At 39.1% G+C, this 144179-nt stretch overlaps 4 protein-coding genes and 1 long non-coding RNA gene across 5 annotated transcripts; 2 read left to right on the top strand and 3 right to left on the bottom strand.

The window, feature by feature from the left end:
- Nucleotides 1-50626: 50626 nt before the first annotated feature.
- Nucleotides 50627-111410, top strand: LOC137004726 (immunoglobulin superfamily member 1-like). Its single transcript, XM_067365319.1, has 14 exons — nucleotides 50627-50668; nucleotides 52018-52053; nucleotides 57078-57350; nucleotides 66445-66714; nucleotides 78330-78605; nucleotides 83989-84261; nucleotides 107739-108011; nucleotides 108878-109138; nucleotides 109357-109629; nucleotides 109702-109836; nucleotides 110099-110269; nucleotides 110370-110651; nucleotides 110923-111171; nucleotides 111259-111410. Exons 1-14 carry the CDS (start codon nucleotides 50638-50640, stop codon nucleotides 111408-111410), a joined length of 2955 nt encoding a protein of 984 aa, XP_067221420.1. The 5' UTR covers nucleotides 50627-50637.
- Nucleotides 111411-118359: 6949 nt separating this feature from the next.
- On the top strand, nucleotides 118360-122841 carry kcnj2b (potassium inwardly rectifying channel subfamily J member 2b). Its single transcript, XM_067382618.1, has 2 exons — nucleotides 118360-118598; nucleotides 119385-122841. Exon 2 carries the CDS (start codon nucleotides 119617-119619, stop codon nucleotides 120940-120942), a length of 1326 nt encoding a protein of 441 aa, XP_067238719.1. The 5' UTR covers nucleotides 118360-118598; nucleotides 119385-119616; the 3' UTR covers nucleotides 120943-122841.
- A 6195-nt stretch (nucleotides 122842-129036) lies between these two features.
- Nucleotides 129037-133757, bottom strand: btbd17b (BTB (POZ) domain containing 17b). The gene is made up of 3 exons (XM_067382617.1): nucleotides 133550-133757; nucleotides 132477-132762; nucleotides 129037-130111 (listed from the first exon to the last, which is right to left on the bottom strand). The coding sequence occupies exons 1-3, from the start codon at nucleotides 133755-133757 to the stop codon at nucleotides 129037-129039; spliced, it is 1569 nt and encodes a 522-aa protein (XP_067238718.1).
- Nucleotides 133758-135813: 2056 nt separating this feature from the next.
- Nucleotides 135814-139349, bottom strand: ccdc137 (coiled-coil domain containing 137). Its single transcript, XM_067376720.1, has 6 exons — nucleotides 139098-139349; nucleotides 138287-138414; nucleotides 137362-137569; nucleotides 136918-136997; nucleotides 136761-136840; nucleotides 135814-136673 (listed from the first exon to the last, which is right to left on the bottom strand). Exons 1-6 carry the CDS (start codon nucleotides 139145-139147, stop codon nucleotides 136485-136487), a joined length of 735 nt encoding a protein of 244 aa, XP_067232821.1. The 5' UTR covers nucleotides 139148-139349; the 3' UTR covers nucleotides 135814-136484.
- Nucleotides 139350-140421: 1072 nt separating this feature from the next.
- Nucleotides 140422-141723, bottom strand: LOC137013113 (uncharacterized). The gene is made up of 3 exons (XR_010893662.1): nucleotides 141488-141723; nucleotides 140661-140866; nucleotides 140422-140583 (listed from the first exon to the last, which is right to left on the bottom strand). It is a non-coding gene; the product is annotated as an uncharacterized lncRNA (long non-coding RNA).
- Between the last annotated feature and the right edge of the window lie 2456 nt (nucleotides 141724-144179).

Below are 144179 nucleotides of genomic sequence, written 5' to 3' on the forward strand. Positions count from 1 at the left end.
AAAGTAGTTTTACCACATTTACTACATTTATTGAAAATATGTATTAAAATGTAAAATAGTATTTTTTTTCCCCAGACTAGTTTATGATCTTTGTTATCTGGACTGAACATTACATGAACCTTTAATTAACACTGTGTACATGTGTTATATGTATGTTTTCAGGAGCAACCTGTATAAAGCAGCCTGTAACCTGACCTGTGGCCTCCCAGACATGTCAGTTCTGCGGGTGAATGATATTTACGAAGGCATGTCAAGAGAAACTGCTCCTTTAATAACCACCATGGGGATTTCAGGGGATATGCCTTTGGTGGACAGTGTTTTTGGAAAAGTCCAAGAAGGGAGTTTACTCTCTTATCAACTTCCAGCATGGAGCCCTCCAAAGACCTGTCCACACACCACCGCACCACCACGGCCATATTTACCCCTTGATGGCTACTGTCTGGGTCCCTCAGAGTGCTGTTTTGTGTTGACTCACCATCAGCAGCTACACGTGACTTCTCTAGCAACAACAGAGGTCATGGCACACCAAATTGAGATGGGCACAAGACAACAAAGCTCAATGAAAGAATGGCATTTATTGAGAAAGCCACGTGTGACTTCTTCTAGATTCAGGTAACTGTAAACTATGTGGCATTCAGCACATTTTGTTTTCTCATTTAAATACTCACTTATTGTCATCTCATTTAAATACCTAAGTTGTTTTTATGTGTATCAATTTATTTATAGAGAAGTTTGCCATGTGAGAGGGCAGTCCTCAGCGGAGAGTCTAGCAGTAAGAATTTTGCGGTCTGGCTTTCAGTCTGCAGAAATGAAGAGGGGCCTTCAGATGGAGCCCAAAGCTATTGAAGAGTACTGCTGCATTCAGGAGGTAAATCACTACCCTTGTGGTTTTATCATCCACCCCGATGCACCTTGGCTTGGCTCATCACCAGATGGGTTGGTGTATGACCCTAAAGCGAATCCTGTGTTTGGACTGGTGGAAGTTAAGTGCCCAAATTTGAGAAGTTATGTGGACTGTTCCTACCTTAGGGACTCTGGTGGAGTGCTACAGCTCAAACAGTCTCATACTTATTACTGGCAGGTGCAGGGCCAACTACTCATTTCCGGATTAAAGTGGTGTGATTTTGTTGTATACACTGAAGACGACATGTTCATACAAAGAATATACAGAGATGAGGGAGTCATTGAAACAATCAAGCAAAGGGTTGATTACTTTTACATTTACTTTTATCTTCCAACACTTATGGCTTGAAATGTTCAGCTATTCAGTTATTTCAGTCCATTCAATCAATCAATTTCCCTCAATTTGTACATATCTTTTGGCCCATGTTTTATTTTGAACTGTTTCCATAAAGGTACAGGTACTACAGGATCTGTTGTCAACTTATTAAATGATAGATTTTCCTATACATGTTATTTGTTTGTGTGTTCTAAATTTATACTTCATTAGTACTTAGTGAGTGTGTGTATATATATTCATTGTATATATGGAAATGATTCAACTGTGTATATATGGGAAATTATTTTTTGTCACATGCATGAAATAGTCTTTTACATTATAATGTCATAGTAATGGAAATGATGTAATGAGATGTACATATGTAATCTATTATTTATTAAATTACTTGTTCATATGAATGTTATTGTTTTTTTAAGGTAATAATTCATTAGTACCTGAAAATAGTATTTTATAACTATTGTTTGAAATGATCAGAATGAAATACACAAACAATTGCTAACAACATAAAGAAAGGGATTAGACATGTCAAATCATTAGAACTGTTTATTATGTTAATATTTACTGTGCATGAGAGTAGTATTCTTTTATTACAGATGACTTAAAAGCACTTGAAATAAAATAAAGTACATATAAAATGCAAATAATTCAATAGTTATATGTTCAAAGAATATGCAATGTACAGCAGTGCATAAATAACATGAGGTACTATAAAATGCAATTTATAAAAAGTAATATACAAATGTACATTTAAACAAAGTAGTTACAAAAATGTAGAATATATTAACATTTGTATAGGTAAACAAACAATAGATAGATACATTGCTAAAAGTGAACAACAATTCTCAGGTCATTTGTATAGATTTTCTAAAAACAAACAATTTTAACAAAGTAGCTGAAAAAAAAACTATTGTAACATTTTGGCAAACAAATTGTGAATTTATATATATATATATATATATATATATATATATATATATATATATATATATAAAAAACTATTTAGAGACACAATATGTGTTTCTCACAGAACACAAGTGCTACTCTGGCTTCTTTGCCCAAGCCTTTACAAGAGGCCCGTTTTCATAGTTTGCCAGGAGACATGCAACAGCATACAGCTGATTAATGTTGCCAAAAAGCCGAAGTGGAATCTCTGTGTCAAAGAACTTGTGTTCCTTAACACGGCGTATGAGGCGCTCAATGTGTACCCTGAGGCGTGCAATTGCTTGAGTCTCCCTGACCTCACATCTTCCAGAGAGAAATGCTGGCCTATAAATCTTGCAAGGCACAAGGTCATCAAAAAGGAAACCACGGTCAACCATGATGGCCATCCCAGGTCTCAAAAGAGAGAGAATTCCGGACTCTCTGGTGATCTGTTTATCACTGATGGAACCAGCGTACAGTGAAGAGATAAATGTGACCACCCCATGAGGAGCCACTTCAAGCAGCCCTTTGAGAGTACAGTGGGACTTGTATGTTGAGAACATTTCACTTTGGAGAAGAGGTGATGAAGGGCACTGGCACCTCAACTCCGTGCAGTCCAGGATGACAGTGGTGTCTGCATAGTCCTTAAACTCAGCTGGCAGATGTTCCCTGATTTTCTCCTCTGGTATCCAGATCCTCACAGACCCTAGCACAGTGTACAGAAAGTTGCTCCACGATGTGATGATCCGACTGACTGTTGACTGGTGGACTCCATACCGGTCAGCAAGGTCACGCTGTTTTGAACCCAGAGCAAGGTAGTTGAGAAACATGAACATCTCATCAATGGGCTGCAGGGAACGAGTCTGTTCAAAAGAAATAGAAATTACATTGTTTCCCTCAACTTCCTTGATCTTTGTTAAGTTGTATTGTATGGTCCATGTAAATAAATAACTACTTACTACAGTGGAACTTGGCTCTGTAAAGGTGCCTCTCTGTGCTTGCGTCACACTGATCATAGATGGCAGCGAGGGCTCTATTAAGGCCCAGAATCTCATCAGAAGGTCATAGGATGCAAATCTATAGTAATACAATTCAGATATTAGCATTTAAATCTTGAATTGGTGTATACTATAAAATTACTTTGATGCATTACATATATATATATATATATATATATTATTTATATATTTCAAATATATCTATCAGCCTCTCTCTATTTCTCTCTTTCTTACACACACACACACAAATTGTGCATTTATGTCATCCAAGTCACTTTAGTCGAAGCAATGTTTAATCATTAAACTTTTTTTCATTAATGTCTGTAAACTTTAGTCAATTTACCCCTACAATCTCTAATCTGAGCCTGCTGGACATCTTACCTTGTGAAAAAAACGTATGTCCTTGTCTGAGGCAACAAAACGATGAATCCCAAAGCGCTGATTCATTGTCAGCTTCTTGACTTGTTCCTTCAGCTTGAGAATCTCCTCTCTGAGAGACATGTTGTCATCAAAGGCTAAATCGACAACTGCGGGATCTGGAGCCGAAGCGTAGTCGTGGTCCACGAGCATATCAGCCTCCTCGCCCGCGGTGTCATCGTCCGGCGGCGGCCGCTCTCTCCTCTCCCATACCCCCAGTCTTGAAGTGGGAAGGGTGAAATCGTTCCACGCAAACAAAGTTGGAACAGCTCCCTTGATTAATAGTCGTCTCCCTGTCTCGGACACTGGCTCACGAACATCCTCCTTTTTAAAATGCCGGCTACATACTCGTGTATGGGGACTTACTGTGAAGTTGTCCCTCCGGATGGCGACAAGCCATTTTCGCCTGATTTCCGCGTCAGATGGAAATGTGTGAAAACTAAGTACTTTGTTGTACTTACTCGAGGCTTGACACAGAGGCACACAACAATGTTCAGCTGTAGTGCTGTCGGTTCGCTGAAATTTAAACGTTTTCTTACAAGACATATCATTATCGCTTGGTAAAAAAAATATCACCTCAGCGGTATGATAGCGGAAGTGACTGAGCTGGCTGAGATTTTAGCGGAAGTATGGAATCCTCCCCGTGTGGATATAGCCTCTACTCTCACGCATCTGGCGTGACACTCACGCTTTCAGCATCAATCTCAGGCTCTCACGCACACGCAAGAAATGTCACGCCAAAATCCATTCTTCTCAATCCGTTACTTTCTGTTGATGACTAGACCACAGCGTATTAATGACAGGAGAGGAGTTTAAGGCCCACAGCTGTTATATCTCCCTACAACGTTCTCACTGCAGTATTCTCTGATCGTTGATTGGCTGAAAACCTTGCACATGATACGTCAGTTGCGTGTGAGAAGTGAGAGAGAGCCCCGGCCGCGCGCGCGCACTCAATATACAGAGCGGCCAAAGCGTCAAGCACAGAACTTCTGCTTTACACACCATGGCCGTTATTTTCTCGAGAAAAGGAGTTTTCTCATAGCGTTTGCAACGTAATTCTCTTACCGATATAACAATTTTAGCACATTTATCAGCTATACATTCATTCATTCAGTGTTTTCCATGAATGACCCTCTGCTGCCGCCACCGTTTCATAATGAACTGAAAATGTAAAACATACTATGTTTGCCAACGAACTAAAATCGAAACTGTGATTTGGCTTTGTGCCTTTATAAAACAGCAAAAGACAGTGATTAAGTATACTGTATATACAGTCTGTCTGTGCTGCGTGTTTTAAAGAGAAGTGAGCGCATTTGCACACGCGATCAGCTGGTGATCAAAATAAAAGCTCAAGGATATATTTTAAAAAGAAATGAGTACAAGTATTGTAAAAAAAAAAAAAAAATGTTTGAACCCTTTTTAATGTCCAGGTACAAGTCAATGCTGTTTCTTTGTTCAAGTTGCACACTGTACATGGGTTGAAGCTCTTAATTTTGAGTTTCCAGAGTGCACCAGATTGATGCATTTACAATGTAAATGTACAAAAATTTCTTTCGGGGGGGCATGCTCCCGGACCCCCCTAGCGGAGGTACATCCAACAAAGTTTTACAAATTACAGTGTCAAATAATGTACATTTTCATACGACAACAAAAGCTCCTTTCATGTCAGTAAAGCTATTCATAGAAAATTCAAATGTCTTTGGACAAATATAGATTTGGGCTAAGCCCCTAATGTTTACAATGTCTGGCTCCGCCCCTGTCAGGTAACAAAACTGACAAAAAATAAAATAAATTATTTCACCCCAATGATACTAAGTAAACATGGACTGACATTGATTTTTAAAATTAGGGTTACCAAACATTTTCTCCGCGCACACGCGCAAACTGAAATTTTTACAAAGTCCACTCCAGCCAAATGTCACGGGAAATAAGGATAGATGCAATAGCAGGTGGTAATATCTCATTTATTGAGCTTCACTCCAGAAAGTCAGAGAAACATGTAACACAAGCAGGAGAGCGGTGACACAGGGACTTTGATGAGCCGTGACGTGGAGATGATGAAAATCGAGCTGTAGTCCGGGTGAGAGGTGATCGTGTAGGAGTCCAGGTGATCTGTAGTCATGAACATCCAACGAGGAACACAAGACCGGGAACACTGATACGAAGAACTCCAACGAATGCACACACGAGGAACGAGGAACAAAACAGGGAACTCCAACAAACGATCTGACAAACATGAAACGAAAGACAAGGCATTAAATAGGCTGGCAGAGATTAGAAACAGCTGCCGCTGATCAGACAATCAGCGGCGACGCCCACATGAAACAATTAACGTGACAGCACAACGTAAACACAGACAACAGAGTGAGACAGCGGATCCACAACCGTGACAGTACCCCCCCTCCTAGGAACGCCTCTCGGCGTTCCCAGGAGCACCTACCTGTCGATTGTAATCATCGATAAGGGAGTGATCCAGGATGTCCCTGGCAGGAACCCAACTTCTCTCCTCTGGACCGTAACCTTCCCAGTCCACCAAGTACTGAAATCCGCGTCCCCTCCTTCTCGAGTCCAGAATGCGGTTAACCGAATAAGTGGGTTCCCCGTCTACGAGACGCGGCGGTGGAGGAACCGGGGTAGGCGGATTAATGTGTGAATGAAACACAGGCTTGATTTTAGACACATGGAAGGCGGGATGAATTCTCCTGTACGCTGGAGGAAGTTTGAGTCGGACTGCCACCGGACTAATGATCTTGGTGACAGGGAACGGGCCTATGAATTTAGGAGCAAGCTTATTGGAAACGGAACGGAGAGGAATGTTCTTAGTAGAAAGCCACACTTTTTGACCTACGACGTATACGGGAGGCTTCGACCGGTGGCGATCAGTCTTAGCCTTGGTGCGCGCCCCCACTTGGAGAAGAGTCTCGCGGGCTCTAGTCCAAGTGCGGTGACACCTCTGGATGAAGGCGTGAGCGGAGGGGACCGCAACTTCGGATTCCAGACTGGGAAAGATAGGTGGCTGGTACCCTAAACTACATTCGAACGGTGAGAGGCCCGTGGAAGACACTGGTAACGAATTATGTGCGTACTCAATCATAGAGAGTTGCTGGCTCCAGGAGCAAGGATTCTTGGAAACCACACATCGCAACATTCTTTCCAAATCCTGGTTGGCTCTCTCGGTTTGACCATTGCTCTGGGGATGGAACCCAGACGAAAGACTAACGGTCGCCCCCAGCAACTTACAAAACTCTCGCCAAAATTTGGACACAAATTGGGGCCCCCTGTCGGAAACCACGTCCACCGGGAGGCCATGTAACCGAAAGACGTGGTCCACGACAGTTACCGCTGTCTCCTTAGCAGAGGGTAATTTAGGCAAAGGAATAAAATGAGCCGCCTTCGAGAACCGGTCCACTACGGTCAAAACAACCGTGTTTCCCTGGGAGGGTGGGAGGGCGGTGACGAAATCTAACGCGATGTGGGACCAGGGTCTCGAAGGGACAGACAGCGGTTGGAGTAACCCATCTGGGGGTCGATTGGAAGTCTTACCAGTGGCACAAACCGAGCAAGCCAAAACAAAACTGCGAATGTCACGAGCCATGGCAGGCCACCAGAATCGTTGTTTGACCAAAAAACTGGTGCGATTAACCCCTGGATGACAGGCCACGTTGGAACAATGACCCCACTTGATGACATTGGACCTTAACCTCTCCGGCACAAACAATCGATTCGGTGGGCACCCGGGCGGAGGCGTTACCCCTTCTAAGGCCGACTTGACCTTCGATTCGACCTCCCATGTCAGAGTGGAGACCACTAATGTCTCGGGAAGAATACACTCGGGAGTGACCGGGCGTTCGGAAGGATCAAAAATACGAGAAAGGGAATCGGGTTTGATGTTCTTAGAACCTGTGCGGTACGAAAGAGAAAAATCAAAACGTCCGAAAAAAAGTGCCCACCGAGCCTGCCTGGAGTTAAGTCTTTTAGCCGTTCTGATATATTCTAGATTCTTGTGATCAGTCCAAACGATGAAAGGTACCCCCGACCCTTCCAACCAATGACGCCACTCCTCCAACGCTAACTTGACTGCCAGCAACTCTCTGTTACCAATGTCATAATTGCGTTCGGCTGGGGATAAACGATGAGAAAAAAACGCGCAGGGGTGAACCTTATCGTCTGCGAGAGAACGCTGGGATAGAACTGCACCTACCCCCACCTCTGACGCATCGACCTCCACCACGAACTGACGTGAAGGATCAGGGGCTATGAGGATGGGAGCCGAAACAAAGCGGCTTTTAAGTTTGGCGAATGCAGCCTCAGCTGCATTGGACCACCTGAACGTCGTTCTGGGGGAGGTCAAGGCGGTCAGAGGCGAGGCTAGTTGGCTGAAATTGCGAATAAACCGCCGGTAAAAATTGGCGAATCCCAGAAACCTCTGTAGGGCCTTACGGGAATCTGGACTTGGCCAATCCACCACAGCCTTAACCTTGTCAGGATCCATGCGAACTCCCTCAGACGAGACGATGTACCCTAGGAAAGAAACAGACTGTGCATGAAAATCGCATTTCTCTGCCTTGACAAAAAGCCCATTCTCTAGCAGACGCTGAAGCACTCGCCTGACATGTTGAACATGTTCCTGGAGAGATGAGGAGAAAATCAATATGTCGTCCAGGTAGACATATATGAACTGGTCAACCATATCTCTCAACACGTCATTGACGAGTGCCTGGAAGACCGCCGGGGAGTTGGACAGCCCGAAGGGCATGACCAAGTATTCAAAGTGCCCCCTAGGGGTGTTAAAGGCAGTCTTCCACTCATCCCCCTTCCTAATGCGGACCAAATGATAAGCGTTCCTCAAATCCAATTTAGTGAAAATGGATGCTCCCTGCAACCTCTCGAAAGCTGAAGACATCAACGGCAAAGGATAGGTATTCTTTACCGTGATGTTATTCAACCCTCGGTAATCAATGCAAGGTCGCAAGGAGCCATCCTTCTTTCCAACAAAAAAGAACCCCGCCCCCGCTGGAGAAGAGGAAGGGCGAATTAACTTAGCTGCTAGAGAATCAGAAATATATTTCTCCATGGCCTCCCTCTCGGGAACGGACAAAGAGTACAACTTGCCTTTAGGCGGAGACTTACCGGGAACTAAATCTATAGCACAGTCATAGGGACGGTGCGGAGGAAGAGAAGCAGCCCGGGACTTACTGAACACTTCCTTCTGGTCTAGATACTCCGCGGGCACGTTTGACAGATCCGCTGCCTTCTCCTGTAACACAGAAACAGACACAGAAGAACAAGCAGACACAAGACAAGACTCATGACACTGAGTGCTCCATTCTAGGACGGTGTGAAGTCGCCAGTCCACCCTGGGGTTGTGCTGTGTGAGCCAGGGGTGCCCGAGTACGATGGGAGCCAGAGGTGAGTCCATGAGAAGGAACTGAATAGATTCAGAGTGATTGCCAGAAGTGACGAGAGTGACAAAGTTGGTGGTGAGAGTGATGTTCGGTAGATTCTGGCCATTGAGAGCGTTGACGGAGATCTGTCTGTTGAGGGGAATGATGGGTAATAGAAACTTCTGTGCAAAATGAGTGTCAATGAAGTTACCTTCAGCTCCTGAGTCCAGTAAGGCTTGACAGGTGAGTGTGTGATTGGCCCATCTCAGTCTTACCGGAAGGAGAGTGGATGTTGAGGACTTCTCAGCGGAGATCCCACCCGATAGTAGCCTCAAACGTACTACCGGGCTCGATCTTTTACTGGACAGGCATTAAGGAAATGGCCCGCCCCTCCGCAGTAAATGCATAGTCCTTGGGATCTCCGCCGTTCTCTCTCCTCCCGGGAAAGCCGAGCTCTCCCCACCTGCATGGGTTCAGGATCGAAAGAGGGACCGACCGTGTCCCTTGCGTTGACCCCTCGAGCCTCTGCGCCCCGAAATCCCAGGCCAGGACGAGGGAGATTCTCCAGCTGATTAATACGGGTATCCACCCGCAGGGCCAGGTCAATAAGTCCATTAAGACTCTGTGGTAAATCCAAAACGTAGATTTCTCTTTGGACACGGTCGGCCAACCCATGCAGGAAGACGTCCCACTGCGCCTCCTCGTTCCACTTGCACTCCGCCGCCAGAGTCCGGAACTCAATTGAATAATCCGCCACCGTGCGATCTCCTTGCTTCAACGCCGTCAATCTGCGGGCTGCATCTCTTCCAGAGACCGCACGGTCAAATACTCTTCTCATCTCGGCGGCGAGTGCCAGGAACGAGGAGCAGCATGGATCGCGACCCTCCCACACCGCCGTTCCCCACAATGCCGCCTGTCCGGTGAACAGAGTCAGCACAAACGCCACCTTGGCCTCCTCTGCTTCAAAGGTGCGTGGCTGGAGAGAAAAGTATAATGAGCACTTGTTCAGAAAAGCTCGACAGAAACTTGGCTCACCGGCATAAGTCTGTGGTGTAGGTAGACGTGGTTCAGGCTGATCCGTCAGCGATGGTAGTGGGGGAGGAACGGGCGGCGTGGGGGGCGCAGCGGGACTACGCAGTTCTTGTAGCTGTTGGGAGAGCTCGGACACCTGTGTCACCAACGCCTGTACGGCGCGACCGGTAGATGAAATGCTCTCCTGCTGTTGATCCATCCGCGCAATGCTGTGGTTGATGAACTCCGTTAATGCTGCGGAACTTGCTGCATCCATAATGTTGGTCAGATCGTTCTGTCACGGGAAATAAGGATAGATGCAATAGCAAGTGGTAATATCTCATTTATTGAGCTTCACTCCAGAAAGTCAGAGAAACATGTAACACAAGCAGGAGAGCGGTGACACAGGGACTTTGATGAGCCGTGACGTGGAGATGATGAAAATCGAGCTGTAGTCCGGGTTAGAGGTGATCGTGTAGGAGTCCAGGTGATCTGTAGTCATGAACATCCAACGAGGAACACAAGACCGGGAACACTGATACGAAGAACTCCAACGAATGCACACACGAGGAACGAGGAACAAAACAGGGAACTCCAACAAACGATCTGACAAACATGAAACGAAAGACAAGGCATTAAATAGGCTGGCAGAGATTAGAAACAGCTGCCGCTGATCAGACAATCAGCGGCGACGCCCACATGAAACAATTAACGTGACAGCACAACGTAAACACAGACAACAGAGTGAGACAGCGGATCCACAACCGTGACACCAAAGTCCCAAAGTTGGCAACCCTGGGTTTATTACCCTTGTTTTGTTTTTTCTCAGTTGTCTTCCTTCATTTTAATACATTATGTTTTAATTTAAACAGAATCCAAGTTGTTTAATGACTGACAACGATTTAGTATCAAAAGAACGCAGGAAGTCCTCACAGCCAAGCTAATGTGTTCATTAGACGTACAACACCTCAGCAAACTGCATGGATTTGATCCTTTGGAACAAAAACTATTGAAGAAATAGAATGCTGAGTTTAATGATGTTCAGAATAGTGAAGGGTTGTTTTATTTTGGGAAAAAATTTATTGACTATGTCATGCTTGTGAAATTTGTCCACACACACGTGGTATAAATACAATTTTTTTTAAACTTGTCTTTCAAAGATGGTCATGGAGAAACTGCCTTCAAAACCCTTCCCGCTGTCCTGCCATCATCGCCATGTCTCACAGATGGGAAAAAGGTGCTGAAATGAAGCACAGCTTAACTGACAATCACCCTGTAAGTAAAAGCAACACTGCAAAATTAGCTATGATAAATTACACTGCTCTGTACATATTGATTCTGCTTGTTAATGTGTTAGTTTACCCAAAAATGAGAATTCTGTCATTAATTTCTCACCCTCATGTTGTTCCACAACTGTAAGACCTTCACTCATCTTTGGAATGCAAATCAAAATCTTTTTAAAGATATTTAAAGAAATTTCTGTCCCTCCATTAAGAGTCCATGCAACTAAAATTATTAAGGCCCAGAAGGGTTATTTGAAATTATTTAAAAAATAATAAAAACCTGAAATTAAACCCGCCAGTAGGTGACAGCAAGTCCCTGCTAATGAGCGAGTCATTGAGATTCAACCGGATTCAACCGATTCATTCAAACGGCTGATCAGTTCAGGAAGTGTTGCTCAGAGACGCAAAACAATTCTGTGGACTTTGTTTGGAACTATTTTCATTGGCGAAATAGAGTATAACAGGCGATTTAGTGTCTAAAATGAAAGTCCATTGTATAAGTTATTGTGCATTAAACTGTACACTGAATAAAATCAATATCACATTTGTAATTGTTGATATTTGGAGACAAATGGCGCTGTGTAATATTGGTTAACTATATTAAGTGATATAAATATAAAGGATATACTGGAGCATTCAGAGAGAAGTGCCCATACAAGGAATTCCATCCTTTATTACGTGATAAGGGATACGATAAAGGGCCATGCTCGAAAAAAACTATCCGAAACCAGAAATAGTGAATCCGTCATACATCCAACTCGTGTTTTGAAATTTTGGGCATGTTTAGCATGAGAATACAACTCTTTTAACAGCGTAAATAAGTCAGAATACATGAAATAGCATTAGACCCCCTTTAATTTCTTTTTTTTTTGGGTGATGCAGTGACTATATTTTAATTCAGTACAGCACTGCTTCAGTTAACTTTTACATATTTTTACATTGCTTATGTTGTCACAGTGCATGCCAACTAAACTTTATTTATTCTTTGAAGGTTGGCACTAATATAATGCATTACCTGAGCAGTGAGACAAGCCAGGATCCACATGACTTGATGCCTTGAGGACAAAGAGAACTCCAAAGTTTTTTTATGTATATATATATATTTTTTTGGATCCACTTCAAATACTGCTGCCTCCTTAAGAACTTTGATCATCATCATTAGGTCCAACATATTTGTGGTTTTATTACTTAAGGTATGTTTACAACACATCAATGCATACAATGTACAGTGTTGATCCACAAAATAGAACCGGAGTCCTATTCCATTATTCCTACCTGTGGCCGACCTCACTGCGGACCTCAAGCACCTGCTGTACGCGTGATATGTTTATTTATTGAAGGATTTAATGTTATGAATTTATGTGTACTCGTAGTTTTTCATTTAGTGTTCATTTTGTATTTGTGTGTTCTGTATATGTGCATATTTTATGTATGTTTTGAGTTCACATGGTTGCGAAGGTTTTAAATATAGGTTTTAATTGTGTACTGTTTGCAAATTTATAGGTTTTGAATTTAATATTTACTGTACACTTTTGTGTAGGTTTAAATATTGTTCATTTTGAATTTTTGTGTTCTGTATACATATTTTATGTTTTGAGTTTACTCTGTACATGTTTGTGTAGGTTTTGAATGTGTACTGTTTGTGCAAATTGCCATAGGTTTTGATTTGATTTACACTTGTGTGTTTTGAATTTAATATGTACACTTATATTTACATTAAATGGCTCCACAATATTTCATTTGTAATTTAAAATATATGTTAAAACATATTATTTTATACAAATAAACAATCTAGAAAACAAAGTGTATTGTATATATTAAAATAATGTCATAAATAAAAGTTAATAGTCATAGTTGGTAAATAACCCAACAAGTAACCCAACTATGGGTTAACATAGCACCTTCCCAACTGTGGGTTATTTACCAACTATGCCAGCTTTTAACCCAACCATTGGGTTAAAAATAACCCACAGTTGGGAAGGTGCTATGTTAACCCATAGTTGGGTTACTTGTTGGGTTATTTTTAACCCAACATTTTTTAGTGAGTACTATAGTTGTTATGTTACCACAGCAACTATAGAATTACCACAACAAATTAATTCAAGCACTTTACTATAGTATGGTTCAAAAACACTCTAGTATTTACTATAAATTACTATAGTATTTTTTCATCTGGGTTAGAATTAATGTGGTATTCACACATTTAATAAGGTTGCCCCAGGACATTAGTTTCAGAGGTTTACGGAGGAAATATATTTCACTTGCTCCGTTTCCATGGGCACATTTTGATTGATCTAATTCTGGATATTTCCAGTTGATAACTTAACCTAAGACGTGTGATTAATAATAAGACCACACCAAGATAACCCATTATAATCAGTGATGCTTTCACTTCTTGTGTTTCTGGCACACCACAAGGTGTCACTGTGGCCGCAACACTTCGGCCGAGGTAAACCACACCCTCCTCATTTCCCTACACACAAAGAGTAAAAATACATAAATGTGAAAATAAAGAAATGTAGAAATGAATAAATGTGGAAATGAACAAATATGGAAATGAATACATAAATAAAAGTCTAAATGAATAAATGTATATAAACAAATAAAAGAAAAAAGAAATAAATGTGGAAAAAAATAAAAATATACATAAATAAGGAAATAAATGTATGAATATATATATATATATATATATACATTTCTTTGTTATTTATTTATTTTTAATTTTGGCAGGTTTGGCTTTCCATACTCGATGCAGCATGAGTGACCTACAATGGTGAAATTTTTTTTTTTTTTACAATCGCGACAGAAAATCAAAATACTGCCCTGAACTTATAGCAGAAAGGCAGCACGATCCTCAAAGTATGGCTTATAAAAACAAAGCAGTTACCCAGAATTCTCTATAATGTCTGACATGACAGGAATGTTCACTTTCTGACATGAGAGACTTTTTATTTGATAACAACTTACTAAAACTACAACACTAATACACTGACATATAGCCTGACAACCCTGACTGCAGACTGCTGTGCAGATAGTTGCTGTGCGAGTAAACCTCACTCCTCTGATCTCAAGAGATGCTCTAGCTACTGACTCTAGGGCCAGCAGCCTTTAGCCTCCTTGTTGGGCGTCCGACTCCCACCCCGGAGACCCAGGTTCAAGGCCCACATCCTGTGGTTTGGACAGCTGTGTAAAACTGTCACATACTAGTGTTCACATGAGAACTGCTGGTTAATAGTACTGAGAAATCTTTTAGAAAATGGTGTTGCATTGATAAATTTAGGCTAATAAAATTGTTTTTATTGTCTAAGTAATTGAAAAAAAAAATCAGTAATAACGTTAGAGATTTATGAAAAAACTTTGAGCAATGATATACAGTAAGCATCATTAATTCAGATTCTTATGTGTTGAGTCATTCTGCATGAAGCAAAAATAAAACAAGATCTGAAAACTTCTGACGTGAGCTTCTCTTTTACAGCAGTTTATTTTTTATAGCACTTCCTCTTTCACTCTCAGTCTCTCAGTTAAAAGAGTCTCTACAGTTTAGGGTACATGTCATGTCATGTCCATCGATGAGAATGATCTTTTCTGGTCACTTCCTTCACAAAAATTATAGTTTATCCATTAAAGGAAAGCAGAATATAATCTCACACAGATATTTTGTGCATCACATGTTTCAGTTTGCTTGAAATTGCTTCGATGTCTCTTGAGTTTTTGTAGTGTCAGTTTTTGGAGTGGGTCTCGAGTTCAAAATTATGAATAATAAAAAAGTTCCAGTCAACATTATGTTAAATTTTTATTTATATATTTTTTTTTATAAATTACAAGGACATTATATACACATTATAAGAGGCAACCATTAAAGGGTTAGTTCACACTGAAGATCTGCTATGAAAATAGCATAGCAGCATGACAGGAGACACAAGCTGCACTGATGTTCTCTGTCCAGGTCCTCACATCGTTACACTTGAAGAGACCAATCACTGTGTTCATCTGCACATTTTATGTTGTTTGGTTGGGCAGTGTCACAGTCATGTGTGAAGAGGGTGTAAAGCAAAGGGCTGATACAGAGCCTTGAGGACGGCCTGTGTTCATGAGGGTGTGTCCTCTGTGGATCTATTTGTCCTGTACACAAACTATAGAGGGTCAAAGGATTCTGGTATGGTACTGTAGCAAATTAGCTCAAAATAAATATGAATAATTAATAATAACTAGTTATAATTAATTATTAATATTTGAATCAGTTAATAAAATTAACTTAAGGTAATAAAATTAATATTACAATCAATTAACCTGTTGTCCAGTGAACACACAGAAATGTTCATATCCAGGTTATGGGAAATAACAATCTTATTCTACTAAAAGCCTGTAGTCAGGATCAACATGAATAGGGACTCCAGTATATGAGTGCAAAACACGGACAACTTTATGTGTAATATGAACAAGACTTTATTAACTAGACTAAACCTTAAACTACTCTAACATTCACACACATGCATACAGTTTACCGAGAGGGAGAGAGCTAAAGCAGAGTACAGTAAAGCAGGAAGTTACAGCATTGTTGGACATTCAGCAGATCAACAGCCTTGAGCAAACCATCAGTTTAGTTTTAACAGGCCCTTCTTTAAAAGGGGTAAGGATACTCAATGTATCTAATAATGAGACTAAGTTTGATACTTGCATGTCTCTCCAAGTTGAATTAAAACTGTCCTGATGCAATTTGTGGAGGCTTCCGTTGAATCTTTGCTGATATTGTCTTGATAAAGAGAACCAATTGAATTCAGAGGATCTTTGGTGAATGGAAGGTCTAGGCCGAGGCCTGGCACAAGCTTGGGGTTCCTTAGAAGCTTCTAGCTTCTTAAAGCGTCATCTTGACGTCAGCATTTGTCAGTAAAAGAGAAGAAGAGGAAGAGCAGGAAGAGAAGGCTGATCTTGTGATCAGTGAATATAAGGGTTGAAGATGTCACACCCTCTTGAGGTGTCTGAGCCAATAAGGAGTTCCCCTTTCAGAGGGAAGTTTTACGAGTCTTTGTTCTGTAGCAAGATATTAGCATAAGACACTGGATTGGATGAATGAGAGAATAACCTTCTAGATTCTTATAATACTAATGTGTCACAGTGTTAGTAACATGTAACATAAATTACCAAATAGGAAATGAAAGTTGGAGTCCGTAGATACCAAACATGCTGCCAATGTGATCTCAGTTAACTATACATTTGCAACTATGGAACATTAATACCAAAATAGTTCAAAAGAGAGAATTAATACATAGAATAAAGCCTATAAAAGGAAAGTCATGAGATGGGAAATTTTGATACATGTTTATACATTTCCCAAGTGGTTATATAGAGAATAGGATTAAGAGAGTTTATTTGTCCTTCTCAGGAAGAATGAGTCACTAGTCTCTACAGCATTCTTCCGGATCATAAACGTCCCATATATCTGTAACGACACCTAGGTTGGCCTGTGTGCTGGTTGCAGTTTTAGGGGGATAGGTTCACAAAACTTTGATAAAGTGAGTTCATAGGTAATTCATTAAATATATTGAATAATTGTGTGTGCCTGATTGGTCCAGACGCTACATATATCCCCCCTTTCGATTGTTGCTGTTCTTTCTGTGGACAACAGCGAGCGACGTTGAAGGTGCAGAAAGATCAGGCACACCACTAGCACACAAGGCTGGAAGGCTGTGATGGACTCTGGTTGTATGTGTCTCCTGGAGTGGTGATCGTTCCATGGCGGTTGATGTAGACAGTAGGCAAGCTCAGGTCTCTGAGCTGGTGCTGCAGGAATCAAGGCAGCCTTGACCGTGTGTCACCTGTCAGTTAGTGTTGGTACAATTAATGCGGCCATGAATAAACAAAGGTTATGAGCTTAAACCACTGTCAACTTAAAAGTGTGCATTTGATAAGTCCAGTCAGAATACGTCAGACGATGCGCATTTTGGTCACTAATTGCTGGCTTGTTAGATGCCGATAAAGTGATAGCTTGAATTGACATCTCTACTGTAACTGAAAGAGTCTACTCTTGACACATTTTAGCATATGTTCAAATGGTATCAGTGTAAAGTTAGTCTGATTTTAGCAAAGAAATCCTAATCTCAGTATTAGAGCGTAAGCCTGTGTTGACGAAGGACATCTCAGCTCAGCGGCATGTAAACTGTACCAGAATTGATTATTCTGCTTTGGTTGGAGAATGTAGGAACTGTGGACGAACCAGACAAATGAATCATTCAGATGATTCTTTCTCTAACTCAGAATTGAGGTTTCGGCTCCGGCTCGTCTACAGAGAGAACCAATGCTGTTTGTTTTTACGACACCCTATGCTTCCTGATAGCAGGAGAAGTGACATACCAAAGGGTCACCCAAGAAGATAGATCCTTTGATCACCAGAGCAAAGAAACAGAGAGACAATGCAGACCCCTTTTGTTTCCTTACTTCACAGGAAAGCCAAAGAGACTGTTCTACAAATAAAACTGCTTCAAAATTGTTCCAACAATTTTAATGGACTTATCAAACATCTTTTAACTACATACATTTTGCATTATGTGTCCACTAGTACTACCTGTAAACAGTTAGGCTTTAGAACAATGGCACTCTGCTAAAGCAGAGACAGATCAGGATGTAACACTTATGTTTTATTGGGGGCAGAGGAAGGCCCTCTTGAAAGAGGACAATGTCTGATTGGCCAAGACTCCTCAGAGGTGTGACAAACAACTAAGTTTAAATGATCATATTGCAAGATAGTGAACTAGGAGTTGGTGAGTTCTGGGAAAAGAAGCCAAGACAAGTACCAAGAACAATGAAGTAACAAGAAGAACAGACAAGCCGCTCATTCAAGCCATCCAACCTTCACTCACTTTTCTTTTCTTTTACTTAATTTTCCTTTACCGCTGAAAGTCTCGTGTTCTAAGTTTCGCGCAAAGTTCAACCAACGACTTTTGCTGCTTCAACTCCAGCGACAAAGAGACTTCCTTTCATTGTTTCACACGGACCTGGGGTCTCATTTATAAAACTGTGCGTAGGATCCCTACTAAAAGTTTACGTACGCGCAAAAGCTAGATTCTGCGTACACACAAAACAAATCAGATTTATAAAACCATGCGTACGCCAGAACCGGCGCACAAATCCCTTTATAAATCCCAGTCAGCGGAAGATTGTGCGTACGTGCATCTCCACCCTGTCTCCTCCCCGAAATAACCATAAATGGAGCTTACGACGCCTAGTTTTACTATGCATAACCTCATCTGCATATCATTTCCATACACGTTCCCAACCACGTGACACCATGGTTAACACCGTCAAAGGTACAAGACATTGGAAAATATTAGATATGGACTATAAATGCCATTTGTGCCACACATTATATTGATAAAGATCATCCAATATCCTCTTTTTGTTTTAGAATAAATATATCAAAATATCCATAAAAACAAAATCGTATAAAATACTTCAGATAAAGGTTTTAGGATAGTTGATTCGTTCATTTCCACTGGCCAGATAGTATTTTAATAGTTTTAAACAATTCAAATCAAATTTATGCAGTTTTGCTGATGAGGTGAACATATCTTTTAGGAAGATTATAGGCTATTTTTAGTGGAAACAGATCGGACTACTTATTTATTGCAGTGTAAATACAATTGTCTGACTCGGCGCGTCACTGACAAAGTATTTTAAAAAGAAAACATGCAAATCTTACTGTTTTCCTCAAAATATATCCTTCAAATGGTAATTGTTTGAAGATGACATGCAGCTGTGGCTGTACAGTAAGATATTATCTTTTGACCTATTCAAACTGGACAACGGACCGTTCGACCACCGAATCCAGCAGTGTCTTCCATAATATCTAAGTTAAGTGTGCATCACTGATCGTCATTCTCGAAAAAATATTTTGTCATAACATCTGCAGTTTAGTTGAAAGAGGAATTATTGTGCTCCCAGCGCTCCTCGCTGCACTGTAAAACTTTGCTGTAAATTTACAGCTAATTTCTAACAGTATTATACTGTATTTTCATAAAACAGTAACATTCTGTATATTTTACAGAATGTCTGTAAATATACAGTAGTTTTCTGTTTTCAGCACGTTTCACTCGTAATACAGTATAATACTGTAGAAGCATTGCATTATGGGATTGATTTTTTTCCCCACGCTCATTTCAAATTTCTAGGCCAGGCATACATTTTAGCTTTTCTCCCAACGCTTTAAGTGTTTCACGTCGACTCTTCATGGTTTAATGTTATCATTAAACGATATTTGAGTCAATATAGTGTGCAGTTTTAAGCTTTCGAAGCGTCAGTTTGCCTGAGACGCGGGATGACCGGACGCCGCTGCTGAAGACGGAGATGTTATTTTCCGCCTGATTAATCAAAACGTTTGACGGATAAACGATTGTTCTGCTGAGAATACGGTAAGTCACTCTTTTCTGGAGCTTTTCTGGAGCTTTTCGTTCGCGTTTTTACTTTGTCATGAATTGTTTGATCTTGAAATGTTAAACTTCTCATGAGCAAACAGTTAACGTTGCTCTGTTCTCAGCGCTTCACGCAGTAACACTGATGTTTCATCTTATAGACAAATCTAAGTTATTCTTACAACCTGATTTATTTTTCTCTCGTTTCAGTCTGAATCATCTGATGCAGCTCCATTGTTTACGTAAGTGTTGTGCTTATTTTCACGTATATCAGGTTTATGATAAAGAATTCAGTGAATAAACAATTTTATTTTGTCAATTATTTTAAGCATTATTTTAAGATGCTTCTTTTCTGAAGTGTAACAGGACACATTACTGAGATCATGCTTAGCTGTGAGTTCTTGCGTTCACAAGAATGCTATGGTGAATGAATGCACAATATTCACTTCTCTCTCTCTTTGCTTTTCTGCTTTTAGGCTTTGACATACACCCTAAACATGGCCCAAGAACCAGAAAGGGGGGAAAATTGCCTTCTGTGAAATATGGTTTTGTTAATGTAAGTATTGCACCTAATTTCACATGTGATGTAATCAGGTTTATGGCAAAGAATGGACTACTTGCACTGAGGCTTGTAACACACTTACATTTTGAAATAATACAACTTGCCTATTTCTGCTTAGTGATCGATGCTGCAGTGTGTGTGAGACCTGATGAATAAGATCAAAACAAACCTTCATTTATTTTTATTAAATATGTTAATCCCTATTTTTCATTGACAATCATTTCACTGTATGTAATTCACTCAATTCTTAGTATTCCAATTCTTAATATTTAAAGTATATTTGTCAGTCCGCTGCCAGTGCGTTACTATTTAAAGGATTAGTTCACCCAAAAATAAAATTTCTGTCATTTACTCACCCTCATGTCGTTCCACACCCATAAGACCTTTGCTCATCTTCAGAACACAAATTAAGATATTTGTGATGCGAGAGCTTTCTGTCACATATCACAGAGACATATGGATTACTTTAACAATTGGGTTTACTACCATTCTTGACCTTGAATGTGTAAGTTGTGCTGCTGCCTATGAAGGAACAGAAAGCTCTCAGATTTCATAAAAAAATATCTCCATGTGTGTTCCAAAGATGAACAAAGGTCTTACGGGCGTGGAACGACACAAGGGCAAGTAATTAACAACAAACCGAAATTTAAAATTTTGGGTAAACTAACCCTTAAAGATTAAATATTTAACATTGCTAAATGTCTTGAGGCAGGCACCATTTATTTAACTATTTTAAAAGACTGGGATAAGAGCACTAACACACACAAGCTTGTACTTATCGTTACTTTATTAAATTAATTAAAATGTAAATTCAACAGGTATAAAATATAAGAAAAACAGTAAGAGAAAAACAGTTAATGAGAAGACGAGCACTGGACTGCAGCAGGTTAGTGGTGTAAATTGGTGAGCTGAATGCTTTTACCAGAAACTCCCGAGATGTAGTACGACATACAATGCGGAAGCTGTTGTGCATATAGTCCATTCAATGAATGAACGATTTAATTGAATACAATTATTAGCATTTTTTCTGAAGTGCTAATTGGATATTTTAACTTACTGCAATCAAATGCTTAGGCATTTGAAATGCTATGGTACATATATTCACAATATTCATTACTGTTTTCTCTCTCTCCTTTTTTTCCCCTCTTTTTCTTCTTTTATAGGTACTTTGACATCAACCATGAACACGGCCCAAGAAAAAGAGAAAGTGACTTCCAAGACTGGCAACACTGTGCAAAAAAGGAGCAGTACTGAAAAACTTGTAGGCCTACTATTTGTTTTTACTCCACATTTGGAAAAATGTTAAAAGTAAATAATATTGCTGTATTGTTCATTGATAACTGTTGATTGCATTTAAAATGTTGACCTTTCAACGTTGCAATTTTCTTCTTTTTAAAAATAAACGTTTTAAAACTCAAAGTATGTTGCTTTCCATTTCCTTTGCCATAACATAACAAAAGTATATTTTTAATGATTTAATGACATATATAAGTACAGTATGAAAAGCTGTATACATGCAGTTAATAGCTGTAGATAAACAGTATAATACTGTAAAAGTACATAATATTACAGCAGGATACTGTATTTATTAATTACAGTACTATACTGTAAATGTTGTTTACAGAAGTAGTACTGTAAAAATACAGTAAGTGGCTGGCAACCCAGCTGCCAGTATTTTACTGTAAATTTACAGCGAAAAGTTTTACAGTGTGTCATAAAACAGCGTGTCACTGGAAAAGTGATCGAAAGTAGCACATCTACTATCTCAATTCATATCACTTTGTCTCCAGAATGTGCGTACGCACGGCTCAAAGTTTGCTTAAAGGTGCGCACATTCTCCCGTCAAGTTTGTTTTTATAGATCACAACCTTTGCGCGGGAACTGGCGTATGCACGCTTCCAGCCCCGTTTTGTGCGTACGCACGCTTTACAAATGAGACCCCTGACCTGGACCAATCATCGACTTGGGAAACCCTTCTCTTCACAAGAGGGAAATTCACCTTTAAGGCAATGCAAGCAAGTACCTCCAGATGAAAACTGAACGGGTGCATTTAAATTAATGATTCATGGTTCGTTCGGGTGCATTGATAGGAATTCTGTTAATCAGATCTCTCTCTCTCTCTCTTTCAAAACTCTTTCTCTCATTTCCTTCTTACTGCAACGCGTATGAATGTATGTGTGTGTGTGTGTATGTGCGTGTGTTTGTGTTAGATTAGTTTGTGTTAGAATAAATAAAATCTCTTGTAGATTTTAAAAAGAAAGTGTCTTGTATTATGTGCTTTATGATTTAATGTCTTAAACTGTCGATTTTAAGTTACCGTGCTCTAATCAGTGTTTTCACGGTTGTTGGATATTTATATCCGTTACAAGAGCTTATTACGACTCGAGCAAATGAACGCTGGACGAATCGGTCGGTCGTAATCTAAACAGCCCTTTATTCATTTGAGCTAATTTTACTTCCTAGGGTGTTTTCCCTACAGGTTCTCAGGATAACAAGGCTCTCAAAACACTTGATGAGAACCGGTGAGAGACCCACTGGTCTGTAGTTATTAAGACAGAAGATTCAGAATTCTGCTGCTCTAATCATAACCCGGACTTCATCTGTACAACATATTACCCCATCACTTCAACAGCTTCATTGGCTTCATGTCAAATTCCAGATTTATCACATTTCCAGAATTTAAAATTCTTCTCCTCACATACAAATCTCTTCATAACCTCTCTCCACCTTACCTTTCAGATCTCTTTTAGCCCTGCATTTCTTCTCGAACTCTCCGCTCTTCTTCAGGTCTCCTCCATACACCTTCTGCTCTTATAACCACCATGGGCCATAGGGCCTTTAGCCGTGCTTCTCCTCACCTTTGGAATTCTCTCCCAGTCAACATCCATGATTCAGACTTGTTATCTCAATTTAAAGTTAAACTTAAGACTCATTTATTCAGAACAGCTTATCCTTCATAATTACTGTGTGCACTCAAGTCCAGCACTTTTGTTTTTTGTTATTCTTATAACTGTCATGTTTATAATTGTTGCTATCTTCTTATATATGGTTTATTTGAATTGTTATTTACTGTTATTATTTTAATATTGTTGTTTTTGCTGTTTCTTTTTGATATATGGTGACCTTGAGGGATTTGAAAGGTGCCTAAAATAAAATGTATTATTATTATTAATGGTTTCTTTTTAATAATTGTACAAATTTCCCAGTGAAAAGGACAGACAGATAGAGCTAATGTGCCTGCAAGTGTTTTTAAAAAGGAACTGATGAAGTTTCAGAGAGGGTCAGTCAGATGAGTTGTGAAGAAAATGATGAAAACCAGTGGTGAAGTTTCTGTGACCTCAGACTGTGAAATTGTTTGTGTTGTTTGTATGAAGCCATTTGGTAACTCAAAGCCAAAGGAAGTGTGAGTAAACTGCATAGTCATGCAGAGTTTCTGGGCCACCAAGCCTGAACTCCAGGTTAAAAACATACATTTGTCACCATTGTGACTCTGATTGAAAATATTCACACATAGACACACAAACTCACACACACAATGACTGTTTTTTAACAGACCAACACGTACTTTACACACATACACTAGAGTTCAGTGTATATTCAGCATAAATACTGTTAAAGGATTAGTCCACTTTTAAATAAACTTTTCCTGATAATTTACTCACCCCCATGTCATCCAAGATGTTCATGTCTTTCTTTCTTCAGTTGAAAAGAAATTAAGGTTTCGATGAAAACAGTCCAGGGTTATTCTCCTTATAGTGGACTTCAATGGCCTCCAGATGGTAGAAGGTCAAAATTACAGTTTCATTGCAGCTTCAAAGGGCTTGTCCTACGCCCTCACTGTAAAAAATTTAACAAATAGCCAGCAAGCTTCAGTATTTTATTCCACGGTAATATTACTGTAAATCTGACTACAGTAGTTCACAACATACTGTATAATAACTTACAGTATATTTATACTGTAAAATTAATTACAGTTCATGTTTTTGCACTGTATTTTAAAATACAGTAAAGTTATTATGCAGTATAATTGATTACGGTAGTTTTTATATTCACATATACGCATATATACACAACATATAACTAACTACAATCTGTTACATGCTTAAAAAATAATTAAATATAAAGGCTTGTATGCAAAAAAAATTTCACAGTTATATTACTGATTATTAGATGTCACATAAATTATGACAACACTCAGAAGTCCATTTAAAAACTTTTATTACAATTTAATTCATTAAACGGTAAAAACACTCTCCAGACTTGACAGGGCCAATGCAGATCCCAGGTTTTTGCTGCCTATAGAGAACAAAACACAAAAACTGAGTTGCACTACAGCTTGACAGACATCAATGTGATAAACAGACTTGAAAATGACTTACCTCTTTATTAACCGAAGAGCGATACTCATCAGCACGCTGCAATGTCGAACAACATACACGCTGAAAGAAATGAAAAACATATTCAACACTGCATAGACCTACACAGAGATATTCGTTTCACAATGCATCCCCTTTCTGAATGATCCTGATCTCCTCGATCCATTACAAAGCTAAAACCGCTCTCATTTTATGAATTTTACTGCGTTCTTCAATAGCTGAAAATGACTTACCTCTTTATTAACTCATCAGCACGCTGCAATGTCGAACAACATACACGCTGAAAGAAATGAAAAACATATTCAACACTGCATAGACCTACACAGAGATATTCGTTTCACAATGCATCCCCTTTCTGAATGATCCTGATCTCCTCGATCCATTACAAAGCTAAAACCACTCTCATTTTATGAATTTTACAGCGTTCTTCAATAGCTGAAATGACTTACCTCTTTATTAACCGAAAGAGTGATACTCATCAGCACAATGCAATGTCGAACAACATACACGCTAAAAGAAATGAAAAACAAATTCAACACTGCATAGACATCCTGATCTCCTCGATCCGTTACAAAGCTAAAACCGCTCTCATTTTATGAATTTTACTGCGTTCTTCAATAGCTGAAAATGACTTACCTCTTTATTAACTCATCAGCACGCTGCAATGTCGAACAACATACACGCTGAAAGAAATGAAAAACATATTCAACACCGCATAGACCTACACAGAGATATTCGTTTCACAATGCATCCCCTTTCTGAATGATCCTGATCTCCTCAATCCGTTACAAAGCTAAAACCACTCTCATTTTATGAATTTTACTGCGTTCTTCAATAGCTGAAAATGACTTACCTCTTTATTAACCGAAAGTCATGCATAACATTAGTGCAACAGGTCGATTTCGAACATAGCTTTAGGCTTAGGCGCGTAAGGCCTCGATCGCGACAGGACACACACACACGGTGTAAGTTACACACAAATGTTCAGAAACAAGAACATTTCGATTACTTTGTTCTGAAATTGAAATTATTAACTAACATTAACAGCAAACCTTGTGATAATTAGTATTTGGCTAACGTTAACTGCGGTCAAGCCAGCCGCCACCCAGAAATGAGCGGTCAATCTAGCCGCCCCTATATTTCGCGGTCCGCGCATACACTTGGTATTACGGTAAGACTGTCTGTGAACCGATCTGAACGTGATTTCACATTCATTCATTTATTCAGTCAGTCAGTCAGTCAATAAATATTTCACAGCTCAATTTCACCTGAAAATGATAGTAAACCTCAAAGCCTGACATTGTGTGCTGCTGAATTCCAAAATTAAAGCCCTCCAACACTCATACGCTGTTTTGTCCATACATTGTGAAACTGAATACATTTCACAGACCTATTTTACCTCGTGTGGAGAGGACACCTTATCACAGTGTTAACGGCACCGTTTCAGCAGGATATTCTGATGTTGGATTCCAAAATAAGAGCACCCCCCCCCCCCCCCAAAAAAAAAACTTATGTTTGTGCTGTTTTGTTCATATTTTCAGAAATTCATAAAAAATAAAATCCTAGTTTCCACAGACCAATTTCACCTCAGCTGAAGAGGACACATTCTCACAGTGTCAACTGCACCGTTTCAAGACATTCTGATGTTGCATTCCAAAATAAGAGCCCCCCAAAACTCATGTTTCTGCTGTTTTGCTCATATTTTCAGAAATTCATAAAAAATAAAATCCTAGTTTCCACAGACTAATTTCACCTCAGCTGGAGAGGACACCTTGTCACAGTGTCAACTGCACCGTTTCAAGACATTCTGATGTTGCATTCCAAAATAAGAGCCCCTCAAAACTCATGTTTCTGCTGTTTTGCTCATATTTTCAGAAATTCATAAAAAATAAAATCCTAGTTTCCACGGACCAATTTCACCTCAGGTGGAGAGGACACATTCTCACAGTGTCAACTGCACCGTTTCAAGACATTCTGATGTTGCATTCCAAAATAAGAGCCCCCCAAAACTCATGTTTCTGCTGTTTTGCTCATATTTTCAGAAATTCATAAAAAATAAAATCCTAGTTTCCACAGACTAATTTCACCTCAGCTGGAGAGGACACATTCTCACAGTGTCGACTGCACCGTTTCAGGACATTCTGATGTTGCATTCCAAAATAAGAGCCCCCCAAAACTCACGTTTCTGCTGTTTTGCTCATATTTTCAGAAATTCATAAAAAATAAAATCCTAGTTTCCACAGACTAATTTCACCTCAGCTGGAGAGGACACATTCTCACAGTGTCAACTGCACCGTTTCAGGACATTCTGATGTGCCATTCCAAAATAAGAGCCCCCCCAAAACTCATGTTTCTGCAGTTTTGCTGATATTTTCAGAAATTCATAAAAAATAAAATCCTAGTTTCCACAGACTAATTTCACCTCAGCTGGAGAGGACACATTCTCACAGTGTCAACTGCACCGTTTCAGGACATTCTGATGTTGCATTCCAAAATAAGAGCCCCCCAAAACTCACGTTTCTGCTGTTTTGCTCATATTTTCAGAAATTCATAAAAAATAAAATCCTAGTTTCCACAGACTAATTTCACCTCAGCTGGAGAGGACACATTCTCACAGTGTCAACTGCATCGTTTCAGGACATTCTGATGTTGCATTCCAAAATAAGAGCCCATCAAAACTCATGTTTCTGCTGTTTTGCTCATATTTTCAGAAATTCATAAAAAATAAAATCCTAGTTTCCACAGACTAATTTCACCTCAGCTGGAGAGGACACCTTGTCACAGTGTCAACTGCACCGTTTCAGGACATTCTGATGTGCCATTCCAAAATAAGAGCCCCCCCAAAACTCATGTTTCTGCAGTTTTGCTGATATTTTCAGAAATTCATAAAAAATAAAATCCTAGTTTCCACAGACTAATTTCACCTCAGCTGGAGAGGACACATTCTCACTGCGGTCAAGTGGGCCGCGCGTCGAAAATACACGGTCAAGCCAGCCGCACTTTTTTTTAGGTCGCTCGTCTATTCCTGCACTTACGGTATGGGTGCTGGAAACGGTCTAAATGCATTTAAAGACGGCAGTTTCCTTTATACTCTTGCAGTTAACCGTAAAAAGGACAAGAACGTAAAGAGACATCAGATAAGTTATATATTGCTTTTTTCCCCATCTTATTATGTCTCTATATGTGCTATACATCATATGTTAATGTTAATATTAATGGTAATTATTATGAATCATTTATTAATTTGATTTTTTTAATTATTTTTTTATTATTGATTTTAATGTTTTATAAATATTATACATTATTATACATTATGCATATTAATTAATGCTAATATGAGTTTTATACATAATTTATTAATTTTATTACATTTTTTTGTTGTAATATTTAATATTCGTTTATTGTTCTACATTATTAATGTTAACATTAATCTTAATAGTAATGTTAATTAATATTGATCATTAATTTTACTATTAAATTAAAATTTTTGATTTTAGTGTTTTTATATATACAATAATTATTTAAACATTATTTATTAATTTTAATGTTAATTATCATACATGCTTAATGTAAATTGTTTTATTTTTTATATATAAAACATATACACATCAAAAATAAAAATTGTAAAAAACACCTTCATAGGTTAGCTCATTCTGTCAACTGATATTTATTAAGTGTTACTCTGGCTATTACTGTACTCATTTTTGTATCATTTTACTGTACAGTATGGGAGAAAATTAAAGTCAAACTCACCTATAATATCAAAGTGCATTCAAGCACTTGCACTGTAGCCCATATTCAAACCCTCATAAAAATCTTTTCTTTATAGGTTAGCTCATTCTGTCAACTGATAGTTATTCAGGGTCACACTGGCTATTACTGTACCAATTTTCATATAATTTTACTGTACAGTTTGCGAGAAAATTTAAGTCAAACTCACCCACAATATCCATTTTCAAACACTCATAAAAACTTTTTCTTTACATATTTGCTCATTCTGTCAACTGATATTTATTAAGTGTTACTCTGGCTATTACTGTACTCATTTTTGTATCATTTTACTGTACAGTTTGGGAGAAAATTAAAGTCAAACTCACCTATAATATCAAAGTGCATTCAAGCACTTGCACTGTAGCCCATATTCAAACCCTCATAAAAATCTTGTCTTTATAGGTTAGCTCATTCTGTCAACTGATATTTATTCAGAGTCACCCTGGCTATTACTGTACTTATTTTCATACCATTTTACTGTACAGTTTGGGAGAAAATTAAAGTCAATCACCTCCACTATCAAAATGCATTTTAGCACTTGCACTGTGGCCCATTTTCAAACCCTCATAAAAAATTTTTTCTTTATAGGTTAGCTCATTCTGTCAACTGATATTTATTCAGGGTCACCCTGGCTATTACTGTACTCATTTTCATACCATTTTACTGTACAGTTTGGGAGAAAATTAAAGTCAAACTCACCTATAATATCAAAGTGCATTCAAGCACTTGCACTGTAGCCCATATTCAAACCCTCATAAAAATCTTGTCTTTATAGGTTAGCTCATTCTGTCAACTGATATTTATTCAGGGTCACACTGGCTATTACTGTACTTATTTTCATACCATTTTACTGTACAGTTTGGGAGAAAATTAATGTTAAACTCACCCACAATATCAAAGTACATTAAGTTTGCACCATGGCCCATTTTCAAACACTCATAAAAATATTTTCTTTATAGGTTAGCTCATTCTGTCAACAGATATTTATTCAGGGTCACCCTGGCTATTACTGTACTCATTTTCATACCATTTTACTGTACAGTTTGGGAGAAAATTAAAGTCAAACTCATCCACAATATCAAAGTGCATTTCAGCAATTGCACTGTAGCCCATATTCAAACACTCATAAAAATCTTTTCTTTATAGGTTAGCTCATTCTGTCAACTGATATTTATTCAGGGTCACGCTGACTATTACTGTACTCTTTTTCATATCATTTTACTTTACAGTTTGGGAGAAAATTAATGTTAAACTCACCCACAATATCAAAGTGCATTTTATCACTTCCACCTTGGTCCATTTTCAAACCCTCATAAAAATCTTTTCTTTATAGGTTAGCTCATTCTGTCAACTGATATTTATTCAGGGACACCCTGGCTATTACTGTACTCTTTTTCATATCATTTTACTGTACAGTTTGGGAGAAAATTAAAGTCAAACTCACCCCCACTATCAAAGTGCATTTTAGCACTTGCACTGTGGCCCATATTCAAACCCTCATAAAAATCTTTTCTTTATAGGTTAGCTCATTCTGTCAACTGATATTTATTCAGGGACACCCTGGCTATTACTGTACTTATTTTCATACCATTTTACTGTACAGTTTGGGAGAAAATTAAAGTCAAACTCACCCACAATATCAAAATGCATTTTAGCACTTGCACCTTGGTCAATTTTCAAACACTAATAAAAATCTTTTCTTTATAGGTTAGCTCATTCTGTCAACTGATATTTATTCAGGGTCACACTGGCTATTACTGTACTTATTTTCATACCATTTTACTGTACAGTTTGGGAGAAAATTAAAGTCAAACTCATCCACAATATCAAAATGCATTTTAGCACTTGCACCTTGGTCCATTTTCAAACACTAATACAAATCTTTTCTTTATAGGTTAGCTCATTCTGTCAACTGATATTTATTCAGAGTTACACTGGCTATTACTGTACTCATTTTCATATCATTTTACTGTACAGGTTGGGAGAAAATTAAAGTTAAACTCACCTCCACTATCAAAGTGCATTTTAGCACTTGCACCGTGGTCCATTTTCAAACACTCATAAAAATATTTTATTTATAGGTTAGCTCATTCCTTCAATTGATTTTTATTCAGGGTTTAGTGATTTTTACTTCGTCCATCAAAGGACACAAAGTAAAGTAGGGATTGGTATTCACGTCACCGCTGACGTTGTGATTTTAGGACCACATGTCACTTAAGGGGTGATTATGAGTACATCAGATGACCACTTCCTCTTTTTACCTAGTTCAGGGCACCAGTCAAGGTGTTTTACCTTGGCAGTATGAGAACACTCCCAGCAGGGGCTTTCATACATTTAGAATTAATGTAAAGTGGTCAGCTGATTTATCTGAAAGATTGGTGATATTGCTAACTTGTAGAACCTTTTCTGTATTATCAGCACAAGGAAGACACAAGTGTAATAAAATAAATTTTATTAACAAAAAGATAAACAAGAATAACTAACACAACAACTAAATGAATACTATGAATGATAAAGGAATAAAGTGCATAAGATACATAGAATACAAGTGATTAAGTTGGGTGTGGCTATGGAAGAGTTACATTATCTTATGGAAAGATAAAGTGTTTTTCTGAAAATAATAAGGTGGAGAACCTTATTATGCACCAAACAAATAAACGAAAGATTATTTGTTATTAACTAACATCAGCTATATTACATCTAATGGAAATTAGGAAATTATATACTGATAATATACAACAATGCCAAGGTCTCTGGAAAGAGGTTTGGTTAAGTGATATTTACATGCCACTTGGTTGAGTCCGTCGACGTTGACGTCCTCCACTGGTTGTGCTGGGGGACGATGCAGTGGGGAGAGGAGCCAGAATCTGTTTCAACAGTCTTGAACACGAAGCTCTGTGGGATGCTGATCTCCTGAAGCACCAAAGGGTCCTAAAATCTGGAACATGCAGATGAGGCCCTGGTGTAGGTGCAGAAGGTCCTTAACAATATGGAACACACAGACGAAGATACCTTGTAGTGAAGGTTTGCTCTCCTGAGCTTAACCTTGTTGCAGATGTCGTTACTCGATGGACGGAAACTCTGAACGTAGTGTTTGTCAATGTTTCTTTCCTCACAAGCTGGAGGCTTAGAATGTGGTCGTCTCTGTTGCTGCCTCACAAGCTGTTGACTCAGATCACAGGATCTGTTGTTGTCTCTTCTGGATGGACCAGAGGCTCAGAACGGTGTTGTGTCTGTTAATGTCTGTCTCCGTGCAGGACAGACTCAGAACGGCATATCTGTTGTGTCTCACCCGATGGGAGTGTCTGTTGAGAGGGTACCCTTTGTCCCTTTCTGATGAGGAGGAGATTGCATTTTGGCGCTTCTTCATTCGAGTGCTATGATTGGCTGTTGGCATCAGAGGGGACACACAGAGTGTGGCCCACCCTTCTTTCTCCTGTGGAACTCATTTGCATAAAGCACAAAGTTGGAAGTCTTTACAGTGTCTTTAAAGTTTACCAATGCATTTCTCACTTTCCAAACCACCACCAGAATACATTTGGCAAATAGCTGTCACTGAGAATACTTATTTCCGTGAAATGGATGTGTAGTTTGCATCAGTTCTAAGGTTTTCAAACATAGTTTTGAATGGATTTGGATGGATCTTTGTGATCTCTCTTTGTTTCACCCATTACTGCTAAGGTCCCGAGGAATTTTTATGGCAGGTCTGTGGCCAACCTTAGGAAGTAGTCTCTAGATGGGTGAAGGGCTGAAACTGCCTATGGACCAATGAGAAGTCCTGTCCTTCCCAGGCTTGGTACAAGAGGTCTTCTTCTTGCCCTCTAAGAGAGGTCTGGATGTTGTCCTTACATCTTTATCTGATGGCGTTGGACAGTTTGTATGTGTTAGGCCACCAAGATCCAATAAAAATGTAGCAAACCTTTGTCCACTGTTACAGATAGAGAGGGGCCCGGCCATAAACTGGGCCCTAGAATGTGCTGTTCACTACAAGGGTTAACCTGACTATTACTGTACTCATTGTTTTATCAATTTACTGTACAGTTTGGGAAAATTTTAAAGTTAAACACACCCCCAAACATCAAAGTTCATTCTAGCACATATAATGTTCCGATTTCAAACACTCATAAAAATCTTTTCTTTAGAGGTTTTCTCATTCTGTCAATAGGTATTTGCTCAGAATGGCAATGGCTATTACTGTAATTATTTTCATGTCATTTTACTGTACATTTTTTAATCAAATTAAAGGCAAAACTCCACTATATAAGTGCATTCTAACTCTTGCAGCACCCAGTCGACTTGGTGGCAGACAACACCCTGAGGACAACCAACAGAGATGCAACCGAAGATGGAGACCCAGATGGAGCTGATGAGCTCACGTGCAGCCGATGGTCCCGGTGACCGAGGTGGAGCCGGGAATCCTGAGGACAGAGACTGAGTCGGTGGGACTGAGGATGGAGGCAGAGCTGGGGGGAAGGTAGAGCCAGATGGAGCTGTAGGTGTAGGCAGGTCAATGCTTGACCAAGGGGGAGCCTGAGGGATGAGGGAACCCAGATAAGCTATATGGCCGATGGTGGATCTGAAGTGTCGAAGGGCCGAAGTGGAGCAGTGGGCACAGAGGCTGGAGGTGGAAACAGGGGATCTTCTGTGTGAGAAGGAGCTGTTGGCCTGAAGATACTTGGCATCTCTTGCTGGCATGTGGAGGATGTAGAAGGTGATGGTGGGGCTGAGGAACTGGCTGAATGAAGAGGTGTGAGAGGGAGGCTGGGTGGGAATTCAGGAAATACAAGGGACACTACAGATACAAGTGCTGGAGATACAGATGGTACACCAGAGACCAGACAGGAAGAGGCCCAAGGGTGGAGTCGCAGGTGGGAGGCAGAATAGCGCCCCATTGGAAATACAGGGTAGAATCACCTCTCCAAAAAAGTCTATCAAGATCACTTCAACAAATCCTTCAGTTCATCAAAATATTTGCCATTTGTTTTACATACACATTTCCACAGCAGTGGTGTTGTGGGCAGAGTTTTTTTCCCAGCCCTCAAACTCCACAATCACTAACTCAGTGATGAATGGTGTTGCCAGCTTGCACACCTGGTAAGACTCTGTAGGTGGTCTGAGCTACAAAACACTCTGTCCTTATCATTGGTATGGGCTTGTCTCTCATGGTGGCCGGTCTCCACTGTCTGCGGTGGGCTCAAACAGCATCTCCGTCACATCGTTCATCGTTGGTGGTGGTTGGCTGGCCTCTGGCACTGGAGTGGGACTGGTGGTGAAGTCAAACAAAGGAACTAATAAGGGAGTAAATGAACACTGGAGGAAACTAATTACATAATTAACAGACTGTTCAAACTAAGAAACACAACACAGCAGACATGTGACACTGTAGTCATGTTGACAATTTTATTGATGCTATTACTACTTAATAGTAATAGATTACTACTACTCTGGACCTTGACTGTTGCAACTTTGTTGCTTTCAATGGAGGATGAAAAAACCTCTTGGATTTTGCATAAATATCATAATTTGACATGAAACAAATGTGATTTTTGGGTGAACTAACCCTTTAATATAACTCTGATTGTGTTCATCAAAAAGACAAATGTAATTGAAAAGAACATTCCTCCTCCTCTCAATGCTATAACAGGTGCCGCTCTCCCACTCCAGCATGAGATGCAGCCTGTAACACATCAAGCAAAATTTTGGCATTCTCATGAAAATAGCATTCCCCTCCTCTCAATGCTGTGACAGGTGCCTCTTACTTGCTTCAGTGCGAAACACAGCCAGTAGCACTTTAATAATTCGCCACTCAACTCCGGGCATGGCAGGCCATCCCCATGCTGTCGAGCTGGATATCAGAAATAACAGAACGAGTCTACTAGCTCCATTTCGCTCGCAGACCACCACGCTTCTTGGGCATGATTTACTCCTCAGTCTCCGGCAACAGGTCTCATGTCCTCCAAGCCAAAGTGCAGTCTCTGCTAGAAAAAGGTGATGTGGAGATAGTTCCCTCAGAATGCAGAGAGTCAGGCTTTTACAGCTGATACTTCCTTGTTCCAAAGAATGATGGCGGTCTCAGGCCCATTCTTGATCTGTGACGTCTGAACCGGATCCTCCTGAGATTAATTTATATTGGTCAATCTGAAAGACTCTGACTTTCATATCTAGAAAGCCCCCCACAAAAGGCCATTCTTGAGATTTGCCTTTGAGGGAGTGGTATACGAATTCCTAAATTCCTTCCATTCATACTCTCTAGAGCTCCGCATAACTTTATGAAGTGTGTAGATGCGGCCCTCTCTTTTTTGCAACAGAACAGAAAATCGGAAGCATGGCAGCCTTTTTCAAGTTGGGATCTATTCTTCCCCTTAATAGATTTCAGAAGCGGCAAGGCCATTTGCAACCACTACAGCACTGGTTGAAAGACGTGTTCCACCTCGTGAGTGGCACACAGGCCTGCACCTTCTTAGAGTTCGCCACCACTGTGTTCTTGGTCCCCTTGAAATCATCCCATTTTTATTAGAACAGGATAATGCTGGGCTCTGTTTCCAGAAGGAAAGTGGTCATGACAGACATCTCCAAGATGGGTTTGGGGCCCTGTGTGACTGCAGAATAGCCTTCAGCTCATGGGCGACTCCCTTGATGAATTGGCACATCAACCATCTGATGGGATACGTTGGCACTTTGATGTTTAGGGTAAATTCACCTTTAGTTTTCTCCCAAACTGTACAGTAAAAATATATGACAATAAGTACAGTAATAGTCAGGTTGACCCTGAATAAATATCAGTTGACAAAATGAGCAAACCTATCAAGAAAAGATTTTTATGAGTGTTTGAAAATAAGACATGATGTAAGTGCTAGAATGACTTTTGATGTTTGAAGGTGAGTTTGCCTTTAATTTTCTCCCAAACTCTACAGTAAAATGATATGCCAGAATGAGCAAACCTATTAGTGTTCGAATTTGGGCCATATGTGCTAGAATGCACTTTGATATTGGAGGTGAGTTTGCCTTTAAGTTTCTCCCATACTGTACAGTAAAATGATACAACAATGAGTACAGTAATATCTAGGGTGACCCTGAATAACAATCAATTGAAGGAATTAGCTAACCTATAAAGAAAATATTTTTATGAGTGTTTGAATATAGGCTACAGTGCAAGTGCTTGGATGCACTTTGATATTATAGGTGAGTTTGACTTTAATTTTCTCCCAAACTGTACAGTAAAATGATACGAATATGAGTACAGTAATAGCTAGAGTAACCCTTAATAAATATCAGTTGACAGAATGAGCAAACCTTTAAAGGAAAGATTTTCATGAGTGTTGGAAAATGGGCCACGGTGCAAGGGGAGGTGGATAGTGGAGGTGAGTTTGACTTTAATTTTCTCCCAAACTGTACAGTAAAATTATATGAAAATCAGTACAGTAATAGCCAGAGTGAGCCTGAATAAATATCAGTTGACAGAATGAGCTAACCTATAAAGGGAAGATTTTTCATGAGTGTTTGAATATGGGCTACAGTGCAAGTGCTAAAATGCACTTAGATATTATAGGTGAGTTTGACTTTAATTTTCTCCCAAACTGTACAGTAAAACGATATGAAAATGAGTACAGTAATAGCCAGGGTGACCCTGAATAAATATCAGTTGACAGAATGAGCTAACCTATAAAGAAAAGATTTTTATGAGTGTTTGAAAATGGGCCACAGTGCAAGTGCTAAAATGCACTTTGATAGTGGAGGTGAGTTTGACTTTAATTTTCTCCCAAACTGTACAGTAAAATGGTATGAAAATAAGTACAGTAATAGCCAGGGTGACCCTGAATAAATATCAGTTGACAGAATGAGCTAACCTATAAAGAAAATATTTTTATGAGGGTTTGAAAATGGACCAAGGTGCAAGTGCTAAAATGCATTTTGATATTGTGGGTGAGTTTGACTTTAATTTTCTCCCAAACTGTACAGTAAAACGGTATGAAAATAAGTACAGTAATAGCCAGCGTGTCCCTGAATAAATATCAGTTGACAGAATGAGCTTACCTATAAAGAAAATATTTTTATGACTGTTTGAAAATGGGCCACAGTGCAAGTGCTAAAATGCACTTTGATAGTGGAGGTGAGTTTGACTTTAGTTTTCTCCCAAACTGTACAGTAAAATGGTATGAAAATTAGTACAGTAATAGCCAGGGTGACCCGGAATAAATATCAGTTGACAGAATGAGCTAACCTATAAAGAAAAGATTTTTATGAGTGTTTGAATATGGGCCATGGTGCAAACTTAATGTACTTTGATATTGTGGGTGAGTTTAACATTAATTTTCTCCCAAACTGTACAGTAAAATGGTATGAAAATAAGTACAGTAATAGCCAGTGTGACCCTGAATAAATATCAGTTGACAGAATGAGCTAACCTATAAAGACAAGATTTTTATGAGGGTTTGAATATGGGCTACAGTGCAAGTGCTTGAATGCACTTTGATATTATAGGTGAGTTTGACTTTAATTTTCTCCCAAACTGTACAGTAAAATGGTATGAAAATGAGTACAGTAATAGCCAGGGTGACCCTGAATAAATATCAGTTGACAGAATGAGCTAACCTATAAAGAAAAGATTTTTATGAGTGTTTGAAAATGGGCCATGGTGCAAACTTAATGTACTTTGATATTGTGGGTGAGTTTAACATTAATTTTCTCCCAAACTGTACAGTAAAATGGTATGAAAATAAGTACAGTAATAGCCAGTGTGACCCTGAATAAATATCAGTTGACAGAATGAGCTAACCTATAAAGACAAGATTTTTATGAGGGTTTGAATATGGGCTACAGTGCAAGTGCTTGAATGCACTTTGATATTATAGGTGAGTTTGACTTTAATTTTCTCCTAAACTGTACAGTAAAATGGTATGAAAATGAGTACAGTAATAGCCAGGGTGACCCTGAATAAATATCAGTTGACAGAATGAGCTAACCTATAAAGAAAAGATTTTTATGAGGGTTTGAAAATGGGCCACAGTGCAAGTGCTAAAATGCACTTTGATAGTGGAGGTGATTGACTTTAATTTTCTCCCAAACTGTACAGTAAAATGGTATGAAAATAAGTACAGTAATAGCCAGGGTGACCCTGAATAAATATCAGTTGACAGAATGAGCTAACCTATAAAGACAAGATTTTTATGAGGGTTTGAATATGGGCTACAGTGCAAGTGCTTGAATGCACTTTGATATTATAGGTGAGTTTGACTTTAATTTTCTCCCAAACTGTACAGTAAAATGATACAAAAATGAGTACAGTAATAGCCAGAGTAACACTTAATAAATATCAGTTGACAGAATGAGCAAATATATAAAGAAAAAGTTTTTATGAGTGTTTGAAAATGGATATTGTGGGTGAGTTTGACTTTAATTTTCTCGCAAACTGTACAGTAAAATGATATGAAAATTGGTACAGTAATAGCCAGTGTGACCCTGAATAACTATCAGTTGACAGAATGAGCTAACCTATAAAGAAAAGATTTTTATGAGGGTTTGAATATGGGCTACAGTGCAAGTGCTTGAATGCACTTTGATATTATAGGTGAGTTTGACTTTAATTTTCTCCCATACTGTACAGTAAAATGATGCAAAAATGAGTACAGTAATAGCCAGAGTAACACTTAATAAATATCAGTTGACAGAATGAGCTAACCTATGAAGGTACTTTTTACAATTTTTATTTTTGATGTGTATATGTTTTATATATAAAAATAAAACAATTTACATTAAGCATGTATGATAATTAACATTAAAATTAATAAATAATGTTTAAATAATTATTGTATATATAAAAACACTAAAATCAAAAATTTTAATTTAATAGTAAAATTAATGATCAATATTAATTAACATTACTATTAAGATTAATGTTAACATTAATAATGTAGAACAATAAACGAATATTAAACATTACAACAAAAAAATGTAATAAAATTAATAAATTATGTATAAAACTCATATTAGCATTAATTAATATGCATAATGTATAATAATGTATAATATTTATAAAACATTAAAATCAATAATAAAAAAAATAATTAAAAAAATCAAATTAATAAATGATTCATAATAATTACCATTAATATTAACATTAACATATGATGTATAGCACATATAGAGACATAATAAAATGGGGAAAAAAGCAATATATAACTTATCTGATGTCTCTTTACGTTCTTGTCCTTTTTACGGTTAACTGCAAGAGTATAAAGGAAACTGCCGTCTTTAAATGCATTTAGACCGTTTCCAGCACCCATACCGTAAGTGCAGGAATAGACGAGCGACCTAAAAAAAAGTGCGGCTGGCTTGACCGTGTATTTTCGACGCGCGGCCCACTTGACCGCAGTTAACGTTAAAGTTAGAATGTTTGTGTTACAAAACTACTATCAAACCACCGATTATTTAACGTTAACGTTAGTGGTAACGTTAAAACGAATATCTTCCCATTTGGGTGAAACTTTTAGAAATACACATCTTTAAGATATTGAATAAAATTGTATATCTCACCTGACTGGTTCTTGTTGGTCTTGCTCATCCTCAAAAGCTCAGCAAATGAACTGGAAAATGAGTGCGGGCTGACGGTTTAGATGATTGGTTGCCAGGTATATCCCGTGCGATTCCGCTCTTTATGTAATTAGTGTGTTTAATAGAAAGCAAAATAATAATAATAAAAAAATATCATGGGAATTGATTTTATCTATTTACCTAGCCTATATTATTGACATCTACATCTCTACAACTACCTCCCACCCACAAAATTGTTGGCTATAACTTATGAGATTAGTTGGTTTTGTGTCAAAATCTGGCAACCATAAAGATACGCAATTAAAAAACACCCACATAAAACATTAAACTTTTTTTAACTATATGCTAAATGCCTTAATATATGGGTTACCTTATGAAACGATATATTATAAAATTCCTTATAAATAAATATATAATTAATAAATAAAATTCCTTGTCTGTTGGATTATTACTGTCATCAATTTAACAGTAATATAAGGATTACTGTAATTATTTTCCCACTCAATTGTTTTTTTTCAAAGAATAGCATAAATTGACAGCAACTGTCCTGTAAATAGTTTCTACAGTAAGACAAAGCTGGAAATACAGCAATAATACTGCAAAAGTTATAAAATTGACAGCAACTTACTGTAAACTGTTTCTACAGTAAGCTTTCTCTGATAATACAGCAATAATACTGTGAAAACAACAGAAATCGTTTACAGTGCTCCCTATTCTACTTACGGAACGAACACAGTGCAAGTTTCGTTTTTTTTCCCATAAGTATAATAGGGAAGGTGTAGGACATACAGCGTCAGCGTTTTGAAGAATACGGAAACCGGAAGTATGTTCAAGGCGATAATTTGTGTTTATAAAGCATATACAGTTGTATTTTTTTCTAAAATGAGTGATGGTTTCTCTAGATAAGACCCCTATTCCTCGTCTGGTATCGTTTAAAGCCCTTTGAAGCTGCACTGAAACTGTAATTTTGACCTTCAACCGTTTGGGCTCCATTGAAGTCCACTATAAGGAGAAAAATCCTGGAATGATTTCATCAAAAACCATAATTTCTTTTCAACTGAAGAAAGAAGGACATGAACATCTTGGATGACATGGGGGTGAGTAAATTATCAGGAAAAGTTTATTTAAAAGTGGACTAATCCTTTAAGGAAGTTTTCTCTAGTACAGGGATTCCCAAAGTGTGGTGCGCGCACCCCCAGGGGTACGCGAGCTGCCGCCAGGGGGTGCGCGAGAGGAAAAATGTAATGGCGGTCTGTTTTTTAAGTGGGATTTTTCCATACAATAAAAAACATGAACAGTAAACATTTCCTTTGTAATCGCTTTTATTTTAAATAAAAACTATAATTTATTAGTTTTTGATAGAAACGTAGAAGAAGACAGCTGTCTTCTTCTACGCCAGTGGTTCTCAACCTGCGGTCCATCACGAATGTAAATGCGGCCCGCGATATGCCGACCACAATTAAAAAAATTAAATTATAGCATTACAATTTATTTTTGTTTTTAAATTTAAATTTAAGTGAATTAAATAAATATAAATGAGCTATAATGCTTTATTTGTCATATAAAATCATTTTGGTGAGCATTTATTATTTTCATACATCAGGCAATGACGAAATCATGGAAGAATTCAAACAGTTGCCATTATTTTTGTAAATTTAAGCCTCAAAATGCTCAAATTTGTTATTAGATGAGAAAAACTAAATGTGGAACATACAAAGAAGGAACACATGCAAACAAGAAGAGTCGCAGCATCAGCAGTAAAGGTAAGAATAATGGAAGAATCAGTTGTTAATGAGCGAGATGGGCAGCCTTCCTGTTTGCTCTGTAGTAAAGTAATTACTTGACAAGCAAAACCTACAATTTCAAAAGACTGAACTGTGAATTCGATGTGTTTGTTTGATGTATTTTAAATCAGTAAAAATAACCGCATCAGCGCACCACGGCTGGAATGAGCCCAACTCGGCCGCGCGCTCGCGGATCCGATGCTGCGCGAGGGATTGCGACGTGACAGAATGCTTGATATCGTCAGAGATTGTAATTACAAGGCGCTCAGTGTTGTTTGTAAAAAGAGCTGAGTAACATTTGCTTATTAAGGCGTTTATGTGATTGTTTGGTGGCTATTGCGATGCTGTTGAAGAGAGTCATACAGTCATACAGAATTAAATAGCAACTTAAAGTGATTGTATACACAGTTTGTGTGTTCATTGAGCAATACTATCTGATTATTATTGTAAAGCTAATGTCAGTAAGTTAGTTTTTATTTGTTATTTATTGTGTGCAACATCTAGGTATAATAGTATTATCTGCTAATACCATAACATTCAATCTGATTGGTTTGCACTGGGGACGTCATATGTAAATTATATGCGGCCCGTGAGACTTGCACTTGGACCATTGTGCGGCCCACTGGGAAAAAGGTTGAGAACCACTGTTCTATGCACTGCTCTTCTTTTATCCACTGCAGGCTAGCCTATTGCTGCAATGTTTATTTTACGCGGCTGAAAATAACCGTGCTTTCTGTTACTGAGCCTGTGTCTGTCACTCGTCCTCTTAAAAGTGGAAGCTTGTGCGTAGCTTTGTTGCATTATATTGAAACTTTGTTGATGTTGTTATTGTCATGCGTGTTCTGGTTATTTGCACATGATTAAACATGAGTCTTTATATGGCGATAAAGCAAAGCTTTGTTGCGTTTTTTTTTTGTTTTGTTTTTTTGAAGTGGGCATTGGGGGTGCGCCAACCCGGTTGGGATATAGAAGGGGGTGCGCAGGAAAAAAAGTTTGGGAACCGCTGCTCTAGTAGAATAATTTTCTCACATGCACATCCTGATCAAACAGAAAGTGAATTTGAATTATGGTCTAAAATGGTCAAATTGACCCCAGCATGTGTTAAAACCTACCCTGTTAAATTGTACTCAACTGTCATATTCTTGAGAGTTTTAAATGGGTGTCTTTTGTAGTAAACAAATGTGGGTACTTTGTATGAAAGTTTGAGCACTGTAGCTCAAATCTTCAGTGAGTTACAGATGCTGAAGCAAAAAGTGTTACAACCATATCTGCTCTTTTCATGTGCACTACAAAAATGATTTCACTGAACATGTGCAGTAAACAAATATAAACCAAAGAAGTAAATTCCACAGTAAATAGGCTAGCCTCCTCTGAGATGTATTTTTTCTCAAAACTCAATGGTGAGAAATACTCAATGGTGATAATCTAATTTTTTTTTTTTACCAAAAGGAGGTCTCCGGCTATGGATTTGCCTCCCCCTCTCATTCTCTATCCCTTCAGACTCGCCTTAACACAGTTTTCTGAATGGCAGATTCGGAGAAGAGCAGTGGTGGTTCAGACTTCAATCATTTTTATGGTATTACAGTGGTATAATTAAGAAATACACATCTTGAGGCATGAAATGGGAAGTTCATTAACATTAAATCGTCCTTCTCCCATTTTCCACCTCAGAATATTGGGTAGGCTTTGCCTCTGTTGCCTCCCCTAATGAGCCGCCACTGCTTCACACAGCAATGTATGCAAGCACAGCACAGGTCTCAGGATTTTTCTGACAGACATTATCTGTCTTTCCCACACTCCACTGAAACAAGATCCTGAAGGTGGGTGAATATATACTGTTTTCATTTCTGCATGAGATTGCTTTCAATATTTGATTGATTCTGCTGATGAAGGCTGTGAGCAGTTCAATCGCAGCACTGAAATTAGTACTGTTGTCACTTCTTATGACTGACACCTGACTTCTCCTGCACACAACTCGTCGGATGTCATTTAAACATGAGTCTTTGTCCAGTGTATGTGTAACTTCAATATGTACAGCTCTTGTTGTCAGGCAGGTAAACAATACACCATATCTTTTAACATTACTTCTACCTTGTCTGATTCAGTCTAAAATAGTAAAGGGTTGATCTGGTATTATTCTGTCATGTGGCAGTTCTGACATCTTCTGCTCTACAGCCTTTGCTCTGCTTTATCTACATGTCACACATCTGGAGAAAACTTCCTCACATTGCAGTTTGCAGAAGGAAGCCAGAATTTTTTTTCGCAACTTTGAAAGCATATTTCCTTCCACATTGTAAAATTCTCTCATGAATGTCTCCTACAATCTAAAACTTGAAGTTACTGTAATCGTTTTGTTCAAAAGTAATAATGGTAAATTAAATACTAGGACATTTTAAACACTAGCTAATTTTACACAAATTTACACTGATTTAAAAGAGAATGAGAGATCGTGAATGATAAATCGCGTTCTGCAATGAACGTGCATGCGCATATTTTCAAATCACTAACACCATACCTACAAACCTAACATAGGTGAAAACGGTGATGTGTATGAACTAAATTGTTGTAGGGTGGTCTGGGGGCATCCTCCCCCATGAGAAAATTGTGATTTTAACATGTAAATGAAGCATTCTGGTGCACTCTGTCAAGAAAATGAAAGGAAAAAACAACAAAAACTAAATGTGCTTCAAGTTAAAAAAAAAAAAAAAAAAAAAAAAAAACATTCATTAATTTCACAGTTGGATTCAACTTTGATTCAGAAGCTTGCGATTTGATTACCTTCTGAAGGGAAACAAAATACCATCAAACAAAATACTATCATCTGTTTTGTTTGAAATTAAGGTCCTATGATATAAGGGATAATGTACAAACATCCAGCTTGTTACTTTATAATCCATTACAATGTACAAAACAATCGTCCTGGCAACACAATCAGCCTAGTCATTTTCAATACAGTCACTAAGTGGACACAATATGGCGCCAGTGAGTCAGCTGTGTCTCATTTCGAAGTCTGCGTCCTCCGGAGGTCACATTCGAAGGTTGCATACGTGATTGAGGCTGTATCATTTCAGAAAAGTAAAGGCTGGAATACAACACCACGACTTTTGCCCCGATTTTTCTCCAGATTTACAGTCTGAACAAGTTGGCGCTAGTTGCCAAAAGTCAGAGCCAGTCTGCAGATTTTAGCCGACAGATTTCATGGAAAATTGATTAGTATATGATGGTCACAGACTCCGGTTTTTTAGCCTCAGATTTTGATTCCATCCAGTCGGAGGATTTAAAACATTTGATATTTTGAGCCGATTTTAGAACACATAGGCTATCAGTGTATGATATGTGTTGCTAATAAATACAGTACAGTCATACGCTGCCCAGACAATGAAAATCAAGGAAGAGATGTCACAAAGTTCAAGTAAAAATAGAGACGACTGTACAAGATCGGGTATAAAGTAAAAACTTACCATTATCCAGCTCACGAATCACAAGCTTGGTGCTTGACGAGTAATTGAGTAGTTGAGACTCTATAATAGCCGCTAGATGGAGTCGCGAGCTCGCGCATAACATGCATGAAATGTATGAGAAAACTCAGAATCTGGCGTTTGTTTAGTACTTGTTTGCAGCAGTTTCGTCACACAGTCGGGTTCACGTCACTCCCAGGTTGAAAAATACGGAAATTCTTTCTTGAGAAAAAAAATCACTGAAGAATACTAAAGGCTGGAATACACTACACGACTTTTGCCCTGATTTCCCCCCCAATTTACAGTCTGAACAAGCTGACGCTAGTTGCCAAAAGTCAGAGCCAGTCTGCAGATTTGAGCTGACAGATTTCATGGAAAATCACGTAGTATATTATGGTCACAGACACAGAGGATTTAAAACCATGTTTGAAATTTCTGAGCCGATTTTAGAACACATATCAGCGTATGATAGGCGTTGCTAATAAATACATGGTACAGTCATACACTGCCTAGACAACGAAAATCAAGGTGCAAAGTCACAAAGATTGAGAAAAAAAGGGACGACTGAATAAGATCGGGTAAAATGGATGATACATTTTGGATGATCTTGTTGTGTTTAGTGATAGCTGGGACACTCATGTTAAACGTGTTTATGCTGTATTGAAGCGTCTGTCCGAGGCTAAGCTCACTGTAAACCTCGCAAAATGTGCGTTTACATTGACTTACCTTGAGAAAGTGGTAGGAAATGGGGAGGTTCTGCCTGTACATGCAAAAGTCCAAGCTATTCAAAAATTTCCTGTGCCTGTCACTAAAGAAGAACTGATGAGGTTCCTGGGATTAGTGGACTATTATCGTTCATTCTGTCGTAATTTTTCTACCGTTGTAGCCCCTCTTACTGATCTTCTGAAAAGTCACGTGAAGTTTATACTGGTCTTCCAACTGTGAAATGGCATTTGAAAATGTAAAAGCTTTGTTATGTTCCTCACCTGTGCTGGCGGCACCTTGCTTTGACAAGTCGTTTTCTCTGCAGGTGGATGCTAGTCATGTCGGGGCGGGAGCTTTTCTACAGCAGAATGATTCAGCAGGTGTTATTCATCCTGTCAGTTATTTCTCACAGAAATGTAATACTTACCAGCTAAACTACGCTGTTGTGGAAAAAGAGGCTTTGGCGCTTGTTTGGGCTTTGATACATTTTGTCGCTTATGTTAGTTCAAGTCGGCCAATTATACGGATCATCATCCGTTGACATTTCTGAATTCTCTCCAGTGTCCCAACCAAAGGCTTATTCGATGTTCATTGTTTTTGCAGTTGTACAGTCTTGACATTCAACACATTCAAGGGGCAGAAAATGTCGTGGCGGATGCTTTGTCCTGTGCCCCTGCTGGTGATTAATGATTTATTTTTTGTTACAGGGATTCTCGACAGAAACCCTGTCTTAAGGGGAGGGGTGTGACGATCCAGTGTCTGACGCCCCGTATCTAGACGATGGATGATTCCATGAGTGGTTTTATCATGCTCACCTGGTTCCCCCATTTGAACGCCCTTTATGTGACCATTCATCGGGGCTTCTCATTTTTGCTGGACTTTGTTAGCTTTTCCTTTTGTTAGACTTACACTGGAGCTACACTACATTACAGTCCATGCCTACATAACTGATTCTACTGACGTTACAGTTGCACTCGTTTGGTTTACGTTGTATTTTGTTAATAAACCTTAAGTTAAATTTGACGACAGTGTGTGCCCCTTCCTTTGTTGCGGCCTTTTTGAAGCCATGGGTCGTAACAGTAGCCTTTTACAAAGTTGGCAGGAGTATGATGCCTGCTGTTTAAAAATCCATTCAGATTTTAAAAGTCGTGTAATGTATTCCAGCCTTAAGTGGTAGTCATGGGAAACCGAGGCTTTCTTAAGCATTTGAGGCTTTCATCAAATTGTGCCGAAAAACAGTTCATTACTCGAAGTTTTTAACACAGTGCGCGTTAGCGACATCTGGTGGTCAGACTTGTTTTCTCCACCATATCTAAATCATTGCAGAGCAGAGCTACGGTTTGAAAAAACACGTGACCAAAGCTTCAAGTCCGTGACATACAGAATCACTCTTGTCTTGAATCAGTTCTATCTAATCTGATCTAATCTCATCTAAATTCATTTGTGACAATGAGACCATCAATCAGTCATGTGTAACCTGGTCAACGGATTCACATATTGATCAATAATATAAAATATACAATGATGTGATCATAACTGATGTGAGTAGTTAAAAAAAATATTTTGGGTGAGCTGTTTATCCTTTATATTCTGTTCAGGGTCTCTGAGACCCCAGCAATAAAACATGATTAAATGCGTTGTCCTTTATGCATCAGCTGAAGCGCCAATTTTTTCAAACATGCTGTCTCAACTTTCCGATACTGCATGATGTTCGCAGCTTCAATATTATGATGCCCAGCTTTTCTCTGTAAATTTTTACAAAGTCGGCAAGTGTATGATGCCTGTTGTTTAAGAATCTGTTCAGATTTTAAAAGTCATGTAGTGTATTCCAGCCTTAAGTAGGACACTCCCAATGCGACCTTTGAATGTGTCCTTCTTTCACAGGAATTTGGAGGAAGCATGAGGTGTATCCTTCGCTGCTGCAGATAGCCCACAATTCTTTGCATCGCTGTTAACAACCGTCATTTATTTGAAAATTTTAAAAATGCCGGTGTCAGCAGATGTACAGTACAGCGAAGATGTGGTTTTTAAGTAGTTTCAAGCTTGTTTTTGTTTTAAACTTTGTTCTTAATATCCTAGCTCCTCCTTTGTCTCTGTAACAGATATCTGTTGTACATACGCTAGCTCCTCAAGCATTAACCAAAATAAAACAAGTAAATACATTTTCTTTTCAAATTACTTTACAAATTTATAAATAATTTTCATTCATTTAACTGTTGTGAGAGCGCAACGACGCTGCTGTGAACGTGTTGGCATAGCAACGTGATACTTCCTGTTTCCTCTCCTGCCCATGTGTTCTACGAAGGACGTCTTGTTTAATTCTGTTTAAGGACACTTCGTATACCATCTGCATCCTTCATGAGTCCCACTCCGGCCCTGGACAACAGTCATTATCAGAAAATATCAAACCTTTAAGTCAATAGGAAACTGTACACTTGCTGATTGTAATGATGGGTCAACAGAAAGAGGATCCATTTGCAGCTTTTATTAAAAGCAAACACAACAGGGCAAGGATAAGGCTGAGGCATAAACAGGGAAAGGCTGAGATCAGGGCAGGCAGCAAACATACACAATCCAGGGACAGGCAATGGTCGGGGCAGGCAGCAGAGAATCAAACACGAAGAACAGTCCAGTCAAACACAAGAATAGCTCAGAAATGATCACCGGGGCAAATCAAGACTATGCAAAGTGTGTGTGTGTGTTTGTGTTTGTGTTTGTGTGTGTGTGTGTGTGTGTGTGTGTGTGTGTGTGTGCTGCTTATAAGGTGTGTGAGTGTCATGGGTGCAAGTGTGTGCAATCAGTCCCAGGAATGAGGGTCTCTGGGAAATGAAGTCCGAATGAACATTAGTCAATGAGGGCTCCCTCCGGTGGTGCGAGGGGGGAAGTGCGGGAGCCTCACTTATAATACTGATACGTTAAGATATGAGCTTTAAGTAATAAATGGATTAACATATCTTTCTATCTCTCTCTTATTGACACACATTAGGAAAGAAAAAATCAGCTTATGCTATGAATTTTTTTTTTCATATTTTAACAGACTGGCAATCCAAATGAGCCATGCAGCTGTACCATAGCTGCCTGTGTGAGTTAATGTGACTGACCTTTGTGGATGCGATGTCTCATAAAATTTTATGTTGTCTTCGATGTCTTTAATTGTTTTCCCCCATTCTGTAGATCTAGCTGATATAGCTGGAAAAAAATACACGGACACGCGTAAAAGACTTGAGTTGTTTTTAAAATATTTGTGAGTATTTTGTGTCGAGTCAAGTCTGAAGTCATTTCAGGTTGAGTCCGAGTCAAGTCTGAAGTTTGTTAAAATGCGAGTCGACTCGAGTGCCCATCTCTGCGTTATGTTATACTGAAAATTCTTATATAGCCTATCAGCCCAGTTATTTAACACATTTTAAACTCTTTCATTTCATTTTAGGGTTACTGTTGAACATCAAAACCCCTTAAGCCGAGTTCAGACTGCACGATTTTAGCCCCGATTTTGGCTCGGCGACAGGTTTTGAGAAATCGCCGACAAATGCCCGAAATCACAGGCAAATCGGTGCTCGTTCACGCAAGTGACAATCACGCAGTGTTAATGAGCAAAGACGCGATCTGAGAGAATCGCCGACGAGTCGCCGACGCCCGTGAGATATTTGGCATGCTAAATATCTGGACCTGTCGGCGATTCAAAATCCTGCAGCGTGAAAAGTGTTCTGACTGAAAACTACATCGGCGATGACTGACAGCCAATGAGAGAGCAAGATACAGAGCAGCGGGGAGTTCGGGGTGGAGTTATAGACCACAACATCAGCAAGCATGGCTTCATTCACATAAACATTACAATTCTATCAAACAGAAACAAAGCACAAACATTTGCTTGACCATCCGCAACAGCAGCACATTGAAAAGTTATGTATTTAGCTCCAACTGTCATTGCAGAACACACAATCCTTGTTCGTGTCTCCCCAAACATTTCCTCCATATTCCTCTTTTCTTTGTATTGTTTTCGCTGCAAATTAGCGCACAGGCAATTCGTATTTCAAGCTTCATGCGGGCTACTATTTTTAATAATAATCCCACCGTGTGTCTCAATCAGCTCCCTAGTTCAGGGCACTGATCAGGGTATCAGCCACATTCACTTTCATTATGTACTGATTCACTACCTAGGGAGCTGATTGAGACGCAGGGCCAGTCTCACGTGAGAACTCCGGTCTTGCGCGCGTTGTTTCCTTGTCAGGTCTCGCGTGTGTTTGGTTGTGAAACGTAGTTTGCGTGCCAGACAGAGTTGTCGGCGATTCTTCCGATTGTAAAGTCATGCAGTGTGAAACCTTCTGTCGCCGATCCATCGTGCAGTTTGAACACAGCAGCGACTGAATGCTGGCCAAGATAGTCATGCAGTGTGAAAAGAACAGTGACCCGACTACTTTGAAAATCATGCAGTCTGAACTCGGCATTATACAACACTTAATACTGAGATAAAAGACTAAAAAATACAAATACAATCATCTGTTTTGTTGTGTTGGTTAGCACGTTTTATTGCAGTGAACCATTTCAGTCGGGATCGATAGGATTATGATAATATGCGCCATCCTGGTGCACAGCAGCTGTTGAAATAGTAAGGTTTGTAAGGTCTAAACAGTCTGGTTTTAAATTATTGTTCGACCATCAATACCAATGCTACAGCTGCTTTAGCGCCTCTCCTGACGGCCTGCCAAAATGAAGGAGTTTAGATTGCGTGACGTCAACCTCCGGAGCTCTTTAGGCTAAACCTGCACATAACAATGACAGAAGAAAATCACCCCTCCTGCCACACATGCATATTCCTTATTTTAGAGTAAAAGTCTCCTGACTTGTATTGCTGCAATATTTTATATTTTAACTGTTTATGTTTACTTGTTTAATGAAGAAAAAGAGCCTTTTTAAAATATTCTGCAGTTGATGCTTTGTCTTGCAGTGTCACATAAAAGCAGAAGAATCGTGACCCTCTGACTATAATGAATCAAGTTTTTATCTCTCGATAGTTTACTTTGCAGCATAAAACTACTTTAATCTACAGTAATTATTACATTTATATGAAGAGAATATACAATAATATAACTACATGTAAAAGAATATAACAATACAATTTGAAATAATTCTTGAACATGCATGTTTTTGTAAGGCCAGTGATTTCACTCATGATTATTTTTACAAATCCTGCACACTCATTCACCACCATCTATTCTACTGTTGTGTTCCTCTAGACCAATCAGGAAATCATAACAGTATGAATATTAAACTGTTCACAGGTACAAATATATCAGTGCCAAACTCGACACTCTTATTGTCAGAAGCCTGATAATAGAAATAGAGTTGAGCTCATAGTTGAGGTTTGGTTTGTTCTTTAACAGTGTGGAGGAACAGCAGATGTTCACCAGCTTCTGCTTCTTAACTTATCAATACAGCTAATACCATCATTACAATAAAGATCTGTCAAAGTATTGTTTCCTTTTCTTTGTCCATTAAACACACAGAATTATTTATTCTCATAATGGCGAATTGATGCTGTTCAGTTTGATCCTGAATGAGTCCTGACAACATTTCAGTATAAACTTGTGTGACATTTTCTGAAAGCATGTTACAAGATTATCAACATTATCAGAAGGTTTTCTGTAACACATGAGCTACATTTGTATGTCTTTAATCTGTCATAATGTTCCTAAAGATCTGACTGCAGGTATCAGGAAGTCTTGAGGCTTTAACTCAGTCTGTCTTTAACCGTCTGTCATTATTCAGTCAGTATGGAGCTCAGTCAACTTCCTCTTGTGCTCTGTGAGTATTATTTCCTCCACATGTGTTTCATGTCCATTGCTCTTATATTATGAACAGGATCGAATGATTTAGTGTTTTTGGATTTATTTATTTTTATGTTGCTCTCAGTGTTTCAGATCCAGCTCTAGTTGATGATATACGAGTGAAAGATGAGCTTGAGAGATTAAGTGTGCAGTTAGTGCTGTTTGTGAAAGAGAAATGAACTCTGTTGTGTTTGGGTCAGTCTGTTCGTTCAGTCACTCAGTTTTGTGCTTTTTAATAGTGTTTGTTGAATCAGTTCTGTTGGTTTGTTTTGTACAGTTTGCGGTCCATGATGCCTTAAGTAGATGTTCACTAGTTAGTCTTCAGTAGATGTTCACTAGTTAGTCTTCAGTAGTAGTTCACTAGTTAGTAAGAGTTTATCTTTAATCAGACTTTAGATCAGACCGTTGGCTTCAAGTTTCTTAATCAAGTTCATTTTCTCTCTGCTGTAATGATGAAATCTATGAAATATTAGACAGATGTCTCAGTGTTTATCTGGACATATATATGCAGTCTAACGCACAAAATATCTTAATATGAGTTCATCGTTATTACTGTCACTGTTTTCAGACTCTAGAAGTGTTTTACAGAAACATTGATCCAGACAAATCAGTGAAACATTTAAAGAGAAATGTACAGTGACGGCAGGGGACACGTCAGATTCATGTAGTTTTGTCGTGGCCACGACATATTATCATACATATTATCATCCCACTTGTTAATATCATGTTGTGGCTACGACAAAACTAAGTAAACCGAACATGTCCCCTCCCAGTCACTGTAGAAAATAAACATTTCTGTGTTGTGATGCTAAAAAAAAATGTGAGAGTGAAATTATAGTGTTTCACAAGCAAAGAAAGCGCATGCATTTATAAAATGCCTAAAGTATAATACAGAGTTGATCAGCTCCATGTTCACACTGTAATAATATAATGTGAGATTTTCCTGTATTTGGCTGAGCTGTTGTTTGGGAGGCTCATTAATTCTCTAATACATAAAATAAGTAAGCTTGAGCAGAGATCTTGTGAGGAGAAGAATTTACTGAAGGTAGCAGTTTATCACAGATCTTCATCAATGATGTTAGTCTGTCGATCTTCAGAGAATCTGAACCCACATTTCTGTTTGTGGGACAGACCTTATACCTGAAGATAATTTACAAACAGAAGACGTCACAGAGAAACTCAGAGAAACACAGCCGGTCCCTCACGGGAAGAACTTTGAAAATAAGATCCCACAGAAATAAAGAATCAGGATAACCAATGGATGAGTTTGATGATCTTTCCTTGAGACATTTAATCTTTCATGAGTTTTTTACTTTGTGTTTTCAGTGCTGATTTCAAACATCCACTCTGGACACACTGAAGGTGAGTGAATTTGATTCATAAATTTCATCACAAATGGGTGATTCTGTTACAAACCAGGAGCCGGATTCATGAAACATTCTTGAGATTAAAATTATTCTTCACTGCTATTTTCTTCTTATTTTCTCAAGAAAACACACACACACACACACACACACACACACACACACACACACACATATATATATATATATATATATATATATATATATATATATATTTCTAGTAATTTATCTTAAGAACTTTCTTAACTTCTTTAAGAATATTTTCATGAATCCGACCCCAGAAAAGAAAAGGAGTGTCATGATTATAAAAACAGCTTTTTAAACAAGTTATATAAATCATTTATGTGTTTTGACTAGTAAAACCACACAGACAGTCACTGAGGTGTGACAAAAACACCAAAAACATTCACTCACAAAAATGCCAATTTCCTCAGAAATATTGCACAGCTAAATTTTATGAAGAATATAGAAAAACAAAATATCTTTTGACTTTTGTCTTGAAAATTAGTAACTCTACAAACACCACAAAAACTTTGAACAGATTTAATAAAAATTAGTTTCTGGACCTGCAGTAACAAAGTCCTTTAAACTACAACAACAATTTACAACACTTTGTTATCTGATAGCGTGTGTCTCTTTGACTGCTGGTGTAGATGTAGGTGGTGTGAAACCCTGCTTTGAGCTCAGGACTTCTAACCTAAAGGATGTGGGTTTGAGCCTGTCATGTACTGCTCTGAGACACAATGGTTGAGGATCCAAACGCAGTATTTATTAGAAGGGTAACACATACGTAATTCACAAAACTGCAAAAAGAGACGTGTTAAAAATGACACATGTTGTGCACAATTTGAGTGTGCTCAAGGACTACACAAATTTAACACAGTAGATGTGCGGTCCATCTTAACACACAAATGTGTCACTGAAAATTATCATTGCTAATTAATGTTCATACAACAATATTAAGCATTAACATCCATTTGTAATTCTACAAACTAGAAATAAAACAGACAAGATGTAAAAATGTTTTTAATTTAATTTATAGTCAAATTTTGTCAGGGTAGAGAACAATGCATTCACAGAGGCACAACAAAATGCTCTAAATCTCAATTTCATAAACTTAATTTAGATGATTAAATGCTTTGTCATGCTATTATCTACAATACAGTATACATTAAAGTGTTACCAACAACTACACCTTGATTGATTGAAACAATCATACACAGTCAAGACCAGCAAATAACATTTCTCATAACATAAGATCAACTCATAAAATGTCAGATACAAGATAAACTTTCCAAATCAGACAAATAAACAATTTTAAATCTGTCATAACAGTCAATTTTTCAAAATCTATGGAATGTCGGTTTTCTTCATGAGACAAATGCATTTGTAATGCACTAGCCATTAACGACAGTATTCATTCAAAGTGTTGCCAACATGAATTACACTTAAAAGTAACAAGACTAGTGGATGACATTTCTCATAACAAACTCAAGTCAGACAGACACTTTTGGATGCATTTAAAGAAACATTCTAGATCAGACAAACATTCAGGCACATATTTTGAAATTGTTTGCAATGACAATCACTCGGAAATACTGTAAAATTGTAATTGTGTACTAATTGTGAAGTAATACTTCGTTACAGTGCCGCTGCTAGCCATTTTGGTGCCCTAAGCATAATTCCTTTATGATGCCCCCCACCCCGACCCCGAGAAAAAAAAAAAAAAAACGTTTGTTTATAACTGAAAGCATGGCAGCCAAGGAGTTCTCCCCCTTTATTCCTTATTTATCTATTATTAAAAATAAAAAAAATAAAAAAATTCTGCGTTAGATTAAACTGAGAAGGGTCATAGGCATAGCACTTGCATATTGTTGTCCTACTGTTAGTTTAACTGCTTCTATTGTTCTCATTTGTAAGTCGCTTTAGATAAAAGCATCTGCTAAATGAATAAATAAATGTAAATCTAAATCTAATCTAATATAAAGCATAATAGAATGAGGTGCAATAATGCACACAAATCAACAGTAATGTTTGCTTTATATCATTCATAATGACATTTTATATTTTATATATATATATATATATATATATATATATATATATATATATATATATATATATTTAACAGAAATTGTTAGCCTACCATGTGCACTGCACTGACTGCTAACTGTTAACGTTACTGAGAAGTATTAACCACCAACAGTATTAACCACCGTCACGTCAAAATAAACCATAAACTACTGCTCAGTATCTAAAGAAAGATAGTAAAAAAAAAAAAAAAAGGCGTCACGTCATTTTTTGTTACATACATGGCTAAAATGTGCCTAATATTTCTATAGGCTAATGAAATAATACCGGCATTTAAAAAAAATATTTCATTAGGCTATTTTTGGTGCCCCCTCAGCACTTGGTGCCCTACGCGCGTGGTGGGAGCGGCGGCGCTGCTTCGTTACATCTGCTATAGTTGTGTCTGATGAAGAATATATTTGGGCCTCAAAAGAGACAACACAGGAAGTAGGAATGTCAGTTTTAAAAGAAGAGAATGTGGCGCTTCAATATTAGATGCTCCAGTCTTAGAAAGAGAAGACCAAACTAATCTGTGGTGGACAGGACAAGTTTCACACCTAGAGTATGTTGTCCACAGCACGTCAGGCCCTCATCCACAGGAATGGTTACTCTGTCAATCCTCGCAATGATGTACTGTCATGTTGTGCTCTTCAAACTCCCAATGTAGATCGACTGTGGTCTGGTCTTTAATGCGGTCTCAAAACTGCTGCAGAGGGATGCAATACTGGCTCCAAGCTTAGAGTTAAAAAAAAACATTTTAGGAGTTTATAATGCATCAAGACATCATTACAAAAATAACGGTCCATGTAAAATTTACCGGTACAAAATTAAATTGAAGAATGAAATTTCAGATTTAACATTGAATCGACTTCCAGGCAACGGTGGCAGAAGATATGCAAGAACAACCATCATTGTGTAGCACTTTTTAATCTCAAAATGAATAGAAACAGATTAGAGATATAACAAAAGTTTAAGTGTAGGATTAAGAGCAGCCTAAATAGGGTTGTTGTGATAACCACAATATCACTGACAAGCCAGCTGCAGAGGATGGCAAATAACTGCTGCAACCATTAAGTTTATTTATTTTTTAAGGCTAAATCTTCCTCATTTTACACTCAGTGCATGTGTTTTTAAGGTTAAATAAGTTAGTAAGAGTGAAAAAAAAAATACATATAAATACTGTATGGAAGTCAATGGATAGCATCAAGTGACCTGTTACCAACGTTTTTAAGAACGTCTTCTTGTGTGTTCAACAGAAGAAACTCACACAGGTTTGGAACAGTATGAGGGCGAGTAAATGATTTTTGGTTGAACTATCCCTTTATGTAAAAGAAGAAAATGAGTAAAGACTGAAATGCAATGAGACCTACAACACCCAGCATATCCGAGCAGCATTAGCACTCAAAGATTTCAGTCATTGTGGGAGTCCCCTTCGATGTTCATCTCCACTGCTGATTAAATCAAACAACAAAGAATTGAAGAACAAAGTATTGATCTCAACAAAATACATTCATTTATAATATCTATCAAACAGTCAGATGATGTAGTAAGCTGCAAGTTAGTATATCATGAGAAATTTAAAGGCCAGCTGACAACAGTCAAGGCCTAAGATAGACAGACACAGACAGACATGGATTGCAAATTATATTGCCTAAAAAAGTCACCTAAAATATCCTCATATTAACAATGCATTTACTGTACAAAAACAAAATACCAGGATTTGACGGGACTCTCCAGCATTTGTGGTAGGGCTCCTGTGCTTGACGTGAAATCAGTCAAACCTTCATCTCTGTCAACATCAACAAATTCTTGAAAATAAGTTTAGTGTTAATCTAACAACGTCCTTGAAGAAAATTCATACCGTAGAAAGTAATGCGATGAGAACAGACAACATTTCACTTGATCAACCTCAAAAAACATCACAGGCACTGTGAACTTTGCAAACGCTCCACGTTAAATCTTTCACTTATAATTCACTCTTTTAGGTGTTTATAATGATCTGGTGTGCTGGTCAACTTGTGAATATGTATTGTTTTTATTTCCATAAACACAAACTGCCTGCCCAATCTGTCCAAGGCAGTTTTTTTAAAACTACACATTGTGTGTTAAAATCCTACACAACATGTGTCAAATGCTGTCAACACAGCCATGTGTGTTGTTTTTTGACACATCTGTTTTTGCAGTTCATAAACAGTCCAAACAGATATCAGGACAGGAACTCAAGCAGACCAAGAGACAGAGAAACAGGGCAAATCCAGAGAACAACGGGTAGTGATGGGCGATTTCAAAACACTGCTTCATGAAGATTCGAAGCTTTATGAATCTTTTGTTTCGAATCAGTGATTCAGAGCGTGTGTCAAACTGCCAAAGTCACGTGATTTCAGTAAACGAGGCTTCATTATGTCATTACTGTTTCGAAACGTTTAATTTCAACGACGACACATTTGCTTCAACTGCTTCAGTGTTTCACGAAGCCTCGATCTGCCCATCACTAGAAAAAAGGGTCAAAACAGGGAAACAGATGAACAATGTTGTGCTCAGAAATGCAGTGATGACACACACAAGACTTCACAGAGAGTGACTGATAAAAGCAGGCTTATACACAGAGTTAACAAGATTAATGAGACACAGCTGAATGTAACGGCTGTTTTGGGAAATGTAGTCCATGATAGAGTGGCAATGGTCTGGTGTGGAGTGTCCTCTGGTGGCTATCAAGGGCACTCCAGCTGGTGATCATGACTGAACCCCACATAGGGTGATCTTTGAACCTTTGAACAGTTGCTGTCCTTTAACTCTTTGCATTGCGCTGACTGAATGTTCACCTTGTTTGTTTCTTGTTTCCAGCAGCTCTTTTACATTGTCTGTGAAATAAAAATGCACTAATAATTTAGAGAGAATGAGATCTGCTGAAAAACTTTCACATCTCATGCTTCACTGACTTTATATTGACAGATTTTCCCAAACCAACTCTGACTGTTGAGCCACAGAGTTCAGTGTTCACTGGAGACAAAGTTACTCTGAGATGTGACATTGATGCTGAAGGAGTCACTAGCTGGTGGTACTACTGGTATAAAGGAGGTTCAGACTTTACTTCCACTGAACAACAGGAACTCACATTCAGGTCTGTTTCTGAGTCTGACGCTGGTAAATACTCCTGTTTTGGATTAGAGAGAGGAGGATCACGCAGGTCACACCGCAGTGATAAAGTTACACTGACAGTATCAGGTGAGTTTGATCATCTCTTCATAAACACACACAAGTTTATCATGTTATTAATGAGTGATTTCTTTTCAGAGCAGTTTTAAGTGTTTCTCCACAGAAGTGGTTGATTTTGACAGAAGGTTTTTAGGGGTAAATCACTAAACATGTGGCTCCAGTTTTATTTTGTTTATAACTTTGAACCCGTTTAAAGGCACAATATGTAAGATGTTTAGATTAAAATATCCTTAAACCACTAAAACAATGTTATATATTTTGTTGACTTGTGTTCTTACATTATCCCAAACATTTCCAACAATGTTTAAATCCAGTCAAATCAGCAGTTTTAAGCAGGACACGGACCGTGTCATTGTGTCGCCTGTTAATGACATCATATCCGCGTTCCCCTCGATTTCCAGTTTTACTTTTGTAGAAACCATGGAAACACCAGATGCTTTAATATATTATGTTTTATTAGACAGGTGAGCAACTGTTTGGATATTTATCTAAAAAAAACTAACCATTGTTATATTTCTCAACACAGTCTTATTGTTTGAATCGCTTGTTTTCTTGAATTACCTCGAGTACCATGTTTTTACCATGCCTTACAGACAACACTGCTTTGTCAATAACATAATCAGAGAGCTTCTCCATCATACAATATATTTTTAAATTAATAGCATGTCATTTATCAAAACTGCTGCAGAGGGATGCAATATTGGTTCCAAGCTTAGAGTTAAAAAAACATTTTAGGAGTTTATAATGCATCAAGACATCATTACAAAAATAACGGTCCATGTAAAACTTACCGGTACAAAATTAAATTGAAGAATGAAATTTCAGATTTAACATTGCATCGACTTCCAGGCAACAGTGGCAGAAGATATGCAAGAACAACCATCATTGTGTAGCACTTTTTAATCTCAAAATTAATAGAAACAGATTAGAGATATAACAAAAGTTTAAGTGTAGGATTAAGAGCAGCCTAAATAGGGTTGTTGTGATAACCACAATATCACTGACAAGCCAGCCGCAGAGGATGGCAAATAACTGCTGCAACCATTAAGCTTTTTTATTTTTTTAAGACTAAATCTTCCTCATTTTACACTCAGTGCATGTGTTTTTAAGGTTAAATAAATTAATAAGAGTGAAGAGGGTTTTTTTTTTTTTTCATTAAGACTTTGTGTATCATTGTGATTATTTACAGCAGCTCCATAGATTTGCACTAAAGAAACCTAAACAGTCAGAGATCGACATGTGCAGTTACCTGCATCTGTCCTCCTTCACGTCAAGTCATATTAATGAATATTTGTTATAATAAATTAAATGCAGATAGAGATTTGTGTGTAAGTGTGTCTTTACTTACATAGCATCTCCATCCCCTCTAAAAGAGAAAATTACTCCTTTCCAGGGTAGCTTCAGCTTTCAACTTCTCAGTCTTTCCATCTGTTATTTATCCAAGCTCAATATCGAGCTTAAAAGAGGAAACATTTTCAAAATATATCAGTGTTACTAACAATATCAGAACTTTTGCATTGTCTATTAAAATATCTTAAAGGGATATGACACCAAAAAATGAAAATGTTGTTGTTCCTCACCCTCATGTTCCAAACCTGTGCGAGTTTCTTTCTTCTGCTGAACATAAAAGATATTTTTAAAGAATGCTGGTAACCAGACAGTTGATGGTAGCCTTTGACTTCCATAGTTGGGAAAAAATATATAAAAATAATGTATGGAAGTCAATGGATAGCATCAAGTGACCTGTTACCAACGTTTTTAAGAACGTCTTCTCGTGTGTTCAACAGAAGAAACTCACACAGGTTTGGAACAGTATGAGGGCGAGTAAATGATTTTTGGTTGAACTATCCCTTTATGTAAAAGAAGAAAATAAGTAAAGACTGAAATGCAATGAGACCTACAACACCCAGCATATCCGAGCAGCATTAGCACTCAAAGATTTCAGTCATTGTGGGAGTCCCCTTCGATGTTCATCTCCACTGCTGATTAAATCAAACAACAAAGAATTGAAGAACAAAGTATTGATCTCAACAAAATACATTCATTTCTAATATCTATCAAACAGTCAGATGATGTAGTAAGCTGCAAGTTAGTATATCATGAGAAATTTAAAGGCCAGCTGACAACAGTCAAGGCCTAAGATAGACAGACAGACAGACAGACAGACAGCACATGGATTGCAAATTATATTGCCTAAAAATGTCACCTAAAATATCCTCATATTAACAATGCATTTACTGTACAAAAACAAAATACCAGGATTTGACGGGACTCTCCAGCATTTGTGGTAGGGCTCCTGTGCTTGACGTGAAATCGGTCAAACCTTCATCTCTGTCAACATTAACCAATTCTTGAAAATAAGTTTAGTGTTAATCTAACAACGTCCTTGAAGAAAATTCATACCGTAGAAAGTAATGCGATGAGAACAGACAACATTTCACTTGATCAACCTCAAAAAACATCACAGGCACTGTGAACTTTGCAAACGCTCCACGTTAAATCTTTCACTTATAATTCACTCTTTTAGGTGTTTATAATGATCTGGTGTGCTGGTCAACTTGTGAATATGTATTGTTTTTAATTCCATAAACACAAACTGCCTGCCCAATCTGTCCAAGGCAGTTTTTTTAAAACTACACATTGTGTGTTAAAATCCTACACAACATGTGTCAAATGCTGTCAACACAGCCATGAGTTGTTTTTTGACACATCTGTTTTTGCAGTTCATAAACAGTCCAAACAGATATCAGGACAGGAACTCAGGCAGACCAAGAGACAGAGAAACAGGGCAAATCCAGAGAACAAAGGGTAGTGATGGGCGATTTCAAAACACTGCTTCATGAAGCTTCGAAGCTTTATGAATCTTTTGTTCCGAATCAGTGATTCGGAGCGTGTGTCAAACTGCCAAAGTCACGTGATTTCAGTAAACGATGCTTCATTATGTCATTACTGTTTCAAAACGTTTCAAAACAGCTCGAAATTTCAACTACGCCACATTTGCTTCAACTGCTTCAGTGTTTCACGAAGCCTCGATCTGCCCATCACTAGAAAAAAGGGTCAAAACAGGGAAACAGATGAACAATGTTGCGCTCAGAAATGCAGTGATGACACACACAAAACTTCACAGAGAGTGACTGAGAAAACCAGGCTTATACACACAGAGTTAACAAGATTAATGAGACACAGCTGAATGTAACGGCTGTTTTGGGAAATGTAGTCCATGATAGAGTGGCAATGGTCTGGGGTGGAGTGTCCTCTGGTGGCTATCAAGGGCACTCCAGCTGGTGATCATGACTGAACGTCTAGGTTACTAGTGTAACCCCCGTTCCCAGAAGGAGGGAACGGAGACGTTACGTCGATACTGACGTAATGGGGTCTCGCCTGGGAGCCCAATCACCTCCAAGGGTACAAAACAAGCCAATGGGAATTGGCCTGTGAGATTTACATGCCGGGCCCCTCCCCCGGCATCCGGGTATAAATAGGGCCGGCATACTCACCTTCATTCATATTTTTGCTGAGGAGCCGAGATAGGTATCTGGCCGCTCAGCGGTGACTCAGAGCTATGGCAGGGGAACGTAACGTCTCCGTTCCCTCCTTCTGGGAACGGGGGTTACACTAGTAACCTAGACGTTCCCATTCAGTCAGTCACGTTCGACGTTACGTCGATACTGACGTAATGGGGTCCCGTGGAAAGCGCCATAGCAACTGAACCACGTTACGAGTGTTAGGGAGGCAGATGCTGGCAAGCCTTAGCGTGCCCAATGCAAGTGCGGCCCATACTCGCAACCCTCCAGCGCCCAGAGTAAGCCCAGGAATGTCTTCCATACCAGTGGGATGGAGAGGACAGGGCATTACAGTGGAGAGGTCGAAGCTGTTGTTCCTTACCTACGGGGAAGAGTGCTTCGGAACTCAATTCCCACGTTTTTCAGCCATGACCAAAACGCCAGGAAAGCGTTCCCCGAGGAGGGGAAAGCTACGGAGACCACACCCTGCCCGAAGGGAGGTAACGTGTGGAGACACATATGGACTGGTCTGAGAACAGTAACGCATATGGAAGATCTCTGGTGTAGGTCCTACCTTCCGGGAGGAACGACTAGCAACCAGAGACGGGGCAAAACGAAGCCGCCCAGGGAAAGACACGGGTTTACCGTCAGGGAAACCTTACCGTGGACCAACACATATGGGATTACCCGCGGGGAATCACAACATATGGGCATCTAGCCCAGTACAAGGGCAGACCAATTGGGCATACACACGAGTACTGGACCTAGCGCCGGACGCCTCCGCCACGTCTGGCCGCCGCAGGATGCAGGAGGAACTCCACAGGGTTCGCCGTTCTTACGGGGAACTGAACTGAGGAGTGGAAAAAGTGCTCGCATTCCCTCTCCCGAGGGAAATGGCACATCCCTTCTGCTGACCTCCAAAACAGACAAAGAGCTGCTCAGAGCTTCTGAAGCTCTGCGTGCGGTCCACGTAAACGCGCAGAACGCGAACGGGACACAGCAACGCGAGGGCTGGGTCTGCCTCCTCCGGGGGCAGTGCTTGCAGGTTCACCACCTGGTCCCGGAAGGGAGTGGTGGGAACCTTAGGCACATATCCAGGCCGGGGTCTCAGGGTCACATGAGAGTAGGCCGGCCCAAATTCCAGGCACGAATCGCTGACCGAAAACGCTTGCAGGTCCCCAACCCTCTTGAAGGAGGCGAGCACGGTCAGGAGCACTGTCTTAAGAGACAGATGTTTCAGCTCAGCTGACTCAAGGGGCTCGAAGGGAGCTCCCCGAAGACCCAAGAGGGCGACGGAGAGATCCCAGGAGGGAATGAGGCAAGGCCTAGGGGGATTTAACCTCCTGGCGCCTCTGAGGAACCTGATGATCAGGTCGTGCTTTCCTAGCGACTTGCCATCGAGCACATTGTGATGCGCTGCGATGGCGGCCACATAGACCTTCAGGGTGGAAGGGGACAGCCTCCGTTCCAAACCCTCTTGAAGGAAGGAAAGCACAACACCGACCGGGCATTTCCGGGGGTCCTCCCGGCGGGAGGAACACCACCCAGCGAATAGACTCCACTTCAAGGCATAGGCGCGCCTCATAGAGGGGGCTCTAGCCGAAGTGATGGTGTCGACTACCACGGACGGTAGGCCACTCAAGTCTGCCGCGTCCCGTCCAGGAACCACACGTGGAGGTTCCAGAGATCGGGCCGCGGGTGTCATATGGTGCCCTGCCCCTGAGAGAGGAGGTCCTTCCTCAGGGGGATGCGCCAGGGATGGGCTGTCGCGAGGAGCATGAGTTCCGGGAACCAGGTCCGGTTGGGCCAGTATGGCGCAACTAGCAAGACCTGCTCCTCGTCCTCCCTGACCTTGCACAGTGTCTGTGCAAGGAGGCTCACTGGGGGAAACGCGTATTTGCGTAGGCCCCGGGGCCAGCTGTGTGCCAGAGCATCCGTGCCGAGGGTCCCCTCGGTCAGCGAATAAAACGACTGGCAATGGGCGGATTCCTGAGAGGCGAACAGGTCCACCTGTGCCTCCCTGAACCGGCTCCAAATCAGCTGGACCACCTGGGGGTGGAGTCTCCATTCCCCCGGGAGCGTGAGCTGTCGTGAGAGCGCGTCGGCCGCACGATTGAGCTCGCCCGGGATGTAGGAGGCGCGCAGCGACCTGAGTCGGCGCTGACTCCACAGGAGGAGATGGCGGGCGAGTTGCGACATGCGACGGGAGCGCAAACCACCTTGGTGGTTGATATACGCTACCGTCGATGTGTTGTCCGTCCGGACCAGTACATGCTTGCCCTGCAGCAACGGTCGAAACCGGCGCAGCGCAAGGAGTACTGCTAGCAACTCGAGGCAGTTGATGTGCCAGTGGCGCTGGGGTCCTGTCCAGGAACCCGACGCCGACTGACCACTGCATATGGCACCCCAGCCGGTGGTGGAGGCATCTGTTGTAAGCACAACATGCCTGGACACTTGTACTAGGGGCACCCCGGCCCGTAGAAAAGCAAGGTCCGACCACGGGCTGAATGTGCGGCGACACTCTGGTGTGATGATCACACGGAGTGAGCCACGGTGCCATGCCCACCTCGGGACTCGGTCGTGAAGCCAGTGCTGAAGCGGTCTCATATGAAGCAATCCGAGCGGCGTGACCGCGGCTGCGGATGCCATATGCCCCAGGAGCCTCTGAAATTGTTTCAGTGGGACCGCTGTTTTTCGCGAGAACGAATTCAGGCAGTTCAGCACCGACTGTGCACGCTCGTTGGTGAGACGTGCTGTCATGTTGACCGAGTCCAGCTCCACACCGAGAAAAGAGATGCTCTGCACGGGGCAGAGCTTGCTCTTCTCCCAGTTGACCCGAAGCCCCAACTGGCTGAGGTGACTGAGCACCAGGTCCCTGGGCCAGAATGAGCCAGTCGTCGAGGTAGTTGAGGATGCGAACGCCCACTTCCCTGAGCGGGGCAAGGGCCCCCTCTGCGACTTTGGTAAAGACGCGAGGAGACAGGGACAGCCCGAAGGGTAAGACCCTGTACTGATATGCCCGCCCCTCGAACGCAAACCGTAGAAACGGTCTGTGTCGAGGAAGGATTGAGACATGAAAGTACGCGTCCTTCAGGTCGATAGCTGCAAACCAATCCTGGGTGTGAACACACGTGAGAATGCGTTTCACCGTGAGCATCTTGAACGGGAGCCTGTGAAGGGCCCGATTCAAGACGCGCAAGTCCAGGATTGGCCGTAACCCCCCGCCTTTCTTGGGTACTATGAAGTAAGGGCTGTAAAACCCAGACTTCATCTCAGCTGGAGGGACAGGCTCTATTGCGTCCTTCGCCAAAAGAACCGCAATCTCCGCCCGCAGGACAGAGGCGTTGGGACCTGTCACCGAGGTGAACAGAACGCCGCTAAACCTGGGGGGACGCCTGGCGAACTGAACCGCGTAGCCGAGTCTGATTGTCCGAATGAGCCAACGGGACGGGTTGGGAAGGCGTAGCCACGCCCCCAAGCTCCGTACGAGTGGAACCATCCGGACAACAGAAGTACCCACGGGGGGGCAGCATGGAGCACTGTGGCCCAACCAGGGAGGCAGTGCGTCCCGAAGTTGAGGCTGTGAGTGGAGTCCACTCACATGGCTCCGAGTGGGCAGGGTGGCGTGGGGAAGCTGCGCGTCCCTGGGGCGCCAAGACCCAGCCCGTGGCGAAGGAAGGAGTGGCTGAGAGAGAGGGAGCGAAAGCTCACGGCCTGGAAGATGGGGGCGTCAAGAAAGCGAGCTTTGTCGACCTCCCTCATCTCAGCCAGGTCCAACCAAAGATGTTGTTCCTGGACCACCAGGGTGGACATCGTTTGACCCAGGGCGCGCGCCGTGACCTTCGTCACCCGGAGGGCGAGGTCGGTCGCCGTGCGTAGCTCTTGCAGCAACCCTGGATCAGCACTACCCTCGTGCAGCTCCTTAAGAGCTTTCGCCTGATGGACCTGCAAGATGGCCATGGCGTGCAGGGCGGAGGCTGCCTGTCCAGCATCTGAGTAAGCCTTGGCCGCGAGAGCGGCCGTGGTCTTACCCGCCTTGGACGGGAGACGCGGACGGTTCCACCAGGTGGCCGCGGACTGCGGGCACAAGTGCACCGCAATCGCACGTTCCACCTGCGGGACCTCCGCGTACCCCTTGGCAGCCCCACCATCGAGGGTAGTGAGAGCGGAGGAGGCAGAAGAATGGTTTCTGGCCGTGTGAGGGGCTATCCACGTCTTCTGGAGCTCCTCATGCACTTCCGGGAAGAAAGGCACTGGGGCGGGACGCGGCTGGGAGCCGCGCCCCGAACCCAGAAATCAATCATCCAACCGCGAGCGCTCGGGACACGGTGGAGGGTTCCACACGAGACCGATGCCCGCGGCGGCCCGGGCAAGCATGGCCGCCAATTCAGAGTCCGCCTCTGACTGAGCGACCACCCCTGAGGGCGGAAGCTCGGAGTCATCGTCTTCCTCCGAGTCAGCGATCCCGCTCCCCGATGCAGCGATCGACATCTGATCCTCCTCCGGAGCGCCGAAAGTGACACGAGGCACCCCCGAGGAGGGCCCCGCGGCAGCAGCCGGCAGCTCGACGGCACATGGCATTGCAGGGAGTGGGAGGTTTGTGGGGACGGACCCGACAAAGTAGCTCCCATTGTAACCCTCAGATCTCCCAGAGTACTAACCTGGCCAGCGGTCGCTACAGCCGCTGGCGCTGGGATAGTAACAGAGGGGACTCTCATTTCTGTGTTAAAGAAAGAGAGTCGCGATCTCAATGCCAACATGGACATGCTCTCGCAATGAGGGCATGTACCATCCACGAGCGCTGCCTCAGCGTGGGGTTTCCCCAAACACGTGAGACAGTGATCGTGGCCGTCAGAGGAAGTCAGGAAACGTCCGCATCCAGAAACACACGGACGAAAAGACATCTTGAAAAAGACGCTGATCGCCCGTGCTTGCTCTTTTAGAATACCTCACCAACCGAAGCACACAGGGATGAGTGCAGCACCGTCCTGTGGGCAGCGCGCCGTCACACCCACCGCTGAGCGTGCCTTCCCAACCAGCTGGAGAGATACGAGCAGCCACCAGAGAACAGACAGTGAAAGCAATTAAAATTGCTGTTTTCAGGACCGAGTCCTTAGCAATTAAAATTGCTGTTTGCTCTCTTAGTTCAGAAATTCACTCTTTGAGGAGGTGAGAGGATGATCAGCTGATCGGCTCCGAAGCAAAAGTATGAATGAAGGTGAGTATGCCGGCCCTATTTATACCCGGATGCCGGGGGAGGGGCCCGGCATGTAAATCTCACAGGCCAATTCCCATTGGCTTGTTTTGTACCCTTGGAGGTGATTGGGCTCCCAGGCGAGACCCCATTACGTCAGTATCGACGTAATGTCGAACGTGACTGACTGAATGGGAACCCCACATAGGGTGATCTTTGAACCTTTGAACAGTTGCTGTCCTTTAACTCTTTGCATTGCGCTGACTGAATGTTCACCTTGTTTGTTTCTTGTTTCCAGCAGCTCTATTACATTGTCTGTGAAATAAAAATGCACTAATAATTTAGAGAGAATGAGATCTGCTGAAAAACTTTCATATCTCATGCTTCACTGACTTTATATTGACAGATTTTCCCAAACCAACTCTGACTGTTGAGCCACAGAGTTCAGTGTTCACTGGAGAATCAGTTACTCTGAGATGTGCCATTGATGGAGTCACAAGCTGGAGGTACATCTGGTATAAAGGAGTTTCATTCATGGATTCCACTGAACTACAGGAACACACATTCAGTTCTGTTTCTGAGTCTGACGCTGGTAAATACTCCTGTGAAGGAGAAGAGAAAGGAGGATCACGACGCAGATCACAACGCAGTGATGAAGTTACACTGACAGTATCAAGTGAGTTTGATCATCTCTTCATAAACACACACAAGTTTATCATGTTATTAATGAGTGATTTGTTTTCAGAGCAGTTTTAAGTGTTTCTCCACAGAAGTGGTTGATTTTGACAGAAGATTTTTAGGGGTAAATCACTAAAATGTGGCTCCAGTTTTCTTTTGCTTATAACTTTGAAACCTTTTAAAGGCACAATAAGTAAGACATTTAGATTAAAATATCCTAAAACCACTAAAACAATGTTATATATTTTGTTGACTTGTGTACTTACATTATCCCAAACGTTTCAAACAATGTTTAAATCCAGTCAAATCAGCAGTTTTAAGCAGGACACGGACCGTGTCATTGTGTCGCCTGTTAATGACATCATATCCGCGTTCCCCTCGATGTCCAGTTTTACTTTTGTAGAAACCATGGAAACACCAGATGCTTTAATATATTATGTTTTATTAGACAGATGAGCAACTGTTTGGATACATTTATCTAAAAAACTAACCATTGTTATATTTCTCAACACAGTCTTATTGTTTGAATCACTTGTTTTCTTAAATTACCTCGAGTACCATGTTTTTACCATGCCTTACAGACAACACTGCTTTGTCAATAACATAATCAGAGAGCTTCTCCATCATACAATATATTTTTAAATTAATAGCATGTCATTTATCAACACAAGTCATCCAGTTTTATGAGATTTTAATATCGATCTAGATTACTGCAGTGAGCAACAAGTCTCTTACAGCAGCCACAGAGCGAACACACAGAGTAACATTATAACATTTTCAACACACTCAAATGTGTTTGTTACATGGTTAAAACAATCATACTACAGTGCCGAGTTTCCTCTCATACAACGAAAAGAGCAGAAGCGGTCGACTGCAGCATAAAAGCTCCACTGAACTGAGTCAGTGTTTTATAATCAAGTAACTGTTCATAAAATAAAATAAAAACAGCACATTTTATTATATTAAATTATTTTCATCATAATAAAGTGAAAAAGTGAAAGTGATACAAAATGTATTAACCAAATTACATTTTAAAAATGAATGATTAAGAGTTTCAAGGTCATTATTACACATTTGGCAAGTGTTTGAATCCACATTAAATCTCAATCTTAGAAATTCCTTAGCTGGATAAACATCATACATCATTTTAAAATGCACTTCTTTACATTTAGGTAGGAGGGGTTGGGAGGAAGGAAGGAAGAAGTTGTACCGCTTCTGAATTACCGATTTCCTACTGAGATGTTGAAAAATATAATCTCTTCTTATACGACCAGGATAGCTTTCCTGCACAATTCCTTATAATCTTATTTGTGTTCACTCCTTACCAATATCAGTTATTCCACAGGAATGGTTACTCTGTCAATCCTCGCAATGATGTACTGTCATGTTGTGCTCTTCAAACTCCCAATGTAGATCGACTGTGGTCTGGTCTTTAATGCGGTCTCAAAACTGCTGCAGAGGGATGCAATACTGGCTCCAAGCTTAGAGTTAAAAAAAAACATTTTAGGAGTTTATAATGCATCAAGACATCATTACAAAAATAACGGTCCATGTAAAATTTACCGGTACAAAATTAAATTGAAGAATGAAATTTCAGATTTAACATTGAATCGACTTCCAGGCAACGGTGGCAGAAGATATGCAAGAACAACCATCATTGTGTAGCACTTTTTAATCTGAAAATGAATAGAAACAGATTAGAGATACAACAAATGTTTAAGTGTAGGATTAAGAGCAGCCTAAATAGGGTTGTTGTGATAACCACAATATCACTGACAAGCCAGCCGCAGAGGATGGCAAATAACTGCTGCAACCATTAAGCTTATTTATTTTTTTAAGGCTAAACCTTCCTCATTTTACACTCAATGCATGTGTTTTTAAGGTTAAATAAATTAGTAAGAGTGAAGAGGGGTTTTTTTTTTTTCATTAAGACTTTGTGTACCATTGTTATTATTATTTATTATTATTATTAGTCAGAGATCGACATGTGCAATTACCTGCATCTGTCCTCCTTCACGTCAAGTCATATTAATGAATATTTGTTATAATAAATTAAACAAGAGATGTGTGTGTAAGTAAAGACACACTTTCATAGCATCTGCTTGGTCTTCCATCCCCTCTAAAAGAGAAAATTACTCCTTTCCAGGGTAGATTCAGCTTTCAACTTCTCAGTCTTTCCATCTGTTATTTATCCAAGCTCAATATCGAGTTTAAAAGAGGAAACATTTTCAAAATATATCAGTGTTACTAACAATATCAGAACTTTTGCATTGTCTATTAAAATATCTTAAAGGGATATGACACCAAAAAATGAAAATGTTGTTGTTACTCACCCTCATGTTCCAAACCTGTGCGAGTTTCTTTCTTCTGCTGAACATAAAAGATATTTTTAAAGAATGCTGGTATCATTATTATTATTTCTTATGTTTTCTGTATGTACAATTTATGTTCTGTTTCTTTAACTGCCACGCCCACTTGGTGTTACGCGAGACTGAACGGGTTCAGGCAGAAAAGTAAGGGAGAAACAGTTTTCTTACCGTTGCTGTCTTTTATGGATAAAACTTGTGTTTAAACGTTTAAGGAAACACAAGATAAAGGTTTAACAAGTGTTATATTCTAGGATACAAGAAGAACCAACAAGATTTGTGTATATTTTGTACTTTTGATTAAACTCGAACTTGTTCACGGACTTTGGACTGACTGTGATGAGTAAGAAAGAACCCATTTTTCCTGCCACTGTGTTCCAAGTTAAGTTAATCTAGGACTTTGCATTTACATAAAGTAAGAAAACTTCTCTTTTTCGTCCGAAACGAACCATATTTTTGTTTTAAGGAGAGGATTAACGGAGTTATTCACGCATCATCAGACACGATATTTGGATTGTAATGGACTATCGCGGCTGAGATTCTCCGATGGCGTTTGGATTATACACACTACGGATTTCACTGATCGGATTTTGGTGAACTTTCACAGCTTTTTGGACGTTTTGGGGATATTATTGGACTTTGGATATTGCTGAACTGCGTGTTATTGTTGCTGCGTCATGGACCCGCCATGTTTGCGCCGCCGCACAGCATCGCAAGAGGGCGATCTCATCTGCTTTCGTGATGAACACGAAAATATGCTATGGAAACAGAGGAATTTACCGCGGCCTCTAAAAGAGTGCCGAAGATGACTGTGAAAGCACAAGAGGAACGGCTTAACCAGTTGATGGGAACTAGAAAAGCCAAGCTGGGACATTTAACAAGGCAAATGAGAGAAATTGAAGCTTTGCTTGAGGACTCTGGTAATGTTGACAGTGTATATGAATGCATAAATGGTGAGTTTGCACAGTCGTTTCTTGCATTCCAAGATATTAATAATGCAACCAGAGAACTTATGTCAGATGATGAGGCATATTTAGATCAGTTACACTGGTTTGAACCCAAGTCTCAAGCAGTTAAGCACTTTGTAGACAAGGTTAAAGACTGGATTGAAAGAGTAAAACTCCAATCCAAAGAGGCAGAGCAATGTGATGCAGAGGTTGAATGTACTGACAGTGCCTCAATGGTTATTTCTTCTTCACAACTACCGCTCTGTACGAAAAAATCTGGTAGTCAGGTCTTCTCAGGTGTTTCATCTACAACATCTTCTAGGTTGAGAATTGAAGCTGAAAGGGCAGAGTTGTTAGCAAGAGCTAATACTTTGAAGCAGAAACAACAGCTTGAGAGAGAGGAAGCTGAGCTCAAAGCAAAGAAGGAAAATTTAGAGCTCCAAACTGCTATTGCGGCGGCTGAAGCCAAACTTCAGGTTTTGTCCATGTATGAACCAGCTCGTAGTGTTTCTGATGTATCTGGTAGTGTGGCAAAGGCTGCCACAACTGCAGAAACCCATAAAGCTACATCTGATAAAGTAGTACGGCCAAAAACATATTTTCGTGAGTCAGCACCTGACGCTGATGCAGTTCCAACAGTCAGTAATGCGCAACAGGGCTTTGCTACATCACAGCCACCAAATACAGGTGTAAGCATTCCTGCACATGTTGATACAGGAAGTTTGTTTAACATCATGCAGCGTCAAAATGATATTGCTGAGATTTTCATAAAACAGCAGTCTTTATCTACTCTCCCGCCTATGGATATTCCAATCTTTAGTGGCGACCCGCTTGAATTCACATTCTTCATTCGAGCCTTTGAACATGGAGTAGAGAACAAGACAATAAATAACAAAGACAGGTTGTACTTCTTAGAGCAGTTCACCACAGGGCAACCAAAGGTATTGGTACGCAGTTGTCAACACATGCCTTCTGAAAGGGGCTACAAAGAGGCCAAAAGACTACTCTACCAACATTTTGGCAATGAGTACACAATCGCCACCGCCTATACGGAAAAGGCACTGAACTGGCCAGCTTTAAAGCCTGAGGATAACAAAGCATTAACAGAATTTGCTCTCTTTCTTACTGGTTGTCGCAACACAGTTGATAGTGTGGAATATGTTGAAGAGATGGACAGTCCAAGCAACATGCGTGCAATTGTATCAAAGCTCCCTTTAAACTAAGAGAAAAGTGGAGGGTAGTTGCCTGTGAGCTTCAAGATAGGACTGGCTTGAGAGCAAGATTCTCTGATTTGGTTAGTTTTGTAGACAAACAGGCAAAGATTGTTTCCCATCCACTGTTTGGTAATATTCAGGATAACAAAATGGCAAAAGACAATCTCAAATTCAAAACAAACAAATCAAGTAACTTACAAATGAAAGAAAGGAAAGCAACATTTGCAACAAGTGTGACACCTGTTCCGGAACTCAAAAAACAAAGAATAAAGGAAAAGGATGGAACAAAAGCAAGCCATGCAACCCTCTGCTTATGTTGTAATAAAGACCATGGATTGGATGTTTGCAATGTTCTGAAGCATAAGCCACACAAAGAAAAACTTGACTTTATGAAATCTAAGGGCTTGTGCTATGGTTGCTTATTACCAGGTCACATGAGTAAAGGTTGCATGCAAAGACTTACATGTCAGAAATGCTCACTAAAGCATCCAACCATCCTTCATCTCCCAGAAAAGAAGCCAACACTTTCAGGATCTCAAGATGAAAACAGCTCTGCAACTGTTTCCGAGCCATGTACCGTAACCAGCGAAACTTGTGGCTGTACTGGGGCTGGTCATTTAGTGTGCTCATTGGCCATTGTACCAGTTAGAGTTAAGTCCAAAAAAGGCAATCACGAGGTTACGACCTACGCCTTCTTGGACCCGGGAAGTTCTGCGACATTTTGCACAGAACAGTTAATGAAGGAACTAAGGCTAACTGGTAGGAAAACAAACATCCTGCTGCGTACTATGGGACAGGAAAGGTCTGTTAGTACACATGTTTTCACCGAACTGGAAATAAGCGGACTGAATGAGAACAATTTTGTGGACCTCCCTCAGGTGTTCTCACAAAAGGAGATTCCAGTTAAAAGAGAAAACATTCCACAACAGAAGGATGTTAAGAAATGGAAATACCTTGAAGAGGTGTGTCTTCCTCAGATTGATGCAGGTATTGGCTTACTAATAGGAACAAATGTACCCAAGATTCTTGAGCCATGGAAAGTGATCAACAGCAGAGGAAATGGACCTTATGCTGTCAAGACCATCCTGGGCTGGATTGTAAATGGACCGTTGGATAGAGAGAACATTCAAACTAACACAGGATGGCTACAGGTGATGGTAAACAGGATTTCAGTGGTAAGCCTGGAAAGCCTAATTCAACAGCAAATGAGTTATGATTTTCCTGAGTGTAAGCAAGCTGAAAAATTGGAAATGTCTATAGAGGATAGGCAGTTTATGGAGTCAGTATCACAGTCCATAGAGCTTGTTGATGGACATTACTGCATTGATCTTCCATTGAAGAAAAAGGATGTAGCATTTCCCAACAACTATGCTGTTGCTTCTCTGCGAGCTCAATTTCTGAAAAAGAAATTTAAAAGAAATCTAGCTTTCCACAAGGACTATTGTAGTTTCATGGAGGACATGTTAATCAAAGGTCATGCTGAAAAAATCCCTGCAAGTGAAATTGAAGGAAACCCTGGCAGAATCTGGTACATCCCACACCACGGGGTGTATCACCCACAAAAACACAAACTTCGAGTGGTGTTTGACTGCACAGCTACCTACCAAGGAAAATCGCTCAACTCTCAACTGTTACAAGGACCCAACCTGAATAATTCTCTAATTGGTGTGCTGATGAGATTCAGACATAAGCCAATAGCCCTTGCAGCAGATGTAGAAGGGATGTTTCATCAGGTCAGAGTTCCTGCTAAAGACAAAGACCTGCTGAGATTCCTTTGGTGGTCTAAAGGGGACACTGATCAGGAATTGGAGGAATACAGAATGACTGTTCACTTATTTGGTGCCACATCCTCCCCAAGTTGTGTAATCTATGCTCTGCAAAGCTGTGCAAAAGACAACAGTGCACACCACAGATCAGAGGTAATTTAGACAGTCCTTAGGAATTTCTATGTGGACGACTGTTTGACGTCTGTAGCTACTGAACAGCAGGGTATTGCTCTAATGCATGAATTAAGGGAGGTGTGTGCATCAGGAGGATTTAATTTGACCAAGTGGATGTCCAACAGTCGCACTGTACTTGCATCCATAAGTGAGGAGAGCAAAGCAAAGACAGTGAAGGACTTGGATCTGGAGAAGGACGAGTTACCATTGGAAAGAGCTCTAGGGGTTCAGTGGTGTGTAGAGACGGATACTTTGAAGTTCAAGGTAACCCTACAGGAAAAGCCTCTTACGAGGAGAGGTATCTTGTCCATGGTCAGCTCCATTTATGATCCCCTTGGAATACTTTCTCCAGTTATTCTTCCTGCAAAACAAATACTGCAAGAGCTTTGTAGAACAAAACATGAATGGGATGACAGTATTCCAGAAACTCTCAGACATCAGTGGAACCTGTGGTTGGCTAGTCTTCAGAACCTAAATGACTTTCAGTTTGAGAGATGCATAGAGCCACTTAACTTTGGTGAAGTCACTTCAGCACAGCTGCATCATTTTGCAGATGCCAGTGAGCTGGGTTATGGCACTGTGTCATACCTGCTCATGGAGAATCACAAAGGTAACCAGCATTGTGCCTTTGTTATGGGTAAAGCAAGGGTTGCTCCAGTAAAATCGGTTACTGTGCCACGTCTTGAGCTCACTGCAGCTACAATGGCTGCTAGAATGGATAATATGCTGAAATCTGAATTGGACTTGATTCTTCAGGAGTCTGTATTTTGGACAGATAGTACTTCAGTCCTGAAGTATCTCAACAATGAAAGCACACGGTTCCGTACATTTGTGGCCAACAGGGTAACTGCGATCAGAGAGCTCTCTAAGGTGTCACAGTGGAGGTATGTGAGTTCTTCTTCCAACCCAGCCGACATTGCCTCAAGAGGACTTAATGTTGATGCTTTCCTTAAAGCAAATTCATGGCTTACAGGTCCATCCTTTCTGACAAAGCCAGAATCAGAGTGGCCGAAAATGCCAAGTAACACTCTTAAGATATCTGGCAATGATCTGGGCTGGGTTTCCCGAAACCTTCTTAACTCTACGTCGTTCTTAAATTATACCTTAAGCTGTACCTTAACGTTAATACGTGTTTCCCGAAACGTTCTTAGTTAAGTATACCTTCTGTAAGTCATACTTTCGTAAGGTTGGTCTGGACCACTCTTAGCTATACCTTATCACTGTTTATAGTCAATACGAATATAATTCTGAAGCTGTAATACACCCAGTGTTCGATTAGGATTATGGCAAAGAATAAAATGCAAAAAAATTCAATGCTAAATTCAAATGTGCTTTAGCGCTGATCCAGAGACAGACGCGCGCTCTGCGCTTGTCATGTAACTTTATCACAACTATTCGGTGTTTTTAACCTCATCGCGCTTTATTTTAGGTTTCAGACATTTAAATACACATTTGAATTAAGTAGGCTACTGCATAAAAAAGACATTTATAGTTTGTTAAATTCAAATTACACTGATGTCTACGGAAGCTGCAACAATAACCCTTTTTTCATATTTGATATGTTTTATTCATATCAGATACACATTGTTTATGAAACAATAAAGTTTACTCCATTCTTCTCCCAGTTCACCGGCCACATACTTTTATGTATTTCGGGGAAGATTTCGTATAGGCTATCCGACAGCTCTAACTGCCGTGCAAATTCATCGCGTGACAAAACACATTCACTTCCACATATTTTACAATCGTAAATTCATGATATAGTTAACAAGTTTGTGAATATTTAAAAAAAAAAAAAAAAAAAAAAACGATATAAACGAGATACCTACATGTCTGTCAGCTGCATGACGTGTCTCCAAGGAATTAAAACTTTATTCTAAATAAAGGTCGCCTTAAACTCACGCTGATGGGAGCTCCGCGCCCCCAGAATATAGATAAATTACAATATAGATTTAGTTTGCAATTTAGATTACTTTTATAACATACCATGAGTCCTGATAAATGCAATTTCTACTTCTGAAGTGCTTATTTTTATAAAGAACACTGATTTCTCACATAACGCAGTGAAGCAGCGACTGTATAGAGTGAATTATCGATTCTCGAGCCATCGATATCAACCAATTCAGCACCGCCACCATGGACAGCACCTGGTAACGTGGCACTTAAGAAGATATACCTTAAGCAACCTCCTAAGGGATAGTTCGGGGAATACGCCTAGAAACGGTACATCTTCAGTTAAGGTCTACCTTTAGAGTCTTCGTAGCGCGCTAAGAGACAACGTTATCGGGAAACCCAGCCCTGGAAGTTAAAGAAGTCTCAGTCAATGCAGTGTGTGCAGATATTTATGACCATACATCTCAGTTCTTTTCACACTACTCAGATTGGTACCGTTTGAGAAGAGCCATTGGATGGTTCCTCAAATTTAAAAGCATTCTAAAGGCACTGACAGAAAGAAGGAAAGAGCTGTGCCACACTCTAAGACACAATGTAACCACAAATTCTGAATTTGAAAAGGAAATGGAAAATTTCAAAGCTTCACTGTCAGGTGTTACATTGACTATAAGTGACGTTGAAAACGCTGAGAAAGAGATCATTCGCTACAGCCAAACAATCATGTTTCCTGAGGAAATTAAAGCCCTCCAGCAAGGTAAAACTGTGAAACGCAGTAGCACTCTCTACAGGTTGTCACCAGTTTTACAAGACAAAATCCTAAGAGTAAGTGGCAGACTAAGCAGATCAGCTATGCCTGAGGAGTCCAAGCATCCTGCAATTTTAGCAAAGGACTACCATGTTTCACAGCTGATCTTAAGATCAATACATGTAGGTGTAGGTCACAGCGGCCGTAATCACATGTTGTCAAAGTTGCAAGAAAAATACTGGATTCCAAAAGCGCAAACTGCCATCAGAAAAATCCTGTCTCAGTGCACCGTTTGTAAACATCAGCGCAGCAGTACAGGCAAACAATTTATGGCTGACCTTCCCTGTGATAGACTTATGCCAGATGAACCCCCATTCACAAATGTAGGCATTGATTATTTTGGCCCATTTGAAATAAAAAGAGGAAGGTCATTGATTAAAAGATATGGGGTAATCTTTACTTGCCTGACGTTAAGAGCTGTTCACATTAAGATTGCTAGCTCTTTGGATACTGACTCGTGCATTCATGCACTGAGGAGATTTATTTCTAGAAGGGGTCAGGTTCAAATAATCAGGTCTGACAATGGAACAAATTTCATTGGGGCAGAAAGGGAGTTGCAAAAGGCTATACAAAGTTTGAATAATGACAAGATTCAAGCAACATTGCTTGCAAAAGGTGTACAGTGGATTTTCAACCCCCCAACTGCATCCCACCATGGAGGAGTTTGGGAACGGCAAATACGAACTGTCCGAAAAATTCTCAACTCCATTGTAAAACAGCAGTCTCTTGATGAAGAAAGTCTTCAGACGCTCTTATGTGAGGTGGAGGCAATAATCAATAGTCGCCCCATCACTAAGGTGTCCAATGACCCAAACGACTTGGAGGCCCTCACTCCAAATCATTTGCTGCTACTGAAAGTAAAACCGTCCATGTCCCCTGGGGTTTTTGATAAAGAAGACCTATATTCGAGACGTAGGTGGCGCCAGGTTCAGTATATGGCTGACCTATTTTGGAAGCGCTGGATCAAAGAATACTTGCCAGACTTACAAGAAAGACAAAAGTGGCAAAGCCTAATGAAAAATCTCAAGCCTGGGGACATTGTATTAGTTGCTGATGATTCTGCACCGCGAAACTCTTGGGTAATGGGACGTGTGCTACAAACATTTACAGACAACAAAGGTCTTGTGCGACAAGCCCAAGTAAAAACCAACACAAACACTCTTTTGCAACCTGTTACTAAACTTTGTTTACTTTTAGAGGCAGACTTATAGGCTAGTCCCTTTCACATAATCCTAACTAAAGGATCTGTAATTTTTTATTGCCTAAATTCAGTTCAACATCTTGTTGAAGATTTTTCTGAGGTTTAGACAATACTATATGTTACCTTTAAGAAATTTGTTTGGCTCTTTGGTATAAATAGGTTAGTAATTGTTTTGTTGAACACAAAGACAATTAGGGGCTGGAATGTAAGAGCCAATTTGATATGTCAATAACTTGTATATTTTGTTTGTTTAAAGTGTTGATAAGTAATAACAAATGTAATTGTGATTTTCTTTGAAAGGCAATTCTGATATTTCCTGTATCATTATTATTATTTCTTATGTTTTCTGTATGTACAATTTATGTTCTGTTTCTTTAACTGCCACGCCCACTTGGTGTTACGCGAGACTGAACGGGTTCAGGCAGAAAAGTAAGGGAGAAACAGTTTTCTTACCGTTGCTGTCTTTTATGGATAAAACTTGTGTTTAAACGTTTAAGGAAACACAAGATAAAGGTTTAACAAGTGTTATATTCTAGGATACAAGAAGAACCAACAAGATTTGTGTATATTTTTGTAATTTTGATTAAACTCGAACTTGTTCACGGACTTTGGACTGACTGTGATGAGTAAGAAAGAACCCATTTTTCCTGCCACTGTGTTCCAAGTTAAGTTAATCTAGGACTTTGCATTTACAATGTCATCACTGTTTCGAAACGTTTAATTTCAACTACGCCACATTTGCTTCAACTGCTTCAGTGTTTCACGAAGCCTCGATCTGCCCATCACTAGAAAAAAGGGTCAAAACAGGGAAACAGATGAACAATGTTGTGCTCAGAAATGCAGTGATGACACACACAAGACTTCACAGAGAGAGAAAACCAGGCTTATTTACACAGAGTTAACAAGATTAATGAGACACAGCTGAATGTAACGGCTGTTTTGGGAAATGTAGTCCATGATAGAGTGGCAATGGTCTGGTGTGGAGTGTCCTCTGGTGGCTATCAAGGGCAATCCAGCTGGTGATCATGACTGAACCCCACATAGGGTGATCTTTGAACCTTTGAACAGTTGCTGTCCTTTAACTCTTTGCATTGCGCTGACTGAATGTTCACCTTGTTTGTTTCTTGTTTCCAGCAGCTCTTTTACATTGTCTGTGAAATAAAAATGCACTAATAATTTACCAGAGAGAGAATGAGATCTGCTGAAAAACTTTCACATCTCATGCTTCACTGACTTTATATTGACAGATCCTCCCAAACCATCTCTGACTGTCGACCCACAGAGTTCAGTGTTCACTGGAGAATCAGTTACTCTGAGATGTGACATTGATGCTGAAGTTGTCACTAGCTGGAGGTACATCTGGTATGAAGGAGGTTCATCCATGGATTCCACTGAACTACAGGAACTCACATTCAGGTCTGTTTCTGAGTCTGACGCTGGTAAATACTCCTGTGAAGGAGAAGAGAGAGGAGGATCACAACGCAGGTCACAACGCAGTGATGAAGTTACACTGACAGTATCAAGTGAGTTTGATCATCTCTTCATAAACACACACAAGTTTATCATGTTATTAATGAGTGATTTCTTTTCAGAGCAGTTTTAAGTGTTTCTCCACAGAAGTAGTTGATTTTGACAGAAGATTTTTAGGGGTAAATCACTAAACATGTGGCTCCAGTTTTCTTTTGTTTATAACTTTGAAACCTTTTAAAGGCACAATAAGTAAGACATTTAGATTAAAATATCCTAAAACCACTAAAACAATGTTATATATTTTGTTGACTTGTGTACTTACATTATCCCAAACATTTCCAACAATGTTTAAATCCAGTCAAATCAGCAGTTTTAAGCAGGACACGGACCGTGTCATTGTGTCGCCTGTCAATGACATCATATCCGCGTTCCCCTCGATTTCCAGTTTTACTTTTGTAGAAACCATTAATATATTATGTTTTATTAGACAGATGAGCAACTGTTTGGATACATTTATCTAAAAAACTAACCATTGTTATATTTCTCAACACAGTCTTATTGTTTGAATCGCTTGTTTTCTTGAATTACCTCGAGTACCATGTTTTTACCATGCCTTAGAGACAACACTGCTTTGTCAATAACATAATCAGAGAGCTTCTCCATCATACAATATATTTTTAAATTAATAGCATGTCATTTATCAACACAAGTCATCCATTTGTTATGAGATTTTAATGTCGATCTAGATCACTGCAGTGAGCAACAAGTCTCTTACAGCAGCCACTGAGCGAACACACACAGTAACATTATAACACTTTCAACACACACAAATGTGTTTAGTATGATTGTTTTAACCATGTAACACAGTGCTGAGTTTCCTCTCATACAACGAAAAGAGCAGAAGCGGTCGACTGCAGCATAAAAGCTCCACTGAACTGAGTCAGTGTTTTATAATCAAGTAACTGTTCATAAAATAAAATAAAAAACAGCACATTTTATTATATTAAATTATTTTCATCATAATAAAGTGAAAAAGTGAAAGTGATACAAAATGTATTAACCAAATTACATTTTAAAAATGAATGATTATGAGTTTCAAGGTCATTATTACACATTTGGCAAGTGTTTGAATCCACATTAAATCTCAATCTTAGAAATTCCTTAGCTGGATAAACATCATACATCATTTTAAAATGCACTTCTTTACATTTAGGTAGGAGGGGTTGGGAGGAAGGAATTCACTTCTGAATTACCGATTTCATACTGAGATGATGAAAAATATAATCTCTTCTTATACGACCAGGATAGCTTTCCTGCACAATTCCTTATAATCTTATTTGTGTTCACTCCTTACCAATATCAGTTATTCCACAGGAATGGTTACTCTGTCAATCCTCGCAATGATGTACTGTCATGTTGTGCTCTTCAAACTCCCAATGTAGATCAGCTGTGGTCTGGTCTTTAATCAAGACATCATTACAAAAATAACGGTCCATGTAAAACTTACCGGTACAAAATTAAATTGAAGGAATGAAATTTCAGATTTAACATTGAATCGACTTCCAGGCAACAGTGGCAGAAGATATGCAAGAACAACCATCATTGTGTAGCACTTTTTAATCTGAAAATGAATAGAAACAGATTAGAGATATAACAAATGTTTAAGTGTAGGATTAAGAGCAGCCTAAATAGGGTTGTTGTGATAACCACAATATCACTGACAAGCCAGCCGCAGAGGATGGCAAATAACTGCTGCAACCATTAAGCTTTTTTATTTTTTTAAGACTAAACCTTCCTCATTTTACACTCAATGCATGTGTTTTTAAGGTTAAATAAATTAGTAAGAGTGAAGAGGGTTTTTTTTTTTTTTCATTAAAACTTTGTGTACCATTGTTATTATTATTTATTATTAATATTAGTCAGAGATCGACATGTGCAATTACCTGCATCTGTCCTCCTTCACGTCAAGTCATATTAATGAATATTTGTTATAATAAATTAAACAAGAGATGTGTGTGTAAGTAAAGACACACTTTCATAGCATCTGCTTGGTCTTCCATCCCCTCTAAAAGAGAAAATTACTCCTTTCCAGGGTAGATTCAGCTTTCAACTTCTCAGTCTTTCCATCTGTTATTTATCCAAGCTCAATATCGAGTTTAAAAGAGGAAACATTTTCAAAATATATCAGTGTTACTAACAATATCAGAACTTTTGCATTGTCTATTAAAATATCTTAAAGGGATATGACACCAAAAAATGAAAATGTTGTTGTTCCTCACCCTCATGTTCCAAACCTGTGCGAGTTTCTTTCTTCTGCTGAACATAAAAGATATTTTTAAAGAATGCTGGTAACCAGACAGTTGATGGTAGCCTTTGACTTCCATAGTTGGGAAAAAATATATAAAAATAATGTATGGAAGTCAATGGATAGCATCAAGTGACCTGTTACCAACGTTTTTAAGAACGTCTTCTCGTGTGTTCAACAGAAGAAACTCACAGGTTTGGAACAGTATGAAGGTGAGTAAATGATTTTTGGTTGAACTATTTCTTTATGTAAAAGAAGAAAATAAGTAAAGACTGAAATGCAATGAGACCTACCACACCCAGCATATCCGAGCAGCATTAGCACTCAAAGATTTCAGTCATTGTGGGAGTCCCCTTCGATGTTCATCTCCACTGCTGATTAAATCAAACAACAAAGAATTGAAGAACAAAGTATTGATCTCAACAAAATACATTAATTTATAATATCTATCAAACAGACAGATGATGTAGTAAGCTGCAAGTTAGTATATCATGAGAAATTTAAAGGCCAGCTGACAACAGTCAAGGCCTAAGATAGACAGACAGACAGACAGACATGGATTGCAAATTATATTGCCCAAAAAAGTCACCTAAAATATCCTCACATTAACAATGCATTTACTGTACAAAAACAAAATACCTGGATTTGACGGGACTCTCCAGCATTTGTGGTAGGGCTCCTGTGCTTGACGTGAAATCAGTCAAACCTTCATCTCTGTCAACATCAACCAATTCTTGAAAATAAGTTTAGTGTTAATCTAACAACGTCCTTGAAGAAAATTCATACTGTAGAAAGTAATGCGATGAGAACAGACAACATTTCACTTGATCAACCTCAAAAAACATCACAGGCACTGTGAACTTTGCAAACGCTCCACGTTAAATCTTTCACTTATAATTCACTCTTTTAGGTGTTTATAATGATCTGGTGTGCTGGTCAACTTGTGAATATGTATTGTTTTTATTTCCATAAACACAAACTGCCTGCCCAATCTGTCCAAGGCAGTTTTTTAAAACTACACATTGTGTGTTAAAATCCTACACAACATGTGTCAAATGCTGTCAACACAGCCATGTGTGTTGTTTTTTGACACATCTGTTTTTGCAGTTCATAAACAGTCCAAACAGAAATCAGGACAGGAACTCAAGCAGACCAAGAGACAGAGAAACAGGGCAAATCTAGAGAACAACGGGTAGTGATGGGCGATTTCAAAACACTGCTTCATGAAGATTCGAAGCTTTATGAATCTTTTGTTTCGAATCAGTGATTCGGAGCGTGTGTCAAACTGCCAAAGTCACATGATTTCAGTAAACGAGGCTTCATTATGTCATTACTGTTTCGAAACGTTTAATTTCAACTACGCCACATTTGCTTCAACTGCTTCAGTGTTTCACGAAGCCTCGATCTGCCCATCACTAGAAAAAAGGGTCAAAACAGGGAAACAGATGAACAATGTTGCGCTCAGAAATGCAGTGATGACACACACAAGACTTCACAGAGAGAGACTGATAAAACCAGGCTTATTTACACAGAGTTAACAAGATTAATGAGACACAGCTGAATGTAACGGCTGTTTTGGGAAATGTAGTCCATGATAGAGTGGCAATGGTCTGGTGTGGAGTGTCCTCTGGTGACTATCAAGGGCAATCCAGCTGGTGATCATGACTGAACCCCACATTAGTGATGGGAAGTTCGGATCATTTTACTGACTCGGACTTTTGCGTCTCGTTCAACAAAATGAACGAATCTTTTTTCGAGTCATTTCGTTCATTTCGTTCATTTTAGCAAAATGTAATGAAAATGTTACGTGTTACTTCCCCAACACATCTACTACTTATGCAAACGTTGATCCCACTACAAACAATACAAAACTACAATGCTATAAGATTCAGAAATGATTAGTCCATTACCTGGGTCTTCAGTTTATGACAAGCTGATTAAGCTCACCTCACCTCTTGTCTGACAAGTCTTCAGGTTTAAGTCATTCCTTAATGACGTGACAGACAGTCCCATGATGCTAAACCAATGCATTCTGAGCCGGAAAGAGAATTGATTAGTTCATTCCATGAGTCATTCGGGTTTTGAGTCGTTCCTTAATCACGTAACAGACCCATACGCTATTTCTGACATTTCTGTCACTGTTTTTGTTACTGTTTCTTGAGGATCTGTGGTGTGTTATTATAAATAAAGCCCTGTTATAAATAAAATATTGATTAATTTATCTTTTTGACTGTCTATCTGTAAATAAACACTAGGCTATATAATAATATAATAATCCAAGCCTACAATACAAAGTATTTATAGCCTAGTTTGTTCATTTTTACTCCAATATTGAGTTTGCTGGTATAATAATTGCTTTTCCTAGGCAGACTTGACATATTGGTCTAATATATGTATAAGAAGATTGCTCAAAAAGGACATAATGACATAAATTAAAAGCAAATAACATTTTGAATTTGAATTATTAATGTTAGTTTAAAACATCAAGGTTATGATAACTTCAGCTTTAACAGTTGTAACACAAACTCAAACAAAACTGGAGAGTTAACGTTATTTACTAATAAATATAATGTGCTTGGGTCACACAGCATAGTGTATGGTATGTCACGTGATTAAGGAACGACTCAAAAACCCGAAAGACTCATAAAAAGAACTAATCAGTTCTCTTTCCGGCTCAGAATGCATTGGCTTAGTGTATGGGTTTGTCACGTGATTAAGGAACGACTCAAAACCCGAAAGACTCATGAAATGAACTAATCAATTGAATCATCAGGTGAACTACTTCTAGCAGTACAGAACCTGTAGAATATTGCACATGCGTGACTGAACGAATCACCCCCCGAGACGACTCGTTCTTCCCGAGTCACATTAAAGATTCGTTCAAAATGAACGAATCGTTCAAGAACGACACATCACTACCCCACATAGGGTGATCTTTGAACCTTTGAACAGTTGCTGTCCTTTAACTTTTTGCATTGCGCTGACTGAATGTTCACCTTGTTTGTTTCTTGTTTCCAGCAGCTCTATTACATTGTCTGTGAAATAAAAATGCACTAATGATTTACCAGAGAGAGAATGAGATCTGCTGAAAAACTTTCACATCTCATGCTTCACTGACTTTATATTGACAGATCCTCCCAAACCAGCTCTGACTGTCGAGCCACAGAGTTCAGTGTTCACTGGAGACAAAGTCACTCTGAGATGTGACATATATGCTGAAGGAGTCACTCGCTGGAGGTACTTCTGGTATGAAGGAGGTTCAGACTTTACTTCCACTGAACAACAGGAACACACATTCAGGTCTGTTTCTAAGCTTGATGCTGGTAAATACTCCTGTGAAGGAGAAGAGAGAGGAGGATCACGCAGGTCACACCGCAGTGATGAAGTTACACTGACAGTATCAAGTGAGTTTGATCATCTCTTCATAAACACACACAAATTTATCATCTTATTAATGAGTGATTTCTTTTCAGAGCAGATTTAAGTGTTTCTCCACAGAAGTAGTTGATTTTGACAGAAGGTTTTTAGGGGTAAATCACTAAACATGTGGCTCCAGTTTTCTTTTGTTTATAACTTTGAAACCTTTTAAAGGCACAAAATGTAAGATTTTTAGATTAAAATATCCTAAAACCACTAAAACAAAGTTATATATTTTGTTGACTGGTGTACTTACATTATCCCAAACATTTCCAACAATGTTTAAATCCAGTCAAATCAGCAGTTTTAAGCAGGACACGGACCGTGTCATTGTGTCACCTGTCAATGACATCATATCCGCGTTCCCCTCGATTTCCAGTTTTACTTTTGTAGAAACCATGGAAACACCAGATGCTTTAATATATTATGTTTTATTAGACAGATGAGCAACTGTTTGGATACATTTATCTAAAAAACTAACCATTGTTATATTTCTCAACACAGTCTTATTGTTTGAATCGCTTGTTTTCTTGAATTACCTCGAGTACCATGTTTTTACCATGCCTTACAGACAACACTGCTTTGTCAATAACATAATCAGAGAGCTTCTCCATCATACAATATATTTTTAAATTAATAGCATGTCATTTATCAACACAAGTCATCCAGTTTTATGAGATTTTAATATCGATCTAGATTACTGCAGTGAGCAACAAGTCTCTTACAGCAGCCACAGAGCGAACACACAGAGTAACATTATAACATTTTCAACACACTCAAATGTGTTTGTTACATGGTTAAAACAATCATACTACAGTGCTGAGTTTCCTCTCATACAACGAAAAGAGCAGAAGCGGTCGACTGCAGCATAAAAGCTCCACTGAACTGAGTCAGTGTTTTATAATCAAGTAACTGTTCATAAAATAAAATAAAAACAGCACATTTTATTATATTAAATTATTTTCATCATAATAAAGTGAAAAAGTGAAAGTGATACAAAATGTATTTACCAAATTACATTTTAAAAATGAATGATTAAGAGTTTCAAGGTCATTATTACACATTTGGCAAGTGTTTAAATCCACATTAAATCTCAATCTTAGAAATTCCTTAGCTGGATAAACATCATACATCATTTTAAAATGCACTTCTTTACATTTAGGTAGGAGGGGTTGGGAGGAAGGAAGGAAGAAGTTGTACCGCTTCTGAATTACCGATTTCCTACTGAGATGTTGAAAAATATAATCTCTTCTTATACGACCAGGATAGCTTTCCTGCACAATTTCTTATAATCTTATTTGTGTTCACTCCTTACCAATATCAGTTATTTTGCCTAAATTAAGATATAAAAATATGCTTAAAAAAAAAAAAAAAAACTTTTAACATACCAATCATTGGTAAAGGAACACTAATAACTTTCATATCATCTTTTTTCTCAAAGTTATAATTGAATTTGGTAAATAAATCACAATAACTCCAAAAACATCCATTCTTATCCATCATGTGCAACAAACACCTCTTTTCCACCAATCCTCAAAACAAAGATTTTCTTTGAATTCTTATTGAATATAGATTTGTCTGTCCATTTATGTGAGCAGATGCCAGGTTTGGTGACAGCACCACCTACTGATCAGAAACAATACCAGTTTATCCAACACTATCATCTACTGTAGATCATTTTAAATGTTCATGTAAACTGCTGCAGCTGCACAACACTTTGTTGAATGGTGTGTCTCTGTGACTGCTAGTGTAGATGTTGGTGCTGTGACACTGTGGGTCGAGCTCTAGATCATTAACACAAAGATTGTGGGTTTGAACCTGTATTGTCTTTTATGTTTTTGCATTGTCCATAATGTTGGCCTTTTCGACCCTGTAATGTTTCTTACATTGTCTATGAAATCAAAATATATTAATAATTTACCAGTGAGAGAATGAGATCATCTGTTGAAAACATTTCAGAACTCATGCTCCCAAATTCACCTCACTTCATGTTATCAGAGAACTGGGGTTACATCAGTAACCTAACATTGTCTTTCTAACAATCATTCAGTATCTCACTATGGGATATAGACAACTCCAGTATTGCCGAATCAAAGCTCCCGACGGAGGTGAAAACAGAATAATATGAGAAATTCGCCCTTTAATAAAACTGCATTAAACAACCGGACTACTCACTCCCAGGACTGAGTGGGTCAGAGAGGGTTCTGTCACGTCCAGTCTATAAAAACGAGCAAAAGTGTGCGGAGATGACCAGCTGGGTGCCACGCAAATTTCTTGAATAGAGATTACTCTAAACAGGGCCCAGGAAGTAGCCATGCCTCTAGAGTGTGCTCGTTGTCCTATTGGGGGCTTTAAATTCACATTATTGTAACATAACATGTTCACTCACCTTTTTTCTGTAGTGAGAGCAAGTAACAGAGCCATCTTTAAAGCGAGTAGCTTCAAGGCAATTTTATCAACGGGCTCGAAAGTGTCTTTTGAGAGCACGTTCAGAACCACGGACAAATCCCAGGACGGGACCAGCAGCTTCGATACTGGGTGTAACCGAAGTGCCCCTCTCATAAATCGACAGACGAGAGGGTGCTGGCCAATATGACATGCCGAGATAGCAGACAGATAAAGCTTAACCGTAGAAAAGTCTCTGCCCTTATCTAGAAGGTCCTGTAAAAAAACCAGCACATCCGAAACTGAACACAAGAAAGTAATGATGTTCCTATATGCGCACCAACCCTCAAACACCCTCCATTTAACATTATATAAAGAACGCGTTGAGGCAGCCCTCGCGTTTTGAATTGTCTCAGTCACTTTCGGAGGTAACCCAGCTGCATTCAGGTTTAGCCTCTCACGGGCCAGGCCCAGAGAGTTAGTTTCTGAGGGGAGGGGTGAAATATTTCCCCCTGTGCTTGTGAGCGGAGATCCCTGCGCGCTGGTAATGGCCATGGCTGGTCGTAGAGCAGTAGCACAATCTCGGCAACCCAAAGTCTCCCCGGCCAGTATGGCTCAATCAGAATCATTACATGTTTGCGTTCCCGAACCCTCCGTAGTGTCGGCTTGATCAGGCTCAACGGAGGGAACGCGTAAACTAAACACGTCTGGCCACTCGTGGGCTAGAGCATCCACACCCAACTGTGTCAACAGGGGACATTGCGTGTCTTTGCGCAATGCGAAGAGATCTACAGCGGCCTGGTAACACTGTCAGTAGTTCTAGAAAATTGATGTGCTTCTCTCTCAGTGCAGGAGACCAAACTCCCCTCACTGTTCTGCTCTGTACTGACACTGTTGAGGCCATCAGACCCAGCAGTCGAAGACACATTCCGAAAGCGACTAAAGTCCCTCGTTGAAAGAGGGAGAGGCAGCTGAGAAATGTCTTGATGCGTTCCTCTGATAGGGACGCGCGAAACATCACTGAATTCAACCTGAGACCCAAGTAGACTATTTCCTGTGAAGGATTTAGACAACTCTTCGTCTCGTTTATCTTGAGACCTAATCTCTCCAGATGCGTCACTAGTGTGTATGTATCGCTCTCCGCCTGCCGCGGGGACGGCGCGCAGATGAGCAGATCATCCAGATATGATGAAACTCTGACTCCTCCGTTCCTTAACGACGTCAGAGCTGATAAGCGAACCTCAAATATTTCCTGTGAGCAGGAAAAATATCTATGTGAAAATATGCATCCTGGAGGTCCACTGAGGTGAACCAATCCCCTTGATGAATACTTTGACACAAAGTTCTGAGCGAAACCATTTTGAATTTGTATTTTCTGAGGTGTTTGTTGAGGACCCGTAAATCTAAAATGGGACGGAGACCTCCCCATCGTTTGGGAATCACAAAATAACGGGAGTAGAAGCCCATCTGGCTTTCCTCAGTTAGAATCACTCTTATCACTCCTTTTCTTGTTAAAGAGGATATTTCTTCCTCTAAAATCTGAGCTGCTTCCCCTTGGGCCACTGAAATTAGCACTCCATTGAACACAGGAGGTTTTACAGCAAATTGAAGTCTGTATCCTCTGTCTATCGTGGTTAAACCCAGGGATGAACTGCAAATGCACCAGTTCTCCGCCTGAGCAGCGAGTGATACTTGCTCACTAGTGATACTGTGGCACACTCTAGTGGTGAAAGAGGGAAATAACGCTCCAGTTATATTTATATTTTTTGTGATTGTTTTATTCTTTTGTGATATTTTTTATTTGGTAACACTTTACAATACTGGTGCACTAATATGCATTAATTCATGCTTAACAAATACACAGATAATCATGTGTTAAATTATATGACTCATGAAGAAATAAACCATTAATTAATGATTACTGCATCAGCAAATAATAAAGTTTCTATATGATTAATATATTAAGTAATATATGAATTGTTATTAATTAAATGTGTCAATGCATTAATTCCTTAATAGCATATTTTATTAACTAAAAGTGTAAGTTAAAAGTTGTCTGCTTTAATTAATCATTAACTAATGATTTGAAAATGTATCATTATGTTATGACTTTACTTGTTGAGGCTCAAGACTATTAACTAATTGTTAAGTAATATGTCATTAATGGGTTTTGACAGTTGCACATGCAGTGAGTGTAACGTCAGAGAATGTTTGAAGGATGGGTAAGTTGGGCTGCACACAAATATCAGCACACCAGAATCTGAACTACTGACCGCTGTTACACTGTGTTTAAACTGAATGTGACCATTATTGAGTCATGCCACAACAGCTGTTTACATGACAGACCATTGCAAGTCCATTTGTCCTTCATAACAGAAGTGACTTTTTGTTGTGTTGTGTCCAGTGTAGCATCACTATCACTGATTATAATGGGTTCTATTGTCTTTGTCTGGTCTTTAACATGTGTGTTACTGTTTGTCACTGTGTGTTACGAAATAGCAGCGCCTGGCCACATGTTCTCAGTGTTCCACCTCTGAATCCTAGACCTCAAGCTTAACCTGACACATTCCTGTGCCATGAACAACAAGGATCTGGGTGCAGCAGTTCATCTGGTACAGTGGAATCACAGTTGTAGATAGTTGGAAATTGAAATCCACGGCCTCGTGTAGATGTCAAATCCATAATGACATATTACACTGCGTTCCAAATTATTATGCAAGTGACATATCAGTAAGATTTCAGTACAATAAACATTCAGATTTTAGTTTTTCTAAGAAAATGTTTGTTTGTTTATTTATCCATGTCTTTTTAGATAACTGGTATCAATCTCAGGCAAAATAATTTGCCAGGTCTATGGAAACCCTACTTAGAGGTTGTTCCACATTATTAAGCAAGTCACAGTTCTCATGCAATATGAGGAGGAAGAAAGATCTTTCTGAAGATGAAAAGCATGAAATGTTGCAATGTTGTGCAAAAGGCATGAAAACAACTAATATTGTGAAAACTAAATGGAGATTATTAAATTATCATAAGATTTGTGAGTGATTTAGAGCACAGCAGAACTTGAAGCTGCTGGTGTCTCTGGAGTCTCAATAAGCTCTCCATGTAGGCTGGCAGTTGTGCGTAAAGATGCATTTTAGCCACCACTAACCAAACCTCACTAAGAGAAACATTAACAGTGGGTGTAGAAATACATTTTCAAACAGTTTTATTAGTGTGGTGGTTTTTTTGTTTTTTGTTTGTTTGTTTGTTTGTTTGTTTGTTTGTTTGTTTTTTGCAGCATGGTATAGTGCATAGTGCATTGTATTTCAGAAGGCACTATCCTCCTTTTTATACTATAGCTGAAAATGGCCAGTTATGAACTCTACATATCATGCAAAAGTCCTTTTAATACCCTCAGAGACCCTAAAGGGACCTTCCATCTCACTTCCCAATAATCCAGCCCAAATCATCACCCACCAGCTCCTTGCTGACGTCGCAGTCTTGTTGGAACGTGGTGGACATTCACCAACCATCCAGAAATCCATCCATTTAGACCATCCATTGTAGTACAGCATTAGTCAGTGAATAAAACTATTTAAAAAATGAGTCTTCATGTATTTCTAAACCCACTGTAAATGTTTCTCTTTGTGAGGTTTGGTTAGGGGTGGCTGAAATGCATCTTTACGCACAACTGCCAGCCTGCATGGAGAGCTTCTCGAGACTCCAGAGACACCAGGAACATGGACCATTTTCCCGTGAACACTGGTCTTTGAACTGTCCATACAAACACATTGCACATTTAAATTCCTTCTCCATTTCCCCACGGGAGAGAGAAAGGAATCGTCTTAAAGGGATGGGTCAGAGAAGCCCTGAGTGCTGTCTCCAACCCTTCTTGTTGCCAAACTGATGTCTCAGGTCGACCGCCTGTTTTTGTTCCCCTGAGGGGTGGCCGACCGGTGTTTCACTGCTGCAGCTGCGAACGACTGTTTTGGTTTCACAAAACCGGCTTTGACCCGCGCATCCTGGCTGTTGTGGTGGAGCAGGACGGGAAGGTTGATATTCAGAATTACATCCTCTACCTGAAGGCCTGAAATTCGGATGGCTCGGGTGATAAGGGCGAGCTGCCGGCTTTCTGGGGAGACAGACCTCGAATGCTTCTCCCTCTTTTTTCCGCAGGTCACATTGCTGACGCATTGCTGTTACCGTTGCACCGAACATGGCCTTTGGATCGATAGGGGCATCCGAAAACTCCACTTTTTCCACCCAGCCATAGCGATCTCTCTCCCACAACTGCTAAGAAAATACTCCGACCGCAACTTTGAACTGCTCCGCCGGACGTGCGCAGGTTTAAATCTGCAATGACGCATATCTCCTCCCAGAGAAATGGGTTGGGAGAACCGGAGTCCAGTTCAAAGCATGGACGGCCAGTGCAGAAGATTTATAAAACTTTTGAAAAACAGAGGCGGCGAAGTGCTCTGTTTTCCCTGGCAGCGAGGCCCCGGCTGAAGAGAGCGCTGCCCTGTGACTCGGATCCAAATGATTCACCACAGATGATTCTACAGGGGGAGGATCCGCCATCCCCAAATCCTCCATTCCCTGAACATCTAGTCTCGAGAAGCCCTTATCAGGTACTCGTGGGAAAAAGGCTTATACTAAAAATAAGGTTTATACTAAAAAAACTGCCTCGCTGGAGGGAGACGTGACGGAAGTCTCTTTCCATCATACAGGTCTGGTTGGGATGGCCAGTCGATCGACAGTCTATCCGCGGCCCTGCGACAGATCTCCAGTAGATCTTGTATCCATCTGCACAGGGGAGGGTGAGCTCTCATCCTGTGCATTCGGCGGACGCGACTGCATCAGGGGAAGAATAACATCTTCATCATCCTCTTCCTCGAGGATGGTCGAAAATACTTCATCATCGTCATTTTCCTCTCCCGCTAACGGATCTTCAAACAGCGAGGGAAGGACGGGTGACACCTTCTCCATCATCTCACCACAGGAGCTGGAAGCCAGTGGACAATCCATCAGTTCCTCTCTGGGTTGAGCAGAGAGCCATGGGTCCGACTTCCCAGCTACTGCAATGCGAAGCCTTTGCTTCCGGGGTTTTAACCGAGAACATCACGAAATGAGGACAGCCCTCGGGGTTGGACAGCGCTGCCTGAGCGTGTTTAGCACACAAGCAGGAGATGCAGAGACCGTGTGAATCCTTCGCAGAAATCCACATTCCGCACGCACACGGATGAGGAGGACGGCCTTTTCCTCCTCCTGCACTGTCTTCGTAAGGTTAGCCCACCACAACATGACAACTAGTACGGAGCTCTGCTGCGATAGAGAGCTCTTTTCCTAGTTTTTGGTGCGTGGTAAGCGTGCCAAAAACTTGGAAAAATAAATAGAAAAACTTAAAGCAGAAAAATCAGCTTGACACGTTAGTTATCTTACTCTAAGTGGCAAGTCACTCAACACACACAAGTTTAACATGTTATTAATGAGTGATTTGCTTCTTCACATTAAGATACTTTTTTAAACCAAAATTGTCTCACAAGATTTTCAATGAGTCTCAGGCCCCATTTACACGTACGTTACATGGTTATTTTGAAAAAACATTTCCCTTCGTTTGCGCCCTTCGTTTACACGCAAACGGAGAATTCGCCTCTGAAAACGAGTCTTTCTAAAAACTCAGGCCAGAGTGGAGATTTTGAAAATCTTCATTTGCACGTTTGTATGTAAACTGAGACAAACGGGTGTTTAGGCAGCCAACGTCACAGTATGCGCCAGAGCTCGCACCTACGTCAAAAGTGCGACCTAAGTTTACATGTGATCATGGAAGCGTTCAGAGTAGCAGTCGCATTTATGTTGGTGCAAACTCTTCTCATGTGTTATTCGTTGCTATTTATTATGGAAGCCCATTTTTCACCACAGTTGAGTAAAAAAATATAATTCTGTAAGTAATAATAATGAGAAAGTTTCTCATAATTATGACTTAGTATCTCATTATATTGAGAAAGTTTCTCATAATAATGACTTAGTATGTCAGAATAATGAGAAAATTTCTCGTAATTATGACTTATTTTCTCGTAATAATGACTTAGTATCTCATAATAATGAGAAACTTTCTCGTAATAATGACTTAGTTTCTCATAATTATGAGAATTTTTTTACAGTCTATGGTGAAGACACGTCCTGATTCTGCCCCTGATTGGGTAATACTCGCTGCCATCATGGTTTGATTGGTTTGTTTCAGGTTCACGGGCCGTGAAACACGGCCAATCAGAGTCAGAGGAGGGCGGGACGCCGCCTCGCCGGTTCTCTCCTGAGGCAGATAGTGTAATGTTTTATTTTTTTTTATCACCTCAAGTTTTGGATTGATAACGTTAGATTTCATATGCTGCCTATTAAGAAATAATGTTAACCCTTTGAGCGGTACGGTCCCACATATGGGATTTTTATTTCAGTGCCCCTGGGCGTACTGTACCACATATGGGATTTCGAACGTTCAGCGACGTCACATAACTGCCAGATTCAAACTGTGCTTTCGCGCTCTGGCTGAGAGACGGACGCGCGCAGCTCTTGTCATATATCACAGCTATGCAGTGTTTTCAGCCACATAATGTTTCTTTTAAGGTTTTAGACATTTAAATACGCATAAGCACCATTAAAACAATACATTTAGAGTTTATAAAATACACACTGATGTCAGACATCAGCGGAAGCAGCAATAACAGTGAATTCAAATATAATATATTCATATCAGACACACATAATGGGCCTAAGTAACTATAAAGTTTACTCTATTATTCTTCCAGTTCACCAGCCACTTACTTGCATATATTTCGGGAGAAACTGATGAATTCACCTGCTGTAAATCCGACTGACAGGACTCTGTGAACTGCAGCGCAAACTAAGATGGCGGCGCCCATCTCACATTATAGATCAAGAAAAAGACCATTTATAAAGGTTTTAAAACAACAAAACACACTCACTTACACATATTTGAAAATCGGAATATCATATAGTTGATGACATAGTAAGCAATTTTGCGAATATTTTAAATAAAAAAGGAAAAACTAAATAATAGCGATCCATCTGTCATGCAGTGTTATTGTGGCTGCGTTCAGCTCTTGTGACACGCATGACGCGTCGCTATGGAAACATTAAAGGCAAACGTTCTAAAATAACGGTCGCCTTAAAGGTGCTAAAGAGGATGTTTTGTTTTATACATTTTTGCAATATTACTTGAAATATTAATATACATCATCTGTGCACGAGGTAGGGCCTTAAAAACATCAGCCAATCGTTTACGCGATCATCGCGTAAACGATTGGCCCTCTGGCTTGTCAATCACTGCCGTGACGTTCCTTGTGAGAGACGTGCGCGGCTGCACGCTCCAGTAACTTTCCACACTCCACAGGCGCAGCATGCAATGTTTTTGTCCGGAGACAGGAGTAACAACTGCAGATTATGAGTTACCTGCAGTGAGTCCGACATAATGAATCCACTGACACGACACAGCGAATGCCAGTGGTAAACACTCGTGTTCCAATTCACCTTATTCCGCCACGCCCATTTTTAATTCTCCGCTCTTCCGCATTTTGTCATCCGACTTCCGCTAAACTGACTCGGCACATCCGGTAGCTAGATCAGTAATTAAAAGATTTATAGCGAGCTATAATTTAGAGAAATGACAAATAACGTTAATGCAGTAAATGTTTCAAATTGGGAGCACGGAGAAAACTTTATACGACGATCACTGTTAACGGCCGTAACTGGTAGACGATATGAAGAAGTGGCCAGAGTAAACCATGGGACTGTCAGGAGTTGATGGAGCAGCATGTTGAGGGTGTAGGTGAAGACGACTGGAATTATTTTAAATCAGTTTTGTTAAAGATAACTTTGTGATTTGTATTTTAGAAAATGTGTAATTTAATAAGTTGTGATAAAATCAGTCGTAAGAGTGTTTGTTGTTATCAGGAAGCTAGACACCTTTTACTGACCTTCATGTAGAGATAATGTTTCACCATTTAATTTTCATATGCAATAAACCAAGATAGAATTAATTTGCAAACTTGACATGACTTATTCTATTTAAATCAGAATACTTCATCCCTTTAAATTGTAAGAGCTCACATTATATGGTTTTATTAAAAAGATACTGACAGCTAACATCTGGCCACATTGTAAAGATAAAAAAAAAAACATCACATATGATCATATTGTAAAGGTTTATAGAAATAATTTTAAGATAGACAACATTTGGTCATATTGTAAAGCTTCATAAAAATATCTACATACACTATTTACACTGATTAGTTAAAGCAAAACCACAGCACAGACAAACATACCTAAAATCAACATTTATTCATCCTCTACATCAGAAATTATGTTGCTCAGAAGGGTAAAATGGGCAAATTCTCTAAATGATCAATTTTAGGGGTGAGGTTAATTTGAACTGTTGTAAGAAAGGATTTTGAAGATTTTCAGTCATATGACCCATGTACATTAGCGATGCACCTGGTGTTGGTGGTGTCTTCAGAGAGTTGCGTGCATCTCTTGGTGAATGCTGGAATGACAAGTTTCACCTTCCTTTGATATTCAACAGTGTTTTGATCTGTCTGCATTGACAACATTGTATGCGAACTGAACTTATTTGGATGATGACATCACTGTTTACTCCAGTGCTGATATAGATAAATGTAGGAGGCTTCAGATTGAGATGTGATTTTGAAGTGTAGTTGTGGTCAGAGACAGATGGATCCTCCCAGTGTGTTTCTGCATCACAGTTCAGGGTATGTGGATGTGATCATCCTCACACTTCACTGACGCTCATCGATGCATCTGTGGAAATAATATAACCATACACATTTTTTTTTACATTAGTAATTATTGATCATGAGAATTAATATAAGATTGCACTCATACTTTAACAGAACAGTGTGAGAGAGATTCATTAAAAACAAGACAGTATTTACACAATCTCTAACTCTAGTGTTAATAGTTAGGTCAATATCAATATGAGAGATGTAGCTAGCTGGCCTGCTATCACCTGCAATCTCTATAAATTACAGGAATGATGTAAGTAACTTAAGCTCTTATTAAACTATAATGTACCACAATCCTATCTTAAATATGTAAAATTGTACTATCTTACATATGAAATATATAGGTGGCAATTGTAATAATGCAAGATTCGTTGTATTTTGTGAACTGCTCTTTACTGATCTTAACTGTATTCATAGAAGGGACTTCACAAATCTAACGTTAGGTTAACATGTACATGGCTAGCTAAGTTAGCTTACCTGAATCTGACAACCTCCCATAGGAAAAAAAATATTGCTCAGTGGTTGCTTTTCCTAAGCTCATGAGACTTAGTTGTGATTCTCATATATCTCTCATTTCAGTATCAGCAGTGTTTCAGATGTGTCTCCTAAATTTCCTAAGGAGAAATAAAAATAGGCACAAATGAGACATGAGTCAAAAAGAAAAGAGTCAAAACTGAGAATGTGGTGTGAGAGACATGGGAGATCTCTTTATTATCGCTCTGTTATCTCTTTCAAGGCTCCATCAGAGAAATATTTTATTGCTCAGATGTTGCTCTTTCTGACCTCAGGATACCAAGTAGTGATTCTCGTATATCTCTCATTTTGGTATCAAAATTGTTTCAGATGTTTCTCCTAAAATTCTGTAGGAGAAATAAGAATAGACACAAATGAGACATGAGAAATATCTGAGAGAAAATGAGTTAAAACTGAGATTTTGGTGGAACAAAATAGAACATCTCATTATTGTCTTTCTGTAGTCTCTTTCAAGACTCCATTATTTTATTGCTCAGAGGTTGCTCTTTTTAAGCTCATGAGACTTAGTTGTGATTCTCAAATATCTCTCATTGTAGTATCAACACTGTCTCAGATGTTTCTCCTAAAATGCCTTAAGAGAAATAAAAGTAGACACAACTGAGACATGAGAAAGTTCTGAGAGAAAATGAGAAATAAGAAATCTCTTTATTGTAAAAATGTTCAGAAGGTTTTTTTTTTTGTTTTGTTTTTTTTGGTGACATTGTTTTTTTTTACCTTTAATGGACAGGACAGTAGGATGGGAGAGGTGAGAAGGGAACAGGAGATGGAAAGTACCTTTAGCTGGGATTCGAACTCGTGCTGTCTGAGGAGCTTCTGTGTCTCAATGCTGATGTGCTGTCCACAAGGCTATGGCTCTGACAGAGCTTTCTCTAAGTTTGGGACACTAAGAGCTGATTATTCTGTTACATGTCTCATTTAGGTATCAGCTTTGTCTTTTGGTGCCAGCTGCATTATCTTAGCATAGTTGCATTTTAACTTAGGAACTAGTTTGACTAAGTAGCAGTTAACCAAAGGGCAGTCAGTCTTAATTTCCTGATTCAAATTAAACAGATATACCTTTTTATGCAACTTATTTTAAATGTTATTACCAGGCTTGAAGTTTTTTTTTTTTAAATTAAATGACAAATTTTTTAAGACTATTCTAAGAAGTTTTTGCAACCAGCCCCAGATGTCTTCAATTTTATTTTAGGAGAAACATGTTAAATTTTAAATTTTTACTAATATTGTAAATACTGAAACTATTATTTAAATAGCATTATACCTTGCATAATATGAATATAAAGGGATACTCATTTAAATTTATCTTCAATACCCAGCATTGTATATGCAGTGCATATTCCAAACAAGGGATTAGACAAGTGTGAGATGTTTAGGCTAAGATAGATACTTTCTTTTTAAACAAATTTAATAATGAACCAGTTCCTCATTTCTTCATTTAACATTGTAAAGTTTGCCTTGTACAACCCATTTTGCATGCATGAAAATATTGGTCATGTTTTCCTCTGTTAAGTAATTGTGCAACAAAACTAAACTTCAAATATGAGAATGCGTGTATTGTGCTTGATTGAAATGGAATGAGATAGAAGCTACCCAAAGGGGAGAAAAAACGTTTAACATCTCAAATGTTTCTGCTAGACATAAATGAGGTTAAATTAATATCAAATGGAGACTTTTGCTTTAGTCTCCTGCTTCTCACACTTGTCTCCTGAGACAAAATCTCTACACTCTCACAATGGCCTTCTTTTTTTAAGTTTTAGAAGAGATCTCAGTAACATCACACACTATGCTCAGACTTTTCTCCTCAGCTAGAGACTCAGGAGCTCTCACATTTGTCTCCTCTTAAAGAGATCTCAGTAACATCACACACTACGCTCAGACTTTTCTCCTCAGCTAGAGACTCAGGAGCTCTCACATTTGTCTTCTCTTAAAGAGATCTCAGTAACATCACACACTACGCTCAGACTTTTCTCCTCAGCTAGAGACTCAGGAGCTCTCACATTTGTCTCCTCTTAAAGAGATCTCAGTAACATCACACACTACGCTCAGACTTTTCTCCTCAGCTAGAGACTCAGGAGCTCTCACATTTGTCTCCTCTTAAAGAGATCTCAGTAACATCACACACTACGCTCAGACTTTTCTCCTCAGCTAGAGACTCAGGAGCTCTCACATTTGTCTCCTCTTAAAGAGATCTCAGTAACATCACACACTACGCTCAGACTTTTCTCCTCAGCTAGAGACTCAGGAGCTCTCACATTTGTCTTCTCTTAAAGAGATCTCAGTAACATCACACACTACGCTCAGACTTTTCTCCTCAGCTAGAGACTCAGGAGCTCTCACATTTGTCTCCTCTTAAAGAGATCTCAGTAACATCACACACTACGCTCAGACTTTTCTCCTCAGCTAGAGACTCAGGAGCTCTCACATTTGTCTCCTCTTAAAGAGATCTCAGTAACATCACACACTACGCTCAGACTTTTCTCCTCAGCTAGAGACTCAGGAGCTCTCACATTTGTCTCCTAAAACTTTAAGAGGAGACAAATGTGAGAGCTCCTGAGCCAAATGTGAAAAGAGATCTCAGCAACATCACACACTACGCTCAGACTTTTCTCCTCAGCTAGAGACTCAGGAGCTCTCACATTTGTCTCCTCTTAAAGAGATCTCAGTAACATCACACACTACGCTCAGACTTTTCTCCTCAGCTAGAGACTCAGGAGCTCTCACATTTGTCTCCTCTTAAAGAGATCTCAGTAACATCACACACTACGCTCAGACTTTTCTCCTCAGCTAGAGACTCAGGAGCTCTCACATTTGTCTCCTCTTAAAGAGATCTCAGTAACATCACACACTACGCTCAGACTTTTCTCCTCAGCTAGAGACTCAGGAGCTCTCACATTTGTCTCCTCTTAAAGAGATCTCAGCAACATCACACACTGTCCTCAGACTTTTCTCCTCAGCTAGAGACTCAGGAGCTCTCACATTTGTCTTCTCTTAAAGAGATCTCAGTAACATCACACACTACGCTCAGACTTTTCTCCTCAGCTAGAGACTCAGGAGCTCTCACATTTGTCTCCTCACATTTGGCTCAGGAGCTCTCACATTTGTCTCCTCTTAAAGTTTTAGAAGAGATCTCAGTAACATCACACACTACACTCAGACTTTTCTCCTCAGCTAGAGACTCAGGAGCTCTCACATTTGTCTCCTCTTAAAGAGATCTCAGTAACATCACACACTACGCTCAGACTTTTCTCCTCAGCTAGAGACTCAGGAGCTCTCACATTTGTCTCCTCTTAAAGAGATCTCAGCAACATCACACACTGTCCTCAGACTTTTCTCCTCAGCTAGAGACTCAGGAGCTCTCACATTTGTCTTCTCTTAAAGAGATCTCAGTAACATCACACACTACGCTCAGACTTTTCTCCTCAGCTAGAGACTCAGGAGCTCTCACATTTGTCTCCTCACATTTGGCTCAGGAGCTCTCACATTTGTCTCCTCTTAAAGTTTTAGAAGAGATCTCAGTAACATCACACACTACGCTCAGACTTTTCTCCTCAGCTAGAGACTCAGGAGCTCTCACATGTGTCTCCTCTTAAAGAGATCTCAGTAACATCACACACTACGCTCAGACTTTTCTCCTCAGCTAGAGACTCAGGAGCTCTCACATTTGGCTCCTCACATTTGGCTCAGGAGCTCTCACATTTGGCTCCTCACATTTGGCTCAGGAGCTCTCACATTTGGCTCCTCTTAAAGTTTTAGAAGAGATCTCAGTAACATCACACACTACACTCAGACTTTTCTCCTCAGCTAGAGACTCAGGAGCTCTCACATGTGTCTCCTCTTAAAGAGATCTCAGTAACATCACACACTACGCTCAGACTTTTCTCCTCAGCTAGAGACTCAGGAGCTCTCACATTTGGCTCCTCACATTTGGCTCAGGAGCTCTCACATGTGTCTCCTCTTAAAGAGATCTCAGTAACATCACACACTGTGCTCAGACTTTTTTCCTCAGCTAGAGACTCAGGAGCTCTCACATTTGTCTCCTCTTAAAGAGATCTCAGTAACATCACACACTACGCTCAGACTTTTCTCCTCAGCTAGAGACTCAGGAGCTCTCACATTTGTCTCCTCTTAAAGAGATCTCAGTAACATCACACACTACGCTCAGACTTTTCTCCTCAGCTAGAGACTCAGGAGCTCTCACATTTGTCTTCTCTTAAAGAGATCTCAGTAACATCACACACTGTGCTCAGACTTTTCTCCTCAGCTAGAGACTCAGGAGCTCTCACATTTGTCTCCTCTTAAAGAGATCTCAGTAACATCACACACTACGCTCAGACTTTTCTCCTCAGCTAGAGACTCAGGAGCTCTCACATTTGTCTCCTCACATTTGGCTCAGGAGCTCTCACATTTGTCTCCTCTTAAAGTTTTAGAAGAGATCTCAGTAACATCACACACTGTGCTCAGACTTTTCTCCTCAGCTAGAGACTCAGGAGCTCTCACATTTGTCTCCTCTTAAAGTTTTAGAAGAGATCTCAGTAACATCACACACTACGCTCAGACTTTTCTCCTCAGCTAGAGACTCAGGAGCTCTCACATTTGTCTTCTCTTAAAGAGATCTCAGTAACATCACACACTACGCTCAGACTTTTCTCCTCAGCTAGAGACTCAGGAGCTCTCACATTTGTCTCCTCTTAAAGAGATCTCAGTAACATCACACACTACGCTCAGACTTTTCTCCTCAGCTAGAGACTCAGGAGCTCTCACATTTGTCTCCTCTTAAAGAGATCTCAGTAACATCACACACTGTGCTCAGACTTTTCTCCTCAGCTAGAGACTCAGGAGCTCTCACATGTGTCTCCTCTTAAAGAGATCTCAGTAACATCACACACTACGCTCAGACTTTTCTCCTCAGCTAGAGACTCAGGAGCTCTCACATTTGTCTCCTCTTAAAGAGATCTCAGTAACATCACACACTACGCTCAGACTTTTCTCCTCAGCTAGAGACTCAGGAGCTCTCACATTTGTCTCCTCTTAAAGAGATCTCAGTAACATCACACACTGTGCTCAGACTTTTCTCCTCAGCTAGAGACTCAGGAGCTCTCACATGTGTCTCCTCTTAAAGAGATCTCAGTAACATCACACACTACGCTCAGACTTTTCTCCTCAGCTAGAGACTCAGGAGCTCTCACATTTGTCTCCTCTTAAAGAGATCTCAGTAACATCACACACTACGCTCAGACTTTTCTCCTCAGCTAGAGACTCAGGAGCTCTCACATTTGTCTCCTCTTAAAGAGATCTCAGTAACATCACACACTACGCTCAGACTTTTCTCCTCAGCTAGAGACTCAGGAGCTCTCACATTTGTCTCCTCACATTTGGCTCAGGAGCTCTCACATTTGTCTCCTCTTAAAGTTTTAGAAGAGATCTCAGTAACATCACACACTACACTCAGACTTTTCTCCTCAGCTAGAGACTCAGGAGCTCTCACATTTGTCTCCTCTTAAAGAGATCTCAGTAACATCACACACTACGCTCAGACTTTTCTCCTCAGCTAGAGACTCAGGAGCTCTCACATTTGTCTCCTCTTAAAGAGATCTCAGTAACATCACACACTGTGCTCAGACTTTTCTCCTCAGCTAGAGACTCAGGAGCTCTCACATGTGTCTCCTCTTAAAGAGATCTCAGTAACATCACACACTACGCTCAGACTTTTCTCCTCAGCTAGAGACTCAGGAGCTCTCACATTTGTCTCCTCTTAAAGAGATCTCAGTAACATCACACACTACGCTCAGACTTTTCTCCTCAGCTAGAGACTCAGGAGCTCTCACATTTGTCTCCTCTTAAAGAGATCTCAGTAACATCACACACTGTGCTCAGACTTTTCTCCTCAGCTAGAGACTCAGGAGCTCTCACATGTGTCTCCTCTTAAAGAGATCTCAGTAACATCACACACTACGCTCAGACTTTTCTCCTCAGCTAGAGACTCAGGAGCTCTCACATTTGTCTCCTCTTAAAGAGATCTCAGTAACATCACACACTACGCTCAGACTTTTCTCCTCAGCTAGAGACTCAGGAGCTCTCACATTTGTCTCCTCTTAAAGAGATCTCAGCAACATCACACACTGTCCTCAGACTTTTCTCCTCAGCTAGAGACTCAGGAGCTCTCACATTTGTCTCCTCACATTTGGCTCAGGAGCTCTCACATGTGTCTCCTCTTAAAGAGATCTCAGTAACATCACACACTGTGCTCAGACTTTTCTCCTCAGCTAGAGACTCAGGAGCTCTCACATTTGTCTCCTCACATTTGGCTCAGGAGCTCTCACATTTGTCTCCTCTTAAAGAGATCTCAGTAACATCACACACTACGCTCAGACTTTTCTCCTCAGCTAGAGACTCAGGAGCTCTCACATTTGTCTCCTCACATTTGGCTCAGGAGCTCTCACATTTGTCTCCTCTTAAAGAGATCTCAGTAACATCACACACTACGCTCAGACTTTTCTCCTCAGCTAGAGACTCAGGAGCTCTCACATTTGTCTCCTCACATTTGGCTCAGGAGCTCTCACATTTGTCTCCTCTTAAAGAGATCTCAGTAACATCACACACTACGCTCAGACTTTTCTCCTCAGCTAGAGACTCAGGAGCTCTCACATTTGTCTCCTCACATTTGGCTCAGGAGCTCTCACATTTGTCTCCTCTTAAAGAGATCTCAGTAACATCACACACTACGCTCAGACTTTTCTCCTCAGCTAGAGACTCAGGAGCTCTCACATTTGTCTCCTCACATTTGGCTCAGGAGCTCTCACATGTGTCTCCTCTTAAAGAGATCTCAGTAACATCACACACTACGCTCAGACTTTTCTCCTCAGCTAGAGACTCAGGAGCTCTCACATTTGTCTCCTCTTAAAGAGATCTCAGTAACATCACACACTACGCTCAGACTTTTCTCCTCAGCTAGAGACTCAGGAGCTCTCACATTTGTCTCCTCACATTTGGCTCAGGAGCTCTCACATGTGTCTCCTCTTAAAGAGATCTCAGTAACATCACACACTACGCTCAGACTTTTCTCCTCAGCTAGAGACTCAGGAGCTCTCACATTTGTCTCCTCTTAAAGAGATCTCAGTAACATCACACACTACGCTCAGACTTTTCTCCTCAGCTAGAGACTCAGGAGCTCTCACATTTGTCTCCTCTTAAAGAGATCTCAGTAACATCACACACTACGCTCAGACTTTTCTCCTCAGCTAGAGACTCAGGAGCTCTCACATTTGTCTCCTCACATTTGGCTCAGGAGCTCTCACATGTGTCTCCTCTTAAAGAGATCTCAGTAACATCACACACTACGCTCAGACTTTTCTCCTCAGCTAGAGACTCAGGAGCTCTCACATTTGTCTCCTCTTAAAGAGATCTCAGCAACATCACACACTGTCCTCAGACTTTTCTCCTCAGCTAGAGACTCAGGAGCTCTCACATTTGTCTCCTCACATTTGGCTCAGGAGCTCTCACATGTGTCTCCTCTTAAAGAGATCTCAGTAACATCACACACTACGCTCAGACTTTTCTCCTCAGCTAGAGACTCAGGAGCTCTCACATTTGTCTCCTCACATTTGGCTCAGGAGCTCTCACATGTGTCTCCTCTTAAAGAGATCTCAGTAACATCACACACTACGCTCAGACTTTTCTCCTCAGCTAGAGACTCAGGAGCTCTCACATTTGTCTCCTCTTAAAGAGATCTCAGTAACATCACACACTACGCTCAGACTTTTCTCCTCAGCTAGAGACTCAGGAGCTCTCACATTTGTCTCCTCTTAAAGAGATCTCAGTAACATCACACACTACGCTCAGACTTTTCTCCTCAGCTAGAGACTCGGGAGCTCTCACATGTGTCTTCTCTTAAAGTTTAGATGAGATCTCAACAACTTTACAAATTGTGCAACAATAAAATAAAAAAAGTCCATAATTTCAGCTTTTAAGCCTATATTAAGATTGAAATTATGCAGAAATTAGGTTAACATTACTCTTAATTGTAGATATAATAAGAAAGTAGTACTTTCTTAAAATAGTAATGTACCAGATGCTGTTATCAGGAAAATTACTACCGGTTAGGTATTCATGCACTTTCTTTGCTGAAAGGCACATTAAATGGCTTATGACCCAATCCTTGACTAATTTGATTATTAATACATAGTATATGATAGAATTGTTTGAGTTCACATTGAGACATTTAACTTGGTATACACATTGCAAAGTTGTTGAGATCACTTTTAAAATTTAAAGGGGACAAATGTGAGAACACCAAAGTCTTTAGCTAAGGAGAAAAGTCTGAGCACAGTGTATGATGTTATTGAGATCTCTTTTGAAACTTTAGAAAAGACAAGTGTGAGTGATCCTGAGTCTCTAGCTGAGGAGAAAAGTCTGAGTACAATGTGTGATGTTGTTGAGATCTCTTCTAAATTTTACAGGAGACAAATATGAATGATCCATAGTCTCTATGTAAGGAGAAAAATATGAGCACCATATGTGATGTTGTTGAGATCTCTTCTGAATCTTAAGAAAAGAAAAATATAAGTGATCCAAAATCTCTAGGTAAGGATAAAAATCTGAGCATAGTGTGTGATGTTACTGAGATCTCTTTTAAACTTTAGAGGAGACAAATATGAGTGATTCAAGGTCTTTATAGCCAAGCAGAAAAATATGAGCACAGTGTGTGATGCTGTTGAGATCTCTTCTGAATCTTTAGAGGAGACAAATGTGAGACCACCAAAGTCTCTATCTAAGGAGAAAAGTCTGAGCACAGTATGTGAAGATGATGAGATCTCTTATGAAACTTTAGAGGAGACAAATGTGAGAGTAGAAATGTCTCTAAGAAATGAGATAGATCTGAGCACAGTATATGAAGATGATGAGATCTCTTATGAAACTTTAGAGGAGACAAATGTGAGAGTAGAAATGTCTCTAAGAAATGAGATAGATCTGAGCACAGTATATGAAGATGATGAGATCTCTTATGAAACTTTAGTGGAGACCTTTGTGAGATTGTTAGTCTTTTTGTCTCAGGAGACAAGTGTGAGAATCAGGAGACTCAAGCAAAAGTCTCCATTTGATGTTGAAGTAACCTCATTTATATCTAGGAGAAACATTTGAGATGTTAAAGAGATCTCACTTTTGATTTTTATTTCCTATGGGCTGTTCAGCATCCGCCGTGACTTATTTACCAGAACATCGTTGCCGAGCCATTTCTCGGGGAAAGGGTGTTTGTCAGTCGGCCTCCCGTCCATGAAATGGTACGAACACACATAAGGGCGCTTGGGTGGTCACTTCAAGTTTAGCGCCTTCAGCCATTGCCTCAGGTGCTCCTCGTCCGGTGGGTGTAAATTGTAAAGTGCACTACAACACTCGGACCGCTTCACATTGTATTCGTAACATCGTTGATGCCGTTTCAACTGTTCTCTCTTCTTAATCTAATTGTTATGACAGCCACTAACTGAGCATATAATACTCATCTACCGTTACAGCTATAGGATTACTGCTAGCGACTACTAGCTTAGGTCCCTCAACCGTAAGTAAGATGACAAAACGAACGTAATGGCGCCACCCTTGTTGTCGCGGAAAATAAGGTGAATACTTGTGCACGCATTTTGGGAGGCGTTCCCACAAAAGGAGGGGGGTTGTTCTTACACATGCGCTCATTTCAAAAACTCAGTAACAGTCTTTGGTTTCTCAGTCGACGAAAAGATCCTCTTTATCACCTTTAAAAAAACTCACTCTGGGGGGACAGTTAGAATATTTTAAACTCACGCTTGAAAGGGTTAATAATGTACATTAATCATGTTATGGTAGGATTTGTTTATTAAGGTTAAGTTGTACAGTCAGACACATAAGCATTACTTTAATAAGAGATAAGAGATATATATTTAATACATATTTAATCAAAATATAGTACCTATGTGAATAAAATAAACAACTATTTGTTATGCTTAACCAATTTAAATAATTGCATCATTCAATACTATAGAATTAACAATATACAATATAAAAATGGAATAAATAAATACATAAATATATTTACTTACCAATAATAAAAATGTTGTTAAGTGTTTTACTTAAATAAGAAATGTTTGTAGATATTATGTCATTTACAGTTATTTAGGTGTGGTTTCACTGTTTGGATGGTGTTACTGCAAACAATGACAAATATTTTAGCCAAAATCTTCGTTCACAACAATTGACAATTTACAATTTGTTTAATTTATAATTACTAAGTTATGGATCTGTTAATTTAAATTTAAGTTAATAAAATTTGGTTCACATCTCACAAGTTCCTCCAAAAGCTTATTTTTTGTGGTCTCAGTCACACTTTGTTGGCCTATGTTTATTATTGTCATAGCTGTGTATTCAATATGACCACTTAAGTTGTGATAGTGAGAGACTGACTGCATCTGTTCACACTGATTTCAGTAGCAGATATCTTATTATAATGTCCATTGGTATCAATCTTAATATTTTTATGAAAATATGTTTTAAGTTATGATATACCACCACTGGCACGCCATCGGGACTGTGGTCATCGTGGCCCTGAGGGGTGTGGCCCCCGCTGCGGCTGGCGTCCCTTATTTTTCTGTATTGAAGGTGGCAACCCTACACACACACACACACACACACACACACACACACACACACACACACACACACACACCCAGAGCAGCCGTTTTTTGCTGTGGTACCCGGGGAGTGATTGGGGGTTTGGTGTTTTGCTCAAGGGAGTAATGAGAGTGAATTTTTATGAATGAGAGTGGAAGAGAGCACTGTTCATCCTCATACCTTCATTACCTGTGGTACTGAGACTCAAACCCACAAACTTCTGGTTACAAGTCAGACTCTCTAACCATCAGGCCACAACTGCCCACCATGCTTAAACAAATCACATGATTTCCTGGCTTTATAACTTCTCATCATTTGTAAGGCCTCAGTATATTTAGCGTTCGCTCTTTTAAAGACATTCAGGATGCTGTTTTCAAAACTTTGCTTTTCTGAATAAAATATTTTAACAAAAAGTAAACAATTTATAACAAAGTCCACATTTTTGTTACATATCCAACGTAATGGATGGAAAATAAATATTTTTTTGTTTTATATTATCCAGTTAAATACCTCAGTCCAAAAAATGTCAATTTTGTTTTGTTTTGTTTTGTTTTTACATTTTAACATACCAATCATTGGTAAAGGAACACTTCTAATAACTTTAATATAATCTTTTTTTCTCAAAGTTATAATTGAATTTGGTAAATAAATCACTATAACTCCAAAAACATCCATTCTTATCCATCATGTGCAACAAACACCTCTTTGCCACCAATCCTCAAGAACAAAGATTTTCTTTGAATTCTTATTGAATATAGATTTGTCTGTCCATTTATCTGAGCAGATGCCAGGTTTGGTGACAGCACCACCTACTGGTCAGAAACAATACCAGTTTATCCAACACTATCATCTACTGTAGATCATTTTAAATGTTCATGTAAACTGCTGCAGCTGCACAACACTTTGTTGAATGGCAAGTGTTTCTCTCATTTAATGATCAGCTCTGAGAACTTAGACACTGAATAAACAGCTATAGAGAACAACACTTCAGTTTAATTTGATTTAGTGGTTTATTATCAAGTAACTGTTCATACAATAAAAAACAGCACATTTTATTATTTGTGTTTATTATGTTATTTATCACATTATTTTCATTGTTTGTTGTCATACAGAAAGACCAAAAGCCAAAGTGTCCATTAAACCTGATCATCATGTATTCAGAGTAGAGACAGTCACTCTCAGATGTGACATTGATGCTGAAGGAGTCACTAGCTGGAGGTACAACTGGTATAAAGGAGGTTCAACCAGAGTTTTCAGTGAACTACAGGAACTCACATTCAGGTCTGTTTCTGAGTCTGACGCTGGTAAATACTCCTGTGATGGGACAGAGAGAGGAGGATCACGCAGATCACACCGCAGTGATGAAGTTACACTGACAGTATCAGGTGAGTTTGATCATCTCTTCATAAACACACACAAGTTTATCATGTTATTAATGAGTGATTTGCTTCTTCACATTAAGAGACTTTTTTAAACCAAAATTGTCTCACATGATTTTCAATGTGAGTCTCAAAGTTGACTGGATTTTTGGATTTTTCCAGGTTACTCTGTAGCTCCAAAGTGCTGTACATTGTAAGCAAAATCAATAATTAAAATACAATAAATCGGCTCTTGAAGATACCTAGTGTAGAGGACGATCTAACCTCGAAGCTTAGCTTATCTAAGCTTATTCCACAGTCTTGGACCAGTGACAGCAAAAGCGCAGTCTCCCTTAGATCACCCATCAAAGTACACACACACACACACACACAGCAGTGAGTACAAATACCTCTTTGCCACCAATCCTCAAAACAAAGATTTTCTTTGAATTCTTATTGAATATAGATTTGTCTGTCCATTTATGTGAGCAGATGACAGGTTTGGTGACAGCACCACCTACTGGTCAGAAACAACCGCAGTTTATCCAACACTATCATCTACTGCAGATCATTTTAAATGTTCATGTAAACTGCTGCAGCTGCACAACACTTTGTTGAATGGTGTGTCTCTGTGACTGCTGGTGTAGATGTTGGTGCTGTGACACTGTGGGTCGAGCTCTAGATCATTAACACAAAGATTGTGGGTTTGAACCTGTATTGTCTTTTATGTTTTTGTATTGTCCATTATGTTGGCCTTTTTGACCCTGTAATGTTTATTACATTGTCTATTAAATCAAAAAACATTAATAATTTACCAGTGAGAGAATGAGATCATCTGTTGAAAACATTTCACAACTCATGCTCCCAAATTCCCAATAATTTCATATTGACAGATTTTCCCAAAACAACTCTGACTGTTGAGCCACAGAGTTCAGTGTTCACTGGAGACTCAGTTACTCTCAGATGTAAGGTGGATCCGTCACGGGATGGATGGGAGTTTCTCTGGAGTAAAAACTCAAACTCTGAATCTACTGGAGCTGAAACTAAAACAATCAAACCTGTAAAAGTCTCTGATGGAGGAGAGTACAGGTGCAGAGCACGAAGACGAGGATATTACACACATTACAGTGAACCAGTAACAGTGACAATACATGGCAAGTGTTTCTCTCATTTAATGATCTGCTCTGAGAACTTAGTGAAAATGATTCATTAGACACTGAATGAACAGCTATAGAGAACAACACCTCAGTTTAACTTGATTTAGTGTTTTATAAGTAACTGTTCATTCAATAAAAAACAGCACATGTTATTATTTGTGTTCATTATATTATTTATCACATTATTTTCATTGTTTATTGTTGTCGTCATACAGAAAGACCAAAACCCAAAGTGTCCATTAAACCTGATCATCATGTATTCACTGGAGACTCAGTCACTCTCAGATGTGACATTGATGCTGAAGGAGTCACTAGCTGGAGGTACAACTGGTATAAAGGAGGTTCATTCAGAGTTTTCAGTGACCTACAGGAACACACATTCAGGTCTGTTTCTGAGTCTGACGCTGGTAAATACTCCTGTGATGGATCAGAGAGAGGAGGATCACGCTGGTCACACCGCAGTGATGAAGTTACACTGACAGTATCAGGTGAGTTTGATCATCTCTTCATAAACACACACAAGTTTATCATGTTATTAATGAGTGATTTCTCAATTTCAGATCCCAGAGCAGTTTTAAGTGTTTCTCCTCAGAAGTGGTTGACTGAAGGAGATCCAGTGACTCTGATCTGTGAGGTTAACGGCTCCTCTACAGGCTGGACATTCAGCTGGTTCACTCAAACTAAAGTCTCATCAGGTCAGTTATAATGTGCTTCATCTGAATTAACTGCTTTTATTGAAGTGAAATATATAATTTAATACCCAATCCTCCATTACAGTCACTCCTCTGTAACAACATAAGAGCCATTGATCAAACCCTGATTAAAACCACCTAAACATATTGAGTTACACCAATGTAACAGAGTTTATTCAGGTTCAAGTTTTGATACAAATGTAATTTATAAGGGCCAGATCCAATATTCTTTAAAGTGTTAACTTCACATTCTCTTATTTTACAGACGTCAGTGATCAATATGAGCTGCTCTCAGACAGCAGTAGAGGATCTGGAGGAAAATACACTGTCAGTTCTGCTGCTCTAAACCACACAAGAGTTTATGTGTGCAGAGCAGAGAGAGAAAAAACAGCCTATAAAACACCATACAGCAACACACAACTACTGTGGGTCACTGGTGAGTTCATGCAGAACTTAAACGATGGGTTTGTCTTTAATAAAGGAAATTAAATATGTTCTCAAACATTACTAAATGACTGCTGTAATTGTGTTGTCAGGTGTTTCTCCTCCAGTGTCTCTGATCATCAGTCCCAGCAGATCTCAACACTTCACATCTGTCTCTCTCTCTCTGAGCTGTGAGGACCAGAGTATCTCTGATGGATGGACAGTCAGAAGATACACAGACAGTCGGGGGCTGGAAGATTGTTCATCATCAGCGTTTGGATCACAAACAGGATCTACATGTACAATCAGATCCACCATCCCATCAGACACTGGAGTGTACTGGTGTCAGTCTGAATCTGGAGAGAAATCTCATCCTGTTAATATCACTGTACACTGTGAGTCTGTGTTTCTGTGTTTGTTCATTTCACTGACAGTTTACAATCAATGCATGAAGAAAGTTAACAAGAGCAGGAAGCATTAGATACAGTCGTGACTTTGACCAGTAAAAAAACAGCCAGACCATCATAGCAACACACTAAAACACTCAGAAACCAGTGGGCAGTGGAAAATATATCATATCAATAGATATATCATCTATTTTTATTTTGTCTTGTTTTTATTATGTTACCGTTTTGTTCATATTGCATGTTTCCTGTGTTTCTGTAGCTGGTGTGATTCTGGAAAGTCCTGTTCATCCTGTGAATGAAGGAGATAATCTGACTCTACGCTGTTTATATCCATATACAAGCCCATCAATCCTCAGAGCTGATTTCTATAAAGATGGATCACTCATCCAGAATCAAACTACAGAGATGATCATCTCTACTGTCTCAAAGTCACATGAGGGTTTCTACTACTGCAAACACCCAGAGAGAGGAGAGTCGCCCAAGAGCTGGATCTCAGTCAGACGTGAGAGTAAGAACTATAAACACTATTGAAATGTTCCTGTACAATTTACAGCACTAATCTAAATGTAAAAATACATGTATCTCTGTATCCCAGCCTCAAGATCTGATGGTCTCAAACAAGCTGTGATAATTGGAGTGACTGCAGGACTGACTGTTGTATTTTTGATCATTGTCTTCTTGGTCCTGCTGTGGCGCTACAGAAACAACAAAGGTTCATCATCTGCAATATTAAAATTCAGACACTAGCTCTGTTTCTAAACCTTGTGAGCTTCAATCTTACATCAGTCTAAGCTGGTTTTCTGGTCTTAGCTGGTCTCCCAACCTGGTAAAGCTGGTGTGTTTTTTGGTCAGTTTTCAGCTTCTCAAGCTGGGAGATGATCTTAAATTAGGCTTCTTATTTCAACTCTGAAAAGTACTTATGTCATCTATATTGAAATCATAGAGTCCTCCATCTTGTCTAATAGTTGTTTGATATACAAAGTTACTGCATGTAAAGCGCTCGCAATTATTCATTTATCAGGTTCTTCTTGTAGCAAATTAGCTCAAAATAAATATGAACAATTAATCATAACTAGTTATAATTAATTATTAATATTTGAATCAGTTAATAAAATTAGCTTAATGTAATAAAATTAATATTACAATCAATTAACCTTTTGTCCAGTGAACACACAGTGTTAATTGTTTATTAATTCTAAGAAATGTTCATTTCCAGGTTATGGGAAATAACAATCTTATTCTACTAAAAGCCTGTAGTCAGGATCGACATGAATAGGGACTCCAGTATATGAGCGCAAAGCACAGACAACTTTACGTGTGATATGAACAAGACTTTATTAACTAGACTAAACACTTAAACTACTCTAACATTCACACACATACATGCATACAGTTTACCAAGAGAGAGAGAGCTAAAGCAGAGTACAGTAAAGCAGGAAGTTACAGCATTGTTGGACATTCAGCAGATCAACAGCCTTGAGCAAACCATCAGTTTAGTTTTAACAGGCCCTTCTTTAAAAGGGGTAAGGATACTCAATGTATCCGTTAATGAGACTAAGTTTGATACTTGCATGTCTCTCCAAGTTGAATTAAAACTGTCCTGATGCAATTTGTGGAGGCTGATATGGTCTTGATGAAAGAGAACCAGTTGGATTCAGAGGATCTTTGGTGAATGGAAGGTCTAGGCCGAGGCCTGACACAAGCTTGAGGTTCCTTAGAAGCTTCTAGCTTCTTAAAGCGTCATCTTGACGTCAGCATTTGTCAGTAAAAGAGAAGAAGAGGAGGAAGAGCAGGAAGAGAAGGGGGTTTGATCTTGTGATCAGTGAATATAAGGGGTGAAGATGTCACACCCTCTTGAGGTGTCTGAGCCAATAAGGAGTTTCCCTTTCAGAGGGAAGTTTTACGAGTCTTTGTTCTGTAGCAAGATATTAGCATAAGACACTGGATTGGATGAATGAGAGAATAACCTTCTAGATTCTTATAATACTAACATGTCACAGAGTTAGTAACATGTAACATAAATTACCAAATAGGAAATGAAAGTTGGAGTCCGTAGATACCAAACATGCTGCCAATGTGATCTCAGTTAACTATACATTTGCAACTATGGAACATTAATACCAAAATAGTTCAAAAGAGAGAATTAATACATAGAATAAAGCCTATAAAAGGAAAGTCATGAGATGGGAAAATTGGATACGTGTTTATTAGGGCTGTAACGATATGCGATATGAAACCGAAATCGCGATACGCAGGTCCACGAACCTGTATCACGATGTGAGAAGGCAGAATCGCGACACACCCCTTCCAACTCCCAGAGTTATCCTTCCTGTAAATTACTATAAGTAGCCTATTAGGGGTGTAACGATTTATCGTAGATGGTGTGTCTCAATCAGCTCTCTAGTTCAGTAAGTGTTTCGGGCACACATTGAATCTTGCAAGCAGGTTTAAACGTTTCTCATGTCAGTCTCTTGCATGGTCGCGTGAGAAAAGTCGTGGCTTTCTTTCACCGCAGTGCACAGCAACAGCTGTGCTCACAGAAAAGCAAAAGACGCCTGCAATGCTTTGCTTTAAGAAGTTCTGTGGGGCCGTTCACATATTGCGTCTTTTCCGCGTGCAAGTCAGTTATTATTTTCAAATGTAGCCGCGCGGCAGGCGCGCTCATAATGGGATCGACGCGCATGCAATTCTCAACTTCTCAGAATGCCGCAAGCGCACCGCAGGTCGTGTGACAAGAATCAACCGATCAGCTATGGCCTTTCCGTAACAAAACATCAAAAGCTCAGCCGAACAGCTGATCATAGCTGTACATGGTGGTTTTTATATCTCATCTCCATCAATATATCTCGTAGTAAAACTAATGCAAGGGCTAGAAATCATTTATCCTTTGCAGAAACATCCTGATCCTCTTGGAGAGCTCAGTTCATGGTTGCATAGCAACGACCGACGCCACGGGAGCGCAAGCGCTTTGGAAAGAAGGAGAAGCGGTGCGGCCGCGCCTTCCACGCGTTTTTAGACGCGATATGTGAACGGCCCCTATTCATAATTCTAAGTTCATGTTAAATTTAACTTTTTTTTTCAGTGACAGACAGCCCTATTCAACTGTTAATTTGAATACAGAAGGTTTTTATTAAAATTTTATATTTATTTATTTTATTGAAATGTGATCTTGTATGTACAACAAGGAAAATTATTGAAATTTGTTAATGTTTTTTTAATAAATCTTGTTTGAATTTCAGTTTCATTTTGTTCAAAATATCGTGATACGTATCGTATCGTGAACTCCGTATCGAGATATGTATCGTATCGTGACCTGAGCGTATCGTTACACCCCTAGTGTTTATACATTTCCCAAGTGGTTATATAGAGAATACATAGGATTAAGAGAGTTTATTTGTCCTTTTCAGGAAGAATGAGTCACTAGTCTCTACAGCATTCTTCCGGATCATAAAAGTACCATATATCTGTAACAGGACACCTAGGTTGGCCTGTGTGCTAGCTACATTTGGGATGCTGGTTGCAGTTTTAGGGGGATGGGTTCAGAGAACTTTGATAGTGAGAGTGAGTTTATGGGTAATTCATTAAATACAATGAATAATTGTGTGGCTGATTGGTCCAGACGCTACATTCTTCTGCCTATGAAGACAGCAGACAGTGAGGTAGATTAAAGTTCTGGAACAGAACCATAATGAATAAATAAATGAAAAACATGTCACTAAACACTTTGTCATTCTCAAACATGTATACATGACAGAGATGTTCCTCAAAACATTTACATTGTACATAAACATTTTGTGTTTGACTAGGTGGAAGATCTGAGTCTCCCTCTGTTGTCGGTCAACAGCAGAACATCAGTCAGACATCAGAGCAGAACCAGAGTCAAGACAACACACTGATGTCTGGTCAGTATTTATTCTTTACTCATTAATAAAGACCCATAAATCTTAACAAGCTGAGATAAAAGACACTTAGTAATAACTTTTAAGTGACAGGACAGATCTCTCAAATAAATAATGTTTCACTCCTCTAAAGTTTAACATGATATTTGTGTCATTGACATATACATACAGGTGCATCTCAATAAATTAGAATGTCGTGGAAAAGTTCATTTATTTCAGTAATTCAACTCATATTGTGTAACTTGTGTATTAAATAAATGTAATGCACACAGACTGAAGTACTTTAAGTCTTTGGTTCTTTTAATTGTGATGATGGGACACCATCACCAATTCACTATCTCAACAAATTAGAATACTTCATAAGAATGAAGTATAGTTTAAACAGAAATGTCAGGCTTCAGAAAAGTATGTTCATTTCTATGCACTCAATACTTGGTTGGGGCTCCTTTTGCCTGAATTACTGCATCAATGCAGCGTGGCTATGGAGGCAATCAGCCTGTGGCACTGCTCAGATGTAATGGAAGCCCAGGTTGCTTTGATAGCAGCCTTCAGGTCATCTGCATTGTTGGTCTGGTGTCTCTCATCTTCCTCTTGACAATACCCCATAGATTCTCTATGGGGTTAAGGTCAGGCGAGTTTGCTGGCCAATCAAGCACAGTAACACCATGGTCATTGAACCAGCTTTTGGTACCTTTGGCACTGTGTGCAGGTGCCAAATCCTGCTGGAAAATGAAATCAGCATCTCCATAAAGCTTTTCAGCAGAGCATGCTCTAAAATGTCCTGGTAGATGGCTGCGTTGACTGTGGACCTCAGAAAACACAGTCGACCAACACCAGCAGATGACATGGCAGCCCAAATCATCACGGACTGTGGAAACTTCACACTGAACTTCAAGCAACATGGTTTCTGTGCCTCTCCACTCTTCCTCCAGACTCTGGGACCCTGATTTCTAAATGAAATGCAAAATTTACTTTAATCTGAAAAGAGGACTTTGGACCACTGAGCAACAGTCCAGTTCTTTTTCTCCTTAGCCCAGGTAAGACGCTTCTGACGTTGTCTTTGGTTCAGAAGTGTCTTGGTACGTGGAATGTGACAGTTGTAGTCCATTTCCTGAAGACGTCTGTCTGTGGTGGCTCTTGATGCACTGACTGCAGCTTCAGTCCACTCCTTTTGAAGCTCTCCTAAGTTCTTAAATCAGCTTCGCCTGACAATCTTCTCAAGCCTGCGGTCATTCCTTTCACTTGTACACCTCTTCCTGCCACACTTTTTCCTTCCAGTCAACTTTCCATGAATATGTTTTGGCACAGCACTCTGCGAACAGCTCTTTCAGCAATGACCCTCTGTGGCTTAGCCTCATTTGATGATCATCTTCTGGACAACTGTCAGTTCAGCAGGCTTCCCCATGACTGCTGTTGGGATTACTGACCTAAACCCAGTATTTATTCCCTGAGAATGGTAATAAATTTAGAATATATTTAAGTTTTACTTTTTTTAATTAAATTACAGAGAAAAAAAAAACATTTTCATGATATTCTAATTTATTGAGATGCACCTGTATATTTCAACTTGATGTCATTTGGTTTTATCAAAAACTGCATAGCAAAATATATTATGTCTGGTGCTTTATTTTTATAAGTTTATGTCAACATGACGTCAATATTTTTTCTGTGGAATTGAATTAATAAGATGCATGACAAAAATCTTTGAAAAATGTATATATTATTGGAAATTAATTCATGTATTTATTTATTACAGGAACTGCACATGTTTATGACTCAGTTGACACAACTATTAATAAAGACAGAAGCACGGGTAACTAATGATGTCATTTAAAGTATTTTATGTCATTATAATGAGTTCAGTAGTTCTTCTCTAAAGAAACTGGAAATCAAATCCATCGTTTTTTGTATCACTGTGATTTTTGCAAAGGAAAAATTTCTTTCTGTCGTTCATTGTAGACAGTGAAAGTGGACCGACTGAGATCACATATGCTGAGATTGAACTCAAATCTACAAACAAACAGAAGAAAAAGAAAGAAAGAAAAGGTAAGTCGACACAAAAACATCTGCTCTCTTTTAGCATGTTATAATGTTATATTTCATATCATATCACTGTTGGACGTACAGTAAGCACTAGAGATATGAACTGTTTTCATCTTCTAGTCAAAAACACTGAGAGTTGTGACATCCTGTACTCTGATCTGAAGCTGGAAACAGGTCAAGGTGAGCGTCAAACTAAAAACATCAATCACAGTTCACAACAAACCACTGAAAACTTCATCTACATGCATTATTGAGAATCTAAGAATGAAATGAAATGCTGCATATAAGAATTATAAATGTGCATTTGGAATTCATTCATATATTTTCAGGTGCTGGATCTAGTGATGTGACGTATGCTCAGGTTAAAAAAAAAAGATGCCCTAAGTAGAAACTTCAATCCCAGGATACTGATGAGTTTACAGCAGGTTGAGAAGTGAATGATCAGGATCATCAAGGCAATAGATTTACCAGAGCTTAATGTAATATTAGCAATCCTAAATGTGCTTCAGAGACAATGCTTGTTAATGTTTGAAAAGCAATGAGCTTTTATTAAAAAATTATCAGCTTTTATTATTCATTAGAAAAAAAGCCATTATTGTTTAGTTCTGCACAGTGTGTATTTATGTTGGTTAATAGCAGCTGATCATTTGACAACTGAGCGAACAGAATATTCAGTGAAAGGATATTTCTTTTCTGACTGTTGAGTAAATGACCAAGTTTCCTTTTTTTTTTTTTTTTCTCTCTGTGGTCTTGATTTGAAATGTATTTGTATAGGTTCCCATGGACATGGAAATATCACAGAATGTTAAAATTGTGATGCTGGAAAAGTTGTCTTTAAATGTAAATGTGTGTAGTGAAACTATATATTTTTTCTAGCTATGCTCAAAATATTTCAGCTTGCTTGTTTGTTTGTTTTTTGTTCTTGAGTGTATTATAAATTTGCTCTCAGTTTCATATACATTGCGTTCAATAGTTTTAGGTCAGTAAGATTTTTTTTTTTAATTTTTTTAAAAGAAATTAATACTTTTTACTAGGCAAGGACACATCAAATGGGACATTTGTGTTACAAAAGATTAAGTGTACTTCTATTTCTATTTCTCAAAAAATCGTGAAAAAAATGTATCAGGGTTTCCACACAAAATTTTAAGCAGCAAAACATTGATAATAATAATAAAAAAAAGGTTTTCTGAAGGATCATGTGACACTGAAGATATACCAAAACTTGATGGTGGTTTCGATAAAAATATAATATTAAAATAGTAGCCTATATTAAAAGTAGTGTCACATGATCCTTCAGAAATCATTGTAATATGCTGAAAAATCAGTTTTGCCATCACAGGAATACATTATTTTAAAATATTAAAATAGGAAGCGGTTATTTTAAACAGTTATAATATTTCAAATTACAGCTATTAATTTATTTTGATCAAATAAATGGAGCCTTCGTGAGAAAAACGTTAAAAAAAATCTACAGACCCCAATTTTACTTAAATATTCCTATTCATTAATAAATTGCTCGGTTGTAACTTGCACTTGCAACTGTTAACAAACATATTCACCTACATGTTGTTTATTTTCTCAGAGAGTATTAACGTAACAAAGTTTTTATTTTGTCTTAAAGTACATTATTTTGTCTTAAAAACTTCACAATAAATACTGAAATAAATGATAATATTCTATTCTGCAATCGTATCATTTATTTAAACCTGATTATTGTCATTATTACATCATGTTATCATGAAGGCAGGCTGTGATTATACGGTGAGAGATGCTGTAATCTTCACAGCTGCATGACCTGACAGTCTGGGCGGAGATTAACAGGCTTTTTAAAACTATTCTTCGATCGGTTTGAGCTTTGGCCAACACTGAGTGAGATGATCGAAACCACCATCAAGTCCCATGGTGTTTGACTGATCTGTCCCACCGGATAACAACAACTGCAATCTGCGGAAATGTGCTGATCTGAACTTCTGTTGTTCTTGAACTCTGGAAGGTAAGCTTCGTTTTAGTTTTGTGGAGATATCTTTGCTTACTAGTAGCTAAAACTGCCACTGAACTCATTAGAGATTAGCAGTTGGTGTTATACCGGTCAGAATTTCTCAAGGGCAGTTTTAGGTCATTTTTATTGAGACACAATTTTAACTTGTTAGACAGTTGTCCATTTAAATTGTATGTCATCAGATTTTTTGTTGGAGGCCTAAACCTGTGTAAAGTGTTATTTAGGTGTATTATGCCAGCACGAATCTAGTTTTTTTGCTTCTAAATATAGTTGTTACCATTTTCTAAATTCATAATTATTATATGAGTCTTATATATGAATGTATTTACATGTTATAGATATTATGATACATATACATACATTTTCCCCAGTGTTACCCCTAATATTTGTACTTTTAAAAATGTATTTGTTCATATCCATGTCCATATATTATATCAACTACCTATATATTTATTCATCTTATTGTTTTAATATTATACATTTGGTATTATGTGGTGTATCGTTTGCTGACTGAATATGCAGCTTTAATCTTTACATCGGTGTTTCTGGATCATTCTGTCAGGCCATGCCAAGTGTTACATCACTCTTGATATTAATGTTGGCCAAAGGACAAAAAGGATGCATGGAAATATATTTGTGTTTTAATCTTGACAGTTAATCTTTAGAACAGTTTCATGTCATAGTTCGTAAACAAGCACAATCTTTGTGAAAACTGCTTGCTTTGTGCTCTCATTCATCAGGCTCGTTTCTTCATACTCTTACTTTGTGTTACTTTTTCAGTTTTGCCGAAGATGTCCAGTCATTTCACGGAAGAGGAGCAATCCTCGTAGCTCCATTGAAAACATTGTTTTTTGGAACATCTATCTCATTGCTTGCGTGATTTCAAGGAAATCCTGATTGTTGTTTGTGTGTTGGTCCACGTGAGAGGTCGAAAGTGTTTCTCCAACGCGTCCTCCAGAAACTCAGACTGTTGTCCAAAGCAGACGAGGCTCAGCCCCCTCATTCGGAACTGATGGGAAGTGTGAGAGCCCACCGATACAGCATAGTTTCCTCTGAGGAAGGTGGGATGAAGCTGTCCCCCATCGCTGTGCAAAATGGCTACGGCAATGGAAACGTTGGCAGCAAAGTGCAAACGCAACACCAAGAACAAAGCCGTTTCGTCAACAAGGACGGACACTGTAATGTGCAGTTCATCAACATGAGTGAAAAAGGTCAACGCTACCTGGCGGACATCTTCACGACATGCGTTGACATCCGCTGGCGTTGGATGATGGTCCTCTTCTGCCTCTCCTTCCTGCTGTCCTGGCTTCTCTTTGGATTAATATTCTGGCTTGTTGCACTTTCGTCAGGGGGCTCGGAGAATCAAGAGCAGATTTGCATTTCGAACGTCGACAGCTTCACTGCAGCCTTCTTGTTTTCCGTGGAGACACAAACGACTATTGGATATGGCTACCGATATGTAACGGAGGACTGTCCTATTGCAGTCTTCATGGTGGTTTTCCAGAGCATCTTGGGATGCATCATTGACGCCTTCATCATTGGTGCAGTCATGGCTAAGATGGCTAAGCCTAAGAAAAGAAACGAAACCCTTGTGTTCAGTCACTACGCCACAATAGCCATGAGGGACGGTAAACTGTGTCTGATGTGGAGGGTCGGGAACCTCCGGAAAAGCCACCTGGTGGAAGCTCACGTTCGTGCCCAGCTGCTCAAATCTCGCACCACCATTGAAGGTGAGTTCATCCCGCTGGATCAGATAGACATTGATGTGGGATTCGACACTGGTATTGACCGTATATTTTTAGTGTCCCCCATCACCATTGTTCATGAGATAGATGAGGACAGTCCATTCTATGACATGAACAAACAGGAACTGGAGAGTTCGGAGCTGGAGATAGTCGTGATTTTGGAAGGCATGGTGGAAGCTACGGCCATGACCACTCAGTGTCGCAGCTCTTACGTGACGAACGAAATCCTGTGGGGTCATCGTTTTGAACCCGTCCTCTTTGAGGAGAAAAATCATTACAAAGTGGACTATTCGCACTTTGAGAACACATACGAGGTTCCCAGCACGCCTCAATGCAGCGCTCGAGATTTAGCCGAAAAGAAGTACATCACATCTAGCTCGAACTCTTTTTGTTATGAGAACGAAGTAGCCTTCATGGATAAAGAGGAAACTGAGGATGACGATGATGAAGGTGATGATGAAGAAGACCAGAATAACAGAAGAGACAGTGTGGCCTTGGAAGGATCCATTATTGATGATGTCAAAAGCACAGCTTCCAGTCAGGATACTTTACCACTTCAGCTCAAACCTTTAAGACAGCAGCCAGAGATATGACGATTTAAGAAAGATGCTTTGTGGTGTACAGCATACAAATGAAAAAGCCTGACTGAGGAAAGGCTGTTTTGATGCTGTTTTGAGAGCATGTTTCCATTGATTTGAGAGGAACCAAGAAGGTTGGGTTGCAGATGTCTTGAAACTTTCACTTTGGCTTGTTATCTAAGAAGACCGATCAACAAACATGAACTTTCAAATCTATTTTAAAAGCTCTGTTCCAAACCAAGTAGGCCAAACAATATAACTTAACACCAATTCCAAACTAGTCAAAACAACTCAATATGGCTCATTTATATTTCACACTTTTTTCTTTAATCCACTCCTGGACCAAAAAAAATGGATCAGTGGCATTCTATATAGAACCCCAGGGTTTTGACTCAATTTTAAAAAGCCCTTTATACCAATAAGGTCTATATAAGGAGAAATGTCTTAAATGATTGCTTAATGCTTTTGTTTTGAATGGGTTATTTCCATTTAATAATGATGAAGATGTTTAATTCATTACATTTAATAAAAATAAGTTTAATTAAAGCTAAATCCATAAAATGATCCCATTATAGGAACCCTTAAAAAAGGTTCTATACAGTGTAATGAAGTTTCACATTCGCATTTATCTAAAGATGCAGTACTCTAAAAGGTCCAAAAGCAGTCCATTCAAATTGGATAGAGCTAGTTTCCTCTCCACCATCTTGGATGCACTTTTTATTTCTTTGAGCTTGTCACAAAGCATTCTGGGCATTCTTTCTCCATTAAGGATACAGTTGGCCAAAACAAGGTAGGCTGCCTTAAGGAAGTAGTATAATGTTGTTTGGGAGCAGCTTTTACACATGAAGCCAGTCTATGATGCTGTAACATGCTGTATATGTATGTAGCTCACTAGGTTTTGGAGCAGAGCTATAATTTTACAAGTCACGATGATTTTACAGGACGGACGGTTGACTATTTTGTCCCATTGTCCTTCCTTGCACACAGGCTATTAATAGTAAATTCAGGATAATACCTTGTGTTGTGATGAAATCATGTTTGTCTACAAAAGCAGAGCTGGTATAATGAAGCTTGTAGTGAAGATGAGAACCAAATGTTTCCTTTTGATCTCGTCTATGCCATAGAGGAGTTTTTGAGCATTTAAACTCACTGCAATGATAACACAATTCAAGATAAATGAGCAGAAGTATAAAGTTAGAACACTAGCATCCATATTTCACATTTATAATGTAGTTGTCATTGACAGTAGGCATTTTTATGTGAAGAGCTATGTGTTCACAGATGATTTGAAAACCTTGACTGAAAATAATGAACCTGTTAATGAGCTGGTCTCTTAACATACTTCTCTATTCTTTCTATAAATACAGTTCTGTTGCAGAAATCTGTTGATGACGTACATTTGATGTGGTTAAATGCATTACGATATCAGTACTGAAGATTAGCTATCCATTTTAAAGACCGTATAAGCTAATCTAGGGCACTTATTGTTTGACCATTAGTGAACGTAAAGCTCCTCAGTCCATGTACTGCATCTTCTATGACCTGAGCGACAGGGCTTGTTAGAGCACAATTAACATCTCAGGGTTTGGATGAAATCTGGCATTCATACAGCACAAATGGTCAAAGAGTTGTAAATACACTACAGCAAATCTTTGAATAATATGTAAAGAATGTCATGTTCATAGCAGTATATGTGCTTTTGATGTGCAATATAGCTTCAGTGACTGAAGACATGAATGTTAATGTTTATAAATGAAGGCACAAATGTTACTTATCTGCTGCTATTTAGGGAAGATTATAAAATCTAAATATGTTGACAAAATTTGTATGACATAATGTGTTCAAGCCCAAGTAATAATGACTTGCAATGCTGTGAAACAGTTGGGGACCAATATCTAATCTGTTTTTTATATATATACAAGACTGTGAGAGTAGCTATCAAACCACAATAAAAGTTATTATTGATTAACAATATAATCTGCAGTGTGATCATCTGTGAAGTCTGCCCGATTTCTTATAAATTCAAGGTGAACCCTGGTCCATGTTTTTAAATGTTTGGTTTTATGCATAATTATGGTCTGTGTTTCTAACAGCAGGTATAAAAAGCCTAAAATTAATATCCTTGACATGTGTGCGATATCATATAATATTACTTTATTATATATATTTCTTTGGCCTGCAGAATATTTGATATTTCATAAAAATAAAGGTATTTTGACTGCCACCAAATTATGTAATCCTAAATGATAGCATTTCAGAGTATGGCATCACATATGTATACATGCTACATTTAAAGAGAAGACGTTCATTCATGTACAGTAGTTGACATTCAGATCATCCAGACAAGGACTGTGTGGCCGGACTAATTTAAATCCATGACCCTAGTTTTTGTAAACAGAGTATCGATTGGACACAGGAGATGCAATGAGAGGATTGGATTTTGTTCTGCTGAAAGTCTGATTTCTCCCTGAGGCAATTTTCCACATTATCCAATGACATGTCCTCTTTACTAGAGAAAGAAAAAATCAGTTGACTAGATTTCATTGAGCATCAGATGCTTAATGAACAAGTATATATATATATATATATATATATATATATATATATATATATATATATATATATATATATATATATATATATATATATATATATAAAGAAGAGGTACTTCTGTGTAAAATGAGTTAAGCCTTAATCCGAGCTACAAAATAAAGAACACGAGGTAATATGAAGCAGCTGTTGCAGTGAAAGTTATTAAAAGTGCCGTATCAGTTCAGGTATGGTCTCTGCAGTTATTAGGTTTAATCTCTAATGTTATTCCTGATGAATGAAGTCTGGTTTTGAGATTAGGATTATCCCTCTACCATGCTGTGGTGCAGGAAAAAACTATATGACGCACAGTTTCACAGAGCAGTCATGTAGATTAAATGAGATTTTGCGTCAACATGTTTCTCACTCCTGAATTTGAATCAATCAGGTATCTGATTTTTGTTTGCAATGAGTCTGCAAACAAAAATGTTGAGCGTGTCATGCCACCGTGCTGGTAAATTCCTTCAAGGGTTGATCCATAACCATGGGTTGTGCTGCTAAAGTCTTAAAGGTCATTTGTTTATGTTACATTTCAAATCATTCAGAGCTGCATTGTGCTCTATAGAGACATAATGAAGAAACTCTTGGTTCACTTTTAGGTCAGAGTTGCTAGGCATCTAGATATAATAAAATTGGGAAATTCAGCAAGCAATTTTATCTCAGAAGAACTCATTTAAACAGAATGCTCACTTCAAAAGAATGTTAAAAATATACTTAGTGACTCAATAACAAAATTTTTTTATTTTATTTATTTATTTATTGCATTACCGTGTTTTGAAGTAAACTTTGAACATTTTGTTTTATTTACATTAATAATAAAAGATTCACTTAATGAAAACGAGAGCATGCAGATGTAACATTTCAACATTTATTTTATATTTTAAAGTATGTATTGTAACTTTTATTCTGGGATAAACCCCAAAATTTCAATGACTGCCATGAGCAACCCAGATATTTATAGGATCATTTAGGATCCCCTATTTCAGGCCACAATATGTAGTTTAATCTTATATATACTGGTGATGCAAGGATACCATAGAATTTGTCAAATGAGGGTCGTAAACAGCCTGTTAAACAACTTCATAAAAAATAATATAGTCTGAAGTGATTTTATATATATATAACGGTTAGTTCCTGTCCTTGATTCTGATTGGCCAATAGCTGTGATTTATTCACAATAAAACACGTCTATGACCGCTTCACCCAACAGTTCTGTGTATCACTACACAACACCCTTAGCAACCGCTTTAGCAATGTAAACTTAAACGTAAACGTAAAGCTTACTGTATTATGTAGAAGAGTATTGTGACAAATTTTCCTTCAAGGGGGGTGTAATGCTATTTCATCCATTCTCATGCTAAACATGGCCAAAGTTTCTTTGATGACGTATACAGCCTTCAAATGCGACCTCCGGAGGACGCAGCCTCCGAAATGAGACACAGCTCCTGTCAACAAAGGAGTGTGTTTTTGGTTGTGAGGGAAAGATTACCTTTTTCAGCTTCCCAAAGAACACAGCATTAAGGGAACAGTGGATTAACAGTCCAGTTCGATGCTGGATTTGCAGATCGCTGGTGGTGAGTAAAACTACATTAAATGTCTGTGTTATGTTGGCAGTCAGCGTGCAAGTGAATCAAATGTAAACAACACGGACGTTTTTGTTTCCTTTTTATTTATAATGATGTCGCAGCTAGTAGACAATCTCTACGCAAAAGCTGCACGCACTCGTGACTCTAGCTCTGCCCACAACACTGACAGCAGGCACGCCTCCAGGAGCTCGGCTTTTTTCAGAAAGACTCGGTACAGTGTATGTATCTTTTATAAATATGATAAAAATAAAGACTTTTCGGAGATATGAAGGATGCAATATTACTCTAGATGTACTCAAGATTAACACGAGATTGGCAGAAACTGTATGTGATACCCTCCTTTCAGATCAGATCTATGTTTATAATAATCTGTTTAAATGTCCGATCTTGTCCTTTTAACAATTCAGGGGTTTTCCCATGACTGACAGCGCTAGTCAAAGCTTTTGTCAGTTGCGTCTTGTTCCGTGTTCACAACAATTCAGTTTTTTCAATATAAAAGTCTTCGCTACTGACTGACACAACAGTTCTCATAAAGACAGTCTTTCCCGCCATCTAATGCTGTAATTAATGTAACTTCTGTTGCTGTTCACGCTCAGGGACTTTTTTTTTTCGACAGAAGCATAGTGAAAGTTAACTTCATGAAAGTTGCATTGATTTATATTTTTGGCTTTAATATAATAGTATTGTGGGGTAAACCGTTTTATAAAAGCAATAAGGTAGTCGAAGCTATATATATATATATATATATATATATATATATATATATATATATATATATATATATATATATATATATATATATATATATATATATATATATATGTATATATTATTTTTTACATAAAGATCTTCAAAACTCATCAATCTTCAAAAACTGCATTATGAAGATTAAAATATCTAAACACAAGATAAAGAGCCAGGTTTCTTTTATTTTAGTGTCTTTTAACTAGTTGCTTATTTACAGAAGAGGAGTAGGGCCAAGCAATAGTAAATAAATAAAACCATCTTGAGATTAAAGTTGTTAAATTTCGAGAAAAAAGTCGAGATAAAATGTTGAGAATAAACTTGTTAAATTACAAGAAAAAAGTTGTTAAATTTCGAGAAAAAACTCGTTAAATTTCGAGAAAAAAGTTGAGATAAAATGTTGAAAATAAACTCATTAAATTACAAGAAAAACGTTGTTAAATTACAAGAACAAATTCGTTAAATTATGAGAAAAATGTTGTTAAATTTAGAGAAAAAAGTCGAGATAAAATTTTATGAGTTTATTCTCAACATTTTATCTTGACTTTTTTCTCGAAATTTAACATTTTTCTCATAATTTAACGAATTTGTTCTCGCAATTTAACAACTCGTAATTGTTCTCGTAATTTAATGACTTTTTTCTCGTAATTTAATTACTTTATTCTCAACATTTTATCTCGACTTTTTTCTCGAAATTTAACGACATTTTTCTCATAATTTAACGAATTTGTTCTCGTAATTTAACAACTCGTAATTGTTCTCGTAATTTAATGACTTTTTTCTCGTAATTTAATGACTTTATTCTCAACATTTTATCTCGACTTTTTTCGTGAAATTTAACGAGTTTTTTCTCAAAATTTAACAATTTTAATCTTGAGATGGTTTTTTTTATTATTGCTTGGCCCTAATCCTCTTCCATACTTATTAGCATGCATATTACTAGAATATTGGCTATCCTACCCAATACTTAAAATTAACAACTACCCTACTAACTATTAATAAGCAGTAAATTAGGAGTTTATTGAGGGAAAAGTTGTAGTTAATAGTTTATATGTGTTCCCTATACTAAAGTGTTACCGGTCATTGTCTCTGTTGACATCTCTGCAGACTGACATTTCCTGAGTGAGCAGTATTGACAGATAACACATTCTCTCCAATGCTGATTACATAAAGCAGTGTCCATTAATGACCTCTAGCGACACTGAACCACTACTATCACAATACAAAAAGTTTGCATTATGCTGTGCACAGATTACATATTATGTACATTTTGTGTATGCATATAGATTGTCTAATACATTTACCAAAATGTGAATACTTAACAGAGCACAGCGATTGGTCTGTGCAACACCACTTCAAGGACATGGAGAAAGGTCTTTATCATTGGTTGTGAAAGCTGTCAAGGTGTGGTGTAGGGTTAGGGGTTAGTTTCTGTTGCAGCAATTCACCTTTAGGGATGCCCATTACTCTGACTTGCAGCTATCCCTGTTAATCTGAAATCACATACTTTAGGTACTTACTTTGGATAAATAATTATTTAACAACCGCTTAAAAAGGATGTTCTAAATAGTATGAGTGTGTGAATGTAATTTAGACATACTACAATAATTATGCTGTCATTATCATGTGACCTACCAGCATCAGTTATGTCACTTCACTGCCATTTATAAATCCTCTCCCGTGGCCTCATGGGATAATAAACGGTCCATCGTAAACACACTTCAGAATCTCGCCGGAACTAGGTCATCCAGATACTTTTTACCTTTTCTTTTATGAGTACTGTGAATTCAGACATACTTCTTTTGTCAAAAACTGTTTTTTGCCTATGGTATGGAAGCATGTGGCTGCATCTGAAACCACTTTTTTTATTACACAAACATGATGAGGTCATGTGACTACAATTTAGCATACATCCTGTTTTTCACTGCATTCTCACTTGTCTGTATACAGTATATATGGTGCAGAAAGCTAGTATATTATTCCAAACATTCTGCAGCCTGAGCATCAGGTTTCTTTTCCCAGCATGCACCTGCCCTGCATAATCACTCCAGCAGCTGCTTCTAAATGCTGTGTTTGCACTGCTGTGCTCCAGCTGGCTTTCTAATATCTTCTGATAGCTTTACTCCTGCCAAATGGCATCATTATGAAACCTGTCAACACTAAAGTAAGTGTCTGCTTATTTAGCAGCCAAGCTTTAAACCATTCTCTCAATTCTAATAGGATGTACCACTTTCTGACCACTAGAGGACATGGAAACAACAATGATGAAGTTTCAACTTGTGAAAGTTGTTCATACTCACTTTCTTGTGACTTTGAAGAGTCTTAAAGGATTGGTTCACTTTAAAATGAAAATTACAATTAGCTTTATTCACCCTCAGGTCATCCTAGGTGTATATGACTTTCTTCTTTTTGATGAACACAATCAGAGTTATATTAATATCCTGATGCTTCCAAGCTTTATAATGGCACTGAATGGGACCAACGAGTATGAGCGGAAGAAAGTGCAAAGAATCTTAATGAATAGACACAGTAATTTGTAGGTTCAGAAATTGTGGTTTTAATGAAATGCAACATGAATTGCAATATAACAAGTGAGCAAAAAATGAATTTAGTATATTTCATTGTAAACTAAAATGATATTTGCAACTGCATTATTCATTAATCAGCAAAGAACAATTAGGTAAACCGTTTTTTGGTTTGTAACTTTTTTTTTTCTTTTTATGAAAGCAATTGGCATGCTCACCGTACAGCTTAAGGGATGACAAATTAAAGTCAAACATGGCAATATAGAAATTTGTCTTCAAATTACTATTAAAATTTGGGTGAGCTTTCATGCACTATAAAAAAAAAAAAAAAAAAAAAAAAAAAAAGATAAAGTAACCAAAAACATTCACAACCAGTTTTACTTATTTAATCTCATGTCCAAATGAAACAAAATGGAATAAAAATGGGCATTTTTCTTTTTTTAGAATACACTAGGAAAATTAATTTAAAAAAAAGAAATAGATTTGATTTTGATTTTATTTTGACATCAACAATAAAATTTGGTGATGATCAAAACATTTGTTATTTGCAAAAAGTCAATCAAAATAAAAGTGTCTGTCAAATGCATAATGTATTTTAGACATGTAAAACGTTCCTTCAAAGGGCATTACATACCATATACATCATTGGTAGAGGAACTACACTCTTACTTTTTAGCAACTATGAGGCTGTGGTAGAGGGGCTTCACAATAATGTGCAGGTAGAGCGAGCTGTCAATAAGGTACTCAGATGCTCTACGCTGCAGGTCCGCTTCCAACAGAAAGTCTCCCGCCTCCTCCGTGCTCTGGTGGAAGTTGTAGACATGACGGACCACCACCTTCCCCTGCTTGCGGGCCGAAACGATGACAGTCTTTTGAAAGCTGACGCCAGCAAAGTCGGGGCTTGAGGTGGCAGGTGTGACGATGATCCGCGGACGCCCCCCGTCGGTACGGGTGGGCTGCAAGGATCCCTGCTCTGGGTAAGCGGATCGCACGCTAAGAGGAAGCCAGCGTGGAGAAAAAAGAGCGTTCCACGTCACGCGTTTGCTGGTGTCGTAACCGCTCGGTCCAAGCTGAGTCTGAAAGCTGAAGCTTCGGTCGTCTCGAGTAGGGTTGTTGATCACCCACGGGGAGCCCCATGCTGGAGACAGGTAGTTACGCGGCATGAAGAGGCTGCAGTTAACGTCGAAGTACTTTGCGAGCTGGACGGGTGAGGCTGCGTGGAACTGGAAGGCCAGGAAGAGCAGATCGCGTACGGATTCGTAATATTTCAACATCAGAGACGACTTCTTCTGTAGGTGGAACAAGTGTTGGGGTGATATCATGGCGTAACGTATTGCTTTGAGTGCATTCTCGGCCGTCTCACCTGAAGGATGGTTCTGGTTGATCCAGGCTTCCAGAGCTTCGTACAGCTCCAGTTCGCTCTGCAGAACCAGGTCTGAACGCTGCAAGAGAGAAAGCAGCAGTTCTTCGCTCACAGAGCTCCACTCGGCGCTCTGCAGAACCGATGACAGGTTCCAGGACAGGTACTGCAGGCAGCTGTTCTGCAGGCTCACATCCCCGATCTGCGTGGCGTATTGGTACCAGCTCACTACGTGACCCGTAGGCGAATCGCTGGACAGGTGCTGGGTCATGTATTGGGTGAGGCCCTGCTGGAGGTCCCACACATGATACTTGCTGGCAAGCTTGTGTAAAGGAATGGCCTGGTTCAGACGCACTGTGATGTCACCGCAGTATAAGTACCTGCAGGGAAAGAAGTCGGGCTGTAAAAATCAACCTTCCCATTGACGCTTTACCAGAGATTACCCTGAAACTTTACCTTCATGACCTATGTAGACTGATAACGTAACACAACTGCTGCAATAAATGGTGCACTTAAAGTCTTTTACTCTATTCTTCATCGTCTCATTTATACGTAGACCCACACATGACATTTGAGGGGGAAATGTCAATTCAAAATGAAAATTCTATCATTAATTACTCACCCTCATGTCGTTTCTACTAGAAAAGCTACTAGAAAGCTACTAAAGACATTTTAAACAGTTCATGTGACTACAGCAACAAGAATACTTTTTGTGCGGCAAAAAAACAAAACTTTTATTAAAAAAAAATTAAAAAAACAAAACACTTTATTCAACAATATTTAGTGATGGGTGATTTCAAAACACTGCTTCATGAAGCTTTACGAATCTTTTGTTTCAAATCATGGTTTATGAGCATGAATCAAACTGCCAAAGTCACATGAATTCAGTAAATGAGGCTTCATTACATCATAAGTGTTTCTAAATTTCAATGGTTCACCACTGGGGGGCGTGATTTTGGCAGTTTGATTCACACTCCGAACCACTGATTTGAAACAAAAGATTTGTAAAGCTTCGAAGCTTCATGAAGCAGTGTTTTGAAATTGTCCATCACTAGATATTGTTGAATAAAGTCGTTATTTTGTTTTTTTGGCACACAAAAAGTATTCTAGTCACTTCATAACATTAAGTAGTCACATGAACTGTTTTAAATATGTCTTTAGTAGATTTCTGGGCATTGAAAGTGTTCATTATCTTGCTGTCAATAGAGGTCTCACTGAGCCATCAGATTTCATCAAAAATATCTTAGTGTTCTGAAGATGAATGAAGGTCTTACGGGTGTGGAACGACATGAAGGTGAGTAATTAATGAAAGCATTTATGGATGAACTAACCCTTTAAGCATTTGTTCCTTCATTTTATGCAAGTCGTGTGCACGATATAATAATTTGTTTCCTCAATTTAATAAATCGTGGCCACATTGTACTAATTCATTCCCTTTAAATTTAACTAAAATAAGAAAATGAAATATTACATGACCATGATTTAGTAAAATGATTATTATATCGTGCACGCGATTTACTTAAAGTGAGGGAACAAATTAGTAAAAGGTCCTTACGTATTAGTAAGTCGTAGCAGCAAATTGGTGATTCATTGCCACGATATACATATTTGTTCTCGCATGTCATAAGCGGGTTTCGTACATTTATCTGACATGATGTGAGGCCTAGATGTAGGTAAAACCTGGAAATATTCATGATCTTTCACCATTGTGTCCTTTAAAATATCCATGTAATTCAGTTGCATTTGTTTTATCCTTAATGTTGACATAAAATTCACTACTATAGTAAGTTATATATGAATGTATGTTATGGCTTGCTATTTAAATTTTATAATGGACCAATTTTATAATGGACCCCAGGAAGACTAACGTTAGCTTTGTGGAGAGTAATTTTTAAATACTTGATTTAAATTTCCCTCCAAATGTGTTTTGTACGGAGGCCCTAATGGGACATGGTAGTGGAAAAAAATATGAGACGGGAGGAAAAATAAGTCAATGCTTTGGCGTTCCCTCGCAAGAAACTTTCGACTGCAAAGAGCTCAAAAGGTTTTGTGAGCGAACGCAATGTTTCTCTGCGGAATGCAAAACATTTGCGAGAGAATGCAACAGCATTGACAAATATATTTTCCCAAATTTTTTCCTTCACCATGTCCCTTTAAGGGCTCTGTAGTTTTGTGGAAAATCTGTAAAATAAATAAAAAAATAAAAAACAATAGTAAATAAAATTATTTTGTTGGAAATCTACAATGTAAAATAACATTAAAAAAAAAAACAATTAAATCTATATTTTTTGTTTAAAAAATTTATAATATATATTAAAAAAAAAAAAAAAATAGAAAGCATAAAATAACAAACAAAATGTGGCACCTTCCCTATTACTAGATACAAAAATTTTATTTTTTTTAAATGAATCTTTTGTAACAGTACTTCACAGTACAAATCAAGTCGAGAACCTAACCTAACCTAACAAAACAAGATCATTACGTGATCACAATACATTTTCTACCAAAGTCAACTAAAAGGCAAACACATTACATAATAGGCTTATCCCCAGAAACTGTAGTTAGTTGCTGCCAGTTAGTAGAGTGTTATGGCTTATTGATTATAGATTTAGGCTGTTGACTGAAAGTTTGTAGGTTCAAGGGTAAAGCATGAGCAGTCACCTCAATCAAAGGTTGCTCCAAGGACATTGTAAATCACTCTGTATAAAACTTTGCTAAATGACCCATTAGCAATGAATCGCTCACCTAATGAACTTATCAAAGACAGCTGCACAGTCAGGCGTCTCTCTGAGGACCATCGCAGTGGAGTTACGGGTCTGCAGGAGCTCGTCAAAAACGTCGCTCTGTAGGGTCAACACCAGCGAGTGGACTTGGATCACCTTCACCTCGTCCGTGTTCAAGGTCTGAACGCGTAGGATCACATCACTGCCGTTTCCCTGGGTCAGCAGGGCCTCCATGCGCTGCACCAGTGCCATTGAATGGTTCAGTGTGGTAGCACTGTTCTCCAACACCACATCTGGCTTCAGTGCAGCTGATGGACAGAAATGCCACATTTGTGAGAGGATTGAGGCTACGAAAGAGGGGAACTAAAGAAAAGAGGCTGTACAAAGTGTCATTTTAACTTCAGAAGAGCAACAAACATTCAAAAACAAGGGTTCTTGCATACATTTGCACTGCATATTTGATCGGTTATTGAATAATGTATGAATAAATCTCGCAGAGATTCACATTTGCAGCAATTCTTACTTGTATGTCATTTATGTAGTTGGAACAGGTGTTATAAATGTGAAACACACTTCAGAATTTGGGTTTCCATCCAGCTCTTTTTGGCATTAAACTATGAATTTTCCTCATTTCAAAATCATAAAAGTATTCAGAGTCATATAATATATTAAGTATTAGAGCAATTATATTTCAGCTTCCAAATGAGCTTTTGGTGTCAAAGAGCCAAAGAAAAGGAGGAAAAACATACAAGCCTGAATACAAAATCACTAGAAAGAGCTTGTTAATGAAAGGCTCTGACTGCTGCTCTTGAAGTCATGTGACTCACTCGCGCCTGACAGTTTGATCAGTTCAGTCATTTGAAAGCTACTGCATTTCCTGTAAAGATGGTGACTTCTCTTGTAAATGCAACTGAACTGTGCAACATTGAGTCTGCCCATATAAAGAAATATATACAGATGTTTTGGAGTTTTTTTATGTTAAATACTAAAAACAAGGCTAGGAAAAATGACAATTTATCATGAAGTGTCTTCTCTCATAATATACAAAAATATATATGGCTATTCCAGCAACTACTAAAAAATCTATGATCTTACCTCCTACACAAAGTGCAACACAAAGGTTGGCCAGGCAGACCACGGCTGGAACGCTTCCTCCAGAGTTCACCATGTTTCGTCCTGTATTAATGTCGTCTTTCTTTCTTCTGAATGCCTTTTTTTCCACCCCAATCTCTCTCTCAGTATGTGCTGCCCAGGCTCCCTGCCCCACACTCTTTATGTAGGACGTTGGCACATCGCTGAGCATCTCTCAGCCTCATGAAGCCCATTGATTGGTGGAATCCGGCTGGGCCGTTGCCATGACAACCGCTTTGATTGTGAGTTTCTCCTCTTTCAATGTTACATGATATCGATCTGTGGCACTGGGCCGCATGTTTGGACTGAAGTGGGCGTATGGAGTGGGATGCTGTCTACACATGGGGTCTATTGTTACTGTATTAACACAAATAACGGAAAAGAATACACTGGAAGATGAATATTATTGCACAGAGGATATCTATTTAGTAACATCTTAAAACACATAAATACATTCGCAAATCACTGATTGGGTGGCTAAACACCCATTCTATGCAATTTAATAGATTTAATTAAAGTTGAAAGAGAAAGCATGAAAAAAGAAATAAAACCACCTAAAAACTGTTCAATGTTTTGTAACAAACTAAAATGTTGTATTTTTGTAGTTTTATATAGCTGCAAGCAGCAATTAACAGGGTTCAAGCCTGCAACCATCTCGATCATAGATGGAAAAGACCATTTACAGCCAAAACAGGCAATTTACTAAGGAAATATATGATTTAAAGCTTTATAACGGTCATCGAGGTAGAGCCCCAGTGGTTGATTTAGTTCCAATTTCTCACAGGCTTCTAGGGCTGCAAGTCAAGCAGGCCCAGCGAGTTTCATTCTGAACGGCCTACATTAACCTTGTCTGACAGCAGCTCGAAATTCATTCGCTGATGCTGCGTTTTTCAAGATATGCGAATGTCCTCGTAGACAATAGCGGCACCTCGGACAAAAACACTGAATGCCAGTTTTCAAGTCAAATCGCACTGACTGTTGCGTAGCTATAACCATTTTTGTGTTTTTTTTTCATTTTATAGCGCCACCAAGTGGCCAGTCGCCACATCCTTTTTCACACAACCACACACAGAGCCCGTACATTGGTGTACCGGGGTGAAATTATGTAATTTTGTTCAAGAGGGATAGCCTTTTTAATAAAAGTGGCCACACCCACCTCCAACGTTTTGGCATCCCATCATGGACGTAAATTGAAATTTAGACTTTTTTTTTTATCATTATTGACAGTCAGGCTCTGCACTGGTTTGGTTCCAATTGGGCGAAAAACCTATGACTAGTTCGCAAAATTTGTTTTCTTCGATAAGTCCTACATACCCGAAAATTTCGCCAGGGTGATAATCAAATCTGAGAGCCAAGGATTCCAACAGTGAACCAAATGTAATTTTTAACCACTACATGGCAGTGTGGACTGGGAGGAGTCAGTATAAGTCATATGATATTCAAACTTCTCATAATTACATTGTAGGGGGCAGAAATGCATGGTTCTTACCATAGCACAGATTTGTAGAGCCATGAAACCATGTGCTTGGGTTAGTTCACCCAAAAATGAAAACTCTGTCATTAATTACTCACCCTCATGTCGTTCCACAAGTCCTTCGTTCATCTTCGGAACTCAAATTAAGATATTGCTGATGAAATCCAATGGTTCAGTGAGGCCTCTATTGCAATGTCACCGAACTTCTTAAGATCCATAAAGGTACTAAAGCGAACTGAAATGAAGCGATCAAGAATACTTTTTTTGTGCGCCAAAAAAACAATATAACAACTTTTAAACAATATCTAGTGATGGCTGATTTCAAAACACTGCTTCAAGAAGCTTCATGAAACTTTTGTTTTGAATAAGTTGTTCGGAGCACCAAAGTCACATGATTTCAATAGTTTAGCAGTTTGATACGCGATCCAAATCACTGATTCGAAAGTTTCGAAGCAGCGTTTTGAAATCAGCCATCACTAGATATTGTTGAATAGTCATTATTTAGTTGTTTTGGTGCACAAAAAGTATTCTCGTCACTTCATAATATTAAGGTTGAACCACTGTACTCACATGAACTGTTTTAAATGTTTTGAGAACATTTCTGGATCGTGAGAAGTTCATGATAATAGAGGCCTCACTGAGCCGACATGAGGGTGAGTAATTAATGACAGAATTTTTGGGTGAACTAACCCTTTAATGTAAGCTGCAGTTTATTTCATTAAATGAACACAAAGCATGAAATGATCTATGCATGGACAATGTTTTTATTTTATTTTTTATTTCCAACATACAAGAGAACATCATCTTATCACCTGTTCTTAGGCAGACAGAAAGCCACAACAAACAATATAAGACAGTGTTTTGAGGAGGAGTTATGAGCCATAACGTACTTTTGATTACTATTGTGCCACCATTAAGCCGATTGGGGCGAACCTTGGTGGTGTTGTATGTAGACAGTGCGAGTACTACCATCCCTCAAAGTTTCAAGTCTCTATGACTTACGGATTGGTCTGCCCAATCACTTTTAGGGTAGAATGCGGATTCTCACAATTACAATACATCCTCTAGATGAAAAACTTTTGCTTTAAGAAATATAACATCTCTCAACAAGCTGCAGTTTCAGGTATCACTTACTGTATGTCTGTACTGTGCAAGATGAGAATAAATTGTAATAAATTGAGAATAAATTTTGTTTGAGTCCTTTTGAGTATTAAGGGAACAAATGCATATGAACTCACTATACATTATATAAGTGTATAATGTAATATTTTATTTTTGCCTTTTATACAGTCCTGCTACATCCACTTGTAAATATCTCACAGCAAAATTCATCATTGCTGACCAGCAGAGGTAGCATAAATGTATAGAAAAATGAAATATACATATAGATATAATAGAACACTATATAATACAAAGAGCAGAGCATCATGTGGAGGTCACGGCAGCCCTGTCCTGCTCTTGTTTGTCTATCTTCCGCTGCTTCATCTGTCTGTACAGCTGCACCACTCTCTCCCGCTCTTCTTCCATTATCCTCTTCCTCGCCATAGAGGGTTTGGTTACCGACACAGGACTGTGACCCAGGAGAGAGTTCAGGAGAAGACCTTTGGATGCCCCCTTGAGGTCAAATCAGGATGGGAATTATGAACAAAATGCATTTTAATTAGGATTTTTAAAATAAGTGGATGCACATAAACAGTTTACCTGGGGTTTGATTGTGGCTTTCCTTGGTTTAACACTCAGTGATGGAGGCGCCATGGCAACCTCTCCAAACGGTACCTCATCTAAGAGGAAGAGAAATGATGCTCAGGATACATATGGGCATTTAATGCATCACATCTTTTCATATATATTCACATACCTTTAAACATCTCCTCCTCTTCACGCTCCTCTTGCTGGTTTATCTTCTTTTTCTGCTGCCGTAGTTTCCCTTTATTTAGCCTAAAATAAATAAAGCGAAATACACTTTAACGCACTAAAGCAGTGTTTGAAATGACTAGAAAATCAAATTAACCAAAGTTAAAATGCACTTTAATTAATATTTGCAGATTCCTTGTTAGATCTGAAATTGCTTGTCTGTCAAGTGTTTGATGCATCATACTTTTTAAAAGGTGTAAAAATGAATATATAAGCATTATAATGTAGTATAACTGTGTTTATAATTATTCATGAGATCAAACAATGCATTATAAGATTCATTACAACAAGGCATTAAAATACTTTTATAAAGCATATATATATGGCTCTGTATGAACGTCCCTACTTTGCAGTTTGAGCGTTAATCAGTAATGTATGTCAAACTAACCAATTCTTTTTAGTCGATTTCTTTTCCTCTGTCTTCTCTTCTTTCTTTAGCTCAACCTCTGGCTGTCGCTGTAGCTGGTTGTTCGTGAGGAAGAGGACATGCTCAGTCTCTTGGGTCATGCGGCTGATGTAAGCTTTCTCTGACTCATGTCGCCCTCTGCGGAAGTGTGGGATAGGAATATCTCCTGAGACCATCTTTGGCTTAGAGGCTAAAACAAGAGGCATATATAAACATACAGCAAGATGTCCCTTCCTCCGCTGCCCTTGCCATTGGCCGTGTCCTTGAGCAATATTTGTGGGTCACTAGACAGCACCCAGACAGCAGCGGGGTGATGCCGCCCACATGATGCGTAATGTACCTCAATTTTCAATCGACTGCCATCGACATAATCTTGCATAAATGGGTAACAATTATGTGTAATGACAAAAATAAATATCTTTAAAGTTTAAAAATTTAGTGCGAAATTAATTTAAACCACTGCTTCAAAAAAACACTACTGGCCCTCTAGGCATGACAATAATTTGATTGACATATTATCATTAACACTATTATCAATAACATCATTACCAATCTTCAAGCCACTAATGAATGATGTCATACATTAATTTTACATAATGTCACATCCATTAATAAATTAATAACCAGTGACAGATTTAACCCAACTCCTGACAGATTTAACAATTTAAGCAGCTGGTATTCCAGTTATATGATAAAACGTCCAATGTAATGTAATTCAACTCAACATTATAATGGCTATCCTGACTTTTTAAAAAGTTATCTACATTTATAAAAAGAAATTACAAAGACATTTCGAAATTAAATATTACAAATTATCTACATTATGGGTCTGCTTTTATTGTGCAGTACAAGCTGCAGCATTTATTTACCAATTTATTTTTTAAAAATTGTGTAAGATTGGCAGTACCTTTTTTCCTTTTCTGGGAGCCTTGTTTCATCAACTCTTTACTCTTCATGATTTCACGCAAACGATGAGGAATCTGCTGGAGGTGATCGTCTGATGCAGGATCAGCATGTTTCTTTGACTTCTTTGCACTAATAAGAAACTTGTTGTTTAGATATATCAACACCAATCAAATGAGTAAATTTGTATCTTACAAAATTGAGGATGTTTCATAAAAATGTTGGAACTGTAGAGGAGCAAAATTAAGCAATTAAAAAGACAAAGCAACAAAATATTTCTCTTGGCCATTGAGATTTGATTAAAGGCAAAAAAACAACAACACTTTTTTAAATGTTTAAGATAAACCTACAATTGATATTTAAATCATGAAAATATAAGATTTAACATTTCAGAACTATGAAATGAAATAAAATATATTTTTAGAACTATGCTTTTATACAAGTGTCAGACAACCCAAATACATGTTACAGTCATTCATATATACGAATACAGTGGCATTTTCAGGTGTTGGACACAGAACACACAGTGGATATTAATACATTTTGCTGTGAAATGTAGGCAGTGTGGAATATACAATGAGGCAGAGTAATAAGAAATCCAGAAAGATGCAAAGTTACCCTAGTTTCCGAATAAGTTACTCTCTGCACTGAGAACTGTCTTAACCACTTTCTGTCATATATATGGCTAAAATGAAATCAATTATTCCATATTCAACTTGTTAATTTGGTTATTTACTAGCTGAAATGATTTTCAGACATAGCCACAAGTCTCTCTGAAACGCCGTTACTGAAGAAGCATCAAGCCTCTGATTTACCTGAAATGCTTCTCATTCTTCTGTTTTTTGAGTTGTTTTTCTGGTTTCATTGTGTACTTTTCTCTAAACAGCGTTTTCCCCAGCTAACAGTAAACTCATGTGGCGTGTTGTTCCTGCTCGACTTCCTCTGCGCTGCTGAGATCAGCGTCACATCAGCGCGTTACTGCCGCTCACCGGTGATGTATGAACTCACTCCGGACTCGAGGGCTCTGAGGTAAATCATATTTGCCATTTAGTCCAGTCAAAAACAGTTGTTTTTTTCAGTTATTACTGAGTTTCTTCTCGGTGCCTATTCCTTACTTACAAAGTAAGTATCCAAAGTTCATGAACGTATTTCTATCACGTTTATTTCGTGTTCTCCTGTTTTCGTGGCTGTATATAACTTACTACTCAGTCAGGACGGCCTCCGTAGTAACAGCTAAGTAAGGAATGATCATTATTAGTTACATTTTTATTAATTCATTCCCTTAATTATTTACATAATGTAACAGTTAACATAAATGTCACTTTTTCATGAACACACCTTAATAAGACACCTCTGTTTTAGGTCCCTTCTTAAAGGGTTAGTTCACCCAAAAATGAAAATTCTGTCATGTATTACTCACCCTCATGTCGTTGCAAACCTGTAAGACCTTTGTTGATCTTCGGAACACAAATTAAGATATTTTAGTTGAAATTTGATGGCTCAGTGAGGCCTGCATAGCCAGCAATGACATTTCCTCTCTCAAGATCCATAAAGGTACTAAAAACATATTTAAATCAGTTCATGTGAGTACAGTGGTTCAATATTAATATTATAAAGTGAAGAGAATATTTTTGGTGCGCCAAAAAAAAAAAAAAAAACTTATTTAGTGATGGTCGATTTTAAAACACTGCTTCATGAAGATTCGGAGCACAAATGCATCAGCGTATTGAATCATGATTCAGATCGCCTGTCAAACTGCCAACGGCTGAAATCACGTGACTTTGGCACTCTGAAAAGCTGATTCGATACACTGATTCATTTATGATCCAATGCTTCCTGAAGCAGTGTTTTGAAATCGTATGTGATATGGGTTCATGACCAACTGACTTGACAAAGCTTTGGAATATACAATGGTATATTTAAGGGAAAATTGGCTTAAATGTCTTGGAAAACTTTTTTTTATATAGGCTAACACTAACCCAGGCTCATACTTTCAGCTTCTGTTTAAATATAGGGATAATAAATAAATGACTGAAACTCTGTAATTGTAAATATTGCACATAATACAAGGTGTTTTTCAGGCAATGTTATATGAGGGAAAAGTAAAAGCTGCATTTTGCAAAGGTGTAGCTATCACCACAAAATTGATTTAATAAACCGAGTTCCACTTTTACCGTTACATTAGTTTTATTTTCCAAAGCCTGTACACTCCAAACTCAGGCTCATTTTAACAGCCTCTCAAAACCAGCTGACTAAACCTTTCCATGAGCTGGGGACACCCGGACGACCCTCAGTCTCCACCTGAGGGAACAACATGTTCTTTGAGTCAAGAGAGTGGACAGAAGGATTGTTGACACATTCAGAATGGCCTGACTCACCGTTTCCTGAGAAAGCTCCACTCCCAGGTACCCACAGTGACCTGCCCGCATAGCAGCATCTTTGTGACCTGTTTACATGCTTGTTCCCACAAATGTACTGTAATTTTATACTGTATTTTAAAATAATAACACTGATTTCCTGGATTTTTTTCAGCACTGAACTGGCTGTCATTCAGGAAAGGTTACATCTTTGTGGTCAGGTGGTGCTGAAAAGATTTGAGAAGAAACAAATGCTTCAATAACACGTGAAGAGACCTAAATAGAAATTATCCTATGCTTTCTGTCAAAATAATTTATCACATAACATGAGGGGTCACCCATCTCGTTGGGAAGCACCGGTGAGGAAGAGGAAACAAACACCATAAGGGATCATCCAGTTTCACCCATGCTAATCCAAGTTTGGCATGGGTTTTTACGACTGGCGGAGCACTTGTGAGAGTGATATGTCTGGGTGGTGGTGTATTTAGACATACTGGTTTATGGTTTTAAACATTAGCTCAGAGCTCATTCAGAACTTATGTGACTAACATTGTTATCCATATGCAGAGACCTGCGAGGGACCCCTGAAAGAGAGGCGCTCACTACCCTACTTCTGTGGATGATGAGCTAATGTTTGTGCCAAAGAGAAAGATTGCTCCACAAATTTGACGATTTTCTGAAATGGATCTCTTTGACCCTGGTTGTTTAAAAGGGTCATGAAATGGATTTTTTTTATTATTTTATAATGTTTCCTGAGGTGCACATAATGTTAATATGATTTTTACATCAAATTATTCATTATGAATTTAACTGTAATTACCGGTTTAAAAGTGAAATATGTTGCTTACAGTTTGTGGGGTCCTTGTTGATTCCAGAACAGCTGAATCCATTTTTCTCCAACATCAGGATCCTTCAGCAACTTATGCAAAGATGATGTTTTTCCACAACCATGAACAACACAACTTCTGGGTGGCATCGCAATCTTGTTATTATCACAATCTTATCATAAACAACTAGGCCTACACTAGGTCCATTTGCTGCTTATCCACTGAACATCAGTGGGCGGGGACAATGATGCAATGATGTAAAAGTAAGTGCTGTCTTGCGCCAGAGGTAGTTTTATGCAAATGATTGTGACCCTTTGACGTCACCTGCCACCTCTGTTCCAAATTAACCTTTTTTTACAGCTTGATTATATAAATGCTTTTTAATTGATGTCAAGGACGTTTTAAAGGAACACTCCACTTTTTTTGAAAATAGGCTCATTTTCCAACTCCCCTAGCGTTAAACAGTTGAGTTTTACCGTTTTCGAATCCATTCAGCCGATCTCCGGTTCTGGCGGTACCACTTTTAGCATAGCTTAGCATAGTTCATTGAATCTGATTAGACCGTTAGCATCTCGCTCAAAAATGACCAAAGAGTTTTGATATTTTTCCTATTTAAAATTTGACTCTTCTGTAGTTAAATCGTGTACTAAGACCGACGGAAAATAAAAAGTTGTGATTTTCTAGGCTGATATGGCTAGGAACTATACTCTCATTCAGGCGTAATAATCAAGGAACTTTGCTGCCGTATCATGGCTGCAGCAGTGCAATGATATTACGCAGCGCCCGTGAGCCCCTGCTTGCACAGGGAACGTGTCTTGCAACCATGGAGACGTTTGTGAGAGACGCTGCGTAATATCATTGCACTGCTGCAGCCATGATACGGCAGCAAAGTTCCTTGATTATTACGCCTGAATGAGAGTATAGTTCCTAGCCATATCAGCCTAGAAAATAGAGTCAAGTTTTAAATAGGAAAAATATCAAAACTCTTTGGTCATTTTTGAGCGAGATGCTAACGGTCTAATCAGATTCAATGAACTATGCTAAGCTATGCTAAAAGTGGTACCGCCAGAACCGGAGATCGGCTGAATGGATTCGAAAACGGTAAAACTCAACTGTTTAACTCTAGGGGAGTTGGAAAATGAGCCTATTTTCAAAAAAAGTGGAGTGTTCCTTTAAGTTATATAACTTGCAGGATGTAATAATGATACAAAGACCTCTTATATGCCAAAAGACCAAGGAAAATTTGATTTCTCATGTAATGACCCCTTTAAGAGGTCTGTTGAGGGCAAAGGTACTTCAGGAAGGGTACTTCGTGACAAAACTTGTCTCTTAATGTATTCTAAGGGTGTATTCACACTAGGATCTCTGAACTATCCGTTCGTTTGACTAGTGTGATCGCTCTGTACCGTGCCCGGGCGCGGTTTATTTAGCCGTCCCTGGCCCGCTTGGAAGAGGTAGGCCAGAGCACGGTTCAGTTGTGTTTGGGAACGGTTCGCATGCAGTGTGAGCGCTAACCGCGCCGGAGCACGGAACAGCTACTACTTTTGTGTGCACTACTGTCATCATTATGATGGCAAACATCTTTATTACTACTTGGATAGTACACTTTTTAATTAATGTAATTAATTTGAGTATATTTGGGTTTATAATGGGTCTGGTTCTTACCTTATTGATAAACTGGAATTGTAGTTTGTGAGTAAAGCTGCAAATTCCAACATTAACGTCAGCTGCTTTTGTAATAATCCTCTAAAACGTGCAAGTGAAAATCGGTGTGCGGCATAAATGATAAATCTATTAGGTAATCTTATCAAAAGTGCTTTTCTTCCTGATCCTGTTTTCTTCCATACAAAAAAATGCATCGTATATGATGTAAGCGTGCTCCAGCCCGGACCGTTAAATGCAATATGAGTGCATGTCAGCGGGGGAGTGGGGAGGGGGGACAATCGCGCTTGGGCTCGGTTCAAGGCAACCGTGCCTAGTGTGAGTACCCTCTTAATCTCTATCCCTTTGAGACAGCATTGAGTCATGGACAGCAAGGTACTTGCACAGTGACTTACACAGTCTGTAGTGACAGTGTGAGTCACTAAGTTAACAATAAACCAAGAAAAATGTAGTTTTGTCTAGAACCATACATCTGAAAATTCCACCTCACTGAACAATGTTAGCTCAAACAAAACTGTTGGATATTTACCGCCAGCTCAACATCTCCACTGGGAATCACAGTAGTGCTCTTTAAATGAACCTTTAGGAACAAGAAGATTAGCATGAGTAGACTTTGAGTCACACATGGAAAAAAACTTCACATTTTGCACTTGACCAGTTTTTAGACAAAGCAAAGAAAGTATGTTGTGAGAGCTACTATACAGAAGATATTGAAACTAGTTAAGTATAAATACAAAAATCATGAAACAAATAAATCCACTAGAGCCCATTATTTTGCCATTCAGACTGGGGCCTCTAGTGGTGCAGAATTTGCAAAACTTCACCTTTAACTTTTGAAGGACCTCATGTCCATTCTGAATTTAGATATCCACAGGAATGCTTTAACCGAGTCAGTTTTGCTTGCTGCGCAAATAATAAATATACCCCAATGCCAGCAGCAACATTTAAATGGATTCCTTATCACTAGCAGTGGCTTCCTTTCATAAAATTATTTTATTTCTAAAATAATCTTGAGCTAATATTTACAGATTCTAAAGAAGGCACTTGTGGT

The sequence above is a fragment of the Chanodichthys erythropterus genome, chromosome 3, assembly GCF_024489055.1.
Source record: "Chanodichthys erythropterus isolate Z2021 chromosome 3, ASM2448905v1, whole genome shotgun sequence".
NCBI lineage: Eukaryota > Metazoa > Chordata > Actinopteri > Cypriniformes > Xenocyprididae > Chanodichthys > Chanodichthys erythropterus.

Coding starts and splice junctions, on each gene's coding strand:
- LOC137004726 (XM_067365319.1), top strand. CDS start 50,638: ATGGAGCTCAGTCAACTTCCTCTTGTGCTCT. Junction 84,262..107,738: donor AGTTACACTGACAGTATCAA/GTGAGTTTGATC, acceptor GTTGTCATACAG/AAAGACCAAAAGCCAAAGTG. Junction 110,270..110,369: donor ACAACTACTGTGGGTCACTG/GTGAGTTCATGC, acceptor TTGTGTTGTCAG/GTGTTTCTCCTCCAGTGTCT.
- kcnj2b (XM_067382618.1), top strand. CDS start 119,617: ATGGGAAGTGTGAGAGCCCACCGATACAGCATAGTTTCCTCTGAGGAA.
- btbd17b (XM_067382617.1), bottom strand. CDS start 133,757: ATGCTCAGCGATGTGCCAACGTCCTACATAAAGAGTGTGGGGCAGGGA. Junction 132,763..133,549: donor TGTTGCACTTTGTGTAGGAG/GTAAGATCATAG, acceptor TCTGTCCATCAG/CTGCACTGAAGCCAGATGTG. Junction 130,112..132,476: donor GTCTTTGATAAGTTCATTAG/GTGAGCGATTCA, acceptor CTTTCCCTGCAG/GTACTTATACTGCGGTGACA.
- ccdc137 (XM_067376720.1), bottom strand. CDS start 139,147: ATGAAACCAGAAAAACAACTCAAAAAACAGAAGAATGAGAAGCATTTC. Junction 137,570..138,286: donor CTCCCAGAAAAGGAAAAAAG/GTACTGCCAATC, acceptor CTCTTGTTTTAG/CCTCTAAGCCAAAGATGGTC. Junction 136,674..136,760: donor AAGCCACAATCAAACCCCAG/GTAAACTGTTTA, acceptor TTTGACCTCAAG/GGGGCATCCAAAGGTCTTCT.